Source organism: Fringilla coelebs (assembly GCF_963513975.1).
Source record: "Fringilla coelebs genome assembly, chromosome: 3".
Taxonomy (NCBI): domain Eukaryota; kingdom Metazoa; phylum Chordata; class Aves; order Passeriformes; family Fringillidae; genus Fringilla; species Fringilla coelebs.
This window is the reverse complement of record NC_140030.1, coordinates 54,681,741-54,825,919: the sequence shown is the minus strand read 5'-3', so window position 1 is coordinate 54,825,919 and position 144,179 is coordinate 54,681,741. Positions and strand designations below refer to the sequence as shown.

At 39.5% G+C, this 144,179-nt stretch overlaps 2 protein-coding genes across 4 annotated transcripts; one reads left to right on the top strand and one right to left on the bottom strand.

Moving 5' to 3' along the window:
* Positions 1-28,193: 28,193 nt before the first annotated feature.
* Positions 28,194-63,471, top strand: SAMD3 (sterile alpha motif domain containing 3; the record flags this gene model as incomplete). The annotated part of the gene is given in 11 exon segments (XM_084201759.1): positions 28,194-28,272; positions 28,991-29,180; positions 33,011-33,118; positions 40,046-40,231; positions 40,555-40,639; positions 48,161-48,328; positions 60,464-60,667; positions 61,035-61,206; positions 62,859-62,941; positions 63,188-63,440; positions 63,443-63,471. Coding segments are annotated over 11 exon segments (1,557 nt in total).
* A 1,955-nt stretch (positions 63,472-65,426) lies between these two features.
* L3MBTL3 (L3MBTL histone methyl-lysine binding protein 3) lies at positions 65,427-141,185 on the bottom strand. Of its 3 annotated transcripts, none has more exons than XM_084202135.1 (22): positions 141,023-141,185; positions 132,399-132,510; positions 119,753-119,864; positions 117,473-117,632; positions 116,341-116,479; positions 114,909-114,993; positions 112,650-112,741; positions 110,105-110,209; positions 108,638-108,773; positions 105,208-105,299; positions 104,519-104,670; positions 96,849-96,925; positions 95,343-95,428; positions 93,095-93,205; positions 91,884-91,998; positions 88,596-88,698; positions 80,855-81,001; positions 79,134-79,298; positions 75,363-75,454; positions 70,601-70,764; positions 69,747-69,809; positions 65,427-67,262 (listed from the first exon to the last, which is right to left on the bottom strand). In XM_084202135.1, the coding sequence occupies exons 2-22, from the start codon at positions 132,498-132,500 to the stop codon at positions 67,119-67,121; spliced, it is 2,442 nt and encodes an 813-aa protein (XP_084058261.1). In that variant the 5' UTR covers positions 132,501-132,510; positions 141,023-141,185; the 3' UTR covers positions 65,427-67,118. The 3 variants fall into 3 exon arrangements, with proteins under 3 accessions (XP_084058261.1, XP_084058260.1, XP_084058259.1); XM_084202134.1 differs by lacking the exon at positions 141,023-141,185 and adding an exon at positions 140,285-140,397; XM_084202133.1 differs by lacking the exon at positions 141,023-141,185 and adding an exon at positions 135,355-135,495.
* Between the last annotated feature and the right edge of the window lie 2,994 nt (positions 141,186-144,179).

Below are 144,179 nucleotides of genomic sequence, written 5' to 3'. Positions count from 1 at the left end.
ATGTACAGTGCTGGTGTCTAATAAAATTCACAGATATAGAACCATTATTTATTATGCACATGTATGTGAACAGGCTCTGAACTATACACAGAATAAAGGAAGTAAAATACCTGTGAAGTGGAACTCTAATGCACAGGATAGTGAGGGATTTTTTTTTTAATTTTTTTTTCACAAAAGGTGTTCCTTTCATTAAAGTCCATGTAGCTTAAGGTTGATCTTTGTCTGGGAGACTTTCTCTAGTTGGCATCCTTAAACAGCAGCACTATCTTGAAACAAAGTTGGAAAGTAACATACAGCTTTTATGTCCATCATATCAGAAGCACTTGCTAAATAAAGTACTAGTCGAATAGTTTTTTAAAGAAAAAATATACAGAAAATATAGTATTTTCTCAGATTACTGAATTGTTTGAAGCAGACACTTTTTCTTCCCTGCATGTAAGGTTTCCTGATACTGAATCAAAAACCAGTCCGTCTGTTTGAGCTTTCAAGTCAAGGCAAGAAGAAGGTGGGATGCTGGGACAGCCTGTAGAGTATTCCTTTGTTGGCATAAGGATTTTCTCTGCATTTAAAATGCCAGAAATAGTGCCAGCAAAATAGAAGATGGCTTACAAGATTGCCATCTTTTCATCATTTATTTCTGGGAAGTTAACAAAAAGCAACATACTGTGTGACTTAACTTACTAATTTCATAAGACACTTCCCATGCAAGTGCTGGTGTGAGCATCAGTCATACTATCTCCAGATAAAATTCCACTGGGGACTTAGAGGAAGTTATAAGCAAGTGAAGCAGGACTATCTTTGGGAAAAGTATTGTTGCTTTTCTGAATGAAAATATAAGTAATGGAGGAAGTATAATTGCTTCACAATTTTGAATGGTGCCACTGAAGTATTTTACATGTCATATAGTAATTATTTGTGATCATTTCAGCTGTGGTGGTAGTGAGTTCAGTTCTCATGCCATCCCATGCCATCCCAAATTTATCTCTCTGTTGTTGGGGTGGAGAAAACTATGAAGCACTAGGAGAGGTGAACAGATTACTCATTTGAAAACGTATATCCCTACCAAAATGCATCATTAAAGGATCAATTATTCCTGTCACATACATCCATAAAGAAAAAGCTATATCTATGTAAATAAATTCAATCTTATTATGTAAAATGTGTAATTAATTACCTACAACTGCTGCCAGTGCAGTTCCTAAATATTATTGTTTCTAGACAAAATAGAAAACGAACTGAGCAACAGCTTGCTTTGTTAAGAAGGCATGAGGGTCCTTTCTGTTGTGAAGGTCTTCCCATGTGATACAATTATGCAAGTCTCCCAAAAAAAAAAAATGAATCCCATTGAGAATCTGGACAGAAGCTGGCTTTTATTTTGAAAGTCTGAGAAGGTGCACAAAACCTAAGCATCAGGTCTTCCTGGAAATGTACTGTAAAATATCACTCATCATCTCCAAGCTTTATTAAAAAGAGATTGTTGTTTGTTGTTCTGATAATTTTTATGCTTATTTCTGCGAGACAAATGATGAATAATTCTATAACAAAGACAACCAAATATGGCAATTGAAGCAAACTACTTAATGACACCAGAAAATTAACATTTCCTATGAGGATAATTATGAAAGTGGTGTTTGTGTCCAATCCAACATTTTGGTTCCAACAAAACACAAATCTATAGTCTATGTTACTTGATATTTCAAGGACTTTCGCCTGTGTAAAAGATTAAATTTTTTCTCACCAGTCCTTTCAGCATCTGGTTTTAGCCACCACTTTTTTTTTTTTTTTTTGTTTTAATATGGTGAAGATTTAAGGAGGGACTGACAGTTTACAGCTTAAATCCTGAGGTAGATTTTTGGCGAAGAAGGATTGCTCTAGTTTTGGTTTTTACATTTCAGTGGTGTTGGGAGCTAGAGTATGGACTCAGGGAGCAGTGTTGTCTGACTTAAACTGAGGGAATAGAGCAAACTAAAAGTAAATACAGCAGAATTAAGGGAAATATCCATTTTTTGTTGACATGAATTCCTTTAAATTCAGTACCCAAAATATTTCTCTTGATGAAGTGAGGTTTGAGCCTCCTCAAGATGCAGAGACCAGAAAATAAACATTTCAAGACATACTTAACTTCTAATATGAATAAACATATTTAAACAACTGAAAACCCCATGGGTTTGGACAGTGTTCTGAGTGTTCTGCTAAACTGACTCAGTGATGACATGGGGTATTTGTGCTATAAAAATAAAAAGATTGGAGTCTTAATTCACATTAGAGTTTTTCTAAAATATAAGTATTTGATGAAACTTACTGTTTTGTAGTTTTCAGAGTATGGTTTAGCCCAGCAGTAAGGTCTTCAGATACTCTGCTTGTCCTCAGGAGGTGTTCTAAAACAATGGAGAAATGTTCTAAGCCCTAAAGGAAAGAAGACAGTGACTTCATGCCTTTTTGATTTGGGTCTGCATGAGAGCTATTTCTGTAGTCATATGCCCCATCAACATATGCATGATAATCTGTTGCAATAACTTACATTTTTTCTTATCACCTTAGAAAATATTTTGGGTGTTTTTTTTCTGGCAGGGAACTTGTGCTTATAAATAGTGGATTATTAATGCATACATTCAAAAACTATTATAATTACGGCTTGAAAAAAATACATATTTCCTTCCTTCCTCAGAAATATTGCACTGCATAGGGATTTAAGTGTTCCACAAGAATCAAGCAAGATATACAGGAAGGTGCATTGCTTTTAGAGGATTGTAAGCAATCAAACTGAAAGATATGTCCCAGCTACAAAAAATGAAAAAAAAAAAAAACCCAGAAAGAAATTGTTGGCATTTTTAGCCCAGTTTAAAAGGGCATTCTGCTGCCTGTCATTTAAGTAGACATGAGTTAGAAACCTGTAAACAACATTTTTATTTATGAACCAGTAACCCAGAATACAGCAGATTCTCAGCATAGTTTATGTCAGGAAATTGTCTTAGAAGAGACTGTGGAGGTAGCTACTGTGTTAAAACATAAGAGCAAAAATTGGGAGATAGGGAAAACCTCTGTGCAAAGATGCCATTGAAGGCTTTTATTAATGTTTTTAATGTTCTCTGTACTGCTTAAAGGATTCTAAATGACTGTAAGGGATTATTTAGATATGAACATGTAATCTGCTGCCTATTTCCAGTAAATTATTGACATAAAATGCTTAAGAGAACAAGAAAATTAACAGTGGAGCCATTCATTACTGTGTTAAATTTCCATTATTAATAATTCTATGACAATCATATCAATCTACCATTCAGCCTGTTTTATCACAATACTGTCTCAATTCTCATTTATGAATGGGTTATAACTGAATGGTTATTTGCGAAAATGAGATCTGTTTAAATGGTAATTAACATAGGAGCTTGAGAAAGGGAAGTCTGTTATTTATTATTTCCATACATCTCCCAGGATTTATTGTATCAAAATCCTAACTACAGCACTATTTTCTTCAGAGAAATAGTGATACCTTCACTGAAATGCAAAAGATGGAAAGGGATCATGTCAAAACATATTAACCTGATAACAGAAGAACTTCGTTTTTAAGATGTTTTTAAGATATTTTTAAGCAATTTTCCAACTGTATTTAAATTAAAGGAGATACTCTGGAACAAAAAGCTCTACTTGACTACCTGAGCATACTGCTAATTGTTTCAGCACATCTGCTGATGAGCACATAGCAGGCTGGCTGGAGCCTCTGTTAATGAAGTTTTCCAAAGTATCAAATCATCCTTTGTGTTAAAATTAGGCACATGAAATTTTGTCAGTCTAGTTTGTTTATTTTACTGTCTCTTCTGAAAATATCTTTTGCTTCACAGCTTGACCAAAGCTGGATAATGTCTTCCTCAGGAGAGCAATTCTGGTACAGTTATTTATACATAAGCAGACAGTTTGTTATGTACCCATCTGCTCTCAAAATGTCATTGACTTTAATGTGAAATTAGTGACCTGGATATGGCAGAGGAAGGTACTGCGTAATTCTTACTACCATTTTATCCTTTAATGAAAGGCATCATGTAGATGACAGGGTAATGATGTTAACCTTGGTCTCTCAGTTATATTCCAAAGTGAATATTTACCTTTTTTTGTATTTTAAGTAAATTTCCCTCTAAGTTTCCAATTGTCACAGCTCTCCTTTTCTTCCCAGAGCTATTAGATAGCAGGTCTGTACACTGACTGACTGAAACAGAGGAGCTTCTGTTTTTCATTTAGTCATCAGCTCTATTTCAACTCTACTGTTTATTTACCATGGGACGTGAAGCATCTACATATTCCTACAGAGGGAATCTTAAATCCATATCTTTAGGGGGAAAAAATACTTCTGATTTATAATACATTTAAAAGTTTGTTTTATTTGAACTTTGCCACTAACCAGTTTAATTCAGCTAAAATCCTGTCATTTATCTATGATGTTGATGCCTTTAAAAGCACTCGACAAGCTGAGATTAATGCCAGGCTTGCTGACCAGGCAGGTCTCATATTTTTTCCTACTACAATGCTTTTCCCTCTGGAGTCAGGGATTGTCATGGATGGAAGAACATGATAGAGTATGATTTCATGAGCATGCTTTCATGTTTGTTGCCAGAGCCTTTGTTTCCCTACCCTAGCGCGTGCAGACTCATGACAGAGGAAAGGTTCAAGAGTGCTGGCTCAGGACCATGTGGAGCAATGAACTTTCATTATCAAAGTGTGGGAGTTGTTAGTCCAAGTGTAAGCTCTTCACACATACTAGTAATTAGAGGAGTTTGGGTTGAAATTAGCTTTCTGGAATAAAAAAGTGAATTTCCCAGGCAACAGAAGTTTGATGTGCCATGACCCTCAGCTTTTTCTCTAACACCTGTGCCATTCTGATTTAACCCTGCTTTTATAGCACCTTTCTGACCAAAAAAAATGCAGAGAAAATGTCATAACTATTCTTTACAGGTGGCTTTTTCAGGTCATGATGAGTCAAAAGGGGATGTTAGAAATACTGACAATGTACCTTTGGTCTTGTGATAATACCTATGAAGTCTACAGTTATGTGAATTCTGGAAATAGGAAAGCCTTGCAGTGAAAAACATTCAGAAATACTTTTAAAGCACTGGACTCCATTCAAATGGCTCTGGTTTGTAGTTTGTTGACCTGTGGAGAAATCTGGAATCTTTTTTCCATAACATGAAAGTTGCCAGGAATCCAGTCTCACGTCACATGTGCACAAAGAGGCTGGTGTGAGGCAAGGTAGGGCATGAATTTAAACTTCATTTGCTGTTTTGCATAGTCTCCACATAGATAATTCATTTGAATTTAGGTCCTCTATAGCATTCAGCTTAGTCCTCTTCTAAAGGAAGGATATTCTGACTTCACTGGAGTGTGTCAACATACAGAGCTACTGCAAAATATATATTGATTGCAGTGTCCCTTACTGATTCTATCACTTCTTGACAGTGTGCCATTTATTGATCTCAGTGGTGTTCAGTGGCAGGACAGGAAGCAATGGGCACAAAGTGCAACCCAGTAGAATCCCTCTGGACATGAGGAAACACTGTTTTACTGTGAGCAGTGGCAGAGGGTTGCCCAGGGAGGTTGTGGAGTCTCCATCCTTGGAGAAGCTCAAAAGCCATTGCCTGAGCAAATGGCATCAGGTAGCTCTGCTCGAGCAAGGAGCAAATGATCTCTGGAGGTCACTTCAAACCTCAACTATTTTGTGAGTCTACAGCTATGACTTTTAGAAAATTTAAGTTTACTCATTCCAGGCAGATTTATCAGGTGAGGGAGGATATAATTGAATTTTGTCCACATTGCATAATGAGTTTGATGGTTTTCTGGTTTTAGATATTAACACCTTTCATCTCAAGTTAGCAAGCCAGGGTTTATCCTTTGCAATAACTACAAAAAAATAGTGATGGTAAATTGAATTTAATGTTGATCTGTTCTCGAACACACATTTTTATATCAAATGAAGTTAATTACATTTGCTCAGCATGGATCCACCATGTTCCCTAAGTGAAATTTATCAACATATAATGCAATTACAACAATACAGCTGCAGTCACCTTATTAATACACCCATTTGCCTTTCCATTGGGTTGTAAACTTAAATATCATACTCCTGTTATCTCTGCCCTTATTGTTATCTCAGGTTCTTTCAAAACCCAAACACCACTTTCACTACACTGGTACCACTGTGTGGTAGCCAGGCTCATTGAAATACTGCTCAATGCCTTCCACACCACTGATCACTTTGCAGAAACTTCTTCAGGAAAATTCTACATTCCTTTAAATATACCTTTCACAGATTTAAATACAGCACACAATCCCAACGTTTTTGCATATAACAACAGAGAACCTTACCCATGATCAAGGACCTTTATTTATGCAGGCAATTCCCTTGACTTCAGAAATATTACTGGAATTGGGTCATGTTGCCAGGATCCCAATGCTGTGTGTGAAGTACACATCAAATATTAACATGTGTTTATATGGTTAAATGGCTCATTGATTTTCTACCCTGTTCCTTGTTTTCTAAAGATACACCTGATAGTTTCCTCATCTAAATGTCTGGATTCATTACTCTGTTTTTCCTAATCTTCAGGACTTTTAAATTACAGATTGATTCAAATCAAGCCTGCAATACTTTACTGTAATTAAATATCTTGTAAAATCAAATCTCACTTCAAATATTCTTGTTCAGTGATTGCTTTTCATTGGTGTCTAAATAATGCAAGTAATTCAAACAAGGATTTTTCTGTCATTCACATTTGAGTTCGCTTTCCAATGAAATTCAAAGTTTCATGTATTTAACAATAAAACAGAATAATACATTTTCCAGCTTTCAATACTTGGAAGCAGATTGTTCCTGATTTCCAGTTTGTTTGTATTTTAAACCTCAGTGATTGTACGCAGAATTATTTGAAAAACCTTAAGCTTATAGGCCAAAAAGACAAGGCAAATAAGGGAATAACTTAATATTATTTGTGGCTGTTTTCCGGTGGTAATTGATGATGTATATTTCAAATAACAGGACTATAAATGGGCAAAGGCAACAGGAAAATTAAGAGCACAAAAATAAGTTTATCATTTCCTAGCAGATGTTTACTGAAAGAAAAAAAAATCTGCTTTTCTTCAAATGAATGACATTTTTCAGAGCTACATATTCAGAACCTGAGAGCAGGTGTGAATGTGTTTAATGTTGCTTAATCCAAATTGTTTATACAGCTTTAGAGCTGTTCCTTTTGCAGGCCTTTTGCAGGATGGGGTTTATCTGCTTTCCCAACAGCTGATGGAGGAATTATGCTTCCCTGCCTTTCCTTTCTCCAAAGCCAAAGACCCAGCCAATGGCTTGTGAGATGCAGAAGGCAGGACTGTGTCTACGTCCTGATGACTTCGAAGAAACTCAGAGAAGCTGGAGAAACTTCATGCTTCGTGCTGCAGCAGCAGCAAGATTTTCATGCTCTTCAGTGAGATTATCATCAAGGCTTGAAATTTTTACAGCTGGTCCTCTAGCTCATACTCAGAAAAAGAAAGGTTGAAGATAGTATCAATTTTCCTCAGGAAAATTGATTTGAACAAATAAACAGAGGTTTATATTTTACAAACCAATATGGACAGTTTCTAAAAATAGATAAATATATTTAAGTGTTTTGTTTTATCTTTGTTCTACTGGTCCTCAGAAATAATGATTTTAGTTAGTTGGCTGTGTTATGCTTAATTCGAATTAAAGTTACAGAGCTTTTCTAAATACACTCTTTTTTTCTGTTATTCCTTTTCTCTAAAATATATGCAAGCACTATAAAAATGCAAAATCTGTTCCATTTAATCATGAACAGCAACATCTCCAGTGTATCTCCAGCATGTTATATGTAATATCAGAGATGCAGGTCTTCTGCTTGCCAGTCTAAAAGCATGCTTCAGTCCAGATTGACCACTGCTGTCATTCCATCGGGGATGATGCTGGGATTCTAAACCACAAGTGCACAGCTCAAGTGGTTTGTGCATGGCAACAAATCCTTTTGAAAAAGTACCAGAAATGGGATTTAGCTCAGGACTGTGTCACTATCTGTCATCCACCAGTCTTGTCCCTTCCCTAGGAGAAAGTAAATTGTCAAAGGCACAAGAAACAGCCTCAAACTACACTGCAAAGGTACTTTGGAGAAGCTGGTAGGAAAAGATCCTCGATTTAGCAGGGCAAGGATAAATGCTAAAGGTTGGGATATAAAGTAGCTGATCTCACAGTCATTAATGAGGGGAAATTAGACAAAGAAAAGATTTCCTGACTGAGTACTGCATGGCTGGCTTGACCATGAGCTCACAGCAGCAGCAGCACCAAAGTCATAGTTAAGCATGAGTGGCTGAGGGCGCATTGCAGAACTGAGATTATTGGATAATTATGGTGATCTGTATCAGAAAGGAGCTGCCTTGCAGAATATTTTAGTAAATCGTCATTATCCATTCTGATTTTATGAACGTTGACTGGAAGGTGTGTACAGAGGTGAGAAGGATCAATTGGTTCATCTGAATCCTTGAAGTTGAGAAGACTGAATTATTTCAGTCAGATTAAAAATGTATTTTGATATTCATTTTCCCTGCTGAGAATGTTTTAAGCCATTTTTTCCTTCTAAAAAGAAGGGAAAGAAGCTGTCATTTACAACCTAACCATGAAATCAGAGAGAACCTTGCAAACTGGTAAGATCCATTTTCAGTCTCATACAAAACCAGGAGACTTTGGTTTTGAGTCCAGAGCATCATTATAGCCTAGAAAAAGGTCAGACACAGGGGCAATCTTCTTTCTCTGCTTAATTTGCTCTCCCATTTGGCACCACACTGTTTGCCCTATACCAGTTGGTTCTGGAGAGTACAGGCAGTGCTTATACCATGGTTATACCTCTGCAATTTTTTACTAAATTTCTCCCTTGCTTAGGACCAACTCAATTGCTTCTAATACCTTTTTACAGCTGCATATTACTTTTTTTTTCTTGTTTGCATTTTGAATTCATAGTTAATCTGCTGTAGACTTGACTAAAAGCTGTAGTTGAGCTCTTTTTTAGGAATTTCTTTTTTACTTGTTTTATTCTAGATTTTTACCACACCATACTATATGCATATCATTTATCAGATACACAACATAGCCTTAAATTAGTACATATTCTGAAATAATGACTTATTATAGTAAGTTCATTTATTAATATTGGCTTCCTAGTAGGCTACTTTTCTGTCTGTTTTTATATCCAGCTTGGCCAAAAAACATCTAAAACATGCATGGACCATGAGAGATTTTTCAGACGATTGCTAGCTATGCTGCCACCTAGTGAATCTGTACTATCTCTGACAATATTTTTGTTCATTAAGAGATTTAGCTCCTTTTTCTTGAAGGCAGAATTATTTTTCTTTTAAGAATGTTTTCAATAAAATAACAGGCTAGAAATGTATAAAATGCATTACAGTTTTGTTTAAAATTTGGTTTGACGATAGTCAATCATTAAATACCTTTTTCCTGTAGGATTGTCCTACAGAAAGGAAAAAAACATAATAAAAAAATCATAATCAGTATCATAATCAAATCACCACTGTACATATAATTATCTGTTTCTAATCTTTGTGTTCTCTCTAATGGTTAAAACATCACCATTTTACCAGCCATCCTGGGTTTGTTCCTTCTCAAATAAAATCAAGGCACTTGCCATTTTCCTTAATCAACATGGGTGCTTCTGTAGCTGCAAGAGTGAATCCATATGTTTGCCAAACTGTTTATTTAAAAATCACCTGCCCAAAAAGCATATCACTCCCTGTTTGCAAATACTCTTTTAAGGAAAAAAAGACTGCTTAGATTTCATAGAAGAAAATCACAAACTCAGTGGGCTTGATTTTTTTTTTGTCTGTTGTTCATCTTACTGCAGGAAAACGTTGAGTAAATGATTCTTTCTGGAAAACAACAATAGATGATCCACAATTAAATCAACTCCTGCTAACAGTAGTTAGCATTCTGTAAGAACAACCATGACATAAACTTTGTCATCTAACATTTAGAGTCTTTTCATATAAGCGAATGATTATATATTGTTTGTGAAATCTTAATGCTCTATTCAAATCCTAGAAATATGTCCTGAAAATCCTCATCCTATACACTTATTATCCCTATAATACATAAAAATAAGCCTAGAAGAATAAAGACGGCTGATCATAGCACTGTATAATATATATTTCTTTCAGGGTAAATTTTTTTGTTTGCAGCCCTGCAATTAGGGTTGTTTGTTCTTTGTCTCCATAAAATTTTGTTCTACTTTCTCAAAGGGGAGTCTGCTCTGGCTGCTGAAGCTGGAGGTGATGTGTCCTGAGTCTCACATCAGGCTGTCCTGCCTGTGAGGGTAGTTCTGATGTGAGGGCAGTCCCACCACCCTCAGGTTAAAGATGGTTTAAGTCCAGGTAATCTCTTTCCTACATGAGTCGTTGTGCACTGTCAGTCTGTAGTTTTCGTTCAGTAAAGGACAATCAGAATAATTAAGGAATAGGCAGAGCAGATTTAGAATGCGGGGAGTTTTAACATTTTAGAATGCTAGGAGGTCAATGCAAATTTGGATATCATCAATTCCTTTCATAATCCTTTATTGTATGGATGATTTAAGTATATATAATACTTCTGTAGCTCCCCAGAGCTTTAAGTTTCATTAAAGTGTGCATCAGTACAGACACATCTGTGGCTCACAATAAAACCATTTCATATTGGAGATAAATTTATCATCTGTAATTAATTTAAGGCTGATTTTAAACATGTCTACAGTAAGTTAGCATTTAGGAACCAGAGAGTGTAAGCCAGCATGAGGTTTAACAGTCTGAATCTTGAGTAAGATTGGAGTTCATGTGAAATTTAGATTCAGAGAAGCTGAACCCATGCTTTTCAACCCTTGTGTTTTATTTCCCAAGTTATCTTCATACTAATGTACATGCTTCTATACAACCAGAGAAATTTGTTTAGTCTTAGGGCTGCAGTATATGGATCCTAATGTATCCAACTCTGAGTGCTTAACACTTTCTCTAGGGACAGATTTTAGTGAAGCAGACTAGTTTGAGTGTTGAAGTTTCTGGAATATTTGGCTGGCAGCAGTCATAGCAGGAATCAACCTAAATGGTCAGCCTTGCTTTGGGTTGATCTTTGCAATTGTGCAGCTCAGTGAAAAGTGTCGTCAGCTGCAAAAGCAAGTGTTCACAGTAACCAAACCCAGCAGCCTGCCAGCAGCTCCACATCCCCAGGGCTGACCAGTAGCACATGTCTGCAGCAGTGACAGGAGTACCTGTGACCCAGTAGGGAGCACACATACACAGCACAGACAGACACACACGCACACTGCCAGCCACACGCAGCAACACAGAATCCTGTTCCCCTCTCTGGCTCATCTCTAAGTAGTTCTCCTAGTGGGAAATGTATATATGCCATGGGAATCCTTTGGGTTGCTGGACTTACAGACATTCCACCTGGTACACAGCCTAGGATTCTCAGTCTCCCCAGCTGCTGGCAGCTGGGATCCCCTTAAACAAACACCCCCACAGCCTGCAGCACAGACACCATCACATACACACACAGAGAGTTATTTTTCATCTTATCCTCATTAAAAAGTGTCTGAGCTATTAAGAAATATTGAAGAAAGCTCTTGTGAGCAAAGGTTGCTCTTTTCTATTCAAGATAGCTCAAAATAGGAATAGGAGAATGAAGAATTCCTATGTAGTTTGTCAAACACTTGGGAACCTTCAATACATAATGTTCTTCTAGTTTTAGCTCTTCTAGATCTGCCATTTTCCAATAGGCAATTATCTACTTTTATTTCTGGTAAATCAGTAGAGAATGCAGGATGTAATACTAAATGCAAGATTATGTGACATCCTGTGAACCAAAGACGTGGTTTACAATAATTCCCTACGCTATGACATTCACTTTAGAGAGATACTTTACTTTTTTTTTACTTTTGAAAAGCTACTAATTAGCAGCAGTAGCCAAGCAAGGTATGCAACATTCACCACTATCTCAGCTGACTGTTATTTACTGCATAATGCATCCACGGTAATGTTATCAACAGTAATGTCTTACACAGATATTATCCCTGAGAGGCAGTTCTGCAGGTGCTTATCTCCAAGGATAGTGTGCGCTTGGCCACATTGCTACTGTTTCCCTGAAATACCACATTATATATATTGGTTTCATTCTAACAGTATCCAGCCACAGTGCTGCATACAGCTGGTGTCATTTCTAGCCTTCCAGAAATAGGATCAAGAGCACTTCCAGAATCAACAACAACATTTGGGCAACATTTGGCAGGAGCAGGTGATTCTTGTGTCTGTGGGATGTCTGAGTCTTTCCTGGGTGAGATGTTTGGATTGGCAGTGGTAAATTTTCAGTGAGGATTGGGTGTAGATTTTTGTGCAGTGCAGTGATATGCTTGTCACCCTGAAGTTTCCAGTCCTATAATTACCAAATGGTTGAATTTGGATGATATTTCTGCAGATTCCTCTAAAGAAATGGAGAGATAGGATGGCCAGTCATGTGAGACCACATGTGAGAACCAGTCAGACCTCACAGAGTCAGTTCTACACTGAAAAAGCACAGGGGGCACTGAAGGTCAGGTAAACTGAGGCAGAAAGTAGGCTACTGCTTTGCAAGTGAATCCAAGCCATATTAGTATTAGTACTAGTTCTGCCAGGGTCCCTAAAAGCTGCCTTTGCCAGGTCTGCCTGGTAATGGTATTGGTAATGCCCAATGCTACTATTCTGAGGGGAAAAGATGGAGAAGGTCTTTGTGCCATACTGCTCAGGGAGGTGTTATTGCAAGTTTTCTTCTGATTACACTTGAGAAACGGAATGTTGGCGCAGCAGCTCAGAATGTGGCATTATCTAAGTGAAAATTCTGGGCAGGAGGATCTGTGGTTAGCAAAACTTACATGACTAAGAGATGTTCAGTGCTAAGTCAGATGAAGCCACATAAGACAGGAGAGCAGTTTCAGAGGAAAAGGATGGGCGAGCATCATATGCTTTCCAGCATGTTCTCAGACTATTCACACTTTCCACAACATCACATTTCTTCATTCCTTGTCTGCAAACTTTTCTGTCCAGTCTCCTTGAACATTGCAGACTGCCAGCACCATGGTCCTGATGATCTTCTCCTCAAACTTGAAAATCCACAGATACTTCTGTGCTATGCAATCTTTTAGTAGCTCACTAAATATTCCTCTTTCTACACTCTGCTCCTGTTATTTGCCAGATGCTGAATGCCCAGTAAGAGCTGTTATCATCACAAAAAACAGGCAGTAAGTGGGAGGGAGAAGCATTTGGCAGCCACAGTTTTATACCTTTTGTGAGAAGAGACATCACTGATGAACAAATGCCTATTTCAAAAGTTCTAAATGGAGCACAGCAAGGTAGGTACTGACATCATTCACTAAAATGCTCCCATTTTGCATTCTTTATGTTTGAAAGGCCAGAACTACCAATTCTGAAATGAAAAACATAGTGATTCTGATGCTGGAACTACAACAGAGTGCTTTCATGTGCAAAAGTTGCATTTTGTACCCCCTGCAGGCATGCACAACATCTACATCGACATGAACAGAGTTACACCAACTTTTGAAATTAGAAGGTGTGGTGACCTGAGCCTGTCACCTTTTCAGGGCCTTGTTATTTGTTCATACTTAGGCATTCAATAAGCAGAACACCAGCTGGAATGGATGGGTTTTGTATGAGACATCCCCCCCCCCCCCCACACACACACACATACAGAAACCCATCCAGTTGTCCTGCTGAAACACAAAACTTTTGTGCTATGGAACCCAAAGACCCCTCACCATACAACTCCATAGAGCTTTACAAGATACTCTGTACATTTCTATGTACTTGTAAAAGAACGTGGATCAAGGTTTTATATTTTTCTAAATATAATAATGATCATAATTTAAAGTCTGCACTGTACACAGGGCAGAGATGAAAAGGCCGCTCTTGTGAATGCAGAGCAACCACGCATCCACTTCCCCATAAGAAAGACTTAGTGCAGAACAAGAAGGAAATGGATTCTGTCTAGTGGCCTGGTTAGCTACAGAAAATCTTTAAAAGCATGGGCATGAATGATCCCTCCATGACATAAGCAATATTCTAGATTAGAGTGAAAAAGGCTCAATGTTTACAGGAAACGTTAAACAAAATATTTATAACAAAACCCAAATCTGACCAGATTCCCATCCCAAAATAGAAGTATCATCCAGAAATCTGACAGATGAAGTCTTGTCTGTATTCTTCTTGGAGAGCTTTGTATGGCAAGGAGACTGGTTTTTAGGTGACTGTTACCAGGCTCCATTCTCATCCTGGGATCATCTCCATACTGCAGTATCTCAGTACCTTTTTCCAAACCATAGGCAGGAATATCACACAAATAAATCCTTTTCCAGCCCCCCCCCCCATCATAAACAAAGAGCTAGGTGCTCCTTTTTCTCGTTTTGTTCTTGGAACACTGTGCTAAATTTTTCCCAGTGTTTCCACGTTGCAGGGCAGACATGACTTTGCAAGGCAAAATGTAGAAGTGTAGAGGCACATGAATGAACCACCCAGCCAGTCATTCAGGGTGCCAGCCTGCCAAAAAAGCAGGCAATGCAAATGAACATCAGTGTGCATGAGCTTAATGGGCTGTGGAGTTTGCATTCCTTCACACCAGCTCACAGAGCTCTGCACTTTCTTGCCAGGGGATCAGAAGCAGGTAATGCACATGAGCTGAACCAGCAGTCAGTGCTAGCAAAGAGATTTCCAGATCCATTTAGACTGATCTAATCCCAGACTATCATGGTCCTCCCTTCCCTGCATCAGTGTTACCAGCTCATCTTGTCATATCCAGGGGTAAACTTGACTGTACACAATGAGATCAAAAGTACACATCGCTAACTTCTGCTCTGCCAATTTGACTTTGTGGGTTAAAACACATTTAAACCATGAAAACTGATTTTAAAAAAGAAAAGCAAACAAATCCTTAGACCCTAATGAACTGAGGATCCTTCCTCATCTATTTTTCAAAAATAGATATTAAAGCTATAATGTTAAATAGCAGAAATTGCTTCCATGATGCAAGACTGGAGAATATCTACACTGCTTAATATTTTGTAATAATTTTTGAGAATTGGAACAAGAGTTTTGTAATAAATGTAGAGAGCAAAACCTGATTTAAAAGCTTAGAAGATTAGAGGTAAATTGAGAAACTTCATTGTGATCAAGTTATACAAAAGTGACATAGTTATGGTGGCCACCAACAAAATAAAGGGTTTTACAAAGATAAAGGCAAAGAAGGTAAGTGCTTTTCATATATCTACCCTTTAAGTAGGTAAATATCAGCTGTGTTTGAATTGAAAGGTTACACTACATGCAAACTGAAATGTAAAGACTTAAAACAACTTATTATCTGATTATTTTTCCTTTAAATGTAGTAATTAGTTCCAAAGGAATTCTAAATTAATATTTTTTTAGGAAGCAGTTTAGGCTGTTTATAACTTTTAAGGCATTTTTTTATTGAGACAGAAAAGGCTGGTCTTAAATACCAAGACTACTAACCTGCCAAATTTCAGATCATCTTATTTTAATGTCTTCTTTGTGAGCACTAAAACAAGCCTCTAGGGAAATTATTATGGCCTTTTTTTGGTCTCCAAAACTCATTTGTACAGCACTGGTTTAACATTTAGGTGGCCCTGTTTGGAGTCAGAATTCAGACTTGATGACCCTTGTGTGTCCCTTCCAATCCAGAATGCTCTGTGACTCTATGATCCAATTCTGTTTCCTGAAATAGACTTCAGGATTTTGCAATGTTGGGTTATTTTTTTCTTTTTTATCTGAAATAAATATAATCACCATTCTCACTTTAACATACAGAATATTTGGGGGTAGACATTATATGTGTCCATTTTTTCCAGTCATAGAATTGCTGGAAATTTTTTGTGCAAAGTTAATTAAACATGATATCCTTGGACTAGAGGTGAATCATGTTTTCTGATAAAACCAGTAACTTGAGGCTTCAAAATCCCGGGAGCATTAGGAAGTCTGTGCTAATAATAAATTGTTTTGACTGCAGTTGATGTCTTAGGATGCATACAAATAAATAAATTAATAAGAGAGCCTACTGAGATTATAGCAAAACCAATTAATACATCATTTTGCATGTAATTAGGAAAATGCCAGTTGTTGAAAGAATAACTGGCGTCAGAGCTTTAGCAGTTAACACTTAGCTTAGTTAACATTTACTTCTACCAGTCTACTGGACCAGTTTCCATGACCCCCATATATGTTAAGAATAAGTGCAAGTAAAATGATACCTTTAGCTATCACTGCTGAAAAAGCTACAGAATGTATGCCCATTCTTTCAAGCAACATCTTGTGTTCTTTTTATTGGAGAAGCATAACTTAAAAGAAAGATCTGCTCTGGGAATATTAAAGCATCTGTACTTGAGAAGTTAGATCTCTCTTTCTTTACTTTACCAGTACGGTAATTATCAGGGCATCAGATGCTGTTTATGCCACTGAAATATTTGATTTGTTCTGATGCAGATTATTTTAGTGTGGGCTGAACCTTTCAATAAAAGTAATGAAGGAGATCTATCCCCACTGAAATGCTGTTACCAACTGTCATGATTTTTTGCCAAGGCAAATCAATTCACCAGCTCTTGAAGTTGTTACACACTGAACTGACAGTCACAGGGATTTGCTGAACACAGCAACTTGGGCAAAGTTTTTATCTGTGCCACGGAGACTACACAGGTTTACTTCAGTGTTGGCACACTAGAGTCCAAAGTCTCAGGTGTAATCCAAAGTAGCTTCTGATTGCAGCACTTCATTAAGTACAAGCCATCAGTTACATGCAGTACCGGGACTAGCAAGATGCTCCCTTGCTTCAACAAGAGCTGAATATAAAATATTTTTGCTAATTGTCAGATTCAGTGACATGGGAAATGTCAGCAGAACAATTACACATTGTATTGTGAACAATATTTATAAAATAAGGCCTGGTTTTCTGCGGGAAAGGATACAGCAGACAAGCACAAGAACATAGTTTATTTTTTTCCTTCAAAGTCCATGAAACCAAACAGTTTATTATTGTTGACTTTTTCAAAAGACAAAAGGGCACTATTCAACCATACAATATCAGAACTGGAGGAAAATAACTAGGAAGAATTCATTGTCAATAAAAACTCCAGTAAAATCCCTGGTTTGTTACCATTTCCTTATGTCAAATAAGGCTGTTAGCTCCAACAGTCTTTTACAATAGCTCCAACAGTCTTCTACAATCCTTTTTACTATGCCAAAATTCTATAAAGTTTAGTCACTCTTTGATTTAATCAAAACCAACAATACAATTATTTTTACTTTATCCTTCCAAATGGGGAACAATAGCCAGTTATTTCCAAAAACTCCTACTGTAAATAAGATGATATGACAACATTGCACAACATGCAAACACAGGCAGCTAGAGGTGTATTCAGAAATTTTTCTGAAATTTGCTGTTTGTACAGCAAAGAAGGCTGAGGTGACTGTAAAACAGTTCTCAAACTAACCAAGTTTATAGCTCAGTATTTTTAAGTAATGCAGAATTAACTGTGGCTTCTTTCCTAATTTGCTATCCTAGCAGGGACATTGAGGTATTAGTGAAAAACTGTTAATCTCTTTGGAGCAGTTTGGTGACAAGGCTTTAATGTCAAGAGATCCTAAGAGTCAAAACTGGAAATACAGCTCATCACTTCCTCTCAGTAAAATTAGATTTGTGGACAGCTTTGTGAAACAAAATTGACAATGCAGTTGATAATATGTATCTCTACAGACATTTCTTGAAATTATAGGATAAGAGTGATAGAAGTATTGTTGTATGGTAGCATTTGAGACTTCATTTAGTTGTCACTGTGCTACCCTTTGATTCCCTTGAATTAATTTTTTAATTATACAAGTAATAGCAGTCCACATTGATTATTTTTAGCCCTTTAAGACTAAAGATTCATTCAGCCATCTAATCTAAATATCTGTGTATCTCTGGCAATTAAGATCACAAGCAACCCTTAGTTGGTGTGCAACAGGGCAACATGAAGGACAAAGCAATCCTGAGGTGGTCAGATTTTTCAGTGAGAAAAAAAATCCCCAAACTTGTCCTGTGCTGTGCTCTAGCAGCAGCCTTGCACGGTACTGGACTGGCATGAGCTCTGATAGGACATCTGAGCTCCAGCACTGCAGAAGCCCAGACCTCATGCTATGGCAGGAGGATGATCAGAGATTTTGAGGGAGATTTAGAGATTCTAAACTCCCAACTACACTTAGGCAAGAAGATATGAAAAAGAAACATCTGGCTGCACTTATAAGGAAGACAAGATTTGCAAGTGTAATGTGAGAAATTCCAAATGCCAGAGACTGAAATAATTCAAGTTGCCTAGTAATGCTGATTTCCCCCTTCACCCCTTACCTATTGCTGAAGACCATCTCACCCACATCAAAATGGTAATGAAACCTGTCTGCTCACTGGAGCCCAAGGTAAATGCTGTAGGAGGATTTCAGCCCTGACTTTATATTACAGTGGCCACGAATACATTCTCTTCCACTGACTGAGACCCAGGAGTAACAAGCTGCCAAGCAGCAGGAAGATGTGGCTGAAGCACTGATGGCCTAAGTGACTGCCCCAGCCATTTCCACTGAAACATGTAATTGGAGCCACATGGGGCTCATGCCAAGCCTGTAAACTGAATCTCTTCTGCACTGAATTTGGACCTGATGAACACCCAGTTTTCAGCAGACTGAGCATGAGTGAGCAGCAGCAGCAATATCACCCTCAGAAGAACAGAGAAACCACAGTTTTAGCCATTGCCCAGGACTCTGGGATCAATAAGACATGAATGAAATTAAATATCTGAAGAATCCCAAAGGCAAGTCTAACCTGCAGGAAAACCTACTTTCTCTCATTGAGGCCTTACCAGACATTCCTACCAGTATGATTTGTAAGAACTGCTGCGAATACAGAGATCAGTGCCTCTCTAACCATGACAAAGACTCACTCACTCAGCACCTGAAGTTTCAGTCAGGCTCATTGTGAAAAGCAGCCAGTGGTGATGGAAGGTATCCTGCCTGCAGTGCCCATGATTACCTCCTGCTTAGCTAGGCTGGTCTGCAGGAGTGCCCAAAGAGCTGAGGTGTGACAGCTTTGCAGCTGAGAAACAGTAAGTACCTGGAGATCGTACATCAAGGCAGCTCTTTCCAAAATGACTGTTTGTCTACATCATTCTTTAAGTTGGTCACTAGTCCAATAGATATTTTTAGCCAAATTCTTACCAAATGAGTAAAAGCACTAGGTCACATACAGAGATAAAACCCCAAAGTAGCTCCACAGGTACTTGGATGCTTTGCAGTTGTGTGTTCTGTAAGGCCAAGCCTGTAACCCTGTGTGTAACCCCTAGCTAAACCTGTTTCGATTACAACACTTTAGACCTGCTTGTATTATGTATTATGTATTATGTACTGTATTGGCAATATTTAGCTACTGCAGGAGCAATAAATCTTATCATAATCTTCCATATCATCAGTGTAATAATTCTTATGCCTCACTGAGTCTTGTCTCTACAACTCTGCCACACCCTGACTGATGAAACGTGTATGCCACAGTATGTTTTCTCATGTTCAGCCAGTGTATAAGTAAATGCAAATAATGTACGATGTATATGGCTGTTTGGGGCATGCATTTGCTTAAAATTATTGGCCTTTTAACAGCAAAATGATAGCACTCTACTTTGGACACATGCAGAAGAATTTCTCACCTCTTTTGATGCCGTATTTCTTCAGTCTGACTGCCTGCAATGTAAACAAAATCTACAGTTAGAAAATATTTATTTATAAAATGTGTAGGTTTAGGAGCCACAGAATAAGTGAAACAAAGCTAAATTGGCAAACTCTTACATTTCCCCACGTATATTGTAACTGCTTAGGCTGAATCACAAAGCAGATTTCTCTAAGCGCTTTTGGAAAAGAAGTTTAACTTCATTGATGCGCTATAGAAGCGCAGCACAACCGCGATGTGGCTGCTTTGAGACACAGTATCTTCAACCTGCAGATAGATATTTACTTGCCTTTGAAATCCTCACTCTGGCCTCTCTCCTGGACAAGGTGTTTAAGCTGAGATCGCTCCTTTTCTGATGTATCACTCCTGACAAGTCCTCCCCTCCTAACAACAATCCCGCCCCATTTTGTAATGGGTGGTGGTCTGAAGGCTTAAGGCATACCCTCAAATCCCTGCTCAGCCTCATCTGAAGCAAGGATTTAAAAGCAGTTTCAAGTGCCCTGTATCCTAACCAAGAGGCTCTGAGGTGACTCACAGTGAAACTGGGATACTCCTCTTCACATAAATAATTCAGAAGTCCTGAAAAGCACAAATTACATCCATCAGCAAGACTGTAGGCCCACTGATTGATATTCTGTCTAAGGATACAATCTTGCTAGATCCTTAGACCAGGAAACTTACACCCTTGTCACTAGAACAAATGTGGGTTTTTGGAGTGGGGTTTTCTTCATGGCATCATAAATTTGCATAGCTGGAATAGAGGCAAAAATCAGGAGGAAACAGTCCTCTGAAGTGGCCATTGAATCTTTTTACTTACGTCATGATTATATATCATCCCAGCAAAATAGGAATTTACAGATATTCAAACTTTCCAGTTTCCTATCTCCATTGTGTAGGTAGACATTATTGATTATCTTTCCATTCATGGTTTCAACTAACATCCTGCACCAGATGTGGAGTGGTTACATGAGTTCTCCATCTGGATATGATGAGGAGGCAGGCACACTCAGGCAGTGGGCAGAAATCACTGGTTTAGTGTGGTAGGTTGTAAGAAATGGGCTGTGCATGCCCTAAACATCAATGAACTAAATAAATGCATTTACCATGTGGGGACATCTTTTTTGAATTTATACTACATTACTTAGGTCATCCTTGAGAACACAAAAAGAGTCTGAACCAATGGATGCCAAATTAGTTAAACTGTTGCTGGTAGTGTATAAAATAGGCTTATGAGACAACCTGTTTGGTTTTTCCATCTAGCTCAATTACACCCACCTCACCTAGCATCATAGGCCAACATAATGCCTAAACACAAAAATCTGTGACTGTCTGGAGCTGTCATTAATTTAATGAATCATCCAAACCAAAAAAGGTGCACGGTGAAATGTGTTAAAACTGAATTATTGATCATCCTATTCATATTTATGTGATGAATAAACTGGAGGAGTACTGTCAGTGGTTAGTAATGTATGATTCAGCAATTCTCAGTCCGCTAAAACAGCAATCCAGAAGTGCTGGGTAACATCAGGCACTGCTTAGCAGTGGTGCTCCACTCCACAACTCAGTGATTCCTAAAAGAATTCAGTATCTCTGGCCAGGAGGTGCATGACTCGTTCTGCTCAGGGGTGTCTTGCCCAGTTTGCTGCAGGAGGAGGGAAGGTGAGTGTAGGAGAGATGGCCATGCCCCCATCAGCCCACAACTGTTTGTCTCTAGCACAAGCCAAGCAAAACCCAAAGGTATCTTTGCTTGGGCAGGTCAGACCTCGTTCCTCATTCCTCAGTCTCAGTGTGTCCATCTGAGAAGTGTCCTCTGGGCCAAAGCTGGTTCTACACAGGCACCTGTGTTTACCAACAAGGGCACTTTGCTCATTTCGGGATTTGCTTGTATGTCTTCTTAGTAACTCTCACTCCTCTACCTAGCTGATTCATCCCACTGATTGAATGGCAGGAGAATTCAAAAATTTTATTGAGGTTGTTTCTTCCTGCCTGATAAACATTTCTAGATATGGCTTGTAGCTCTTTTTGAGGTTGTGCTGTCTCAGACATGTGGCTGTACCTGGTGATGGTATATTTCTCAGAGACTGGCCAAGATCCTTCTCACCAAGAGGCACACTGCTTGACAAAATCTTACACTGACAAAACACGGCTGAAAAACCTAGCTTTGAGTACAAGTTGTAATATATAATAAGAGCAATTAAGGTGTATGAACAAAATTCAAGGGATATTTTATAACACCTTTTGTGTACTGAAGGTGTAAGAGCTGTGTAGATCACTCACTCATGGGAAAAACATGTAAATGCCACGTATCCACATGGGAGCCCCAACTTAATGCCATAGTTCAGCTATACAGACTCAGTTCAGGATATGCATCACTTTCTAGATGTTGCCCAGGCCAAAAATGTTTCTGTATCTATCCCCTGGGAACAACAGAGAGCAGCTTTGTTGAACATTAGCACCTTTGAGGATCTGCCAGTTGAACCACTTATAAAAAGTCACTAAGCATTTTCCATCAGAATAGACTCAGTAAGTTGTTCTTTTCAGTTAGCATTAAACATTTTTGTAAGGTCACTACAACTGACTGCTGGTCCAGCTCTCTGAACTGGTTTGTGGTTCTAAGTCAAGAGCAGAGCAAGCAAATAACAGAACTTTGTATCCATCCTTCTCAGCAATTAGAGGATCAGCCTCGGTTGGTTGAGTATTCCACATGTTAATAGTCGTATTTACTAGAAAACCTTGAAGAGTAACCTTTCAAAAGGTGCTTGAAAGAGAACCTTTCAAGAAGCAGAGCCAGTATCATTCAAGCCAAATGATTTGAAGGGAGGGAGATGGGTACATATCTCAATTTTTTTGGAGACAAACTAGTTACAGTTGGGGTTTCTGGGTTTACAAACCAATGCTCCATTAAGACAGAAATCTTCACTGTTCCAATGCATTGAAACAAGGATCAGTGTACACTGTGATAAATCTACAGATATGATTCCACCATCTATTTTCAACCAGTTGGCCAGCAAGTTGGTTAAAGACACTGATCCATCCAAACCCCACCAAAACACGATGTTTTCAGTTCAGCCTGCCCTGCTGATTGCACGACCACATGAATGGCTGCAGAGAAGAGGGCTGGATTGTGATTGCCAGTTCAGGCTAGTGGGGAATTGCAGTGACCAAGGTTTCTGTATTGCTCAGTGACAAGAGCTGGAGTCCTCTGGTAAGCCAGCAAGCAGCGACATGATCAACACTCATGGCCCTGGTGAGAAATTTGTACTTTGGGGAGAAAAGTCAGTATGATATCACTTACAAGATGAAATTATTTTTTTTCTTCAGTCTTCCAGAGCAGCGTTCGTGTCATACTGAACATTTTCAGTCTGATTGCTTTCTTTTTGGTACATGAAATTTAATTTTTGTGATTCATAAATTTTTAACTGTTACTTGATTTTTTTTCTTGTTCTAACTGTCCAGTAACATTGTATTTTAATTTGATACTTTTTTTTCTTAAAGATGTATTGGTTTTGCAGGTCATGGTTTTTGGTAGCAGGTGGGCCACAAAGATGACTCCTGTGGGAAGCTGCTGGAAGCTTCCACCATGTCCAGCAGAGCCAGTTCTTGATGGTTCTGAAGATGGATGTGTTGCTGGCCAAAGCTGGGCCAATGAGAGAGGCTGGTAACGCCTCTGTGATGGCATAGTTAGGAGGGAAATCAAATCAAAGCAGGTGTTTCTGCTGGCCAGAGAAGAGGTGAGGACATGTAAGGGAAACAACATGGAGACACCAAGGTCAGTGGAGAAGGAGGGGAAGGAGGGGCTTGAAGTACTGGAACTGAAACCCCTCTGCAGGCTGTGGTGAGACCATGGTGAAGCATCTCCGTGGGGATCCACAGGGGATGCAGAGATCCACCAGCTGCCCATGCTGGAGCGGGGGGATGCCTGGAGGAGGCTGTGACCCAGTGAGTGACCTGGTGGAGAGAGGGGCCCTGCTTCCAGACTGGAGCAGCCTGTCCTGGGAGGACTGCACACCATGGAAAGAGAGCCCCATGTCTCAGTGGTTTTGGGAGAACTGACTGCCTGCGGGGGGGAGTTCACACTGCAACAGGCGTGCTGGGGCTGCTGCTCGTGGGAAGTGGAGCCACAGGAGAAGTTCATGGAGAACTGTCTCCCATGGGAGAGATCCCACAGCCTCACAGGGGGGGACTCCTCTCCTGGAGCAGCGGAAGAAAATCTTGGTGATGAACTGATCAAACCTGCATGCCCTGTCTCCCTGCACTGTCGGTGGGAAGGAGGGAGGGGCTGGGGGAGAAAAGGTGTTTTAAGGGCTTTTTATACTTCTCATTATCCTCCTCTGATTCTCTTAATCATAAATTCACTTTGCAACCTTATGTTGAGCCTGTTTTGCTGTTGAAGTGGTTTTTTTTTCTCCAGATCCTTATCTCAACTCATGAAGTCTTCGTTTACTCTTTTTCCTCTCCTCTGCCCAGCTGTGGCAGGAAAGGGTGAGAGAGCGACTCTTGTGGGTGCCTGGTGTTAGGCCAGTGTCAAACCATGACAAAAGGATAATATAAGAAGTTTTGATTTTACCAGGCCTTCATTTCCAGAATGTTTTTTGTGTTTTTTTTTCTTTTAAAGAAGGCATTTACAGCTGTTTCATTTCATCCCTTGTGCGCTCTTGTCAGTGATAGCAAGAATGGAGTTTCATTTGCATTACTTTTAAATCACAGCCAAATTAACTTTCTTCCTTTCAAACTGCCAAATAACTTGCACACTTGTAATAGAGAGAACTTGGTTCTTGTGTTGAATCTTGCTGTTGAAGTGGGACAACTCATTTTTCCAGCGGTACTGCATATAGTACAGACAAAAATATTTTTGAATTTTATATAGCAAAAATTTGAATATTAGAAATGGCATACTTAATCAGAAGCACATTTATTAAGGAAAGAGATGATTTTTTATAATATTCTTCAGAATTAATTCTCACAGAAGGATTTGCTTACTTGATAAGCTCAATGGGTGGGCACATTCAGAACGCTTGAAACTTCCCTTAGCTCTGATCAAATTTTAAAAGGTTTGTCTGGCTTGTTTCCCTTTATTTACAACTGACTAATGGATGTGCTTGTTTTCTTCCTAGATCTTCTTATATAGCCTTTCTCCTAGGTAATAAGGGTTTTCTCTTGCATCTGCTGTACATTTGCATCTCTCCTTGTTTTGCAGCTGCATGTGTCTTCCTCTACAGTAGCACAGAAAAGAGATCTGGTGTGTTGACTTTAAGATTTGCTCCTTCACTGATACTGGGATTTTTTTCCCTTTCTTTTAGGCATCTCTGCACTATGGTTCATGCTAGCGTAAACACGTGATAAATGACAGCAATACATTGTTGGCATTTTCTTCAAGGGATGGGAAAGGTGACAGAAGTGCTACCTCAGAGCCTTTTCCTATAGGTTACTGAAAAGGCTAGTGGACAACTGATGTTCTTTTCATGATAACTCAGCACTGGATCTGAGATTACATATTCTGTCTTGAATACATTTGTTTGAATCTATTTTTAATTGTTTTAAAAAGTAGGTTCGTAGTAAGTGGAAAAATCATAAAGTCTCTGTAGGGCATTTGAAGATGAAGCCAAATTAAGAGAACATAAAATTGCACATGGGATACTTGGCTTAAATCTTTGGTATGCACCAACTCCTACTCATCACAACAGTAACTGTGAGACCTGGCCCTTTACAAAATGTGCCACACAGCTGTGATGTACAGATGTGCACACATCACATGCCTTACACATTCCTTTAGCACTAAAATATGCTAAAATCAACCACAACTCTGACTTTGGTGAAAACCTCATAGAGGGCTGTCAAAAGTTGTGCTATTTGTAGTCTGTGGTGCCATGGGCTCTCTCATAGGTAAACATAATAACTCACTCGTCATGTTTCAAGTGTTTTTGATATATTGGCTTATTCATTTAGAAGTGTCACTTCAAGATTATGGCAGCTGTGGACAAGCTGTGGAATAATTTGGTGCACATGCAGTATGCATCTACCAGCACAGGCATGCTGGTCAGGATCCCCATCTCTTGCTATTGTGTAACCAACTATGTGAGCTGAAATCTGTACCACTGATAGGCCTTTAAACCTGAGATTTTGATCCTTCAGTTTTTAAGAATTTTATAGTAAATAGGAGTGTTCTCCTGTCACATTCTAGGGAAAAGTAATTCTCATTGATTTCATTACTTAATTTCATTCACCAGGCCTAGTTAAATGCTAATTATGGTTATTGACCCCAGGTGTATGAAGAAATGGGTCCCAGTGATTGGCTATGTTACTAACAAACAGAGATCACTTACACTCAGAACTGTTCTGAATTTGACTTGAAGTTACACTGTAAATTGCTCTCTAAATGTTACTGTTATTGGATTTTTGTTGTTCTGACTTATAAGACTGGATGGAGGAATAGAAATATTCACAGGTTTCACCACACTCAACACAGGCAACCCTTTGCTGGCTGGTCTTTTGATGCGACTGCAATAAATAGAAGCGTTAATGAAGACAAACATCAGCATCTGTTCTCAGTCCTTGTTGTCTCCATAACACTGATAGAAGACTGGTGTGCTCTTTTTCTGGTTGCATTATCTATAGCAGATGCAAATAAAAATCCCTTTTGAGAAGCATTTCTAGGTATTGATGTTTCATGACCTTTAATGTATATAATCTGATTTTTTTTAAAAAAAAAAACAGCCTCTCATCACTTCCCTCAATAAAGTGTGCAGCCTGCATTTCCATGTGCAAGTGGCCATTTTGCTGTAGAATTAGCCACCCAGGGCTAAATGCTGAGTTTGCTTGACACTTTTTGAAATGTTGGTATCTGCCTGTCTGCTTTAGAAGAATTGTTCTAGGGTGTTAGTCTTGTTATAGGGTGAAGAAGTGACCTTTCCAACATTTAAATGTATCTCTCTCCTTTTACACTGCTCGGTTGATAAGGGAAGTATCTTTCTGCTTTGCACTCGGTTTTATCTTTCAAGTTTTTGGAGACTTTTTTTCCTGCCCTACTCTTTGCAAGGAAGTAAGAAGTGTGACAGAAAGGTGTGATTTTTAATTTACACCAGAGTTCGCAACAAATAATGACTTTTCACACCCTGTTCTTGTTGCTTAGCCTGGGGGAGGAGTTGTATGGCTACTGTTGTCATATCAAATTAAACCCACTCATGTAATTCAGAAAGGCATTCCTCTCAAACTTAACCCTTCTAAGCTGCTGAAGTCGACGGGCATAAGAGTGTGGGCTGACGTGTGTGTCTTGTGGAGGGTCTCTGCTGCTGAAGGATGAAAATGGAATTTTTTTTTATTAAAGGAGTATTTTTTCTTTTCTTTTTTTTTTTTTTTCCTTTTCTTTTGAGCACAGATGCTGGTGAGGTTTGTGAGGGTGAATCCTCATGTTAGCCTGGAGTTTGCTGCAGGCTCAGAGTATGGAAGGAAATGTTTGACCAACAATGCCAGACCCTCATATGCTCATCTGAAACACTGACTCCAATATTGTTGTATGTGGACTGCAAGCATGGCTGTGGAGCGCAAGGTGCTCCTTTAGTTAGTAGAGCTAAAACATATTAATTAGAAAATTCCCCTCGGAGGATTTGCTGCTGCTGAGAAGTTTGCAAGGTGGAACAAGCTGTGCCTTTATAAGTAATCTTCCTCTGGGGAGGTCGCTGGTGTTCTGGGCTGTGTTGCAGCCCCTCGTCATCCCAGTGAGTCCTTCAGGCAGGGGGCACACGGTGTGTGCAGGATTCACCCGCTGCATCCTCCCAGGTACCGCTGGAGCCTGGAGAGAGGAGCCAGCACACAACAGGAGCAGATCCTCCCTTTCCCCTCCTTGCCCTAGCAGTTGGTAATTCAGGGTGAAGCATTGGCTGGGTACCTGCCCTGCCAGGCGGCGCAGAGAGGGTTAAGGTGCTTGATTGACTGTAAGCAGGGATGTGACAGACTCTTATCTGATGGTGGGGTGGTTTGTTGTTTTTTTTTTTGTTTTTTTTTTTTCCTTCTGTAAAATGTCAGCCATTTCCTGATGAGCCTGACGGTGGTGGTGAATTTCACACCTTTTTTCTTCTCTGTGTGGAAACCTGGGTGTTAATGGTAGCGGAGCAGGTCTTGTTTTATAAGGAATGAGGCTGCCTCAGAACGGAGGGAAGCCAGAGACGGGAAAGGAGGTGAGGAAAGGGATCCAAGAAAACTGCCACTTACAACAGGCATTAGCTGGATCGTTTTGCACTATTTCTATTCGGAGCATGTAGATATATTATTTGCTAAGTGCATTTTTGCTATGCAATGTTGGAGTTTGGCTAAGAGCTCATCACGAAAATAATCCCCTATTTTCATTTCAGAGGGAAATTTAGCATTGCAACAACTGAAGATGGAAAGTTGGTCAGTTGAGCAAGTCTGCAACTGGTTGAAACAGAGAAATTTAGGAGAACTAGTTCCTAAGTTCCGTGGTAAGCATTTTTATTGTTTGGGGGGATTGGTGCTGTTTGTTTGGTATACCTTGCTATGCATTTTATTGGCACTGCCTGCCTTGTTTTGGTTTGGGGCTTGTGTGTACATGCTAACCTCAGACTTTTATAGAAATTTATTAGGGTGAGAACTGACGTAGATCTGATAAATCCACATAAGTGAACAGATTTGTTACAGAGTCTGAGAAATCCTGGGGGACGAGATTAGGTCTGTATATAAATAGGCACACCTCAAATCAGAGCTGGCAGTTTAGAAGTCCTGACAGGGCCTATTTTATGTTATAGAAATCTTTTGAAATAATGCAAACGTAGTGTGTAAATGTTTTTGTTCTACAGAAGAGTGCACAAGAAACTGTAATGTGAACAGCCTATTTCTTGTGTATTCTGTTAAAAAGCTTTATTTCCTTCACCAGCAAGTAAGAGTCTCCTGTGATTCAAGCAAGGCCTCTTTGAAAGCATTAAAATTGTCACCTCTGCTTCTGTGTGTTTCAGGCTTGGCTCTGTGTCAGGGGAAGGTATCTGGCCAGTGATTAGGACTCCTGGCACTGCCTGGGAAAGGGAAAGCTGGAGATGACTGTCAGCAGTACAAAGCATCCTTCCCTTTGACCCATCTTCCATCACCGTGTTTTTAGGCATATAGAATGTAACTGTAACTATAAAGCAATTTTACAGTAATGATTTTATCCCCTTCAATCTGCAGAAGAAGAAATAAGCGGAGCAGCTCTTCTGGCCCTTAATGATCGCATGGTGCAGCAGCTGGTGAGGAAGATTGGGCATCAGGCAGTGCTGATGGACCTGATTAAAAAATACCAGCAACAGAAGAGTGGGCTGAAATCCCTTACATACTGTTGTGAAACAGCTTCTCAAAAATTTCCAGAAATAATCAGTGGGTGAGTTTGTTCGTGGCACAGCAAATATCAGTCTGGGTATAGTTGTGTTCTTTACATGGCATTTTAAAACTGGCATTTACTAGCTGTTCATCTGTACCTGGTTTTTATATTTTGAGTATGTGGAACAAATGTGAAATGTAAAATTGGGTTCTTGCCTTGTGGTTTTAAACAGAGCATCAGCATTCCTGAACCATGCCATGAATTAATTTAAACTTCCTTCATAGCCAGTTTTCATTTGAATGAAGCACTGTCAAACTTTCATTATAGCTAAGATTTTCTCTGTTTAATATATTTAGCTTTTGAAGAACTTACTTTGAAATGCATGCAAGTCTTGCAGTAAAATAATGATTTAGCCAGAGATAGTATTTGTCACAGGTGTATTGAAAGTCAGTTTATCAAAGGAAACTCTGGATTTGGTCCAGATGTAAGCATTTAATAATCCCACAGTGGGATTATAGAAATTTATTGTGAAACTAGATAGATTTTTAGAAAACAGTTTCCAGGGAGATTGTCCTCAATTATTATCTTCTGGCTCTTGGTTGAGCAGGTTTTCTTTGTTTGTTTGGGGTTTCTTAGGGGAGGGAGGAAGGGGCAGAGTTTGTGGGGTGTTTGGATGAGGGGTTTGTTGATTCTCCCATCCTTACCTCCATTCTGATCTATTCTAAGTCTTGCAGGGTTATGTTTTTCTGAATGTCTTGGCTGAGGAGAGAAATCCTGACCTCCAAGTGGTCCCTTTTAAACCCAAGAATTCTGGCTGTAGAGAGCAGCTTGCCATGGATCCAAAATGCATTTTTTTTCAAAGGAAAGGACTCTAGCACTAAGGCTGCATTAGTCACAGTAGGATTAATCCCAGAGGATTAGAGCTGCAGAGCATTTGCCTTCATCCAAAAGGAGTCCAGGCTGTGCACTCTGAGGTGATTAGCAGCCCAAACAAAAGCGTGATAAACAGCGATAACCGAGTTACTTCCAAACAACTTGAGCTCATGAGCAGAACTAAACTGCCTAGGGAGATACCTCCACAAGGACAAGAGGATGTATTTGTGAAACTCCTCAGGTAACTGAGAGAAGGGGATTGCAGGAAGAAGACCAAGTCACTGGATGTGAGATTTATCTCAGGCCTGAAGTGTGCGATCACAACCAGTCTCAGTTCTCTGCACCAAGGGCCTTCCTATTTGATTTACAGGAAGTTCCTGCTTTAGGGGTAGAGGTGTCTGCTGTGAGGAAGACTACTCTGTGTATTGTACTTCATCCAAAGTGTGGTGGATATGCCGTGATTTCAGCAGGGGCTTCAGAAGAAAACATGTCCTTATGTTTGGGGCAGTTAGGATGTTGCTTTCTGACTTTGTCAGGGGTGCTTGGATAGATAGACTGTGTCTCAGATGTGACTGTAGGTCAGCTCTTGCAGGTCAGCCATGCTGTCCCACAAAGAGCACGCAGTGGCAGTAGCATGAGTGCAACAGTTGTGCTGTGAAGTCCTGCAGACTCCAAAAAAAATTTAAATGCTTAAAATATCAAATTTTATTGAATATCATTTACGTTAAAATTTTTCCCTACTTATTCTCCTTCCTGGAAAATATGCTGCTGGTATCCTTCTGTTTACAGGGAAGTTGAGTAAATAATCTGTTGTTCCAAAATAGTTTTTGTGTCAGCAAGAAAGACAGGATAAAATTCAAATAAGTTTAAAATGCATTCAGTCATGATGTAGGATGAGTAAAAAGTCAATAGATTCTGTGCATTTTGGGGTATAAAATTATGGAAAATCACCTATAGTGAAAAGAGTTTTTTGTTACAAAACTGAAAGTTGTATCTTTATATGCAGATAGCTCTGACCCTCTTTTCTTAACACTGCAGTGCTTTCCTTGTTGATGTAGTTCAAAATTATTTTTGTCTATTTGGTACATCTTGAACAAAATCCCGTAAGAATAATTTCTTTTGATCTAGTTCAAGGACTCATGACTTAAGTGTATGAGACACTGTTTTAAACAAATGTAAAATTCATAGTTCTGATAGTTCACAGTATATGTGAACTCACGTTTCCTCCATTGCTCCCTGATGTTAGGCTGAATTTCAGCGAGTAGAGAAAACATGTTAAGGTTTGCAGTTAGCAGCATCCACAGCTGGGTGTGTGATCCTCCTGTGGTGCCAGAGAACAAAAGTGAAATCTGAGTTTGCATGCTCCTAGCTCCTGTCATGCAGAGCCCAGGTGAAAACCAGCCATCTTTTCTGTTTTGCAGAATTATTTCTCAGTCAGGCCAGTTCCCAGAGCTTGCTCGCCCTGCCAGGACCAGTGACAGGGTGGAGAGGGCATTGCTCAGGGCAGGGAAGAAATCATCATCATCATCACAGTCTCTTTCTGGGTCAGCTGAAGTCACTGTGGAGCTTCCTAGAGCTGTCAGCAGTATCTCCCTGCTGTATTTCTCATATAAATGCCATCCTCAATTCTTTTTGGTGCACTCCTGGCTGCCACCTCTTTATCCTGGTGTCCTTGGCTCATCCAGTGACTGTGTGTGAATTGTGCTGACCTCTCCTCCCTGACAGAAACAGAAAGTCCTTGGCTAGATGTGGAATTTGGAGAGCAATAGGTGAGCACTTTCTGTGTGGAAGTAATAGATTTTGGCTGATTAGAACGTGGCTTACCTCTCCAGCAGTTTGGATTAGGACATGGAGATGCCATCCTGTGTCTGTCTCTGGTTCAGTGGAAGTGTTCTCAGTCACACAGCAGAAACTGCTTATGTGTGTATGAGGAGCTCACACACAGACATTTCCAGGTAAATATTAAGGGCCTTCCACTTTCACAATCAATTGTTTCTAAGAGCCACACAGAGAATATACTAAGGGGGTTTTTCTTTGTTGTTTTGTTTAACTGCATGGCTGAAATATATTGCTTCATGGAAAGGGAGAACTCCCCTTATAAATATGACAAATTTTAATGTCATTTCCAATATCAACCTTTTGTGTGTTGAGTGCAACTGAGGCTGGAACAGTTTCTAGAGCATTTTTAGAGTTCTGATGTTCTGAAGAGAGGAATTTAGGAAAAAAAAAATAGTGGTTTATGATTGCCATGAATTCTTGGCAGCATAACAGTATCCCCTATCTTAGCTCTGCCTTTCCCCCAGTATGGGGGAAAGTAAAACTGCTGACATTGGCTTCCACCAACACATCTACCAAAACAAGAAATAACAAGAATATGAGGAGGGAGAGAAGTAGACACCAAGTTTAAATGGAAAGTACTGGACTGGCTCATAGCAAAGTGGGTATCTAGTTTTGTTGCTAGTGTTGAGCTAGAGCTGGAGCAAACGGCCAGGATCAGTGGACTGGAAGATCAGGAAGCACTCGGAGATCGTCTAGAGTGGCTGGAGAAATGCAAAACTGACTTGAAGCTTTTGACTTGACCTCCAGAAAAACCCAAATTTTCAAGATTCTAGTTAAATAGAAATGTATTGAAATGCTGTGTAATTAGCTCTTTCAGCCCAGCCCTTACATGTTGCTTTGCAGTGGTTAGTTTTTCCCAGAGGTTTGGGGATGCCAGATTATGAAGATGGATGTTACCCTGCAACTCTGAGAAGGCTGATTTTCTTGGGATTTGTAACTGTGTAGGAATTAGAATATAAGCAGGCAGAACTTTCTACATTTTTCCTTTTAATTTGTCAGTTTGATAATTGAACTGAGAAATTGATTAAGAGGCATGAGCATATAAAATCATGACATATTTGAAATGTTGATTTTTCTACTTTTCTGTTTCTGCCACTGGTGTTTTAGAACCCTAAATATCCTCTTTTCTATAAGCTGCACAAGACCTGAGAGTGACTTTTGTTCTTTTTTTCTTTTAGGGCTACTGACAGACAGATGATAATTTCTTCTGGTCCTGTGGAGCAGAAGTATCGGTGTTCACATGAAAATGAGAAAGGACTAATTGATCATAGAGTGCTAAAGCAGAAGTGAGTTTATAATATATTAATGAAATTTTCTTTGCCTTTTGAAAATTACATAAACACTTCTTCTTGCTTCATTTATAATTTTTATGAAGTGATCTCAGTTACTGGAGGTAAGGTTCAGGTATATCCAGGTGTATTTGGAAAACAACAAGAACAGAAATTTGTTTGACTGGATGCAATAGCCTGATGGTGTGATTCCATCCTCAGTCCTTGCTCACTGTTTTGTGTTACCTCATGCAGAAGGCAAGATACAGGTTTGTCTTTATTTATCTGATTTTTAAAAATCATATTTTACCTATGTGTTTTCAACAGCAATCTAACAAATGAGTCATTACACAGTGGAATATGGCTATTCAATAAATTGTGTGCTTGAGGCATCTTAAATATAGCACTTGGGAAGGTAGGCATGCTGATTCCATTTGCACACTCATTTTCCTTGGTTATCAAAATAAGCCTGCCTAGAAACTGGAGGCAAGACAATGTGATGTGGTTTTTTTTTTCTTTATTTTTCTCCTACCCATGATTTTCTTCTTTGAGATGGGCAGTCAGTGTTGAAAGAGTGCCCTGTTCCTCTTTCGAGGCAATTATTTTTGTGTTTCCAAAGCTTTGTCTGCTTCTCATTATCCCCCTTTATTTCCACCTGTTACAACTTCTCCCCCTGCCTTTCTCCCCCGTAGATATGATTTGATGCTTTTAAAAGTCCTGGTGCTTCTGTTTTTAAAAGAACATCCCAAAAGCTCCAAAGGTCCTGTCAGCATTGTTATCAAAGAAACAAACCCAAATCATTTGAACCCTTGGAATAAACCACTAATACGATCCTGCAATATTCGGCCTGTGCTTCTAAAGGATGCTTATTTTAATTAATTTACCGTGTGCTGTGTAAAGAGTTTTAATTGGGTTGTGTAAATCAGAGTAACCATTACACAATGCACAGTTTAAGTTATTGTTACTTGGCCAGGATTATACTTACAGCCTCTGTGTCCTCATTCATTTCATCCAATCTGAAAAGAAAAACTTAAAATTTTTGGTTGACTATTTTTTTTGGCTCTGGTTTTGTTTTCCCAGAAGATTCATGGAGCCACAGCTTTAGTAACTGTATGATTTTGCTGGAAGTGAATTAGTGGAGGCTTTTATGGATTATTAGTGCTGCTGAATTAGCTCCAAGTTTCTCTGAGTTTCCTGTGTAGGTAGTCCTAACAACGGTGTTAAAAATACTCTTCTATATTAATAAATATTACCAAAATATTCAAATTGTTTCAACACAAAAATAAAGACTGACTGGAGGAAGCAATTGTATAATTTGTTTTCTTGTATTGAAATTGGGCATACATAAAACCAGATGAGGTTTGCAACCTACTGCAATGGAATAATGCTTTGACACAGTGACAGAAGTAAAACCAGCCCATCTTTTTGTTAATCTCCCAAGATTAATCTTGAAGCAGTGCCTGTCTGTGAAGACAATAAGATAGACACAGAGGACAATTCAATAAATACATTTCCCATAGTCCTGCTTTTCTGTACTGGAGTACCAGCAGTTTTATGGCTCCTGACAGCCTGGGGTTTATCTTGTTGCTAAGACAGAGGCTTTTTATTATTTGTAAATACCTAGTACTGCTGTGGAAAACCAACCTTTTATTGGTTGGTTTATATGTTGTCTGCCTTTCCTCAACATATTTGCTCAGCAAAATGACATCCCTAATGTATCCCTTTTCCACTGTTTCCACTATGATGGTCCAGCTGTTTTCCCTCAAGAGTAATGTCCTGATACATCTTTATTTGTACATTTATTTTTTCTATAAAAACATGTTCTGTAGCTCTTGAGTGCTGTGTAACAGGTTTACTGTCTGAATGCCTTGGGGTAATTTGCTCAAAGCACAAGGAGGATAACAAATCTTCCAGCCAACCTCCACAGGTTTGAACTTCCCTATTTGCTGGGATTTTGGAAAATGTGGTCAGTGCTCAGTTAAGGATGGGCATAAGTGTCCATATACCAGTAAAGCTATTTCCAGCATTGACAGAATATTGGTGCTGGTGCCTGCATAAATTTGAGCTGATAGCAAGGACAACAAACTGGAAGATTTACAATTACCTTTACCCTTACAAATCTGCATCCATCTCTGAGATGGCCATGATGGCCTGCATGGGTCATTCATTCCTCAGTGGAGGAAATGTCTTTAACTAGGTCAGCCCCACATCTTTTTTGGTCAGGCTATAGCAACTGCCCTGACTGGTGGGTAGCTGCATGGGAAGTGTCTTTAATTATGGTATGTTGTTCTGCTCATGATCTTTAGAGAGCTCCTTCCTTTGCCTCCCCTATAACCTGTATTCAGTATTGGTTGTCTGTCTGATGTATTTTATCAGAAAAACACTTATGCTTGTGCTTTAAAAAAAAAAAAGAAAATTTTAAAAGGAAAAGAGAAAAAGAGCAGCTAGCCTGAAAAATTGTCACCTAGTCAATTACTTCAAATCATTTTCCTCCATTTACACAAGAGGGCAAATATTACTTTTATATGACATAGATATACACACACATGTAGCTATAATCCTACAATGAAAACTCAGCAGGACTGTGCTTTTTCTTCTTCAGCTGAAGAGTTTCTTAGTTTCTAAGCAAAGACCTTATTCTTGATATCATCACACATACTGGAAATAATTTTGATGATTTTTTTTTCAGTTAGCTCATAAGGACACGAAAAGCTGACTTAAAAAAAACATGTGAAGTCTTTGACAGTGGTCAATAGTAGGAGAGAAGTACTGCCTGTCTATTTTGATCAGGAGTATAGATGTCAGATGCTGTTTGATTATACCTTTGGTATAACATATCAGAAGAACAATTTCATTTTTGATTTCTGATCATTTCACTTCAATTGTTATTGCATCTTCATGAAACCTGTCTTATTTGTGAGTTTTGGTTTGGTTTGTTCAGGGCTTGGGGGAGATGCTTTAAATTTAGGTTTTTAATTTATGTGGATGCAAGAATTTCTGCCACATTTGTTTTACGTCAGCATTTCATGTCTCTGTTATTGCAGCAGGACAGTTAAGGATACTAACCTACAAGACCTAGAAGACTCACAATAATAGCTATTGTCAGTTCTTATTGCCTCGATATTTTGAAAGTCAAGACAACAGGACTCATGGTTTTGGAGCACCTCAGGTCATCAGAGCTGAATTTATTGGCACGGTGCTGTGAGTCTTCCACAGAAGTTTACAGGAAAAAAGAAATAAATTGCTATGTCTTTTCCACACCAGAAATGAGCAAGTCTTAGAAATGACTTGCAGAAGACATTACTTGAATTGCCTTATTGAGGTCTAGCAAAGTCATAACAGCAGCACAACAAAAATTCCAAAACCCCATAAAATTCTTTGACTACAGTATAACATATCTTACAGGGGTGAATACAAATAAACCCTGTTTCTTTTAAATGGCTGGATTTAACTGGCAGTTTTGTCAGTCTGATTCCCTAAGGAGCATTTTTTCTCCCCCTTTCTGCAACCCACAGCTGCTGCCCTCGCATAAGGCGAAAGTGCAAAGCCTTGCCTTGTGTGATGTAGCTCCTCAGACTCTCAAAAAGCCTGGACTCCTTCTAGAAGAAGGTTGTCTCTGCATCTCGCCAACTTTTTTGGAAGCAGATTAATTTTGTCTATATCTTTGTGGTCACACTGAGCATGATGGTTTCTATAGAATGGGGAAGGTGAAGTGGGAGCTCTCTGGGGAATGGGCAGCTTTGGCACATCTCACAGCTCCCACATCCCAGCCTTGCTGAAGTTGTGGGTAACTTCTTTTTCAGTCTAAAGGATACCTGCCCTTATGTTTAGTGGGAACTCAAAAATAGAAGACATCATCAAGCACTAGGTAGACTGCAAATCCCAGGCTTGAGGGAATAACTGGGAAACCTCATATTTGTGCTCAAAAGTTGGAAATGACAATGAAGCACTAAAAGAGAATGGCACGAAGATCTTTCAGGCACAGGTATCAGAATTGTGAATAGAAAAACAGAGCCCTTTTTTGTCTGACTATTGAGAGGCAGAAAAGTTTTTTTGTATTTTCATCTTCTCTCATTATTTCTTCCTTTTGATGGAAATGGTCTTTGCAACCTTAAATGTTGTCATAAAATTGAAGCATATTATACATGTGTTGGGGAAATGGAACATTTTTTTACAGCTGAAGACTTTTCCTTTCTTTCACATCTGCAAGTTCCTTGTTTTCTCCTCTGTTTCTCCCTTGGATTTGTTGACATGGACTTTCTTCCAGGCTACAAACCTTCAGACCAGAGTCTCTTGCTGATGTGTGATGTAGACATGTGAAAGGTTAGACTTTCATTTGTGAATAATAGGAATCTATTGAGACTTCACCTATGTGCTGAGTTTTATGTGGATATACTGGAAAGGGGAACAACTCTTTGATGTCAGCAAATTTCTTCTTAACTGCCATGTCCTCTGACTAAATGGGATCTGAGCTGATACAAGATACAGCAATAGGTGCCTGACTCACAGACTTTAGCAGACAATAAGAAAAGCTTGTGCCACACAGCACATTTATGTGTGTGCTCAGTTGGCCTTTAAATCACATTGGGCCCTAAATGATCTAAATAGATCCTTCTTAACAGTATGCTCAGGAAGCTTAAAAAAACCGAAGTGTTATTATGATTTAGTGTTTGATCTTGTTTCTAGGTATCTATGGCACTTTACACAGCAATCTTGATTGAGTTGTCTGTATTGATCCCAAGATTATTTTTACTGACTCGTTGCAGCTAATGCAGGTGGCTCTGTGTGATGCTGCATGGCACTGAACTTGGAGAGATGATGCTGTGTTTGCTCCCCACTCTTCTCTCCAGTGTAATCTAAAACCATCGCTGAATGGTCTGGGTGACACTGCAAACGTGTTACTCTTTGTCTTTTTGGCAGTAAAAGAAGGTATTCCCTGGGATTAGGGATGCCAGGGGTTATATAATTCAAATAGATGGATCTTTGAGGGCTCTTTGTGAGGTTTTTGGTGTTTGTTTTTTCGTTTGGTTGGCTGGTTTGCTGTGAGGTATTTTTCCATCTGAAGGAGAAAAATGTTTCCTCCCAAAATAATGCTGTTTTATAGCTTCATGTCTCAGTAAACACGCTGTGCATGAGCAGAGTAAGGTTACAATGGAGACAAAGGAGGAAATAGTTGTGTGAGACAAGACTGTGACTGAGCACATTAAAGTGGCAATCTACAAAAGCTGAGTGGTAAAAGCTCTGTGAATAGTTGTCTCCTTGCTGAGGAGGTGCTGCTTAGGATGCAGTTCCTGACTGCAGCTAAGCATAGAGAGACCAGCTTGCTTCATCTGAATTGGTATTTCACTGCATGAGAAGTCATTTTGGGGGGCTTAAGCTGTAAGAAAATGAAATGAAAAGAATAATTAAGAACTTTGTCACTGCAGCTCCTTGTAACTTGCTGCAGGATTCCTAGTACCAGTGAGAAAGGGGTGTAAGTCAGACATGTGACAGTGGAGACAGAGGGACTGAAATTTTGCCTTAGCTAGCCATTGGATTGATTTAGCTGTAAAATCAAAAGCCTCAAGAACTGAGAGACAGGAAAAGATATAACTTGAGATTTTGAGATTTTGATGAGGCTTTTTTTGCAGTTTCAAGATTTTGATCTAATTTCTACCTCAGGTTAGCTAGAAGAGGTATGAGCAGAAACAGGCTACATATATTTGTACCTAAATCTCAAAACTGTATGTGCACTGGGATTTCTGTGTAGAGCCAAAACCTTCCTTGATTGTAGAGGACAGCATTGCAGCTGAACTGAACTGTTCTTTTAGTTAAACAAGTTTGCATGTGCGCGTTTCTGAGGATAAGTTTATGTGGAGTTGTGTCTCTTTTCAAACAAGATTGTATTTCATTGTGAAATATTATAGCACGTGTTTAACATGACTTCCCAACAGCCATGAGTCCAGCTAAAACTAGTAAAATGTTTAATCTTGTGTACTGTGGAGACTAGAGGAATTTTTGGATCTTGTTTGGAGAGCAAGGAATTATTTTGTGTTAGGTAAGGTAAATGAAGATAAGTGAAACTTGGAGTATTTTTGTTGCCATGGCAAGTGTGAAGGGACTGGTGGATGGGAGAGTTGCCATGATTCCCTGATTATTAGCCATCCCAACTGCAAGAAAATTTTATTTTCTCAGGTGACTGAATGTAGCCCAATGTCTCCAGATGGAACCTGCTATAAACCCCTCCACTTTTTGAAATGGCTTTTTGGCTTCAGTGGTACTACCAACAAAAGGAATTTCAGTGCTGCTCAGATGAAAAATACTGTAATTTTTAAACTTCTGTCCACTTTTGAGCTATTTTAAATGGTAGCATGTTGAAAATATTGTGTAGTAACTTTTAGCCTGTGTGCTACATCACTTCCATCAGGAGAGTTAGTGAAGGTACAGGATGCAAACTTTAGGGTTGCAGAGCTGCTCACTGATGCTACATTGAACATCTGCACTTTGTTTGCATAGGAGGGATTTCCAAGTGATTTCAGAATCTAAGTTGCGTTTTATTTTCCTATTTGTATATTAATTTGTCTCCAAAAAAGGACATGAACGTGTCTATGTGGATATGTTGTCACTTCCTGCATAACTTTGCTTTCTTTTGGGGCTGCAGAATACAAACAGAACTTCACTGCACTTTGCATCTCCTGTTAACCATCTGTGTCCCATGAAATCTGGTGAGCTTGAGAAGACAGCAGCCCTGACCACTTTGTCTTTGTGCCTGTTTGGCATGGGGGAATGGTAGTGCTGAGTACTTCTACTGATGTTGGGAGCAGAATACAGTACAGAAGCTATATTTTTTTCCCTCAGCACTGCATTGGTGGCAGTTATATTTTTCCATGTATTTATCTTTCCCTCCTGCCTGCATTTCCATGGAAGAAAGATGTGATGGTGATGATACAATCTTTTCTTTTACAGAAAAAACCTGAAGTCATTTTTTGTGAGACACAAGATGTTGCAGTGGACAAGTTCTTATGTTTTGCCAGACTTCCCTTATGATGTCAAGTGCATATTAGCAGAAAAAAAATGCCCTGATCACAGTATGAGAATAAGAATCATTGAATTTTTACAAGCAGACATGACAAAATACCTGGAAGGATCGCTGTAAGTCAACACCATTACATTTATTTGGGGGCATTACCTGTTGTCTGCAGACATAAATTTTCAAATGGATGTAAAGCTATTCTCTGATATATTTGCTTAAATGAAAGAGGCTAAGGACCTGACACCTACTGAAACCAACTCCTACTGAAACCAATAGGAAAATTTCATATAAGCCTTTAAGCTGTGCCCTTTGTTATTTGGAGGGCAATTGATTGCCTGAGAAACAGTCAGAAATGATTTAATCTAGATCAGTATAGACTCCAGTGTTTAATACTGTCTAGAAAACCAAGTATTTCTTTTCTATCTCCATCTTGTTTGCACAGGTATCCGAACAGTCAGCAATATAACATTGTTGTCAATGCTCTGCTCCAGGCTTACCCCTTCCTTGATGAAGATGGGAATGGCTTTGTAAGTATTGTGGGCTTTTCCCACATAATCAATCACAAGGAAATAATCTAGTTCAGAGGAAATCAATTTCAATTTCTTATATACTGGCTCTATTCAGAGTACACACACTTGGCTGTGTTTGGCAAATCACATTCTTATTTCATTGTGTCAATTAAAGATTAATGCAGGTATAGCTGTACCTCAGAGCTACCATGAGATCATGCAGACCTGTCTGTGGATGAAATCCCTGGTTGCTTGTTGGGTATATTTTCTTTCTGGCATGATATCTGCCTGGGGATAAAATTAAATGGTTTTTTTTTTTCTATTTTTAAAAACAAAGAAGCCAGCTCTTTAGAAAATTGTCTGTGTGAGGACTAACATGTGACTGATGTTCTTGCAATGTATTATGATTATTTGTGTGTTAGATATGAAACTACAACATGCAGTAGTACTCGTGGTTTAAAGAATCTAGGTCTAATTTAAAAAAAAAACCATTTAAAAACATTTAAAATTTTGGAATATCATTGGGGGAAATAGCAGAGAGCAGTGGAAAGAGATGATTTAAATTTGAACTACATTTTTTTCACTTCTGATTCAGAATATCTGTCTGTGGTCTTGGAGGACAGTGGTCACCTTTTCACTTCACATCATTTCTTTGCCATGTGATGCTTTTATACCATCTTGTAAAAGCTTGTGAGGCTCAGAGGAGACTCACATATATCTCACATGCCATTACTGTAGAAAGCAAAATAATTTTGGGAATATAAAAAAAAATCATTGAGGCTTAAGGGTAACTATTCTAGTTCTCCCCTGAGCCCAGGCATTGTTGAACAGAGGGACTAAAGAAAACAAACACATATTAAAGAGAAGAGAGGGAGCAAAAGGACCAGAGAGAAACAGCCTGTCCTCATTTTTAATCAGGATACCTCTCTGAATACCCCAGTGGTGGTCCCTGGGCAGGGTCCTGAGTAATGCTGTGGCTTCATCTGGCTCCCTCTGTGATGAGAAGCTGGAACGATATTCAGTTTGTTCCAAAGGGAATTTTACAGCCTTTAACTTTTAAAAGCTGTTTTAAAACAGAGATTCTTAAGCCAGGTTTTCAAAGGGCTTTAATTGCAGAAGGACCATAGGCTGAGTGAAACTACTTACAACTCTGTTCTTGTGGAAACAGTCATTACTTGAGGCATGGATGGCAGAATTGGTGCTGGCAGAAGTTATGTGAGAGATTTCAGCGTGGTTTATCTTTTGATCTTTCCCCCACCTTTTTACTAGAAAGCATTCTAGTAGCTGCAATAAGTAAAAAAGGAAGCTGGAATTAGCAGTCTGCAACATTGCTAGTCTACCACTTTCTGATCCAGCCCCTCTTCATTGCCTGTGTTGAAACAGGAAAAACTGCTCAAAAGGTGTATGCCTGCATTCTTAACTTTGGAGGAGGGTGCCAGAATGAATTAGTATTTTTAATTTGGCTTACTGTTAGGCACTCTGTTCTTCCTTCTTGATCATAGGCACTATAAATACTTTTTTTTTTTTGATCTGACAGTTGTGTGTTACAGCAGTAACAGCTTAAAACAAACCCTACAACAGATGCATAACTGCTTTTCACAAGACTTGCAGTAAAATTGAATTCATATGCCTTTAAGAAGCAAATGAACAGCAAAAATATTTGACAACAGTCTTTTTTCCTTGATTAAAAGATTAAAAAATTAAAAATTTTTGAATTAAAAAAATCCAAAATTTTGGTAGACTTTTCTTTTAAAACTCCTCCAGCTATTAAGGGACTATAATTGTTGCTTTCTGTTCCTGATAATAGTATTAAAATTTAAGAGGTAAAATATTGATTACTGAGAGGTTTTAATACTTTTAAGCTGTTTATCTATAGTAATTGAACAATTGTTGTTATTATTACAGTTTTTAAAATAGTACATTGAAAGCATCTAAGTTTGAAAACATTTGAAATTGAAATTGAAAACATTTAAGAAATTGACCGTCAATAAAATTCAGAGGAAAAGGGGACTGACTGATAGGTAAATGTAGAAGAGGAAAACTAGCATGAGAGTAGTATTTCAATCAAAAATGCTAGTTATGTTCTTTGTTAAATGCATTTATATATAAACTTCTGGGGAGGCAGTTCATATAATGTGGTTTTGGTGTCAACATTGGGAAGGCAGGAATAGCGCTCTGTAAGTTCTTATTTCTCTGTGGACTCCAAAGAGAGCCTCAGGTGGCCAGCTGTGCACAAATGTCAGTGTTTGGTAGATAACCACCTCCTTTTTGTGTCTTGTAAAGCTGGAGAATGGGAGACACCAAACATGGCAATTCAGCTGGCAGAGAATAATGGTTTCCAGTAGGGCTAGTGCAATAAAGTCATTGGGGACTATTTAGAATATCAGCAAGTCTGTTTTCAATTATTGGACTTATTTTTCCTATGACTTTGAAAAGAAATTATAACTTGTTGCATGCATTTAGAAGCCAAAAGGGTTGAGTGCAGTTTGGAGTACCAAGCTTTGCATTCCCTCTGGTGTGCTGGAGCTCACTTCTGCTGTTGAGTGTTATCCTTTCTGCCATGTAAAATGCTCCATACCACTGTAGTGTTAATGACATTCATTTACTGCTTGCTATTTATTGCTGTGCCATGTCTCAGTTCCTAGATTCATCTTAACTCTAAAGTTATCATGAAAAGGAAAGCAGTTTCTCAGCCCTTGGGCTGGAGGAGCAGCCACAGCATTTGCTGGGCTCTGCAGAAGGCTGCAGTAGTTCTTACAGAGATGTCCTGAGAAGGTCTGCCAGTGGTGGTGTGATTTTAACTTTAACTCACAAGTCTTGCAGCTTAAAGCCTTTCACCAGAAGTGGATGTGTGTTGGAAGGGTGCTGCAGAAACTGTTCTGGGCTCCTCCCTGGCCAGTGTGCATGCCTGTGTGGCTGGGCAGGGGCAGGCAGCTGGGCTTCCTGGATGAGGAAAGGGAAAACTCATCCCATGAGGGATCTTGGGGTTCCAGAATTAACATTTTCTTCTGGCCAAGCACAGAAAAATTTGTTTTATTGATGTACATGGATGGAGAAGCTTTGGACTGTAAATATCAACACTTTTATTGCAACATTTTTGCAGAAATGGAGTGAAATGAACAAGTAGAAAAGGGAGAGAGTTCTGTCAAATGTAGAGGAACATGGAGGGAAAACAACAAAAACCAAACATAAGAGCCCCTAAAATTACCACCAGAATTTTCATGACAGAAAAAAAAAATTACTTGCAAAAGTTTGAAAATTCCTTTTTTTTGGTGGGGTTTGTTTGTGGGGATTTTTTCCAAAATGCTGGAGTTTTGTTTCCCAAAATAGTTATTTACACTTCCAAGTTATTTTCAACAAATAATTTAAACAATGTGTGTGTTATGTAGAACTACAGCCTAATATTTTCAATCTCATACTGTTGCAATGAGAGGTCGTTTAAAATTTGTGGTTTCAAGATTTATTAGTAGATTATTCATAGTTCTGTTTTCTCGGTTAAAAAATTTCCCATTTAATTTTGCAGTATGAAAAAATAATATGCTTCTGTGCCATCGGCCCTTTTTCAAAGAATATCCAATTCAGTACAGTCAGGACAATGATTATGACCCTAAATAAATTCATTTATGAATAAAGTAATGAATAAGCCACATATGTACTAGGAATTTTAAAAGAATGTTATTTATGAGGTCAGTCTAGAAGCAGGGATTAAGAATTATCTAAAATTCTAAATAATTATTTAGAAAAAAATTTCTACTAATAGTAAAATTCATTTAAGAAATGGAGAATTTGGAATGAAATTAATTCTGAGATTAACTTTTGGTAAGAGTACTTTAAAGTGACTACATAAGGAAATTTTCCTATGATATTTCCTTCTACTTCCAGAACAATGCTATCCTGAACTAACATATGACATTTAAAAAAAAATAAAAGTCTTCATTTAATCATGGAATAGTTCATTAGATTTGTGATGTGCATTGTAACCAGTACAACATCTGTAAGTTACAGACATATAGCTTTCATAGGAAAAGTGAAGGTCATAAACACGGCAGTCAAAAGCAAGATCTGTGTTTGTCCATTTTACAGGGCTTAAACCCAACAATTTGGAAGGAATCTTCTCCCTTCTTCCATTTCATTTCAGCCAATCTTTTGAAAACCGTCTGGTTCCAAGAAAACATGACACGAGGAAGGGAGAGACAGGGCTCCCTGCTCCCCACCACTCGCCCTTTTGGCTGGGCTTTGGCTCCCTGGAGCTGCTGAGTGGTGCCTGTGGAGCCCAGGGTGCTGGTGCTGATGTAACTGCTGCACACAAAGTGATTGTTTGCTGGTAAATTACTGATTTTAATCTGTGTGTAATCCTTTCCCTCCTATGTCAGATAGACACAGGCTAATCCTCCTTTACCAGGAAGGTAAACCTTCCTGGGGTGGTGTTTGGGGGAAGCTGGGGAGAGAAGGAAAATAATAAAAAAATAAAATTGTTGGTTCAGAAATGGTAACAAAAGCATCCTTTTTAGAGCATGCATTACCCACAAGGAAAACCTCATAAATGTATGTGCCTGCAGTCTCATTCTGGAAATGGGTATGTGAGAGGGGACTTGACTAAGTTTATGACAATCCTACTATAGAAATAGATTTAATTAAAATTCTTAATTTATTGGGGGGACTGGAGAAAGAAACAGCTGAAAATTTTGAACTTTATGGGATATTTAATGCCTTGTATAGGTGTCAGCATATTCTTTCATGTGAAAGAATAAGCAAAAATATCTTCTAGCCAAATAAAGATTTTCAAAAGAAAGAAACTGTGTGAAGCTCAACTACAGGGTTGCTTAAATTGTCAGCTGCTAATATATTCTGGGATGATCATGTTTTAAAATATTATAATATTGGTTAAACACTTCAAAGAAGCATTAAACTAAAGTTTTTGTTTGCTTTTCTTAGGAGCCTTAAAATAGCAAGCTAGGCATAAATTTTGCTAAGCATATAATGATGAGGTATTTGCATCAAAATGCATAAGGCCAGAACTATAAACGTATTTAGAGACCTTAATGGTTCAGGTCAACAACAAGTGGGATTTTCAAGGCATGTAGTCACCTTACTAATGCCGCTGACTGGGCTACGGGGTGTACCCAGGAGCTGCATTAAAGCCGGATAGCTCAGCTCTGAGGGGGGCTAACCAGCCCAAGCTCTGGCAATGCACCCAGCCTATGCCTTAGCTAGCCTTTAGTGATATACAGCTCAGTGATTATCAGCTCATGAGTGATTTCAGCTCTTTAGGCTAGCTAGGCTTGGCTGGAGCACCCAGCAGGCACTCGCAAGACCGGGAAAGAGAGGAGAGCGCTGTATGAGGTTCCAAGACGATGTCTTTATTGGTCTTCTTCGTAGCTCTTCCACGGAGTGTCTCGAAGGGTCTCAGGGACAGCGGCTCCAACGAGCCGGGCAGAAACAGGGGTTTATATAGGGTTAGGGAGGATTGAGAATTGTCCAATGGTAAGGGTTAAAGGAAAGTGACCTATAGCTTTACAGAGAGATAAGCCAGGGTCCGAGAGCGGGAGAGAGGGGCTCCTTTTGTTCAGTCATCCTGACTCAGCATCCTGTTTCTGAACGCCAAGGCAGGCTCGCAGGGCCTGTGCCTGCTACACCTTACTGCTTCTGAAAATGATGCTGAAGTGTAGTACTCATCTTGAGGCAGTGACCATGCCTCGTGAGAAGGCTGGGTGAGCAGTTGTACTCTATTTTTAGTCATTATCTTTAGGTTAGTGCTGATGGGACTTCTGGCAGAACCCTAAGCCTGAAGCTTGCATACTAGAAATGCAGATGGGCTTGCTTTCTTTCCACTTCTTGGGTGCTGAACTGTGACTGGCTGTGAAAAGATATTTTGGTCAGGGCAGCTGGGAGGGTGGCAGAGAGTGTCCCCCTAGGAAGGGGGGCCCAGGGCTGCTCAAGAAGAGCTGAAGTTGAGACCACAGGGGTTGTAGTCTCATAGCTCTTCCATTCTAATTTTTCACCATTAATGGAGGTCTTGCTTTTAGGATTGAGGGCCTGTAGGTCAGCTGGTACCTGGGGAGTGGGAACAATAAGCTTGGCTGGAGAAATGCAAGGTCACACTGCCTTCACCACCATCTCTGGAGAAACTCTCTCATCTGTATCCTGTGAGTGAGAAGGGCAGGCATGTCCGACTTGCTGCCAAGAGAGATTATTAACTAGTATACTATGTATTAACTAGTCTACTTCTACTGAATTCTGGTTTACACCAAGTTAACCTTCCATATCATGTGACCTTGACTAATAACTGACAGCATTTTGGTAAGAAATTTAGGGTAATCATTCTTCTGTTTATATTGTGTTTTAGCACGTCAGTGGGTACAGGCTTGAGTATAGCATTAAGTGAGCGTAATATTGGAGTCAGTTTTAGAAAAAGAAGTAACAGGTATTTGAATCTCTCCACGTCCTTTCATTTGCAGTCACTTTTCTGACTGATTTTTTTTTTTCCTCTGTCTCTTGAATACTCCCCAGTAACTGGAATATGCAAGTGATTTTGAGGAATGACAAAACTATCCAAAACTGCAGGTTGTGCCTGCAGATGTGTTGAACAGCCTTTGCTTAGGTGTCAATGTCATGGCTAGCTCCTGCCATGGGACATCCAGCTTTGGGCCACATGCAAATGGCCATTGGTCCTTAAGGATACATGAGGAAGGTGCCATCCCTACAGCTTTCAGCAGGGACTTTTCAATAACTGAATAAAGTAATGCACGAGGGTGGCAGAAGCTCTGGGGCCATGTAAGCTCTGCCTTTGACTGCCAAGGAGTGATGAATGGCTGCATTAAACAGGACCTGCATCTGCTTGCAGTGCAGAAATGCCTTGAAGTTGCACTTTACATACCTTGAGGTGTCTTACAAATGCTAGGACCTATTTAAATGATTCTCCAATTCAGCAGTTTTGAGTTCAGTTTAAAAATATCCTTGATCCAGTATAACTGTAGGCTCTAAGCAAAAGGTAGTGCCACACTGTCTTTCCCTTCTGTTAGACACAATCATCATGAAACTGTGCAACCAGTCACATACTGCCAGAGGCAAAGGAAAAATAATACACTAAACTAAAAAAAAAAACCCAAAACAAATCACCAAACCCCCCTCCCCAAACCCAACAGCAGTTTCTGTTGTTTCTGTGAGCTGATCTGCTTCACTATGTAGTTTCACAACCCAATGTCATGAATGGAGCATAAAGTAAGAGCTGAGGAAGGGACAACAGTGCAGTTTCACTGGTACCCTAGGATAGATGTAACCCTTGGATTCAATTCCTGTTGTCCTCAGCCAGCCACAGCAGTGCCATTAGCCCAGCTGTTGGCTGCTGTGGAGCCATTTACCACAGGTGCTTTTGTTTCCTTCCATCCTGAAGCCAGCAGCGGTGCTGCCCTCTGAGCCTTTTTCTGCTTCATGGCAAACACTTTTTTGTGAGGTCAGTTAAAAAAACTGACCTGCTTTAGGCTGGGGCAAATTCTTGACAGATACCTGTAGTGACAGGTATTTTTTCCCTCCATGTAGTTGCTGTGGAAACGGGCTCTTAAAGATCGTTTCAAATACGTGCGGAGACCCATTGAAGATGACGAGCAAGTCCTGAGGAACAAATGCAAGTTTGGCCACAGGAGAGGACAGAGCAGAAAATCTTCTTTTGCTGAAAATACTCTTGAGGCTATCCAGGGGCAGGTAGAGGTAAGATTTTTGGTGCTTGACTGAGTTCCGTCTTTCAGCTCCTCTGTTGGCAATAAGGCCACCAGCCAGTAAAGGGGAGAACTGATCTCATCCCATTTAAACTCATTTTGTACAGAGCTTGTCATATTGCCCTACCCTTGACTCTTTTATGTATCAACAGCAGAACTAAACCTGATACTGGACGCCTTGCATGTTTGTTGTCATTTAGAGTTGTAAGTTGGACAGACAATACTGTCTTTTTTTTTAAATGCAGTATTTCTATTCTGCTTTTGATTATATACCTTTAATTAGAGTGAAAAACAACAGAGAGTTATGTCTACTAGCTGAAGCCTCTGTACAAATAAGAAAGCAAAGAGGTATTTGAGCTGGTAGCAAAACTTCTACTGTCACATTTGTTATATAAAATCTGTTTGTGTAGATGTGTGATATACATAGGCGTGTTTACAAATCTATGCATGCAGTTGTTGTGTTTTCCTTTAGCTGGAGAATTCAGAGAGTTATCACTGTCCAGTAAGTGTCTGAAGCATACTAATTAATTTATACAGTTTCATAAATTCATTAAGGTTCCAGGTTTGCCGATACTGCACACACCTCTTTGTGCTGAAATTAAAACATGGTAAAATTTAAACAGTTTTGTCCAAATGTGATAAAGAAAATGTGTAAGTAGATATTTATCTTTAGCTTATCCATGTTCATCCTGCTGTTTACCGGACCCTGTATTTAGGGAACAAGAGTGGTTGATTGGATGCATTTCTGCATATATTGTGATTGAAGGTGGCTTTAGTTTCCTATACAAAATGCAAATACACATTTGCATTGGTTTTTAGAAATTTCAGTAATTTCTGTTTATTCCCTTTGGGTTAATATGTTCAGGAATATACACACCTCTTCTTGCCTGCTTTAGTTAAAGGGTTTGCAGCATGTGTGAAGTAAGAAACCTGTGACTTTGGTGCAAAAAACAGTCTCTCACCCAGTAAAGAAGAAATTATAAGCTGCTGGTTTTGTGTGCCATCCTTTATCTGCTAAAGCTTGGAAAGGGCACATGTGGATCTTTTCTGTCTTATGAGCTCATTGAGAAGGGTTTTGGAGTGATCCTGTAGGGACTGCATGCTAAATTTCGTTTATCTCTAGAGAGGGTGTAACTGCTCTGTGCTGTGCTTCTGCAGACCAGGAATCTCCACTCTTTAACTGCATTGCCCAAGGCCATCACTGGCCACCCTTGTTTGCTTTAGAAATTAAAGACCAATATCGAATCTCCTCTAAAGGCCTAGGCCTTTTTTGTTAGCCTGAATGTTGTAAGCAAATTAAGGGTTAAACTTAAAGATGGTGAGAGGATGCTGAATATCTCTAAACAACTTTCCTTTCTCTCTCTCTCTCTCATTTTCCCTATATCCTGAACATTTATATATATATAAAATACAAATATAAATGCAAGAATCAACACTTGTGGCCCCTATTAAGGATTAAGAATGTATTCCATAATTTTGAGGGAATCAAAAGTTAGTTTTAAATGTGTCTCTACATTGAAAGCAGCGATGTCTGACTCTGAGATCCTATATTATGTCACTGCATATCTGCAAAATGGAACAAAATGTTTCACATTATTTTTAACAAAAGCAGTGGGGATTTTCATTCTGTACATTTAGGAATACACATAAAGGCACTTTCCTGCCAATCTTTGTACTGCTTACTCTAGGAAAAATAGAAACTGTTAAAGTGTCTTAGTCTCAAAAAATGAATATTTTATCTAGAAACCAATACCACAGGCAAACCCAAATTATATTCAAATTACTGTTAGCCAGATCCCCTTGTCTTCATCCCTTTTCCAAGACTGGAAGAATGAATCAGCCTTGTGTGAACTAGAAGCCAACACATCAAAATAAATTGATGTAAATGGGGGGAAATGAATTCGAGGTTAAGGAGACCTTTGGAGACTAGTCAGTGAAGGATTCTTAGTCCCTTTGGGCCACCACACTCTCCTTTAGATAGGCAGAGTAGGACATTTAGGGCATTACAGGTCAAAGCCGACTGGCAGAGCCGTGCAGATGAGAGAGCACATCTGTTCCCAGCAGATGACCTACTTAGCAGTCACACAGCTGACTTCTGTATCCAGCTTTCCTTTCTGAGCACTCATCAGCTGTCACCCTGTCATGTGTGCTTTGTGTCAGTATAGTCTCAGATTGTTAATGGCATGAAACTAATAAAAAGATTATTTACTGATAGGAAATGTCTCACTGTTACACCTGGCATTTATTTTTATATGAGAAGAGTAATGAAGTTATTACTACTAATAAAAACCTTAACCAATCTTTTTACTTCTTCATGTGAAAATCCAGCTGCTTGCCAGGACAATCTCCTGTGATGTTTTGAGCCAGATGATGTCTGTCCCTAGGACTGCCCAAGCCCCTTTACCTTCCAACCAGGCATTCTTCCTTCAAAAGCAGCTCCAGCATACTCGGCAGGGTATGCTCCCATGCCGGGCATTGCTGCCAGGTGCAGCATCTGTCTTCCTCCTCCAGTTTCTTTAAAACATCTGCTGATGTTTTCTTTGTTACATAGCATTATATTCAAACAAGATTGAAGAATAGCTACTCTCTTTTCTAGTGACTGGCATCACATGAAAGGTCTTGAACAAGTGCAGGCAATAGGATGACGGTAAGTAAGCACATAAACCCATGCTAGAGGTGTCTGTCAGTAAAGGAGATTTTTATTTAAATGATGCTCCCTATAAATATCCATCAGGTTGCACCACCAGGAAAAGAAGCTTGGACTGTGCCTGGCAGACTTTAATTTGAGTCTCTTTGTCTGAGGGATATTCAAGTTTTATCAGGAAAGCCTCCATAAACAACAAATTTTGTGGCTATGGTGTGAGAATCCTTCTCAGTCATTTTCAGGCAAGTATCTCGGAGCTGCAGTAATCCAGGGGACAGTGTCTTGTAATGATAATGACCTTCATCTGCTGCAAATGGAAGGTACTTTCCATGACAAGGGTGATCACACTGTTAAAATACATAAGAAAAGCAAGCCAGTCTCCCCTCTGCGGCAAGGGTGGGATTACTGCTAAACCAGCCATTCAGTGGCTTGTTCTGACTGGTCTCATCATTATTTTTTAGCACCAAGCCCCCTTCCTCTGCCCTAAGGACTTGTTTGATTTATGGTCCTTCAGGCTGTGAGGGAAACCACCTCCAGCCACTTGTAATAGGAAGGGCCCCAGACTTGGGAGCCAGAAGAAACAGAAAGACCTTCCTGGTCCTTGGCCAAAGGATTGTCAGAAGGCAAAAGGCGGTGGAGAAGGAAATGGGGTTGGAGCTGATGATTGGCTTGCACACCTTGAGGGCTTATGGCTCAAACACTATTTTAGTCTTCCCAGGGGTAGTGACCAAGAGCAGATTTTCCCTTTCAGACCTTTAAGCCAGTCTCAAGCGGTGCTGCTCATGGAATGTGTGACTTCACTATCAGCTCAGTGAGCTGAATACAGAAATGAAAAAGCCCCCAGACATCCTGCATGGCTTAACCTGCCAATTCGGAGAGGTGTGTGTTTCCCATACGTCCAGTATCATATTCTGTTCCCAGAAGCTTCTGGAATACTCTTATGCTATCTCAAATGTCACTAAATAGCTGTATCTATGCAGCTGGATTAAGCTCCTTCAATCCATCCCAGACATTATATAAGAAAATATCTCAGCAAAGGGACTACCCAAGGGTATCTTAAGCTTCCTGAAATGTAAGGGGATATAACAAGCTAGAAGACTGCTTCTAGATATTAAACAAAAATGGAGAGAGAGTACAGTCCCTCTTCTAAAGCCTCTGATTCCTTACATCTTATGACAGCCTGTTTGTGTGGTCATCAGGCTTTCTCTGAAGCTGTCACACAAATAAGCTTGGAGTTAGGTGTGAAAAGGAAAAATAGGCTCTGACAACATGTCAGCTAAGATAGTGGTAGATGTTTGCAGATAAATGGGAGTATTTGCCACACCCAGCAGAGCCGGGAATAACAAAATGAAAACAATTTATAAAGGGGGCACCGGCGCACCATCTTCTTTCTGTGTCAGTGGGATAGAGACAAGAAATGCTTTGATGAGAACTTTGGGAGAAGCAGAAGGATTCTGCAGAAACTTTAACTCATGAAGTTGAACATGTATTGATATTCCGGTAGAGGGAAGATAAACAGGAATTTTGAAACTGGTGAATGTGCAAATTCTGTGCCAAGAGGACTAAATTAAAAGCAGAGAAGACCCCTGGCTGAGGAGGGGCACCATTTGCACTTGCTTTGGTGGTATCATGCAGTACAAGAATGGTGAAATTTACCCTGTTGGTTTTATCTGGAAACTGTCTTTTCTGATGAAAGGAGGAATCAGGACTGAGTGAAGCATACCCTGAGATGGAGTCTCTTTTATCTCAGATTAGGTATATTAGGCAAGGTAGACATTTCCTAGGGATATGCCTTTCTTTCAGGTGATAATTAACATCATGTTTGTCAATGATCTTATGCCACTACAGGAGTTAGAAACTTGTAACAAGATTTCAGGGGCTCTAGCAAAAATTGGACTTGGAAAATGATGGCTGGAGAAAAAGGGAGAAATGAGAAAAATAAAGCAACAGCAAGGGAAAAAGAGAGCTAAATGTCTCTCAAATTCTCAGAGGATGAACAGCTTGTTTACAAGATGCAGAAATTCTCTTGGCTCAACCTTATGGCCCTACTGGCAGGTACAGCATTAGGTACCATCTCTGCTGAGAATGCCATGCCCAAATGAAACAGGGGTGATAGCACCTTTCCCTCTAAGATTAATGGCCTCTAAATAAAGTGTTTGAATGTTTGCACAGCTGGAATGTGAGCATGCATATATAAATGATCATTCAGTGGCTGTACTGAGCTGTTGTAATGTGATTTTTCCACTAAAACTTTGATGTGCATACATCAGACTTTGAGCGTGTAGTGTTGCTTAGTTAATATTTTGAAATGCTTTTAAGTCAAAGCAGAAGCTTTAAACACAAATCCCCAGCACACATCTTGCACTTCATCTTCTTATTTGTGTCAGCCAGTGTCTTCATTGTTATGTGAGTTAAATTGTCAAGTACAGGTTGTTCCTTGGTAGAGGAAAACAGATTTCTGTCATTTTGCTTATGCAGCTTACAAAATCAGAAAGTAGTTGTTGTGGCCAGAAATAGGCTGACTTACATGACTTTGAAAGTTTTTGGTTAGCACTGGCACATAAATCTAGTTCTGAAGTTGCCTGCCTGGCTCAAAAGGGCAATTATGTGTAATTAAAGCAAAGCCTGCCTTAATTAAACATCTCATTGGAGTACAAGTCAGCGTGGATCCTGCTGATGGTTACACACTCATTTTGCTTGAAAGCAACCTGTCAATGCTGTCTCACCTGTTTTTGGATGTGAGAGGCGGGACATTGTTTTGATGTCTTCTCAGTTCTCTCCCACAATCCAGGATGAGAAGATGGGCCTTGGGCAGTGCCCAGTTTACAGCCTGCCTTTTTAGATTCATACTTGTTCCAGGTCAGTCTCCAGTGTTTGGGGCTTTTTTGAGCAGACCTTCGCTTTCTCTCGTTGCCTGTTTTGATCGCTCCTCCTGATATAAAATAGCCCAATGTTCAGCATAGTAAATGTCATTCCAATGACCCTGATTGTCACCACAGAAAAAAGGGCTGTCCCTTACAACAGTGATAGCAAAAAACTGGTCTATACACTGTGCATTTATGATGCCTTGTGTCTGTCTGAGTTTCAAAATAGCAAGACCCACTTTTCAGCATTCAAATATCAAGACACAGAGTTTATACTCGCTTAAGTAACTGTGAAAGCTGCTTCTCACCCTGAAGAGGTTATAAAAGCCAATTAATGGAAAAGATTATTCCAAACAAGAGACCTAACTACCATCAGGCTTTCTTGTTTAAGTACCTTGAGTGTTGATGCTAACTAATGCTGGTAGACCCAGCAATCAAGAAGTGTTAGCAACATCAATGCTCTTAGCAATAACATGACTTGGAATATGTATTGGCATCTAGCAAGGAAAATTTGAAATGTGTTTTTCAAAGGAAATATTATTAGCAGCTTCTGGGAGCTGACAAGAGCAATAATAATGAAAGATGGAGGCTGTACCAACACTGCTACTCATCAGCATCCCAGTTGCAATGTATGGTGTTAAAGGACTTCCCATTCAGTGCTGATGACACTGAAGCTGTCTGCACACCACCGCTGTTCCAGGAGATTGGTCTCATTACAACCACATGTTTTCTACATTGCTTTCCAGTAAGCAGATTAATCTCCATCCAAAGGAGTTGCCTCAAAGAAATATTTCCAGAGCATCCCAGGTGAGGAACCTGGATCTCTGGTTGGCAGTGAGCAGACTGACAGCATGCAGTAATGTTCTCATATATACCTCTTTAACTCCATTGTCCTATTTGAATTCACTCTCCCAAACTGAGGAGCCAGTAGGTCCTGTTGACATTCATCAAAAAGAGATCTCTAACTTTGTCCTTAGCAACAATGAGGCCATATTTACCATTCAGGAATTGGTCTAAACCCATGTAAAGAGCAAAGAGTTGTCCCCTGTCCGCACCAGAGGCGCTTTCATCACTCTTTGATTAGGCAGTCATGTTTGGTGTTAACATTCATGTCCTTTACGATTTATGATGCTGGCTTTCAACAGCAACTGAAAGCTTAGACCTTGGAGATCACATCATGCATAAGAATTGCTCCCTCCCTCCTCGCAAACTGATGTAGCAGTTTCCCTGCCTTGGCTGTGATACTGTTTCATAAAGGTGCCCTGCTAGCTGGGGCTTTTTTACAAGGTGGTGCTAATACAATCTTGTATCTTGGGCAGAATCAAGACCCATCAAAAGGACATTTAGGAATCAGGCCTCTATTTAGAAATCTGCCTCCAATCAAATGACTATCGTCTTGCTTCAGGAGATGAGAGGAATGAGGAATTTGGAGTCCAGTATATATTTGTTTGTATGTTTTCTGGTTTTAATGTTAGCATCTTAACACAATCTGCTTGTATATGGTTCCAAGTAGAGCTGTGAATAGCAGGGGGGGAGTCACAGTCAAAAGGCATCTGGAGTGCAGGCAAAGAGGCTCACAACCTCCCAGAGCTGGAATCTTCAGTCACAGATACCTGAGATGCCAAGAAGTCAAGAGTGTTTGCGGGCATGATCACCAAGGGATGGGCTCCCTACTGCTGTCACCCTTTGAGTGTGAATCCAACAGAATGAGTAGGAGCCTTGGCAGCACCATCCTGCAGGCTAGGGCTAGGTTACTCTGACAGCTACTGGGTATCCTCTGCTTACCTCATTAACTTCCTTTCCACATCCTTTTGCCTTTTTCTCTGTTCTGCTGCACTTCTCATAGGCTTGTGATTAAAAGGCAGCTTCTTATTTAAAGATGGTGAAATAAATTTTTGTTTGTCCAGAAATATTTTTTAAATCATTTTTTTTGTTTAAAAAGAAAGGAAACCCTTTACATTATAAACTAAGTCTGCACATTGCTAAACAAGATAAAAATAATTAAATACCACCGATTAACATTCTTATTGTTGCAACTGAAATGGATGTAACTGGTGACACAACTGAAAATCTGCCAGAGGGGTTGGGAGATCTCAAGAAGTAGATTCCTCATTTAATGAGGCTATTTTTTACTTCTGTCTGGTATACATGCTGAACTGTTAGCTGTGGCTTTTTCAGGCATTTGGACAAGAGAGCCCAGCTTTGGTCTAGAGAGGATTGGTTTTGCACATTATCAAAGTAACTGAGCTTTAACCTTATGGTCAGATTTTACTGGAATATTGCTGTGCTGCAGCTGGCTTTCTCGCTGTGATGGTTGAAGTGGAGGAGACCTAAAGTCTTCCCTAAATAAGCAAGTGGTAGGCTGATAAACCAGCTTCCCAAACCCAGATTCCTCCTGCAATGTTAAAGTTGGTTATAAAATATTTTAAATGACACTTGGAACCATTCTCCAATCAAATGGGTGTCCCACTCAGATAACTTATTTCCCCAGAAGGAAGCACCTCTCACCTTTCCACTTACCTTAAAAGCCAGCTTGCTCCCAAACAAAGAAGTTGGAAAGATTACAGATAGCGATTGTCTCAAGCAGGATGAACACTGCAAGGCAACCAGTTCTAACACTAGCTTCTGCTTGTATTGCTCTCAGGTAATAGATGATTTACACTACAAAGTTTGGCCTTCCATTGCTATTTTTCCCCCCTAATAAATAGCTATGACAGCAACTCCTCCTTATACTACTGCCATATTTCTATTGGTAACTTGCCATTGCCACTGATGAAAATGTCAAATGGTCTCCTTTTGCTAATTAATAATATCATCAGCATAACTAGCTCTCAAGGACAGAGCTGACCACAGGGAAAGTCCATCAAATCGAGCAGTGTTTGCCTTGACAGGGGGGCTGGAGAGAAGCTGGCATAAAGGTCACAACTTCTTATGGTGTTTGTTTCTAAGCAACCCAGTCAGTCAGTCTGTGGTTGCAGCACACTGGGTGGAGTTGTTTTGCTTTCTTGTCTCTGCGAGTAAGACACTGAAGGTGACAGACCCTCGGGGAATGTTCCACATCAGCTGGCTGAGGAAGTTCCTGCTTTATGGGCAGGAGGCCTGGAAGCAGACCCACAGGAGAAACCAGTAGTGAAAGGGCTGTTTGGAGTCAGAGACTTCAACCTAGCTCTTGCACAGCATAAAAACATAAATGTATTTTTAAAAGCCCTAACAATTGCCCAAGTTTGTGTGTGAGAAAGTGTGGGTATCTTGAGACTGACAAGAATGGGTCATCCCTTGGTTCTGTGCACTGGTCACAGTGAAGCAAAGGACAGCAAAGGAATAGCTTGGCAGGTTAAGGAATAGCTGAATGACCCAGTTGTGAATATGTGAATACTAGCATGGTATTCATAGTAGTAACACATATAAAATACATACCAGGAACCATCAAAAGCCAATACAGGAAGCTTGCAGAGATGACACACCTGCAGCAAAACAAAACTCTGCTGACTCTGAGTGATCTGATTTACACAGAATTCTTTTTTGTGGCTTTCTGCCTTCTCTGCACTAGGTTATAGAGGCTTTCTCACCCAGGGTGAGAAACAAGAAGCCTGATGCTGCTAAGGGACAGGAGTGCTCAAGGTGCATTCCCTAGGTACAGGATGGCTGGCAGAATACAAAGCCATACCAGAAAAATGAGATAGATTTTGTGAGGATTCTCAGGAGGTGAGTTCAGATGATCACATCACTGGGACCATTCTTCATGGGCATTCTTCAGGGCATCTGTCTCAAGACTGGCATGTCACTAAAGGGGACAGAATAATTCACTAAAATGAGCAGTAACGCATTTCCAGGATCAAGTACTTACGCAAAATTTTCAGTAATGTCCAAGGATAAACCAGGTAATTTTTTTAATTGTGATGTACAATTTTTCTCATATTAGATAATTGGAGGTAACTAATTTGATGCTAGTTTCTAGAGTTTCAGGAGAGAGCTAGAAAACATATGGACCAAGAAACTTTCTGTCTTCACTGGCCAAGTTGGCAAGAACTGCAATACAGACCCAAGAGATTAACACATTAGGAAGGAATCAACAAAGTTTTGGTAAACAGACCCAATTCTTCACAAATTCATTAGTTCTTTGAAGTATTCAACAACCCTGAGGACACAGGCAATCCAGCTGATATAGTTTACTTTAAATTCAGAAGAGATTTTAGCACATGCCTTTCAAAGGCTCTTAGAGGATATAATCTGAGGGGATAAACAGGAAGGTCCTTGAATGGATAAACAGTTAAAAGATAGAATAAACAAGGCTATGCAGAAATGGTTGGGGTTTACAGTGGAGAAGATTATGAATGCTTAGTTTAAGCAGTTCAATATATTTCTAAATGACATGAGAAAAGTAGACTAGTTGGCAGATTATCTTTTGTGATGCTACCAAGGATACTAAAGGCAAAGACCAAAGAATTGCAGAAGAATCCCATTCCAGGGGAAAAAAACCCAGCAGATAAAATTCAGTTCTGATAAATAGAAAATAATGCACAAGGAGAAAACCCAGTCCTAACAACACTTATAGTGATGGGCTCTGAGTTTATTAGTACCATTCAGAATGTTATTTTTATACTAGGCCAAAGAATATCTGGCACAATGCTAAGCAGCAGTCAAACCCTCCCCCCCTCAAAAAAAAAAAGTTGATTCCACAGAATTATTTAAGAAAGGAACGAAAGGCAGTGCATTATTCAATTATGCCCCTGTGATGTCTCAGTATCTCAGCCAGTACTTTCAGTTATACTGCACCTATTTCATAAAAACTCCAGTGAAATTAGAAAACTTTCAAAGGCAGTAACAAGGATAATTGAAAGTATGGACAAGCTTTCTTATGTGGAATGATTAAATAGCTTTGGATGGTTTTGGCTGGAAAAGAGATGGCTGAGGACAGAATATGACATGTCTGTAAAACTATAGTGGCATGGAGACGGTGAATAGGTTTAGAATCCAGTATGATAATTAGGAAGCAGAAGTAGCAGGAGAAAAACAAATAAATGCATTTCCTCTGACAGCATATAGTTAAACTGCCACATTTAAGGCAGGATTTTGTGGAAGGCATGATTTTATGAGAGCTGGAAAAGTGACTGGGAGAAGTAATTGAAGGAGGAAAAAAAATCTGCTGAAGGCTGTGTAGCTATAAAGACTGAAGGCTATTAAATATAAACTTAGGGAGTCCACAAACCCCAGTGTAGTGAAGTCTTGACAAACTCACCATATACTCAAAATTTATACATTTTCCCAGCACCTCTCCCAGGCAGGTAGGGGAGGGTTTGGTACTAACTTGTTTCCCCACCTCTGCTCCTGTACTCTGAGGAAGAGGCCAGGGATGCCTATGCAAGCTGGTCACAAACAGACACTACTGTTGTAAAACAATAAACACTGAAATCCCCTGTTAGAAAGAGTACAGACTGTGCTAGTACAGAACCCCAGCAAGGGCCAGGGCTCCTGCAGGGGGCACATTAGGTATCTGTCCTGCATGCAGATCTTACTTTCTTCTGTGATGCCAATGGCTATTGGTGTCTATGGACACACACTAGGAGAGGCAGGTTTTTCACTGGGTACTTGGTGCAACCATTCCTGGAATATCACATGCATGATTTTAAAGAGGGATGTTAATTAAAATGGAAGGTTTCATTGCACATGCAGAGCACTGCAAAGTGGTTTGGGATGTCGTGTGTTTCACAGCTCTATGTCAGAAATGTTCTGGGGAACATTTTGAAGCGTCTCAACTCCCTCTGGCACTGACCCACAGGCTGCCCACATGTGCAGTCACAGCTGCATCAGTGGCAATGCAGACAGGAAAAGCCAGCAGCAACGCAGCCTGAGGATGGTAGCTGTACCAGCTGTGCATCTCTATGTCCCTCAGCTTGTTTCAGGGAGCAAATTCACTGTGTCCACTGATGGATAAGCTGCACACGCTCAGGCTACTCCAGCTGGTGTAGTGCTTTGGATAGCCACCCCTTCTCTTAGTAATTACTGGGTTTGGAATTACATCAGGGACAATAACGATAATTTTGAGGAAGGTTGTTAACTATCCTCGCATACAAAAATACTTTTTGAAAACACTAACAGTCAAACTGCTCATATAATGGCTTTCAATACTAGGTTTTTTAGTTCAGCTGGTGTCCTTGGGGGTAAAAATTCCAGCTGCATAAATGTGAAAGTTAGTTGTCCTGCTTTTAGGACCTGTATGGGTAAGAGGAAAATGCTAAAATTCTCTTGGTAATACAGAGTTAATATTGCTAAATACTGAGTTGTCGTTAGAACTGACGACTCATTTCCAATAAACCACAATGAGACAGACCAGACACAGGAACAGGAATTTCATGAATAGCCTCAAAGATGCAATTTGGGCTTGAGGGACTTGGCTGACAGGTGTAGTTTTATATGAAAACAGACCTCAGTCCAACTTAGAATATGAGGGTGAGTTCAGAGACCTGGAACTGCAACCACACTACCCTTTCTGATGAGCTCAACTACACTCAAATCACAGAGTGATTCACAAATCACATCAAATGACAGGGGCTAAAAAAGCTAAATAATCAGATAAAAAGGCTGATTTGTTGCAATTCTGCCCTTAATTTCCTCATAGGAAGAACGTGCTCATCTTAAAGGCAGTGCAATGGATTTGCATATTAAGTGGCTTAATCGAGAATATATGAAAACTCAGAGGAACTGGGAAGAAGTGGATAACAGAATGGATGTGACAATAGAAATACGGAGAAAGATGATCAGCGATAAGGCACCTTTAAAAGATGTTCTTAGACTGTTTCCTTTCTTAAGATGCCCTTATCAGGTAACAGAACTATTTTTGATAATGACATTGAATCCTGTGTAATAGATGTGATACATCTGTAGGCATGTATTTCACAGGGTATTTCCACTGAAGTATCCATCAGCAATGTCCTCTTTAATCTAATCTCTAATCCCATTTTAAAAGGTTCATCAGTTCAATTCTGGGTTAAAGGTGCCACACATACCACCAGTGTTACTGTTTGATGTTACTTGATGCATTCCTTCCCTGCTTTGAAAAGAAAATTCATCACCTGCTCGAGTTTATAACCTTATTTAACTGAGCTAGTTTTATCCTGTCTTCAAAGTGCATGCATTGTTTACAGTTTTGGTTTTGAGGTTTGCAATACAAATACTTGTTTTTCTTTTAGCTTTTTAGGGAGTTCCAGCTTCTCACACACATGGACATTTATAAGAAAACAGTCGAGATTTTGGAGATTTATTCAGAAAACATATTGTCCTTGTACGTGGTGAGGAATAATCCAATTAACATTATGCTGCAAGAAAATCTGAAGCAGCACACAGAGGAAGATGTTCTGAAATGTCAGTACAAATCTCCTATGCTCTAAATATCAGAGTTTTGTTGTAGCTAATTGTTCTTACTTATGTAACTAAACTAGTTTCAATTGTACTGCAAACACATTTCAAAAATGTTACGGTTTCTTTGAAAATACAGAGTGATGGTGAAGCATTGAGAATGAAAGCTACTAAATTAGTAGGAAAATTAAGTCAGTCAAGCATTAAAACTTTTTTTTTTTCACTGAATGAAAGACTGCAGGTTTGATAAAGTAAGTAATTACCTTAAAATAAGTATTGCTAGATGAGCAGCAGTATGTATTTCTAGATATGAGCGCTTATTATTTTCTAAAAATACCCAAAGAAAACGAATTTTCTGCTTTAGGAACAGCCCCATAAAAAGACACAATTTCCTTTACAAGTCAAGTTTCTATGGTTATAATCTTCACCCCAGTAAAATTAAAGAAGTAGTTCCCACTAACTGTTTCAGGCACCTCATCTCTGCAGACACACACTGCAGGGAAAAGGGCACAGACTGGTACCTCTGGTGAGGTGCCCTGGATGTGGGGGAGCAAACACCTGCTGGCACTCAGCTTCTTTCAGTCTGAGAAGTCTGGGGAGTGTGGTCCTGCAGCGACAGAACTGTTCAAGCAGTCACTCAGGCCGCTGCCTGTGCCCAAGCTTAGCTCTCTGAGAAGTCCTCCTTAGACTCACTTTCTGTCAAACAGGCATAATAATTCCAGGATGTCAATCCAAGGCCACACCATATGAAGACATGTGTGTCCTATAGCACTTTCACTCCATTTATTGCCAGGTCATTTTTGAAAGAAGCAGGAAGTGTAGGTGAAAATTCTGGGGATTTCCTTTGCTAAGATTAAAACCAAAAGTACTCATGATTGATAGATTAAAATTCTTCAATGAATAGTCTAATCCAGAAAGCCTTTATGGAGTTTCTTTTCATAGCTTTGGCCAAGGAAATCTATGGATACAGTAAGTAATTTCCCCTTTCCTTATACAGCATGTCCACAGAGATTTTGACTCATGCCTTAGTAAAGTCCCAAGGCCTTTCCTTTTTATTTTTCTCTCACAAACAACTTGACCTAGATAATAATGGCACCTAGATAATAAATGCATGGTGAGGTAAGTTCAGTGAAGCGCATGACAGCAGAAGCCTGACCTGCAGAAAAGATGTTATAGTCAATAGATGGTATAGTCAGTAACAGCTGAGCCAGAGGGATGGCAGGTACCAGGTGCCAGGAGGTTCTGCAGCACCAGTTGGTACCACAGCCTTCAAAGCAGAGTCCTGGAAACAGGACTCCCCAGACTTCCAGCTTACTGGGGAGAGAGGAGTTTGGGGAAGGGCAGTGAGAGCAGGAAGACTACTCAGCTCACAAACTCAACTAAAAGAAACCCAAAGGCCAACTTTACTTATTGTGAGGAAAACTGAATTGTAATATTGAGTAGCAGAGTCCCATGAAGTAATTAACACTAATGTTCACTACCAGATGAGTTGTCTAAATATTGACTGTAGTACAAGCTACTCTTCAAAGTGGACTGAACAACAGCTTCACTACTGAGCTGTTAACTATTACATAGGTTGCAATCTGTTTTTCCAGGGTGATAACGCAGTGCCAGAAAGTTTTCATTTGTAATTTAGTAGAAATCCTTGCCTTTGACAGATATGAAAATGACTGCTGCATGTTTACTCCTGCCAGAGGTCTTTGGAGATGATTCCAGTCTGTTTGCTGCAGTGAACGAGGAGGTAGGAGACAGAGCACCAGCAGCCTTGGTCTCTCTTCCTTTTATCACCTGCATGTGCACATCACCTGGCCTTTTGGTGGCTCAGCTTAGTTCTGGGAAGAGGGGACATTAGCCTGCCTTTTGAGTAGAAATACTCACAGAAATACTACCTGACTTCAAAGGAGTGTTATCAGACTTACTTCATTTTCTGACCTGTTCATCGTAGCAATGTTGTGGCATCATTTGAAATACCCTTTTTTAAATTTAGGTAAAGGCAGTGACACCAGTGTTGGAAGTGAAAAATCCCTTCAACGTCAGTTCATGCGAGTTTGCCCTGTACATAGAAAGGGAAGAACTGGCCCAGCTTGATGACTGCACCATGGCTCTGGCAGCACTGGTGGCTGCATTCCACGTGTTTGATATCCCATGCCCAAAGAGAATTCACAGGACACTGAACTTCCTGGAGTCCCTGGTCTTTGAGGTGAGGAACCCAGCATCCCTGCCCACCCCGGTAAAGAGAGGGTTGCAGGCACCCAAGCCTCCAGTATCTGATGGTGCATCCAGCACTCCTCTCAGGAGCATTTGATATTTTGTCAAAATAAATCCCTTTGTGCTATTCTTTCTAGTGAAAGTGTATGTATATTTAAAAGCTATGTTTAGTAATGCCCTCCTTTTTTTATTGTACTGGCTACTTCTAACAAAAAATTAAAACTCAAGCAATTTCATTATTTTAAATGTAGATTTTAGAGCAGTCTAGAGATAATAAAATTTTCTAGATTACTTCATGTGTTACATATTATTTTTCTATAAGGAGCATTTGAAAAATTCAGATATTTTGATTCGATTTTAAGAATTAAAAAAAATTATGAGCAACATGAGCATTTCACTGCTTTAGATAGTAATACAGTTAATGTTTTGAAATGGCACAAATTAAACATTTACTTATTACTATTATTTCATAATGTTATGATTGCTGAGAGCCTAATTTAATGATTTTAGTGGTTTAAAATGGTGGGCCTGATTTTCAGCTTACAGGATGATGACTCTTTACTGTTTTCCTCTTGCATGAAACATTTTGTTTTAACATTAATCCTGAATTTACTAAATAGGCATTCTAAGACAAGCTCTCAAAGCAGTGAGAATGACTTATCTGGGATGCTGCCATGTGCATTGGTAACCACAGCTTTGGTGCTGCAGAGGGAACGCCTCATTTTCTTTCCAAATTTGCTCCCTGGAACAAATCAGCTTTCTCCACACGGTGACTCTGTCTGCCTACACAGAGTAGAAGCCCTCTCCTCTCTTCTTCCACAGCCTTCTGTCTTTCCCAACACTCTATTCTTAACTCCTGTCTGAAAATCCCAAGGGATAGTGTCTGGTAGTGCACAGCTCTGGGCAAGTGCCTGGTGATAGGAACAGCAGCCAGGACCCATTGCATTAATTGGAAATAAAAACTGGCTTTTTATTAAAACACTGCTTTCTATTAGAGACCAGTCTCCCACCAGTTCCAAAATGTCAGCATAGGCAAAGCAGCACCTGTGGCCACGATTCTTTAAACACTCAAACACACAGCCTGGAAGATCACAGAAGCTTTGCTAAATTTTGGCTGTGCAGGGGCGACTCCAAGGCAGTGATTACAGTGGGAGATCCTTCAGGATGGGAGGAGATGGATGCATTTGCTGGCAAACTCTCCTGCTATAGGCTTCACGTGGTTCCCGTGGAATGCAGGGAACCTTTACCAGTGTGAGGGCTCGGCTAGCACTGATACAAAACAGAAACCAATGCCATTTCAGAGATTCAGGAGGTCTGATGAGTGGTTTTAGTTTCCAAGTGAATTTGTTGGCTGTAGTTTTTGTAACAGAGGTGGCTACACTCAGCTACCTCATCATATGGGATACAAAAGTAAGGATTATATATGTCCTCATTACTGTATGGGATAGCTGTGTGAATAAAAATTGGGGTCAAGTGAGGTTTATTCTACATCTTGTAAACAGTGTTAATTTAAATCAATTTCTTAAACCACAGTACTCTGCAAGTAGTTGTGTATAAAAATTCAGGGAGGTGCTAACATCCCCAGGTAATCTCTGTTGAGCTGCAAATCTCTTTGTTGGTTATCACTGCAGGCTGTAGACCTGGCACAGACACAGAGGGTCGAGGAAAAAAACTACATGGAAGGAGAGAATGAAATAAAACAGTATAATTTATCTTTTTACAGACCTGCCTGTGCAACTTCAGGTGCTGGTGGTGACAAAGTCCAGGGCTATAAATGGCATTCTGATTGTAATGGCCAGGGGGATGGGAGCTTTGGGAGTAAGTGTTGAGGGAGAGGGCACACAGCAGTAGCCAAGTTGCTCTTTTAAAACTACTGGCTGCACTGAGCTACAGTGAGAAATCACTCCATACCACACCCATCAGGAGCAGCTGGGTTCATCCGGGAGTCCTGGGCACACACAAAGGTAACAGAGGCTCCAGTTCAGGTTTTATTTGTATTGTAGTACAATAAGAGTGCAATTTGAACGTACACATATTGAACAAAATGTAAAAATATTTATGCAATGCTATGGGAGGAAATTAACAGAGCAATGCAACTTACTTAATACTGACCCTGTTTCACCTCATATTATGGCAGGTACCAGTCACCTACACAAGCTGGAAGGGACACAGAGAGTGAAAACTTAAGAACTCCAGCCAAAGAAAAGCCTAGCAAAATCTGTGGGAAGATGTAACATTCCCCCAGCTCTGTGCAGTGGGAACACTCTGTTTGTTCTCAGTTCTACAGCTAAGCAACAGCCCACCGCAGCACTAAACAGAGGGCTGCCAAAAAACCTGACCCAACTCTTCTCTCTCTTCTTGCAAAGTAACTCTGGAGCAGTCCTCAGTACACAGGTAGCTAGGCTTTCTCCCTTATAAAGTGCATCTGGTCTACATCTTGCATGTATATATACCACGTGCAACCACTTTCCCTATAATAATCCTCCAAGAAAGGAGGTTGCCTCACCTCAGTACCTGCTGGTGACATCTGCAGCCTGCCAATGACCTAGTGAATTGCATGTACTTTACACCTAGCATGTGCCGGTGCACCACAAGCATTTAAGTATCCTTTTCCCTGTGCTTTGCCTTTCTCCATATGCCTTAGTCATTTACAAATCAGAGTTTTCAGCTAGAAAGTGGTGAGTAAAATAATTCTCCCACCCCTAGGAAAGCAAACCTCTGTTGAATATGAAACCAGGGTAGCAGTCCTAGCTTGAACACAGTTTTTCTCCATTGTTGTGGTAACTATGCTGAAAACTGGGAAGTGCAGACACAATTTAATGTAATTTCTTTTCTGCTAATTTCCTTGCCTCAAAATACTCCTATTTTCTTCCATGTTCTGAAGGACTGTAGCAGACTCCATGTAAATGGCTGGGACTCTATTGTGCAGCATAAAAAAAAAATCTTCTATGAAGTCAAACTTTATTTTTCAGTTGCAGCCTTCTCTATCCGGTCTTTTGATAAAATACATGAAAGATGCTGGTGGCAAAACTCACGTAACATTTTTGTAATCGTGCAAAAGTAAAAACATTCAGTTATCAAAAAAGCATTATAATTTCAACCCCAACAAGGTTTGTTTTGTTACAAGCAAACAGACAGTTTTATTATCTGTAAAGTAATATGCTGTAGCATAAAGTGTCACATATGTAACATCAAGTGTTTCCTTTTCAAACTATGGCACAAATACACATTAGCCATAACAGTCTCATCCGGCTACCTGTAGCCTAATTTTTGGCTGATCAGTTTTTATTTTGATAAAATGAATTAAAAGCTTCTGAAAAGTAAAATGGGTACATGAAGTACATTTCAAGAATCCTTAGAAAATATTAACGTTCCCTTATATAATACAGCATAAATAATTAAGGAAGGTTTTCTTGATGTCCAGAGAGAGTTAGGGATCCTAACCATCCATGGAGAATTAGCGCCATTAGTTTGGTAAATAAGACCAGCTGACTCGGTTGTCACACAGTACCTTCTCAAAAGCTTGAACACTTCCCAGAAGGATTCAGATGTGTACTGGCTCCAGGAGAATATAAATAGTCCACCAGTGCTGAACTTCAGTTTCTTCCTTTCTGAGAATCCTTACTCAACACTTCTAGTGAGTCTTTGTGCTTTGAATAAAACATGAGCTCCAGTGGAGAAAGCTGGTTCCTGCACATTTTCCATTATCTTCAAAGTTCATTGTGTGAGTTTTTCTCTGCAGCTTTGAACATCAGAATGGAATTAAAGATTTTTAGGGCTGGTCCCAGTTTAATGCTCATTATTTTGACTATGTCTGATTGGGTCATTAGCAGGAATGCTTCTCCATCAATTTGCTTTAAAAGAAAAACACACAAAGCTATTAATAGGTCTGACAGTGCAGCACTATAAAAGTCTCAGAAAACATGAAAAGAAAAGTCCCGGCAACTTCAGACAAAGTTAAGGACTGGCAGAATACAAGCACTTTCAAATGCTTTCAGGAGAGCTTTGATTTCAACCTTTAGACAGATCAGCTAGTCTAAGAGAACAGGATGATCTTCCTCCTGCTCAAAAACAACCGTCTGGCTAATTTTTAGCTAAACGGTTCTCATTTTCATACTGACTATATAAAACCTATTGAAAAGTAAAGTGGGTAAATTAAGTGTAATTCAACTATACTGAAGCACAGCAATGCTTTTAAACAGTTATTCCTTTTATGCAAGCATCCATAGGAGAAACTTCTGGATCTCACTCCCAGCTACAGAGCTGGAATCCCCTTCAGGCCACCACTTCTCTGCTCACTAAACAGCAAATTGAAATTAATTTGATCCCAGATGAAAATAGGGGCCAGGCTAATAAAACTGCCTCTTTGACACAAACATAACAGAACATTTCAAAACACAGAATATTTTTTCAATGTATTGTTGATATTTTACTAAACATTACAAATGAACATTCTCCTGTAAGCAAATCACTCTCTCAGCAGGAGTGCTGCATCCCAACAGGAAGAGCCCCCAAGGTCCTCACTTCAGGGGCTTCAACGGGGCCAACATTTCATATGCAACCTTTGGATCACTTAGGTATCTATAGGTAAACTTTTAGTGTCAGCTGGACAGCTATACATAAAATGCAGCTCTGGTTAGATAGGGGCACTGCTTAGCCTTAAAGATACTAACCTGAGATAAAAACAGTCTAAATTCCTGTAGGGCTAGGAAACAAGTGTTCTGAATCAGACATTCTGCAAAGGACACCCCAGCACTCTAAGTTGAGGAGCACTGCAGTCAGAACAGCACCATGTGGTAACCCACAATTACTTTCTACTCATTTCGTACACAAAGCCAGACTTGGTGGGCTCAGAACTCAAAGTGTGTGAACTTGGGGCCCCCCAAATAAAATGCTGAAGCATCTTAACAGAAGCAGGCTGAGGGTTCATTTCCACAGTAGAAGTTTGAACCAGCATCTTCTACCTACTGATGTCCAATCCATGCCTCAATGACCTCAGTGACCTCAGTGGGGGACATTTAATTTACTAGTCACAGACAAAGCCTGAGAGGCTGAATCCTAGAGAAGGGAAATATTTTCTCACACCTCTGAGAATTAAGATGTTAAGGATTCAGCATCTCTGTGGCACTTGCTGTTTGCAGACTTGATCAACAACATGCCAACTTTTATTTCTAGATTCATTGATGAGACACCCTAAGTGACATAGGGGAACGATCCAGGCTTGAAGAGTAAAATGCTCAATATCTGAGCTAGTGCCAAATGCCCAGAGATGCAGCCTCTCAGTCCTTCGATAAGCAGCTATAATAGCCATTACAGTCTATAGCACAGCCTGAAATCTTCTGTTGCAGGAGATTAGCAGGGCCATCTGTATGCATTTTCCTCAGGAGGTGCTTTCCCAAGTCTAAGCAACAAAATTATTCTTCACTTGAAAGGCTAGCTGACTCTGCCCATTCAGGTCATCTGGCTGGGATAAGCACCTGATCACTCTGGCATCTGTGATCAAACTGCCTTCTTGAAGCTAAGCATTAACAGGAATAACAAACCTCTGAGCAGAAAAAAAAAAAAAAAAAAGAAAACCTAGTTTATAAGGCCTAATGTATCTAAAAGCCCTATACATTCCTAATGACAACTCTGGAAAAACAACCTTCTCAGATGACAGAAATGCACACCTGGAATGCTCACAAAGTGAGTACATGCTCCCTTGAACCTCATCAGAACCTTCAGATCTTCTCACTTGCTGCTCAGTTAAATCACATTCATAAATTAGCTATATTAGGAGGAAGAGCATCAATTGCTAAATGTGATGAGACAAGATGCAATGAGTTTTAAGAGATGGTTATCTTGAACCACTGTTCTGCTTTGTTTTATTTATTAACATCCTGGACACCTAAAATAACATCCTTGCTTATAAATTGTGTTCAACCAGACCAAGAGAGAAGAGTAGTAAACCCCAAAGTCTGTATGTATTTTCAATTGACAGGAACAAAGTTGGAAAAACTCCTGGCTGACACTTGGCTGGTTTTCTCTTTACATTCTTTCCATTTCCTAACCTGAAAACCAACCTAGTCTTCCATACATTTGCATCAGACTTCAATGTGGCATTGAAATGGGTTGCCCAGGGAGGTGGTGGAGTCACTAGGGAGGTGGTGGAGTTTAAGAGGCATCTGGATCTGGTGCTGGTTGGCAAGGTTTAGAGGCTAGAGGGATAGTGCTAGCTTGAAGGGTTAGACCTAATATTTTAAAGATCTCTTCTAACCCTGATGATTCCATACACTTCATCCAACTAATTTATATGTATTTCTACCAAGCTTTCTTGTCTCTGTCTTTTTTTTACGCACCTCATCTTTAAACACCTTGCCATGTTCTTCACATCCTGGTAAACTTCGTATAAATTCAGAGACCTGCCATCAAAGCATACAACAAAAGATTTAGTAAGACTCATGTTTTCTCAAAATAGTCTTTAAGGCTGACAATCATTAAAGTCTTTTAGCTATTGTTTTTACAGTCTCATATTAGGCGTTCCACATTCTTCTGTAAGTGCATAGAGTCATGCTTCTTTTTTTCTCTGATTAAATGAGATCCAGCTGCCTCAGGTGCAGAGAACAGTCACAGGTACTTGTGAAAGTAAAGCAATGACAAGATTCTGTCTGTCCAAGCATTGCTACATACCTGAACGGAGGCTCTAATCTTAAAATCAGGTGGATATGGCCTGACCATATCCATACAGTTCCTCTCTGCACTATATTCTCAGTCTCCAAAGCAGTGTGCCACATCCAAACTATGCACCAGGAATAGCTTCTTGCTTCATGCAGACCCCTACACTGTGGTCCATTCCTCCAGAACGTTTGTGTGGGGACTAGATGTTGGTAGTGGAGACCATGAGTACTTGATATGCTGGGCCATACATTTAGCACTTCTCTTTACAACCAATGAATATGCTTGTATACATATATATATATATACACACACACACACATATTTATCTGTATCAATACACATATGAATTAATACTTCTGCTTCTGGGGCTGGATGGCAGTGGAATGAGCATTTTGGGGATCAGTTACATTAGGTTTGGCTGAGTCTAATCCTCTGAGTAGTCATGTATTATTCTTAATCTATGGGGATAATCTAAAGCTCTGAATCAGCCTTCAAGGACAGTGGTAATAAGATAGAAGACAAAGGGGGAACCTACCTCATCCGTACTCCACTTAGAAACTTTGCTGGCTGGGATCCCAGCTACACTTGGGAGGAGCTTGCTCTGCTGTTCCCAGCGCAAGGGTAGGCCAGGGATTTGCAACTTAGAAGACACGATAACTGGCTGGGAGAGAAGCCTCTGCATGTTGGGTTCTTCAACATCTTCAGCAACAGGAAGCAAGAAACAAGAATTAAATCCCTCAGTCAGTGATGAGATCAGTCATGGTAAAAGCACATTCATTTCTATTCATGGGCCCCCCTACACAAGCTGTACAGTTTTGCTTGAATAGTAAAATGCCATGAATGCCGTACCAGAATTGGAAGTGCCATGACTGTTCTTCCACTAGTATGACTATCATTATATTGGCTGTCTATAAATATAACTACTCCTACATGGAAGAAGTCTCTTTCAACACAACACAATTCCATGCCATCAGAGCTGTTAGCATAACACACCACAGGTCAAACAATTTTAATTATTTTGGTACAATAAATCACACTCACATTTAATAGTAGTACAGCAATACAAGAATTAACTTAATTTTGGGGTTGAGCTGTTAGAAAATCAAAAGCAGCACTGCACTGCTACAAAATTCTAAGTGAATCAGTTATACAGTCCCAGCCCACACAACATTTATGGCTCATCCACAACAAAATGTTTTTCAGTTCTTCTGAGGAAAAAACGCAAATGTCTGCAAATTCTCTGCTTCTTTAATTGAATGTTTTGTTTGGAAAATAACATTAAACTCCTCCGTGCTGCATTTTATCTCACTCATCCATAATGGAAGGAATGATCTCCCATCCCACTGTCCCCAAAGGTAATGCACTGGTGGGAGGCTGCCTTCAGACACACGCTGCTGTTGTCTGCAGAAAAGCAGCAGCTGCAGATGTGTGCAGCAGGAAAGAGCAAAGACTCATCCCTCGAATGATGTCAAACTGCATATGGATCATTTGGATCCATCGGCAATGCAAAAGCAACACGCCTGCTCTCTGAACTCAGGCTCAAGTGCTTCCCAATTGCCAACTAAAACTGTGGAAAACCTCTGAAATTCATTTCTTGAAGGAACTGCCAACAAAGTACTCTAAATGCCTGATATTCCTTAATGACATGGTTCATGCAGTTACTCACAAATCCCTTTACTATTTTTGCTTGGATTGCTCATTTCTGTTGTAGTTCCATTCTACTTTCATTTTTGAGAAGCTGCTATTAACCACAATGTTCTAGTTATCACACATTTGTACCCAACAACTAGGGCACAAATTCCCATTATGGATTTTTGCCAGCAAGTGGGGCTGGTCTGTAATACACTTAACATAGGATGTTATCACATTTGCTCGTGTTGTTCTGCTCCTCCAGCCTAGTTTTTTGTTACCTTCAAGATTTGTCCTCATTTCATATTAATGCCTATTATTCTGAAGTTGACTCTTAAGCCGTTTAGTCAGCACTGTCAGCCCATTCATTCATTTCTTTTAAAAGAGACTCATTAATATTTTACTGCCATGATACTCTCATTCTTCAAAGAGAGTTCCCTAAACGTCTTTTTACACTTCACTGTTGTTTTACAAATGCTCCTTAGAGCCTCTAATACTAATAAAAATCTCAGTGAGAAAGGAATGTGAAAGGTAGCCACTATGCTGAATGTAAAGCATATTTTACAGAACAGTATCTTTCTAACTGTTTCCTCAAATCCCCTCCCTATCCTTACCCTCTGATCTTTTCCTCCTAGACAAGGTCTCTCAAGAGTTGGAAATGTTAAGTATTCAGCTATTTTTCCTTTCATTCACAAAACATGCAATCTATTGATAGTGCCACATAAATAGGCGACTATAATGCCATATGAAGAAAATATCACACAAATCACACCCTGTATTCCCATATTTAAATCTATGTATTCACACAACAACACATAGGTACAGGCATAGTGAGCACCATTGTCAGTCTGTGTAGTATCTGCCTCACAGGTAAGGCAAAGAGCACAAATGGACCATGTATGGTGCCAATTTAAACTAGATTGAAAAAATTAAAAATAAAAGTCCCTAGCCCTGTGGCAGATATAATAACAGCAAAAAAAGGGAAATTTAGATTTAGTGTGGGTTACCTCGTAACAGGAAGTCCAGAACACACCACTTTGGCTACAATCTATATCTCTAATACCAGACAGTAAAAAGTTTTGCCTACCCTCTGGAGTAGGGAATGCTCTGGAATATTTCTCACTCTGCACAGCCTGCTTCCCATAGAGAGGCAATCTGTGCTTCTGGGCCATAGAAAATATGAGATATATGTCTCAGCTGGGCCATAGAAAATATGAGAAATATGTCTCAGCTGGGACATTTAGGAGAAGAGTAACGTGAGGTGCACCAGAGGTTAGCCAGTTTCATCACAGAGCCACAAACAGCTTCTTCAAGCATTGAAGTGAAGAAACAAAATCTGCTTGCCAGCTTCACAAGATAGCAGCCACATGCACAAAGTTCACACTTTTAAACCTTAACCATGTCTCCTCTGCTGACATTTTGCTTCAGCATCAGCCCACCTGCCTTTAAATTGTTCTTTTTACTTTATGCCACCTTGTTATCCTTCTCTCTGATAGTTCATCTCTATCTTCTTAGTGAGTCACCACAGAACAAAATATAAACTTATATTTCATAGAAGGTAAGTGGCAAATACTTTCTAGCACCAATGAGACCATTAACACTGCTCATTGCCTCCTGCATGGGTCTAGTTCTTTTATATATAAGCATATATATGGTTTTAAATCAAATATAAGCATATATAAGGTTTTAAATCACAAGATTTATGCCCGTAAAAAAAGTTAGCATGAAGGGGCAGTGATTTCAGTGGAGTTCTTTAGCTCCAATAATCTTTCTCCAAACGAAGGAAAGACAGCAGTACACATTTTATAAAGTTATCAGTGGTCAAGTGAGTATGGCAAAAGTGGGCTGAAGAATAACAAGGTAAGTGACATGCCAAAAAATCAGGGCAACAAGCACAGGTACCAACAGTGACAGTTCATAAATGCACAATTATTTTATCTTGAGATTTCCATGACTATGATAGCAAGAACTTAATGATCCATTTTCATCTTACAGCTTAAATGTGCCATCCTACTTAAACACATAATAACATAACATTTTGTGTTTAAAAAGGACAGCTTTTCCAGACAATAATGTAAGAAGATGTTCTATTTTCCTAAATCTAACCATGCAAGAACATAGCAAGCAGAGGTTGTTGGTGAAAACCAGTGAATTTTGTCAAACTCAAAATGCTTCACAAAATCAGGCCAGTCTCCTTATAATTAAAAGAACAGTACCAATTTAAAATACTCCCAACTATTTGAATTTTTTTGTGTCAAATAATGCAAAAGTTAACATCAAAGCCGCACATTTCCTTCCTGCTGAAACAAAATAGCTAAAATTACTAAAAAGTCTCTTCTATTTGCTTTAGAGACTTGCTTCTTTTAATGCTTCATTTTCTATAGAATTCTGAACTACGTGTTTCAAAACACTAGTACAGTTTTTCACAGCTCCTACAACAGATGGAATCTCTCAAATTTTACACACTCACCAGAGTGCCTCAGATCTATCTGAAAAGCACTGGCAGATAAATAATGTCCTAAGATAAAAAAAATGCATCAGGTTAATGCTTAAAAATAAACCACTGGCTTAATTTTATCTTTATGCAAGCTCTACCAGTCTCAAAGAATTTCCTGCATTTTACAGAGATGAGCTCACTTAAAAGGCAAGACATGTAGCTGTTGAAGAAACAGAGTTACTCAAGTCAATTACTCAAATTTGATGAAAGCTTTCAAATCTTGTACAAAAAATTGCTGAAGAAAGTAACCTAAAAATACAAGGAATTAAGATGAGGAAATTAAGATACTTAACTTGCATTGAGCTTGTATCAGTTCATTAAATTATTGCAGCAAAGCTGCACGGCAACAATGAACTGACTCAGTCTAATAATAAGCCTGATACTAAGATTTACAGGTGAAAAAATAAGCAAATATAAGACTGATATTCTGGATTTGTGCTGTATTCTTTCTAAACAATGAGGATGAAAATTATTAATGAACAGCTACTACAATCTGTCCAACTGGATCTATGAACAGCCAAGAGTTTTGCTGCAGCTGTGCATACAACCACTGAGAATCACTGAACAGAAGAAAGTACACATTGGAAGAAATCTTTGGAGACCATATGAGAACTTCCCTGTCTCACCAATGAGAAGCCACAATCTGGCCATCACCCCCCACAAGACTGAGGCTGGGTTAAGTAAGTCACCTTAATTTTGCTTTACATCTGTCATGTGTAAGTGCTTTTACCTTCCTATACATTTTCAAGGCAATAAGTGAATCTTACACCGTTAGAATTCAGACTGGTTTAATAAACTATTTTGAAAAGTCAGGAGAAAAACATAATTGAAATGAGATTTTTTTTATATTGCTATTCATTTTGCACTCATCCTTACAACTGTGATAAAGTTCTTGGAAAAGCCTTTGATGGTTACTAGACAATTTCCTGCACAGGCAGGGGTAAGGGCCGCTGAATTTTGCCCTTTAAGGAACATTCCTTTGGAAGTTCCTTCCAAATTTGCCCCAAACCAGGACATAATGCTGAAAGTGTTGCTGTCCAGAAATTTTTGGACACAGACAGTGAATGTGGAAAATAATTTACAATACAGCTCCATGAGAATTTCAAGGGACATCACACTACTTCACTTCTGCAGATTTTCATTTGAAACAAATTAAGAACTGCCAATTTACCTTTGATTTCATTTGAAATGAGCAGCTTGTTTTCTGTCTCCTCATCTTCACACTCTTTGTGCTTTATGGCATCCTTTGTTTGTAATACTCCACTGAGGAAAAGAAGATGTTCAGATTTTATTAGTACATCATAAAAATCACTAAGCATGATAAAATCTCTTGCTAGTAATACTATTGACACACCAGGATTCCCATACAAAGGATGCTGTATCATTCTAAAATAAAGAAAGAGAGAGGATCTTATTTCTGACTTACACAGAATGGCTTGACTACTGACATGAATTTTGCAAAGAAGGCTCAATAATAGTGTAAAACTAAGATTATGTAAACCATACCAACACACTTGACATAATAACTGAAACTGAAAAATACACAAATGGAGGCAGTGGATGTGTCCACATCATAAGGTGGGAAGAGTAAAACCCACATATATACCTGTCTGTCCTCCAAAGCCTGGATGGTTATGCAGGCCATTTTCAGGAGCTGTCTGAAATAACTCTTACTCCTTCTCCTCTGCCCAACATTCATCTCTACAGGGCATCAACTCCTTGTCAGTACAGTTACTGACTCCCTGTTGTGCAGCTGCTAATGATCCCAAAGATATCACCAAAAATATCTATATTCCTTTGCATCTGCTTTTGCATTACTTCTTGTCCAGCTGCTCCCTAAGCTTTGCCAGCCCAAAAATCTGCAGAGAGGAAATGTCTTCCCCCTATGGAGAAAAACCAGGCAAGAGATGTGGAAATAAGAGAATTTCTCAAGGTGGGGGTGTGTGGGGTGTGTACATTCCTGTCTTAAAGTCAGCCCTTGGGAAGTTCCTTTTCAAACTCTGCCTTCAGAAGGTATTTCCAGAAGGATTTCCTGGTATTTCCTGGTTTCTTACAAATGTGAAGTGATAGGAATTTTGATGACATTATGTGTCTACTTACTTCTGCGTTTTAAGAATTTCAGAACACTTTGGCCAATTCTTAATAAACTATCACAGATACTCAGAGCACTTAGAGATACCAAGTACATAATGAGCATTTTCTAAAAATGGGCACCAGACAGAAAGATTCTTAGAGCCAAGACTACAAGAAATCCCACTACTATATGAAGTGATGCTTTACTATCTACCAGAGAAGGAGTCAAGAAGAACACCTTAACAAATGTTAAAATCACAGATGAAAAGCAGATGTACACCTAACACTTTGTTAGGCATCAAGAGCAGCTAACCTCAAAACACAAATCCATAGAAGAAACAGACCTATTTAATTCCACTGTTTACATTTAAACCATTGAATACCATTTATATATTATATACAAGAAAACATTTGGGACTAAATCGAGTAGGAGCTTCAGGTGCACTGACTTCAACAGAAATACAATTATCACACTAGTAATGGTGCAAAATGAACACTGCAGATGAGGAAATCCAGCCTTTTTAGCATGACAGGACACAAATAATAATAGTATGACAACCAATACCAGTGGAATGCATACAGCAGGCACAACTTCTTGTGCCACAAAGGACTTCTCCACAATATCTTCTTCAGAAAGATTTATTCACTTAAAACTTATTTTCCAAACTCCACAAACACAGAAAACTTTCTAAAGTAACATGCTAAAATAACTAGTGCAATTCATTCCAAAGGCAAAGGAAATGACAGCTGCAATTCAGCTAAGGAAGAGAGCTCACCTAATCCTGTAAGGAAACAAGTACCTCCCAATTTTCTTGAGGGCAATTTTCATAGCATCATACATATAGAAATTTGACCTCATTAGTTAAATATGACTGTATCATGAATTGAAGGTTTTGGGTAAGAGGCTGGAAGACAAATAGATTTTTTTTTTAAGAGCCAATAATTTGATTCCCAAGTCTGAGTGTTCAGCTTCCTTCACTGTAAAGATTTCCAGAATAGAATTTTTTTTTACAGTGAAATCCTTTTTCCAGTCTGAAGATACTTTAAAATTGAATATGCTGTAGGCATGTAATTTTTATCATGACTTTTAATCTCAGGAACATTCCAGAGGGACAGACTGCAGTATTTATGTACATAATTATATTTTTGCAAACCAAAATTTTGCAGTATGCTTGTTTGAAGCATAGAGAAAAAAAAAAAAAAAAAAAAAAAAGAAAGAAAAAAAAAGAGAGAGAGAGAAAGAGAGAGAGAAGAAAAAGAGTAAGTGGAACCAGAGATTAGCTGAGTACCACTTAGATTTAACATGACAAAATAAAACTCATGTTTGGGATCATTTGTGGTTGGTTCCTCAATGAAAGACTTCTATGAAACAAAAGATTACCTTTGAATACAAAGGTATACACACAATTGAACTGAAGTCAAACATAATTAAATCCACACTGTGAGCTCAGCAACTAAAGAGCACACAAGTGTGTGTATCTATGTCTTCAATTATGCATGTGTACTTTGAATACACATCTAGAAAGATCCACTGGGTATTGCAATAAGCAGATGCTCAATATTTTATAACCCCAGCAGTTCATATATACCTAATGTTGTGAACATTATTTTTCATGCCTTTTTCAAAGGGAGATTATTCAACTGCAAGTCCTCCATGACTTTGCTGGATACATAATGAATGAGGAAAGCTAGATGATAAAATGCAGCCAGTCATCAGTGTATTCAAACAGTTGAAATACAAGCTGCAAGGTCCCTGGGTAGTTCAAAGCTGGCACAAGACTTATTCTCTTAATGAAACTGACTCAACACGGGGAACAGATAGCATAAGTATTGGTTATCATAAGTCTTCTAAAGGTAACACCCTCCAAAAAAATTAAAGATGAAAGCTTTTTTTCTTCAATTAATTTTAAGGGGTAGTCTATAAAGCCAAAGTGTATTTGTCAAAAAAATTTGAATTTACTGTAAGTATGATAAAAATTATGAATTACAACTATTTTTTAACACAGGTTATTTCAAAATTACACTTGAAGCCATAATCTTTTCTTCACTGCTTGAATTCACTAGAGTATGACTAGTGAATGCTGCTTATTATCCAGAGTTAGAAGGGAGCCAATAAAGATCACCAAAGTCCAACTCTTAACAAAACAGTTCCATTTCAATCATCAGCTTTACTGTGGGCTATTTTATTTACCATAAAATACCAACTCTCCTGTCTCTGTCTCTCAAGACACTATTATTGCTAACACAGTTCATATATTATGAACACAAAATAACGTAGCTCATGTAAATATATAACAAATGACACATCTTCTTCCAGGGTGTCATCTTTTCCTGTTTCAAAATAGTCAATAAAATAATGTAGTGATACTGTAACTAATTAAAAATGTAGGGAATCCTATTGCCTCACATATCCCCATGAAAACACTGAATTGTGTATTTCTAGCTTCAAAGATAGTTCCCAAATTTGCACTGGAGAATAATATTTATGGCTTAAAAAGTTCTCATGCCATTTTCTGTCAAAAATGCATGCCAGATACTGAAAGTTAAAGAATTACTTTTAATTTTTCCATGTTTTTACGTATTTGTATATATAAAAGAATTTGGACACAAACCTAGGAAGAAGAATCTCAATTTCCAATAATTGTATTGTACTTTTCCTCTCCTCTGATGACATGTAGTTTTTATTTCTTTTATACCCCATGATACTCCCTTCCCCTCTATTTCTAAGATCAAGAGAGCTGAAGAGCTTCCATCTCCTTCCCCATGGCTTCTAAGAATTCCACAGACAAATCACTGACTGCTTTGCTTGGTAGGTTGCATTTTGAACTGACTCCAAACGCTCAGTACTTTGAAAGGAACTGAGAGTTACCCAGGTGCCTTCTTTTCTTTCACACTGCAGAACAGGGGCTTCTTGCAAGGAGATTTATTTTCTGCATCTTCCAGCTTGGTTGTTTCTGGTACAGTTTTCCCTGATGGTCGATTGTGAGGTGAAGATTTCATACCTACATGACCAGGGCTGGGGCATTTTCTGTCACTGTTTAAAACAAATTAACAAAATGTTTAGAAGTGGAAGCAGCAAAGCTGTTGTTTAATTTATTTTCTCTATGCACAAAAAGTAAACTGAAAACATCCAAGGTGGTTTTTTGGCTAAGAAATATAGAGTAGTTTTTTTTTACTTGCCACTAAAAAAATTGTATACCTGGCATTTTCAGAAATCAAAATAAAGAACTCTCTTCTGCATTAAGTCAATGGTAAAATGATTAGACAATTCAACAGGAACAGAATTTGTCTAATATTACTTCTGATAATAAGCTATCCACTTCAAATATTTGTTACACAAGAACACTTTGAGGTATTATTTTCCTCCTGTACCTTCTCTCCCATAATATATCACTGTGCAGCCTTTAAAGTGTTCTATGCAGCCTCTTAATTGGGACAATGAAAAAAGTAGCACTTGACACAGTCCCTGCCACTGAGAACTTTGCTCAAAGTGCTAGTGGATTCACTGTAATGGTAAGCAGGCTACCTGCCAGGGAGTAATTAAGTCACTTCAGATTTCTAAAACCCTACCTTTTTAACAATCAAATCAGACAGAACACTTAGACAGCAGAACATTTTGGGTTTTAAAGTATGAAGCTGAAACTATCTTTGAGAAGGCAATTTAAAATACAATCTATTGAAAATATGTGGCCATTACAGAGGGAACTGGAAGTCTTCACATTTTCACATTTCACATCATTCACACTTTCACATTTAAATTAATGTAACCCTTGAAAAGAAGGTAAAGCCTCCTTTCCTTTTCCCTTCCCTTTTCCCTTCCCTTTTCCCTTTCCTTTTTCCTTTCCTTTTTCCTTTCCTTTTTCCTTTTTCCTTTTTCCTTTTTCCTTTCCTTTCCTTTCCCCTTTCCTTTCCTTTTTCCTTTCCTTTCCTTTCCTTTCCCCTTTCCTTTCCTTTTTCCTTTCCTTCTTAAATTCTCTATTTTTCCCTATAGCCCAAAATAAGCACAGGAATCAGTATCCACAATTTCTGAGATAAAAAAATCATCTGAAAATAATCATCTTGGTATCACACTCTTTTGTTCTCTCCCAGTTCTCCTGTTTAAAAGCTTCAGCTACAGACTTCAGCATTGTTCTTGCAAAACTCAGTCCCAGTAATTTGATTCCCCACTCCCACTGTAAAGACATAATAGTGGCTGTTCTTCAAAGAGCTACATTAATTTACAGTCACATCAGTAACACCACTACAGCAAACAAAAGGAACAAAAAGAAATAATTTTCTAAAGGGAAACCAACTGGTCAACATTAAATTTTAAATTCCAATTAACCACTTAGTAGTCTAGATAGTTACACCAAAGCTGAAACTGAACTCTTGTTAAATCATAGGCAGTAAAATCAGTATCAGTCTTTGACAGCTCCATGACCTTTTTGATCAGCACTGAAAAAACCATTTTTCTTCCCTGTAAATGAAAATGCAGATAAATAGGCAGGCCTTTCTGAAACCATTCAGTCATTGTACAGCTATAAATCACATTGGAGAACAAAGAAATAAAATACTGCTGTTAGTCATGGGCATTGCTTCAATCATAATTACTTGATTACAGGAGAGGTGGATCTTTCATTTGTTTCCACTTTTCTGTGTCTGGGGATGGGACTGGCTGCAGGCATCTCCCCACTCAATCGGTCAGGTAAGAGGCTTTCTTTGTTCAAGTTCATCTCTGAATATGGACAGCTGACTGCACTAGAAGTTGAAGAAGAACAATTACTCCTTATTCTCAGACACTTTACTGATTTCAAACAAAATGACATTGGAATTTCCTAGAAGTAGATGCAATAACTTAAAATAAAGAAGATTTTAAAAAATGCAGTAAGTTGTCATGCTTTAAAATGTTAATAAATCCATCGACTAAAACCCTCAATTTCACATTTCCTTTTGACAGCAACTTGTGTCACACAAACTGTATTAATTTCTATTACAATGTTCATTGTGGAAAATTGCTTGATAAATGCTTAGCCTGCTCCCTCATAATTTTATTGGTATTTTTACATACAACACAGGATGCCTTTGACTATACCCATGCCTCTCCAAATAAAGTCATATTACCATGGTTATTTATTTATGTGAAGGAGGATATTTCTATTATGTAATGTCTACACAGAAGCTGCATTCCAAGGGCAAAACATGAGGATTGGAGCACATCCCCTTACTGCAGTGAGTGCCCCATCTTTGCAAATGCCATTTTGTTATACTCCATTAATAGAATGATATTTTTACAGTTTTTCTTAACATTCAACCCTTCCTATTTCTCTGCACTACTGCTAGGGCAATAATTTGACAATGAACATTAACACAATGACTTTTAAATACTGCTCTAAGAAATGTGAAAGGTGTGCCAAAGGCAGAAAACCTGTGTTTGCAAAAGAAGTAGGAAAGGGAAAAACAGAAACATAAACCAAAACACATGGGGGTGAACTAGGATTTTTCTTTAGTAGAATGCTCTGCTAATTCAACTGATTAGTCAGCCAGACGACACACTCAACACATCAATGATAATATCCTATACTCTAAATAGTATATGCATGTTACAACAGTGAATAGCATCACAATCAAGTTTTCAAAACTATATAAGATACAGGACAGACTGTACTAAACATGATGCTCCATTTGTGGCTCATGAGCTATGACATGAACTATATTTTGAAAATATGCTTTCCTACTCACCTGTATTGTTACAATGACTTCCATAATTTTAAAAGATAAAAATCCCATGTTCTACAATTTTGCTTATTTTCTTTTCAAGAAAGAAGCTACTGTAACAACCCATCTTCCCATAAATCACTGCAATGTTTCATTTGTTTCACTGATAGTTACATGCATGATTTCTAAAGAGAACTGTCTAATATAAACAAGTCTACCTTGACAGCTATATGCCCTGCCACCTCCAAATTTCAAAAATTAATAGAAAAACAACAGCTTTCACTATGGTTTTCTTTCTAAAAAGTACAGCATTAAAAAAGAAAAAGGCCTTTTAGTTTAAAATGTGCTGTACACTGTCCATTTTCCTTACCCATGAAGCTCTGGGTTCAGAATGAGTGTGTAACAGCTCCTATAATGGGGTTGGACCAACACTGGTAATCTAATTTTGATGTCGCCAAGATAAACAAAAAGTTGGTGGAAATTTACATTTCTATGAGGACTTGCATAAAAGGAGAAAATTCCTTAAGGCCAAGTCAGTCAGCCCTTGCTGGGGTTATCAAGACAGGATATCAACAGTATGCTGGATTTCTTCAGTTGGCTCATTTGAAAACAAGACAGTATAAACTTTTTTTTTTCCAATACTATATTATTATTTTAAAATACTTGAGTAGCTATGCTGAACTTGAATTATGAAAGAAAAAACAATGGAATAGCTTCTGCTTTTCTAATCAAGATGGGATCCCTGTTAAAGGCTACTCCAAGAAGATGTAACAGCCTGCACAGTGCTATAAAGGGACAGGCAGCCGTATCCCCAGCTGATCAATGGAGCACAGAAGAGCCATCTTTTTGCCTTCTTAAACTTTTTGTTTACACATCCAGATCAGATAGAGTCCAGCCACCCAACTGGCTATAAAACACTAAACTTGAAGTATGGTACGCTTTTGTTAATGAAATTTTTTAGAGACATGGAACAAAATATACAAATAGAGATTAACTTGGAACATTCACCTTTTATTTCTACTTTCTCTTAAGTAATAGAGCATTTTATTTTAAATCTATTTATATATATATATATTCTCAGCCTACTGGTTTTGTGTGTCTTAGGACTAGCCTCTGCCAGATGACTTACACTGCTGCATCTATCACAATGATGTTTTTTCTCTCTTTCAAAAGAAATACAAGATAAAAGATACAGGCTTCTGCTCAGAAAAAGGTTTTAAGGCACCATTGCTAGTGTGATTTAAGTTCTTGCTGTGACAAACACATACCACTGTGATGAAATACAGTTTTCAGAAATTCATGAATATATTGGTTAATCTCAGTTCTGCCATTGCTACAGGGCAAAGCATGTAATTTTCTTTTGGCATCCTAAGCTCACAGAGGTGTTTTGAGCAATTTTTCTGAGCATTAAAGGGTTGTCACAAGGAAACACTGAACACTACCAATGTGGTATTTAACTTCAGTTGTGTATAACTAAGTGAGCCTTACACTCCCAATGAAATCTGACAATATAATTGTCAAACTCCAGCAGATTTTCTGTTTACCAACACCACTAATACGTTTTAAATTAAAAAAACAAAACCCAACAACAAAGAAAAAGCCTAAATATTCAGTCCTTTATTATAACTTGCCTGCTTATATACTACCTTTCCCTTTAGTATTTTCTGGAAAAACTGAAGCTGAATGACAGCTTCAGTCAACAATAGTTATAATATTAACAATGCTTCGGAACACTAGATTCAGATGACTTTTTCTTTGCAATTAATCATTCAAGCTGCTCTACAATTTTTAAAAAAACAACTTGATAGTCCTTTGATGTTACTGTTACTTGAGGCAACAAAAGAACCCATGTGGTTTCCACTGTTAGCTAGGTTACAACAAAACACAGCATGAATGAACCCGTGTATGGCTTTGGATCAATCAGTAAATCCTCCTGAATCTCAATGCTTCCAGCCTTCAGTTCAGTTTAACTTGTCTACTACAAAGAATGAAAAAAATTAATCTTGTTATTCCCACATAATAGAAGTATTCGATTTATATAGGACTGTAAGATTTTAACACAACTCATCTCAAGGGCTCAGAAGTCTTGGTGTTTAGGTTATTTAATATTAAATAAGGATTTTTAACTCTTCCGTCACCTTAAACCTGGATTTCTGCTCCAGCTTACATTTTGCTTTAGCACACCATTTTGAAAACAGCACAAGTTCAGAAGTTAGTTCCAAAAATGATCAGATGTCCTTGGCTTGGGGGTACCAAGGTCTGCCAGAGGCTCAGGAAGAATGGCACGAAGCAAAAGCAGCAGGTACTCAATGTGAAACCACTGCTATTCTTCTGACAGGGCTGTACAGCCCCAGGCACTGCCCCACAGCTTTGGAACCAGTCCAACGTGAAGATCTCAATTATCATTGGAGCTGCCTCAGTAAACAAACATTCACATTAATGCCACCTGACACACACACACACCCCCACACACGAGAGTAATCAGCCATCTCCAAATGCTGAGGGATCAGCACAGCACAATAATTAGCTGTCTGCAGGGCACCACTGAAATGGCAGCAGGCTGGCTGGCAATATGTGTGCCCATGACACAGTTTTCCGAGGAAAGGGAGCCACTGTTTCCAGAGTCCTGCATATGCTGAGTAAAAACTGAGCATTAAAATAACTTTCTGTTTTTACTGAATCATGAAAGATGAAGAGAGAAAAAGGTGATGCACCATTCTGATTTCAGGCCAGGGATTTTCAGGTCAACAGAGGTTTTACATTACTAGCCCTTTCCAGAACTGTCTGGTGGAACAAAAGTGTTGAGTAGCAAGTAAACCTGTGTTTACTTGCAACTGCTCTTCTGTCACACTCACAATCTGTCTCTGGGGGCAGTTACATACCTATCTCTTTTTTGCAAAGTTCAAGGGCAGGAGGATAAAACTGGGCTGCTGAGAGGCATGGACCTTAGACTTCTCCAGACATTTGAGGATGCTCCTATCTCATAGCAGCATGCAAATTTTCTGAAGCACAGAGTCCAGACGCAATACTCTCAGCTACTCCTAATATCAGAAGGGAACATAGGCCAGGATTCTCTCTCAAACTAAAGAAGAGTAAGGCAGCACTCTGTTAGGTCTAAGAACTTGCATAAGAAGTACTATTAAATCTAGATTATTAGTCTTTTTGAACACTTGCAATATTTTTCAAACCTGTACTAAGCCACAGACAGGTCTCCTGGTTCAGCTGTACTGGTTGGAAACATCAACACCAGCTCCTCAGTGCCTTTCTGTGCAAGTTACTGCTGAGCACTGCCAAGGGATGAAGCTGCATGAGAGGTGTATGAGAGCTCCAGACTGGACTAATGGACAGATTAGACTGTCTAGAGCAGCCTGTGTCCAGGTGATCACATCAGCTGGTAGCAATATATGATTAGCAAGAAACCTTCGGAGAAAAGATCCTGACAGCATCTGAGGGATGTATTCTTTTTTTTTTCTGATGGATTTTTTTAAGTGATCTGTTTACTTCAGGCCTTAGGAAAACATTTTTAAGTAGTCTGAAAACAATCAATACAACTATTCTCTTTCACAAATTACAGTGCATGTTTATCATCAAAGCATTCATTTTTCAGGAGAAAGCTGCTTCAGCAGTCTAAACATGAATCAAGAAATCAAGAGTAGTTTAGAATGGATTTGGCTGATGCCAATGATCTTGAGACTGGCATCAAAAACCACTAAACAAAAAGATGTGACCTCCTGCTGACCTGAGGTTTCCATGTTTATGGAACATGTGTTCTACAACACAGTCTCTACCACAGCACTTCAGTTCTCTTCAACTTACACACAATGCATGGGAAGTTTGAAGTTTCAGGCAAAAATCTTTACTCACAAAGAATTGACTCAAAACTCTAATGAATTACTGAGAACTGACCTCTTTGCTCTCCTGCTTGAACTTGAGAATTACTGCATGCATTAAACACCAAGGTGTACAATTCACAAGCAGAAATATGCAGGTGATCTGCATAATGCTAACAATCTGTATGTCAGGCTGTTTCAGCTGCGCCGCACATAACCCTAGATCAACTGTTGAGAGATACCAAGTCCTTGGCAACATCAACTTTTCCAAAAAGTAAATGCTTTAGTACTGCTATATAATTAATCACCGAGGCTTTCATCTCATTCCTAAGGAACAAGCTCTCAAAATTATTTCAGAACTACTTAGCATTTTAAATTATCATCTTTTCTGCACACAGGCATTTATGCGTTGCACCTCATCACAAAAAACAAGATAAGCATGGTTAAATACATTTCAAGGTTGCCAAGATAAAAGAGCCACGGGAATGCAACCTGATGTGGAAAATTGTACAAATTTTAAAATCTCTCGGTTAATTCAAGAAAAAAGTGGTGGTACAATGTTAGAATTTTTGTGGAAATCTGGACCCTCAAACCTGTAGGCTCCAGAAGAGAACAAATCTCATTATTTTCCACAGAAATTCTCAAGAACAAAACTAGAATATCATCACAGGGGGCAAATCAATAGTTAGTGAATAAGATACTAACTGGTAAAATACATTTGCTATGAAACAGCAAATATCTGTCTTATGTTCAACAAAATCTCCTTGGTTATATTTTTATACCCCAGAACTATCAGCTAATGTGCAAATAATTGGATTGCTTAGACTACAGAAAAAAAAGAAGCACAATGAAATGCCATGAGTTTGTTTCTTTTCTTAATATTCAGGATGAGTAAGTATAACGACCTTTAAATAGCATGGAAAAGGTAGCTATAAAAGCAAAGGCTACACAAAATAAATAGAAATATAGCTCTTACTCATTCCTTCTATCTAAAACATTAGAAGTTTTATTGCCAATGTTTATTTAGAGAGATCATAAATGAAAAACTTTTCAGACAAATTTGCTTTCTTTTTTTTTCCTCATTTTAAGTTTCAACTTTGGGCTGAAACCCACGGTATGTCCACCTCATTCTAAGTAATTGAGATAGCACTTGATAAGGAATTGGAATTTATTGCCCCCCAGATTAGATACAATGATAAATCATACAAGATTCGAATCTACTAGAATGTGAAATTAAATGGGTTTCAGATAAGCAGTCAGGAAGCTTTTTAGGCAAATCTAGTTCAGTTTACATTTGCAGTGGGCTAATGCTATGAATGCAGAAGGTTACAATATTGTTAAGGACTGACTTGACTGTTTAAGGAGTTACCCTACTAGTTGAGTGAAATAAAGGGAAAGTAGAAAAGGGAAGGTAGAAAAACTGGGAGGGGAAAAAAAAAAAAAAAAAAAAAAGAAAAATAACACAGGCAGAAAAAGACCACAGGAATAGGGTGAGAATAGTCTGAAAGACAATGGTGTGGCATACTGTGTCATAGCAACCCCTTCACAGTTCATACTGCAACAAGTTTTGTCACTGGAGCTATCCTAGCTACTTCCCTTCCTGGGGATAAATCCTGTCCTAGCATCAGGAGCTCTTTGCTCCTAACAGCACAAACAATGCTTCTGCTGCAGAGCAGAAGATGCCTTTTGCATATCAAAATGTAGTAATACAGTGAGTTTTGCTGGCCAGGTATCTTTGATAGGGATTAGTCAGGACCTTAACACACGGTGATACACCAGCAAAACCTTGTAGTGCAATTTGAGTCAACAGGACATAATGATCTCATCAAAAACCTGAAAAGATTGCAGAGATCACTCTTGGATCAAGGTAGTTTGAAAAAGTGCTTTAAAAAATGTGTAGATAAATAACCAAAGAATAGTCATCTAACCATATCAGAGAGCAGGAAGAACAAAGAGATTTGACATTTGAGAATTCTATGACCCTGTAATGGAAAAATGATAACTTTTGGAAGCTCTAATTTGTGAAAAGGTAACAGGATGATATTTATGGTGCTTCATTCTCAACTTAACATACTAATACTTACACATTCCTTACTGAAACAGTCTGGATTCACCCCACACTGTAAATATTTTTAAAGTAATAAAATTTCAACTTGGGAAATGTTTTCCATTTGCTCGGTCATTGTCTCTGTCTCCTCCATCCCATTCTCCAGGGCTAATATCAACTACTCTCTAGGATGGGATGTCCATATTTCTGAATTTTACTTCAGAAGGTGTCCAACAAAGCATCTTTAGAAACACTAAACAGAAGCAGCAAGTTGTCACGTGGGAATAGGTCAATTGGAATTTCCTTCCTAGCATTGCTCCAAGCCAACAAGCAAATCCTCACCCTTACCAACCAAGCAGAACAAGAACATCCAAGCCATAATAAAATCAGTGGCCTCATATTTCAGACGGTTCAAAAGTTATTGCTTTATCCCTATCTGTCTGTGATATTTTGCAAACTGGACAGCAAGCTGAGAAATCCCCAAAGGAACAAAATACAGAGCAACTGAATCTACCAATTGTGGCAAAAAGTAATGTACAGCAAATCTTATCTCAGCACACCCTGGTGAAATGAAGTTACAGATTGCTAATGTTTATTTCAGCACGCTCACCATGGCAACTGAAATAACTGCATATTTAGGTTTACAAGATTTCCTATTTTTTTTCCAGCCTGGATCTGTTTTCTTATGAACAACAATTTAAAAGAACCATCTGCACACATCCCTCAATTGAAAGAATAAAATCAGTTTCACAGAACATACCTATGATGGCCGATATGTCTTGCTCTTTTAATGTGTCCAACTCCCTTACATCCTGCTGTGGGACACCCTCCATGCTCTAAAGCTTCCACCAGCTCCAAGGGACCTGCATGCCAGGTAAAATTACAAATAAGATTCAAGAAAATTATCTAATACTTAAAGCTATATAAATATGCACGAATACCAGTGCATTGTAGCAAGCATGAAGAAATAAATAAACAGAAATACTTTAATAATACATTCTGTAAAAGCATGATGGAGATTTAAACAAGCTAATCCACTGGAGAAATAATTTTATTCCACGCGAGTAAATCTCTACAACAGAACTACATTTATATAAAGAACACAAATCTTGGAGGAACTGCATGACATTGAATTTCTCTTCCACTTATCTACATTTATTCGGAACCTGGTTTATTTGCAAGAGCACAGAAAAAGTAAGCTACCCTATCCCCATTCCTGAAGACAGGGATGTGTTTGTAATGTGTATTGTCCTTACACATTTTTAAACTGAAGTTTTCCAGTAAAAAAGATGTGAGAACGAAGGCTGAAATTACTACTAAAATGAACAAGCCATCAGATTTTTTACTTTTTCACTTCTCTGAATTTATGTGTCTACCTGATTTTCATCAACCTGTACCATGACACCTGCAGAGACATCAAAGGATGTCGAAGGGAGCTTTGAGGCCCGAGCAAACATAACACATAACCCACAGTTTCACAGCAAGCGAGAGGCAGCCGTGCTCCAGCACACGACACTGGGAGCACCTGCTGAGCCTCTGCAGGAATGCACTGGCCCCCTCTAGTACCAGTTCTTCTTGAACAGCACATGAACTTGTATCTCCCTCTACAGATAACGATACAGACATGAAAAGGTCTATTTAAATGTATTTCCAGATGAAAGATTCTTGCTCGCAGATGGATAATGAAAGACAGAGAATTATTATGTATAATTAGAGCAGTCTAAAAGCCTTTTTTACCAAATGTTCCAGCTATGCAAAAATTACAAAAGTATCCCTACACTGAAGTCCAAAGACTTGTATAGCCTTTAATGACTGTAATTGGTGAGAGAACAGGGAATTTTACCTTCTCTACCTTTATACAGAAATCATGCTTATAATGTAGTGGACTCAGAGGAGGATTTATCTGAATAGGGATGTTTCTGTAAAGAGAAGTCGTTTCACTGATGTTCTGATTTTGAAAAAATTAACTCCCTATAATTATCCTCTCTTCACTTAAAAAAATTGAACTCTTTAAAAATGTAATTTAAAAGAGCTGCAACTGGTTGTCCAGTTTGCATGAGAAGCTGCCATCCACATCACTTTGAGAAAATGTTAAAATCAACACCAATACTTGGCACTTAATTCCCTAACATCAATCAGAAAGGTCATAATCCTTCATGATGACTTCATTACATCTGAAAACAGTATGAATACATGAATACTGGGAACTGCTCTAGACTAATATTTCTAACACTGCCGAGCGTTCACACAAAGCTTCTAATGTGAAAGGCAGGGATCTGGACCTCATCATTGAAAGTCCTATCATACAGACTGAGGCAGAAACTGTCTTGCAAATATTTTCTTCCCTCCTCATGAAACCCTTGCAGAAGTCTGGAAATGCCTTTTAACTTACCTGGAAGCAATATTAACATTTCAAAAATATTCTACATTGTAATAAAACAAAGTCGTATTGTTGGATTAATATTTTATTCAGTAATCACTCTATTTTATACGTATTTGTGTATTATTACTTTTTTCCTATTTAACGGATGGTCAACTTCCTCTCCTGTCATATCATCCTTCTTAATTTTTGTAGCTTAACAAAAATTTACTTCTACCAGTCACATCCTAAAAGGGATGAGCAGTGCCTTCTAAGGCACCACCTAGAGGAGATGACATGCTGGGCACCTCTACCTCGTTTCTTTGTAATGTCTCAGGAAAACCCAATTTACATATTTATACTCCCACCTAGGCTAAGATTTTTATTAATATATAATCTTACATAATAGAAACATTGTAACCTTATTCAGCTCTTCTGCCATATGATACAACTTTTATATATGTGGCCACAGACTACTTTTCCCACTGGACTGCTCATTCAGCACACAGGACAGCACATCTCAGATTAAAAAGCAGATATGCAGCATTCTGTCTTCTCCTCATTATTCACTTTGTGCTTTGGCACTTATGGCACTCTATTCAGATTCTGAAGGCAGAATGATTAACTTCCTAACAGGCAGTCATCACTGTACTGCTGGAGTGCTCAGAAAACTAATGAATGTACTCTGATCACACCCTGGATAGGAGTAATTTCCTCTTGGCATTCAGAGACATTGACTTGAGGTATTGTGATTTTCAGGTAACACATTCACACTTATCTCAGTTATTTTACATAATGTGACTTATCTCAGTTATTTTACTTTTTTTTTTTCTGAGTACTTGGCATTGCTCAGCATTTTTTATTTTCCAAGCACAGCTGTTTCTGACCTTCTAACAGCTGTGAACCTTCTAACAGCTGTGACCTTCTAACAAGACTCAGCACTTGTGCAAACCACACCTCAGAGTCACTACATAAACCAATCTCAGAGAAGAGCACTCAAAACCTCATCTGTTCAAAGTTTGGCTAAAGTGATTTCACTGCCATTATCCAGAAACACAGTGGACTAGGCAGGGATATATTTACCAATAAGTCTCTTCTCCCTGCAACCTCTCCCACTTCTTCAACAAGTAAAACAAAATCCCCAGAGAGGACAAGCTGGTAAATCAGTGTTATTATTAGTACCATGCTTCTGTTAGATTTATTTTCCAAGTGGGCACCATTAATCCCTCTTTGCTCAGCTGAAGAAGAAAAGGAAGTCCGTTGTTTCTGAGGATTTGCCACAGCATTTGAAAGCAGTGCCTTCTCAGCGCACTCTGGACTCCTTTGAGCCAAAAAGCATAGTAACCATCAAGAGAGATGTGAACAAAGGATCTTAAAGAGTGATACCCTGCACCCCTACTGAGTGCCACAGCAGTTTCAGTGCTGGCTTTGAGATTTTACACAACAGATCTTTTACATCACTTCTGGTTTTGACTGTGGTTCCTGTATTTCCATTGCAGTAAGGGTCAATAAAACCATCTACTAAAAAGTGATTAATTACTGACTGTTGATTTTGCACTAAATGTCACATTTGCAACTATTTTGCATATCCTAGTGGCTTCTCTTCTTTGAATGGCACTGGCAGGGACAAAAGACAGCACAGCACACATGCCTTTGACCACCATTACATTAGAGTGTGGTTTCCCTTACTAAGTGGGGGCTGAAGAGGGTGTCCAGTTTTTGTACACCAGCCTGCAGGATGGATATCAGGGCTGTCGACATCAGTCCAATAATCATAAATACTATCCCAGCCGTCAAAATGAACCTAAAATACAAAAAGGAGAATAGTGCATTTTAGATCAGGAAAATTCTCCGTAAAATCAGTTCACCTGAGTAATCTCTAGAAATGACGTGTCCAGTAGAGAAGTCAGTTTCAGAGAACTATTTAAGTTACACATAAAATACATGTACATTGCATTCTGGACTCAGGCATACTCTCATTAAAGTAAACAGTAAACAACCATATGTCATATGGTTGTTTAGTGTGTTGTCAGGCTCAAATCCCAGAAATAATGCAGTTCTCACATTAATACTTATATTAAAGCATTAATTTCTGCTTCTTTTATGTCTCAAAAAACACACAAAAATCCAAATGTTTTTAAATCTCCCATTTGAACTGGATTTAAGAACAGCAGAGCAGTAAAGCAAAGGACTACATGCCTAGTAAATCTGTACAAACTGCAAACATACACATCCTTCATTTCTAATTGGATATCTGGTATATGTTAGCCCTTCTAACACTTAAGGCCTTCAGAGTGGAAACTGGTTTTGTACAATGAAAGAGAATTAATTCAAGTACACAGCTTCTTCAAAACACATTAAAAATACTTTAACTTAGCTTAATCCAATCCAAAGCCCATAATTAACAGAAACTTCAGAATTGCAGAAATCCCTGACAAAGGACAAAAGATCAGGGCTCTTTCATATCTCCCATATATCTCTCTTCCCCTTGGAAACTTATAGAAACAGATTCAATTAACCTAGACCAAATATTTTATGGTCACTAATACAAATATCAAAACAGACCTTTGACACGTGATATTAAAAAAAATCACATTTCTTAATAGAATAGACAATTGCCTTCTACCAACTATTCCCAAGCAATTTTCCAATATATTCAACTCTGCTCTCTAACTACCCACCTCAACACAAGTATCTAAGAGGACAATAACACAACCCATTCCAAAGGAATTATGTTTCACTGGTTATCAATCAGTGAAAAGCAAGAGCAAAGGGTTAGCAGGATAGAGCAATACCACTTATTTCTTTCCATGGTTACTTTTACAGCCACAGGATTTTGGTTTTACTAAGTCCTCATAATTTACTTAAGTAGGATAGTACAACAAGACAGAGAAACTTACTTTTATTCTGTAGTCATCAGTATCTACAATGGTTGCTACTCTGATAAACACTGGATTTCTCTTGTCAACCACTTCAAGTTTCATATTTTTCTGAAAGCCATGAGAAGGTTTCTAGAAAAGAAGAACAATACTATGTGAAAACAACAAAACCTCAAAGTCTGATGCAGCTATAAAATATATACAATCCATCAAAAACTTTATGCCTTTATTGTTCAAATCTGCCCTCCCTCTACTAGAGATTCAAGCATAAAAACATAATTCAAAGTAGTGTTATCAAGATAGTGAAACAAAGTAACTACTTTGGGATTCCAGGTTCTCCTGGAGCGGACTGGATTCAAGCCATCCAAGGAAATGGATATCTTTCCTTTGAATCAGTTTGGTTTTTTTCCTAAATTCTCCATAAAAGTTTTCCTAGAGGTTTTGGCCAACAGTTTCATTACAGTATTTAATAAGGCATTATATACCAGCTGCCTGAAATGTCTATGAAATTGTTTACAGGAGACATGCTGTGTTTTCTGGTCTGTATTTTTGTTTCATGAATCAAACCCTTTTTCAATGAATCAAACCCTTTTTCAGTCTCCTAATAAAAACATAACTAATTCACAGCATAACAGTAACAAACAGGACTAAATGCCTGGGTTTGTAATACCATTTTGATAAAACTAGTGTCTTTGGTAGGAGTATCAGATTTTGTGTTTTCATCTGTAGTTATGAAAACTAAAGCAAAATTATTTCCATTTTAAAGGAACATATTCACAAGACAAGTTATGAGATTTATTCTAATTTTATGAACACAATGTATTTGTTGCTCTAGGACTTTGCAGAATATTAGTGTTTTTCCTTCAGCTGCAGCTTAAGAACTCAATTTTCCCCCATAATACAACACAAAGCACTGTTACTGTCTCAAATATAAACAAATAACTTCCTAATCCTTGCTTGGGGTATTTGGCTGAGAATGTAAGATTGAGAAGCATTACCAAGACAGACACACCTTGGGGTAATAAACTGCAGGTCATGAATAACCTCTGGTAATCTACTGACCTCAGAACTGCTATAAACACCACAATTTGCCTTTTGTAAATCCAGCTCTTAGCAAAGTTGAGAATTAGTGTCCCTAATACGAAAAGGGGAGGCAAACATGCTCCAGTGTGCTGAGAGACAAGGGCTGGGAGCTACCCAATGCTGGCTCCCAACAGCAATCCAAGATGAACAGAGGCATGGAGCAGCTCTCCTGTGAGGAAAGCCTGAGAGAACTGGGTTTGTTCAGCCTGGAAAAGAGATCTAATTGTAGGGCTGATCTAATTGTAGCCTTCCAATACCTGAAGGGAGCCTTACAAGAAAGGTGCCCTTTTTACAAGGGCATGCAGTGACAGGACAAGGGGAAATGATTTCAAACTAAAAGAGAGTAGGTTTAGATTAGATATTAGGAAATAATACTTTACTGTGAGGATGGTGGGGCACTTGAACAGGTTGCCTAGAAATGTGGATATCCAACCCCTTGGAGTGTTCCAGGCCAGGCTGGATGGAGCTCTGAACAACCTGGTCTAGTGAAAGGTGTCCCTGCCCATGGCAGGCTGATTGGAACCTGATGATGTTTAAGATCCCTTCCAGCTCAAGACATTGTGTGATTCCTTTCTGCAGTAGTGACCTTCACTGAAATCTTAAGAGCTCAAAAAGACGGATCACAAAGAAACTAGCAAGTACAAAGATGAAAGAAAAGGATGTTGCCCACAAACACCATAGCTAAGCTGGGGAGCTGCCTGTGGATGCTGCCCACATGCCCTAGCTGCAAGCTTGCAGAAGAAAAAGTCTGCTAAAGGGCACTGAAAACAAGCCCAAGACAATGGACTAGATGCACAAGCAAACTAACTTCTTACATTCATTTTTACACTGTATCTACTGCACCATATAAAATGTACAGAAATACAAATCTTCAAAATATGTTATCATGACTCAGTAGCTATCTCATTATTTGTAATAAGTAGGCAGTAATTTTCCATAGAAAATTACACTCATTAGTAATACATTTGTAGCATTTAATCCCATTTGTAATAATTAAAATAATACATTAATAGGTATTTATAATAATCTGATTTCTAACAGGGAACTGCAAACTTGCATAAAAATAAACCACCTACATGCAACTAATTAACTGGATACGTTTGGAAACACAGGAACACCATATATGTATTAAACAAATTAATTACATGAACTTAAAAGCATGAAAGAAATTTAAGCATTTTCTCACCACTTTAAAAGCCCTTGCAGGTGCAGGTAATGAACTGGTTTCTTCCAAATACTTCTCCCAAGAAAAATGCTTAGCGTGTGGATAATCTGGCACAGAAGAAACACAAGCAAGATTAAACACAGCAGTGCAAAAAAATGAAGTTAATGTCTAATTTACTGAGTGCCTAGCACTTTTATAATACTGTTTTGATTTATACATTGGACTTACAAAATCATTGCAAGAAAGGCTCTTCTAAATTGTCCCTGACAAATTCACCATACAGGTTAAAAGAGTCAACAATGCTCTCATACATGCTACTGAGTAGCTATTGTACATGGTTGCTTTGGATATGAGAATATTCTGAGACTCCCTTTGCAATACAAATAATGTGGAATGGAAAAATCTGTCCACTTAACTGAGGAAATTAATTCAAGTAATGAACAGTCATTCACTGGCAAACAATCTAATCAGTGATAGCTTTGTACCATGGTTGAGCACACCTGACTCAACTTGTTAATCTTAGTGAGCAATTTTTTACCAAGTTTCTAACAAAATACCCTGGACACTATGAATAATCTACAGACATCATCAAAGATGATGTTGCCTTTCTCAGAAAATGTCAAGTTCATAAACTCTCTAGGGAAGAAACACAAAGACAGCTTGGCTGTTAAAGAAAAGGCAGTGCCTGTCCTTCAATTTTACTCTGCACCAGAAGTTAAACTTGAAGTTTAAATATTAGTATTCATAAACTAGAAGAGAACAAAACCAATTCTAATTTGTTTTACAAGGGATTCACTGAATAATAGGCTGCAATTAATCTCCTCGCAGACAGACTGCTTATGACTTTTCAAGAGTGCTGGCCATTAGAATTTTTGTCAAAGTCAGTTTTAACCAATTAAAACTTTCCAGGTTCTCAAACCCCAGATGCCAGTTGCTGCAACAGGGCATTTAGGTCATCCAGCCATACACAACAGTCCTGAAAAACATCTCAGGTTTTCACACTAATGAATACACTTCCTTCCTTCTTTATAATCTCTCTCACAGCATTTTCCTTCAAAGACCCCTTACAAGTTTGATTCCTTGAACACGTTAGGACAATTTTCTCATCAATCCATTACTCTGCACACTCAGTTCATTGAAGATGTTTCTCTCATGCAATGATCTCACACACGTGGAATTTGCTTTATCAGCAGCATTTTCAGAACATGAGTCTTACAGTACTTGTCAGCCATTCAGCTGACAAACAGATTACAAACTTGTTTAGGTTTCAGGGGATATCTTTTGAGTAGATGTCTCTTTACTGAATCAGTATATATTTGCATGCTTAATGCCACACACCTATTATACTTCTGTTTTCAATATCTTAAGTCTTGTAAAAAAATTTATAGCTCTGTAAATATCAATTACAGAAAAAAAAATTCAGGAGAGGTAAATTGTAAATTTTAATTATGTAAATTTGTAAATTTTAACAATGCTAGCTGACTACAGCCACCTTAAATCTTTCAGAACTTGTAACAATATACAAACCTGGTGGAGTGATGAGAGTTCTTTTATGTTCTTTACACCATCCAACAGGATGAATATGCGGGCTAGCTGCCTCACACCTGGAGGAAGGGGAGAAAAAAAGGGCCTGAAAATGCAGCTCTTCAGACACCCTATTATGCTTACAAACCAAGACCTACAAGAGAGACTTAAATTCCAAACAACCCACAACACCTTCAACTTAAACTGCAAACATAACCAGAAGACACAAACACATCTAACACAGACTTGTTACCACCTATACAAGCATAAGACTTTATTTACAACTTTGCTGGATCATCAAGAAAATCAAGTCCTTTAAATTACTGGTAGATCTCTTCTGAGAAGCTATAATGCTGCATCTGAAAAATTCACAAGCAGACGCTCTTGGTAGAATCACGTTGGCTAGTTGCAAGAGCACCATAATCCCATCAAAGACAGATTGAGTCTTGCAACGCCAAGACCAAAATTTGAAACCAGAAACTTAAAGACCTTGATTAATGGTCTATGTTGCACCTGGAGGTGGAGGGGAAAATCACGTATAACTGCAACACACTGCCAATAGCAAGAAAAATTCAAAACTGGATTCTGAGTGGCTTAAATGGAGCCATAAACATGTTACTGCAACCCAGAAGCACATAAGCAAAGCAAGTCTGAGAAAAACTCTGAAAAAAAACCCAAACCAAAAACCCAAAACAAAACAAAAAAACAACAAAACAAGCATTTCAGGCCCCAAACTACACAAAAGAATTAGTGATCCAAGACTGCAAACTGCTTTTAAGAAACAAATCAAACTCTTTTACTCAAAGAGTAAACAGCTTCCCATATTTTCTGTAAAGTGCATCCTATTTTGTGTTACTATTCTTGCCTGCGGCGTGTCAAAAGAGCCACAGAAGACTAGCAGAGGCAGGGTGAGCTCTTTGTGCTGGCATGTGTCTGAAGCAGTGAGAGATTGCTCTCACTGGCTCAGTTACATTGTGCACAGACCAAAGCAGAAGTGAGTGCCGGCTATCAAGTCCTCTTACAAAACAAAAGTGACACACACTGTAAAGAAACTGATCTAAAAGCAGACAAGAGAAAACCTGTTTAAGTCTTTTGTAATAATAAATGATTATATATAGAATTATATACCCTTATTACATATTAGGATATTATTTCATAACATAACATATTTGGCACAATAAAACACAGTGTATATAACATATCATGTATGTATATACTAAAACTATTAGGTTAGTACTCAATATTATTAGTAAAGGCAAAAGAAAAGACTGATCTCCAGGAAAAGTAAAAAGCTATCAGACTACTGTGAAACATGTACATTTACATGTTCATTGATACTTACTGATGGTTTTTGAGTTGGCTGAACAACTGACAGTGCTTTTTTAATGAAATGCATTGTATTTATGTAGCCAGGATGACTAAGAAACATGCTGCTGACAAAAAGGCCAGCATCAATCTGCATGGCACGGCATTACACTGTGCAAACACACTGTTTGCCTCTATTTAGCTGAAAATTCATATATTATAACCATGTAATACCCATGTAGGTCTGCCCTTAAGGACCTTGCTTCTCTTAGGAGCCTACCCCACTTAAGTTCTTCTTTAGTTAAATAAATTCAGGATCACAGTGCACTACCTCTCTGCTCCACTATTTCCTATCCCTAAAGGTGTTTCAGTAGCTGACATTAAATATTTCCAGCTATGCCCCGCCTCTCTCTTCTGGAGAACCCCACCAGCATTTCCATCTCTCCAGTGGCCACGAGCTCAGTGTCCCACTCACTCCAAGGACCCAGCGAGGCCAAAAAGTAAGCTGAAGTAGCTAAGGCCTTCATTCCCAGTTCCCCAGGGAGAGATCAAGAAACCAACCTTAAGCAGCCATGCAATAGTCTAGACTCAAACACCTTGTCTCCCTCCTGTGTCTTCCAAACACTTCTCAAACACTTAATGAGAAAAGAAGACAAATACAGAGCAACCATGCATGAAGACACATACTTCATATAATAATCACTGAGCAAAACACCAAACTACTCATGATCCAGTTTCTATTTAATCCCTCTCTGAAGTCAATGCCTCCATCATTAGGATGGAGAATAACAGGTATTCTCTCCACTTTACCTCAACCCGAGTTACTAATGCAAAATACCAAACAGCATGGGGCTGCTCTCTCTAACTGTTATAAAATAATTGTTATCTCTATCTACCCAGAAAGTATGGGCATGCTGGAAGTTCAAATTAATTAGGTTCCCTTAATTAATATACTTCTAAAATATCACATGCTGATAATGTGCAATACCTAAAAGGGTGCAGTGAACCGTGCATGAGAGAAGAAAAAACTAAAGGTAAATTATGCAGGCACTCCATAGTCCTAAGATTCAAAACACCAGGTCTGCAGATCTGGGACACAAACATACTTTAGGGATGGCAAAAGGAAACACAGCACAGAAAAGATTGTAGACTGGACCCTGGGCTATACCACATCGCAGTTTTGAACTTTCACTGCATAAAAGAAAAAATGAAGGAGTAATTGAAATACACGGAGTAGTTGCAAGAATGTTGCAATGAAAGATGCATTCCTGGAAGATGCTCTGACATTACAATGAGCATGGAACACAAAGCAACCTGTGATTCAACAGCATTGCAAAATAGCACTATGAAACATCTACAGACTTTGATTTGCTTTAGAAGAAGAACCCAGTCATTACAGATTAGCCTATGAGCAGCTTCTGCAACTGCAGTGGACTTGGAAAAAGAAAGATCCCTGTTCCAGCAAAATCAAATCACACAGTCCATCTTCACTAACTGATTTCACACAGCCTTTTAGCTTCTAACAGTTAATTTAACAATAGAAAGTAGAGATCAGTAAAAGTCACACACAATTTAAAGTAAAACTATTATGCTTTGATGTGTATTATTTAATGGACATGTATCTAGTTTGGAAGAACAACAATAGACTAAGCCTCAAGAGTTGTCAACTGGAATGTTAAAGGCTATGCTGACCTTTCACAATCAATTTGCCACGTCCCACAGCTTTCTATTTCCTTTGTTCCAAAACAGAAGGCAGATCATCCAGCTCACATGCTTCATAAAACACGATGATCCATGAATTGTGAGGATGCTTACTAGGCCAAAAAAGGTTACCAACACTAGCAGGAGCTGAAGGATTTTGCACCTCCAAACCTACCTACCCCTGGACCACAGCAAAGCACCAACACCACCTTCGGCTGAGCATTAGGGATGTGGCAAATGCATGTTCGACTAATAAAACAAGATTACAATGCCCACACAATTCATATCACTAGTGAACCATTCTTTCTGTTGTGTGAGAACATGCAGACAGAAAAAGAAATCTAATATCCATACTGGAAACTGAAGCTAATCCAGAAAGCTGAAGTGGAGCCAAAAGCAGCAGAGTGCACCAGCTGAACCTTTAAGAGAGCCACACAGAGGGACAGAACAAGTGACAGCTGCCTGAATTGTGGACATCTTAACTACAGAAAAAAACATCAAAGCAGGGAAGAGCTACATGATGTAAATGGCCAGGAAATAGTTCTGCAATAAGGAAAACCGAGGGCAGCTGACAACATGATTCCCTGGTGTGTGCACCACTTTGCCTGAAAGGAACGTCAGGTTCAGCAGTCCTGAACTCATGGCAGGAGGGCACATCCCAGTGGGGGACACACATGGAAGACAACTTAATATTCTTCTACTGATCATTTTCACCTGTGCTGCTAATTATTCCCAAAAATCTGTTTCACATATACAGCTCATCCCAACTAGATCAAGAGAAATGGATGATAATGCTGCTGAAAAAGTTAATACTCAATTATTTCAGTGAAATATTTTCTTAAATCGGTCTCGACCTGATGCTCTGGACAGATTTTTTTAATTAAATGGTCAGCATTGTCTTTACAATTAGTATATGTGTTATAATAATTTGCTATTTTGAAATCATTTCTGATTTTCCCTTTTGAGAAACAAACATTTTAATATTTTGATATTCACTTTAATAAGCATAGATACAGGCTGTAACGAAAATGTTATCTATCAAGAACTATTCATACACACATGCCCCATACACCCATAAATAATAATGTGCTCTCAAGAATGCTACTTATATGAGTTCTTGATTGTGACATGTCAGTCATCCAACAGAGGGAAAAAAAAAAAGAAATAAAACCATAAAAACTATCCTGCAGCCCCATCTAGTGCATAATTGAGAATACTTCATCATTGACAAGTATGAAGCTGGTATCATTTTAGGTCAGGGCTTCTCAAAATGTAATCCAGGATGTTATGGCATGCATCCAGAGGTGGTATAGCACTACCATAAAACATTATCATATTTTCTATTTAAAGTCTGATAAGAAAGCTGCACAGTGATTCACAGGACAGTTAGGGTTAGATAATGGTTCATTATCCATTTAAACAGTTAAACACATGCACTGTGACTCATGCTTCTTTAAGATTGTTTTATCTTCTTTTTGATGTAGTATTACCCCTCCAAAAAGACAGTTCCTTTCAAGGAGAGAGTGGAGCAAAGTTAATTATCTCAAAAATGAAACAAGCAGAGTGCAACGTTTAAGGATTTGGCTGCTAGGAAAGTAGTAAATACTGATGGACAACAGGACTTAGTCTCATGACAAAGTCCAGTCTGTTCCAAAAGTCATACAGATCCAAAAATGGTTCCAAAAATCAAAAGCTATTTTATTTTCACAGCAGGCTTCAGAAATAATTTTTTCTGTGCAAGACAGACAGGAACAGAGCAGTGAGCAGCACACGGACCACTGTATTTTAACACACTCCTGGTAAGCTGATCCCAAAATCTGCCTGTACAACCTTCTCTGCAGGGGAAGTTCAGACCAAGCCAAGGATGAGTGAGGGCACCCAGAGCCCTCTGATGCAGCAAGTCTGGGATGCAGTTTGTACAGCACAGCCATTGCACCACTTCTCCTGTGGGCAGACAGCAACAAGCTGGCACAGCTTCATCTCTTTCATGAGCTCTGGCTGTGTTTCCATTTGGCCACAAAAAAATTAGGAAGATGAGGCAACATCGATCTGTGTGTAAGCAAAACGGAGGAATATAGGATGGATCTGTGGTTAATTCATAGTTCTGACATACCAAAAGTTTCCCAATTCCATTTCCAGGTTCAGACAATGGTAAGAAAATTGAGAAGTCCCACTGAATGAGAATGCCTTCAGCTTTCAAAGCAGTATTATGTTTCATCAAAAGAGATGGAACAGATAGAAAGGACCTGGAGGCTTATGTTGTATAAGTCAAACTTCTTCTTCATTAAGTAAAATCTTGAATTTGACAATTTTGTTCACTTTTGTTCCATCTAAAAGCCACTATCAAAGGAAAATGAAATAGGATTCATAATACACTGAAAGTAGCATGACCATGCATTAAAGAGCTGCTGTAATGACTAATTCTAGCCAGGATACTTACTTTCAACCAAAAATGTATTTTCTAATGCTCAGAAAGAAAGTAAGGAAGAGTATCTTCAGGCTGAAAGCCTAGAGCCTAAAAACCCTTAGGCAATCGTAATGGGTTTCTGTTGCCTGAAGTCAGAAATATCAGTCAACTCTCTTTCAGCTATACAAAAATAGGAAAGGGTTTTTTTAACCTCAGTGAGAAAGTTCAGTCTACTCCAAATAAAACATAAAACGTATACAGAGGGAAGAGGTACTTGTTTGAAAATAACCAATATAGACAAAGGAAGTAATTTCACCTTCATTATTATTCTGAGATTGAAACTGACATGCAGGCACAAGGAAACTGTGAGTTCAGTTCTGGGTAATCTCAAAAAACCTTTTTGTTTTTAGTTAGAGACAGCAGTTGGTAGACATGAAATGCATGCACCTAAGATATTTTAAGGCCCTTACAAACCTGATATCTAAAATTAAAAATGTGAGTGGGATGCATTCAGGTTACATTTTCAGGATCTCTTTTGGTCAGACATTCCACTGCTATTTTAATTTTCCATGTATAGTACTTCCAGGAGCATCTTCTTGCTGCTTCCAGAAAGGTATTTCAAAATTTCACCAAAAGGTTGACCTCAGTGTAAACACAGCTCCAATGATTTCTGAAAACCTACAGAAAAACCTATAAGCTTTCCACTTCAAACTTTCTTCATCCTTTAGGAGGGTTTTATGTCATGTATTCTACATACACAATTCAGAAAAACCACTTCAGGATACGCTAACTAATACTATAAATGTAAAGCTTGGTTATGTACTTGAAAACTGCTTCTCCCTCCTCTGAAAAGACCGGTGGACAAAGTTCCTGTTGACATTGTGATATTAAAAAGTCCGAAATTCAGTACATGTCTGCTATATAGACTGCAGTATTTTAGAAAGATGCCTATGCTACCTCTGAACAAACTATGGGTTGTATTGTTTCAACACATAGGGAAAACACAAAACTGTGTTTTCCCTAAAAATCTTTGCCTAACTACCATTTTAATTATTAATTAATGTCATAGCTATTATTAGTGAACAGTCAAATGCCAAAATATTCATACTAACTTTCCCCAGTCCCAGGTTTCCTGATGCTTTGTAGAGAAAATGTATGGTTTGTGTTACTTCTTTGTGGAAATAATTGCTAATCTTTCTGGTATTTCAGTCATATGGTCTATTATTTTGATATTCCGTTCTTGACTTCACTGACTGTTCACTACTGCTTCAATTATTCAGTTCTATTTCAGTGTATTCGTCACATTGGCCATAAAATTATTATTTCAAGAGATGCACTCACAAAGTTTTGAAGTTACTTTTATAGTTTTGTGACATTCTCATTGATGCAGTGCCAAAGTAGTCATCAAATACAGATGAAGAAATTTTTCTTCATTTATTTTATAGGTTCAGTTATACAATTAAGTTGCCACTGCCAAACCCCAGCCATAAAGGGGATCCATAACAACGCTCTCTACCTGTTGTGCAGTAACTTACTCTCCAAAGAATGTCAGGTAAATTATATTGCTCCAAATGATCTGTCAAAAGAAGATCCAAGTGCAAATACAAACCTGCACTATAACAGCCTCAATCTCCTTCACTATCTTCATGCTCCTAGTACATCCTGCTCCATCCACTGACTTTCCTAAAGGTACACACAGCCCCTCCACCATAAAACGTGCAGAAAGGTCACCTCTAACACAGGTCAGGATAGCAGGATCTCAGTTTCCACTTGAATATAGAACACAGAGGACTAAAACCAGGTTTAGTCTAAACTAAAACTATCCTGATGCTTTACAGAACATAACTACAGTTCAGCTTCAACATAAGTGGATCAAGAACCTCATGAATACACGCAGCCCTTCATTCAATTTACAATTATAAGTAAAACTAACTCCAAGTACACTTAGTCTCATTATCATGGTGTCTATTCTCCCCTGAAGAGATCAGCCTCAGAGATAATATGTAATTGAAATCAACCCGCGGCTCCGGATGCAGCAGCGCACACGAACGCTCATTTAGCACAACCTCGGCAACTTGACATGGGAAAATGAACTCCTCCAGTCTGCCACTGAGACCTACTTTGGTGGCCATACCTAAAAATCCAGCAAAAGTTGGTATGGTAACTGTATCACCAGTCTGGAAAGTATCACAGAAAACAGCACTCAAAGCCAACACGTTTGTGATACATCTCACTAGGATACAAAACAAAAACATCATACCAGTAGTCATAACTCTCATCCCAGTTGTCAAAATGAACCAGAAAACGATTGTCCACCATGTCTGTTACCGTGGCAACACAAATGAAAGTCGGGTTCTTCTTGTCTACAGCTTCCAGCTTCATCCCCACTCGAAATCCCGATGGAATCACTGTCTACATAGAGGAAGACATTTAACTGAAGATAAATGCTATAAATCCAGAAATCTCCCCATTGTTCACAATAAATATATTCATGCCATCTCCAAATTTCCCAATTAACTGTCCCAACAGAGTGGCAGCAGCCTAATTAGCTAACATGAGAGATGCTCCAACACAAAGACTTCTGGTTAATGAAAGAAAAAAAGTCTTAAACATGCTGCTAAAATGAAATGTGTTCGTTTTAGCTGTCTTAGATACTCTCTCTGAAAGACCATTCTTGTTCCACAAGATTATGGTGCAAGACGCAGTACAAATAACAAATCTTTAATTTAAGAATGCATCAGAAGTTTAAACAGATCAGTAGAAGAGTAATGAACTGAAACTGCAGAGGTCAGCTGTGCAGTGGAGAATGTTAGAATGTTATTCATTTTGCTGTAAACAGTTTTGTTTTAAATTTCAGACTCAAGTCTGCCATCACTGAAATGTGCTATGAGCCTCTACCACACACAAGCATGCCCACAACTACACCATTAGTAACAAGTGAGTACTTACTGCATTCTGGTTTTCAAACAGTGATTTAGGAGCAGCTTGAGCCTTGCATGCCTTTAAGTAGGAGGGCCAGCTGAATTCTTCTTCCTTATATCCTAAATGAGGGTTGTAAAAGAAGGGCAAGAAATTATGGGCATGAGACACACATATCAGTCAGAGACCAATTTTATACTTTTATCTTCTTCCATTTGAACGAACATCTCCAAGAAGCACAAGCTGAAAGTCACCTCTTTGTCTCTCCTAAAGAAAACCTCATCTTACCACCACCTGTCTACCTCACAGACACCACCTAACTTCCCTTTGTTGGTCTCACTGACACACACACAGCCAACAAGTGTTCTCCAGCTGCTTTTCAGTCTGCTGCTTTTACTTCAGAATCAGAAAAAGACCTACAGATCCCAAAGTTCTTCCCACTATGCCAGTCAGTCCAAGAAAAAAAAAATCCCTCCTCCTCCAGACTTCACCATATTACATCATCAGGCTACCACTAACACAGCATCATCACTACTAGCTTTAAAACAACCCCCCTAGGTTATATCAAAACAGTAGCTTACACTACCAATGCCTCAGGACCCCTTCTCAATTTACAGTATAAACAGTCCCCCACATGGACATTACACATTTTTTATTCTGTGTATAAAATACTTGAAAAGAAATCTGTATTTCTGTTAATGTTTAGGGGAAAAAAACCCCCAAAAATTCATAATATATTGAACTGCATAAAATAATCTTCAAAATACCATTTGTAGTTCTAATCTAAAAAAACAATGCTAGGAGCTGGAAGCAAATAGATTTGCTCCTTCATTTTTCTGTCATGTAACAGTTGCAGAAACATCTCTTCTAGTCAATATGTTACAACCCAGTAAAGTAAGACCAAAACCACAACAAATTTCAGTGAGTGGCTGCCTTTACTGAAATGTGCTGCCTCTTAACTACTTGAAGTATTACTCAAATATGCCAGAGACAACTGCTTTGTTTAACCTTCTCATATTCTCCCAGGAACCACAAGTTTAAAAGCCTTCACCTCCTCTGCATAGGGCTTTCTCACTTCATTTTCTTATCCTCCAATTGTCTGTTGTCTTGATACACTACAGGTGCAGATCATTTGAAACCATTTTTAAAGCAATAAAATATTTAGGCTTTTCATTTTTGTTTTGTTATTCTAGAGAGTACTCAAACCGAAGTCCAAGCTCACAGCAGGCAATAAAAAACTCCCACCTACTGCATGAGTGAAGGGATCAGTTATTGGAACTAGGACAAAGCCCATGGAAAACAAAATTTGTTTTATTAGACTGTGAAACTGTTTCTAGGCAGTGTGGGTCTTCCTGTCACCAAATGAGAAAGGGAGATCTTAAGCTCCTAACTCATCTCTCATAAGAAGACCAAAGGTCAATTTGATTTATTCACTGCAAATATAGATCAGTCAACGCAATTTTTGCAGGCATATATATATACATGTACATCCATTCTCTTGCTGCAGATTTTGCCTGTGTGAGATAAAAAAGTGGCCTCTTCTACACAAAACAAATAGTGTCCTGACCACCATCTTTTTCAATTTCTGTGAAATCTAGTTTGATTTTGCCTCTTAGCTCTCCTACACCTGCTGGAAGCTCAGCAGCAGCTGCCTGTTGCCTCTGCTGCTGTGGGGGTGGGAGACATCCCATCACAAGACCTGTCCTGCCCAGCTGCACTAAGAGTTACCTACCCTTTCCATTTTAATAAACATGAATAGAAATCCATTTCAGAAAACATCTAGAATAATATTCTTCCCGTCTCATGTCCCTCACTCCCTACCCCCTGCCCCCCCAGGTGAGACCACCAGGTTCCAAATTGCTTAGGGCTTATACTGTGAAGGTCATAAATTTGTATTTTAGCTGGAAAATTAAAGGCTACTAACACAAACCTTTGAGTTCTTCTCTGGGGTGCTATTTTATATAAATACCGTGTTCTATGTCATAACTCTCATTGGCTTTAGCATCTGTAAAATTTGCAACAGGCACTACAGAAATCACTATTAAAATTTCATGACACAGCAAAATACAACCAATCTGTTCAATCCAATTAAAACAGAACCTACAACTGGCATATTATCCTTCCCCTTGGAAAAAGCAGAACCCCACACAGTTCTTCCCAGGGCAATCATTCATGGTCAACAAAAACTTTCTAAACCAGGCATGTAAAAGGTGACAAATCTTTGTCATAGATGTAAAACTTACTAACCACACTGTAATATCATCAGGCAGGCTGTAACTGGGAACTACCCATTTGCTACATACAAGTTATTACATCAGCAAAGGCCAGCCTTCTAAGAAATTCTTATTTGTGTTCAAGAAATTGCTATTTCTGCACAGCCAGTTATGCAGAACTGTGTCCCAAGGCAAGTAGCACCCTGTAGCCAGAGTGGAGCTTGCAGAGCACTCAGTAGAGCAGCTCATGCCTCTCAAGGCTCACACAAAGAAATGCCATCCTCTCACACACTGGCAGGCCCCCTGCCCCTACACTTCCAGTGGCTTTACTGTCACTATTCCACACCTGAGCCCTTACATCTACAGTTTTATAATTCTCTGCAAGCACATCTTCGTGAATCTGTGCACTCCTCATTTTCCAGCCCTTCTAAATCACACTATACTACCCTCACTGTGTATGCCAAAATGGGACATTCATTTATTTCTCACTTTTCAGACTTCAGGACTTGCTCCCTTCAGCCCCACATGCTCCCTCCATATTCCAAAAGGACCACATTTATGTATTTTTCATAGTACAGTTCAGTACAGATGCCCTCCAAATGCCAAAAGAAGTTACACAATATGAAATGGAAGTAAATTATGCAAGTAAATTATACACATTTCAATACTTGTATATCATTTACATAATCCATGTACAAATTACACTTTTAGGCTTGCAATCTTACCTTTTTTCCTCCCTATTGATCTGTTCATTCCTCTTTTTTCCTCTATTTCAGACTTAATCTTTGTGGAAATAGCACAGTCTTTATTAGTCTGCACCAACATTTGTACAATAACAGTGATCACTATGCAGCAGCAAAAATGTCCTAGGACCTTCCAATAAAGGATCCTCAGCTGCCTGTGAGACCTCAGTTTAAGCATATAATATGTCACCAGTATGCTGCCATTTTCCTTGCAATAAGCTGGGGTCTAGGCTTGCTGCTCAGTTGGGTTTTTTTTTGTCCTAATGCCTTATGGATGACTCTTACAGCCCATTTTGTTTTCTTGGTTTCTCTGTTTTTCCACTGAATAAAAGGGTCATGCTTTCAAACTTGAAATTTTAGGCCAGGTAAGTATTTAATTTGCCATTTTCAAATACTCTTGACTAAACAAACTAAAACATTTCTGTGAAAAAACAGTAATACAGCATTACACAGGTACTCAACCTCAGAACTGTGTAAGACACAGACATTTAAACTAAGCAATACCTTTAGGTGGATGAAGCTTGTGACCTGTTTTTTCACACCATCCAACAGGATGAATGTCTGAAGAATCAGCATTCACCCAGAAATCATAACAATCTGGGTATCCATCAAAATGTAGTCTTATTCTGTAGCCACAAACCTAAAAGCAAGAATTGACAACATACAACACTAAGACCTTTGCCCTACACATAACCACTTCCATTCAGCATTATGTATAATTACTCCATGTTTTCAGTCAGCTTTTTACTTCTGCCCAATCCAGCACTGGATGAAAAAATTCATTTGATAAAAAGGAGAGAATTAAAAGGCAAAGCTATTCTCAGTCTGAGTGCCTCCTCTTCTGGTCAAAAGGATTTAACTAAAGGCTGGCTATTGCCAGTAGTGCTCAAAAACTTGACAATGGTTCAACCCAGCATCAAAGTAAAACATAAGCCCTACAGAAGAGCGCGAATACATCTGATACAACCAAGGACAAAGTGAAGATAATGAGGTTCTCAAGCTATCCTGATTAACTGATATGCAAGGGAGCAGTGAACAATAAGTATGTTCAAAAGGCTCTCCAGAGAGATACTGAAAACTGTTTAAGTAAAGATGAGAAGTCAGTGGAGGTATTCCCCAGAACTTCATTATGCCATGAAGTAATAAGTCAACCACTGAGAGGAGGAGAAAAACAGGACACAATACTGTCTCTGTACGGAAGTTCTCCGCATCTCCCTGAGTGCCAAATGCCATAAATTTACTGCAGCCATCAGTGAAAATCTCAACATCAACCCTATTTTATATTTAATTTGTACTCTGACATAACTTCCAGTTTCCTATTTTAATTCACAAATGAAATCCAAAAAACCCATTAAAACTATCCAAAAATTAAAGTATGGTATGTTTAAAAGATATTCAAAATATGCCTGAGAGGCAGGGTCTCTATTGAAAGCAAAGAAGCTGTTCATCAGAAAAACTATTTCATGAACCACAGCAAAAAGAAAAACTAGGTGTATATTTTATGTTAACTTGCACAGGTTGCCAATACAGGCAATTTTTGTGGCCATCAGCATGAAACAGCTGTAGCATAACAGCAACATGAGAAACTTTTAGGTATTTGTATCAGTAAATGGAGCGACTGCAAATACTATCAAACTTCTATAAAACTGCTGTGGATCAGTTGTCATGTTTGTTTTCTATTTATTTTTCATTTTAAATACAAACTACAGGATTACAGATAAAACCACAAATTATCCAACTAGTCTAATACTGTTTTCTGTAGCTATATATGTTAAATATATGTATTGCTGCATTGACACTGGATATATTCTTTACATGCCTATCAGGCAGAAATAATACAGCAGTATTAATTTAAAAACCATCTTCCTACATATAGTTTCTGTTTGCCTGTTAGGTAAGAGTGGGGGTTTTCAGCTGCTGCTGTTTCATTTCAGTCTCTACCACAACCCAGCACTGTGGCTGCTTGCCTACCTCAGCCACTGTGAGAACACAGTAGATGGACTGGTGCTCAGGATCCACGCCCTCCAGCTTCATCCCTACCTTGAATCCGTTCTTGTTGTATGGGAAAGACTGATACTGCAATGGAAAAGAACAGTTTCAGTACTTCTGAGAGTACACCAGGGAAAGACACAATATCTTTATAAGGAATAGGACAATCGTTATTTTTTATTCATGTTTCTGAAGGAACTAATAAATCACTTTAAGTTTTGCCTTTTCAAAAACATGGAGAAGAAAGAGAAATTGATGATTGTTTGAAAAACACAATGACTCGAAACTTGAGAGTACGTAAGAAAATTAGGAAGACTTAGCAAAAGAGTCAAGGGAAAGATGACACCATTTGTCTTCAACTTTTTTCACTAATTGACAGTAAAAGATCTTAGCAATTTGATAATTTAATTTTCAGCCTGTACAGTGAATCACTCCTATAATAATCACAGCAATGACTCTGTTTTGCCTTTTTGGTTCCACATCTCAGACCATGAAAGATGAACTGAAAGGCAGAAATACTGAATACTGTTTCTATGTAGAGATGGCCTGTTTGCTGTCCTTTATATGCTGAGTCCACACTATGTAGTCTTCCAGGAGAATATCTACATCACATGACTACCCTTACATAACATTACAATGAACCCAGAAGAATATCTGTCAAAAAACAGAAAGTGAAAATGCAGGATGGATCAACCACTTTTTCAACCAGTAGGCACCATCATCCCTCTTTTAAAGAGAAGGTAGCAGATATTAATGTTAAATTGGAGGAAAGATCAGAAAAAATAAGCAACCAAAACTGAAGACAGCTTTCCACAGGTTCGGAAATTCACAGTCAGTTTTATGTTACAGAAAAAACCACAGGAAAAACATCTTAAATGTTCCCTTTTCCTTCTGTTTCTGTCTAGGAGACACATGCTCCCGAGTCAGCTGCAGTACTCTGCAGCCAAAGGGAAGAGAAGGGGTACCAAGGGAAATACTCAGAGAGGTATCACCTACTTGGAAGCAAGGGAAACCTTGTGAGACACAGCTTAGAAATCACTCTAAGGTCTGAGGAAATGGCAAGGACCCTCCATCATCTTGACCATTCCTAACTAAGGATACGAAACAACACAGTGAAAAGTACTGCTTCTGAAATGGTAAAATGAAAAGCAAAAAAGAGTAATTCTCAAAATCCAAACAAATCAAGAATTCATGATTGGTTGTGATGTTTGGTTTGGCCTTTTTTTTAACCTATCTGTTTATGTGGCTTGCTTGTTCATCTGTAAAAAGGAGAAAAATTACCTGGCCAATTCTGAGTGTTATTAAGAATTCTTATTCTGCTACAGGCTTTAAATACTGCACACTAAATCAAGCATTACACAGGGGCTAAAACTTTGAAAGAAAACGCTAAATTAGGATGCACCAGATGAGAAAGGTACAATGTGGAGGAAACTGCTTTACTCCAGACTTTAGCACCCTGTGCAGCACCCTGCAAAGTCTTAGTACTGCATTTCATGGACCTTCAGACAGGCAGAGCAATGCTTTGTAAATCTGCCTTCCCACCAGGGCACTCTTCAGATTGTTTTCTTGCTAATTTTTGAACCAGTACATAGCACTATGTTCAAACTGAAGATAGTCAGGGGACTGTTGTTCTTGCACCTACAAATCCATGGATTCTGTAAACCTAAATCTCAGCTCTTCACTTTTCTCACTCAATAGCAATTAAACCACCAATTAAAGACCAGCATCACATGGCATGTGTAAGCTGAAAACTAATTCCCACAGAGAAGATTTAATAGCTGAAGTATGAAGCATACAGAAAGAAATGAATGCAAGAAACAGAAAAATAAGAACAGAATTATCAAAAAAAAAAGTAACATATAGCAGGAGTACAGCAGCTGAGACATGTTCACATGTTTCACCAGGTTTTATAAGGGAAGATAACAGCACAGAAATCTTGTGGATTGGGATACAGAGCTCTCTTCCAAGCAAGAGAGGTGGCACTAATGAAAGCACTGAAATGACAAAGCATAGCAGGCAAAGGACAAGCAGGACATGATGATGTGACATCCAATCAGATGACAGGCAAAAGGAGAACAAGACAAAGTAGTATCTGATGTAGTAACAAAATATAATGTCAGCAGAAGCTGAAGAAAAGACAGGTAATATAATCAAGGCAACAAGACAAAAGATGACCTTTGTACCACCTTTCTAAACATATTTAAGGAAAATTATATGGCATGAAAAAGTGTGGGTATGTATCACATTTTTGAGCTTCAGAGACTAGAAGGATTGGCTAGAACAGCAGATTTTGGAAGACCACTGCTTTTTGCAGTCTGCTTTGACAGCATCCATCTACAACAACAGAATTCCCTGAAAAAACAGAGAGAGATAGTTGCTTTCCTAATTGCTGATGGACACAGCACTATTTACATCATGCAGGCTTTCCCAAGAAAAGAATAAAATCTTCAAATTATTTTTGTTTATTGGTTTCTTAGGAATTTCATGATCTTAGGTGGTTGTCTGACTTAAATTTCAAAGGTCATACCTCCTTAAAAAGCTTAGTAGGCACTGCAATGGCCCTTTCTTCCTCCAGATAGGATGCCCAACACCATGCTTGCCTTCCTTTAGAGGGTACAGCTATAAAGAAGTATAAAACAAGGAAATAATTCTGTAACTGTTAATATCTCAAGGGACAAAAAATCCACAACACAACTTCATAATATTCTTGAATTTACATTTTATGAAATGCACTCATGATGTTGTTCAGAACTTATTTCAGAAAAAGAAGTTCTGTAGGCTGAAAGGCACCAGGAACATGAAGGTTCCTGGTTTGTCCAGGAAACATTTCCAGCAGTTCACACCTTGATTAGTAACAAGAAAAAGCTCCTTCAGGTGGCAAAAACAACTTACAAAGTCTTGCTCCAACACATTTTTCCGTATTCCTCCTAAGAAGCATTAAGATATACAGTTTGCAAATGTGTAAAAAGATGAGCTCAGATCCCACAAGAGCTTAGTATTTTAGGGGTTTCTTTTTCCCCCATGTCCTTCTTTAACTGGAAAGCACTTTCAAGTGGGTACTGCTCATAGTAAGTTTTTTTAATCAGGGTTGAAAGACACTATTCTTTAACAGTATTCAGACTGTTTCTCACCTACTCCATCACTTTGTAGTTTGATGGTTTTGGGTAGAAAGGCAGTGATTTAACAGTATTTTCTGTAAGTCTTCAATACTGTCACCAGTGCTTTTTTTCTTCAGGATGTCATTAGCATATGACAGAAACCTCCAGTTTCAGGTTTATTCACACATTATGAACACTTGCACAGTAACTGCAATATTGCTTACAATCCATCTTAATAATGGCTACAGTCACACAGTTTTCAGGCCTCGAAAATAAGGCACTACCTACACTAGCAATAGCCAGGAACTTCAAGAACAGATGGGCTGGAGGCTGGCCATGTGTCTATCTACTTTCATACACCTCTACTCTGCTCTACTGATCTCCACCTAAAATGCCTCCTCTGCACAGGCAGCTTAGCATTTCAGACCATAAGCTCACACTGTCAGAAGGATTCATCACAGTCCACACTGTGATTCTGGCTTGATCCAGACTGTGGGCTACTCACAGGAAAAATAAATCCTTTAAGTAACAGTCTGGCTTAGCATTTTTATGATTAAAACATGAACCATAACATCAGTAATGCCAAACTCTCCTGAAGAAAGCTTACAATAATGTAACCAAAAGATAATAAATTTCAGAGTGATAGTAATCGCTCAACACTATTAGACCACATTAATTTTATTTGGGATTTACCCACTTTTCATTTATTCCATTAAAGAAATTAATTGTGCTTGGTTCTGAATACAAATTGGTCTTTGATACCAGTTTGTACTTTTATACAAATGTTTTCCCAAATAAAAATTTTAAAAAAACCTAACACAAGAAATTTGTAAATCATTCTGTCAGCGGGCAGCAGTGATTTCCACAAAGCATCAGCTTTGTGCTTGTGTCTCACACACTTCTTATCTTTTCAGCCTTAGAAGCAACCGTAGAAACATTTCAGGAGTGATTCCATCTTGGGAGGGGGATCTTTCATAACATTTATTGTTGCATCTTCAACCAGTAGTTCATCTGCCTGGTGTACATCAGAGCTAACTGGAGTGCTGTGTTGATTAGTGGCCTGGCAACCTCTGTTAATGCCTCCCCATCTACCATAAGAAGCACTCTGGAGGGCAAGATGTAGGTCTGTGGCTGGTGTACCACTGGGGTATAATAGCAGCTGATTCTCCCATTCTTCCTAAAACTATCTATCATACAAATAGCTGGAAAGAACAGCACTCATTTAAAATATGTTTTATTATGTTGCTTGACACAGTATATGTCCCTTTGGATTGATTATAGCAATTATTCCTAAACAGTTCCATAAACGTGTCTATTTCCAGCTCATAATGAAGATGCAAAATTGATCCCCAAGGAAAGAAAAGTAAACTTTCACTTCTGCTTGATACATGTCTTTCAGCATCTGGGAACTCAGTGGAGTTGATTCCTTCTAATATTGGCACTATTTAGAGGCATGAAAAGAAAAAACCTAAAATGCATATTAGTTGCATTTACACTCACCAGATCCTCCCCTATGCTGCCTTAAAATTTAATTGCTGTAAATAACACTGTCACTATCTTTTTAGAGTAATGAAAAAAATTCCATAGGGAATATAAATTTTGTGAAGCAATGCTGGCAATTCTCAATAAGATATGGCTATTACCTGAAGAATTGATGGTTGAGATTTTTGTTTCATAATATAACTTACTTTGTTTCAAAACTGTTATCTCCCCTTTTCTTTTTCTCCTGGCTCTCTGTGAGACTCTCAAGATCCTTCCTTCGGGTTTGTCCTCCTAAATTAGAAAAAAACCAAAAAAACTATAGTAACCTCATTAGCTTAGAAGTCTAGTATAATAAAAGTTGACATACTGAAGTTTAAACTATGGCTTCATTTAAATGGCTATTGACCCAGCTCTCTCCTACCTCAAACAAACATGCAGATGTCTAATAGAAGCAAAGTGAGCCCAGATGTCTAATAGAGGCAAAGTGAGCCATCAGTGACAAATCACAGCAAACACAGTGAAAATGGGAGGCAGAAGGACTCTCACCACTTGGTACTCAGCCAGCCAGCCTTGTCTGACCCAGAGACAGATCACGAAGCCTTCAGCAGGCCTTGCTGAGACACTGATTAATAACAGTAGTATCCTTGGCATGTTCATGCTTCCAAAATAATTTAAAAGAAAACCTCTCACAGTTTTACTCTGTTGTTTTTTTTTTCCAAACGTACAATTGCTTTATTAAATACAAAGTAGCACTGTGATCCTTTCAATTTTTCTCACTGTTCTTGTATTAACAGTTTTGTGATCATCTGCGCAGATGAGCAGAGTAAGTACTCATCTGGGAGGGCAGATACATGGAGACAAAGAAGATATCCCCTGTCTTTTGCCTAGGATACTGCTATGCAGAGAGAGAGCAAATTCCCTCCTGACAACTCTAGTGTCTTCATCCTTTTGACAATTCTGTAGCTGCAGAACTCTACCCTTCTTCCTGAAAACTGTGCTACCCCCAGTAGTGTGACAGCTATTGGGAAGAAAACACATACTACAAGAAAACAAGCATTATGGGAAGGTACTGTGGGGTAAGCTTTTTCTAGAAGGAAGAATAAATCCAAAAGGAAAAAAAAACCCAAAAGGTGCCCCAAAGCAAATTACACTGCAACACAAAAGAAAAAAAAATTTGGGATATGATTTTTAAAGGCAAATTACACTAAGAAAATCCAAAGTATTCCCTTCTTAACTGTAGTATAGCTTTCTTTGTAAATAAATTTTTGGTCTATAGTTATTTATTCATGTGCAGAATGACAAAGTAACAGGGTTGTTGGGAAATATGTACTCCTGTTTTTCCTTGCTGAAGACATGGCAAGTCAATGTTAGCATAATTTTTCCTTTAAATTCTTTTTGTTCTGTTCTTAAAAAAGCAGGGAAAAGAGACCAAAACTAGCTTTTATAAATTCATTGTCAATAATTACAATTTACTGCTGAGGCATAATTAAATTGGCAAACAAAACAGCTACTTATTGTGGCTCTGACAGAGTGATGAAGTCTCTCCTCTTTGTGGGCTGATGGAGCTACTGACATTGCAATACAAGGCAAAACTCCCACCCAAATACTTGCAGGAATGGGTTTATGATGCATACTAACAATTTCATCTGGATTATCCTTCTTCTCCCCATTATCCCGGGACTCTTCTTTGAGAGGTACTTTTGCTTTTCTTTTCCGAATGCCTTTAGAATCATCTTCCCCATTGCATTCCATGCTGGGATTTTCCTCCTTTGGTTCTCTATCACAGAAATAACACAATGACATAAAGCCAATATTGCTTCACTTCTCATATTCATAAAACAAGTAAAAAAGTAAGTAAATGTGTGGGTCCCATAGTAGTACACTGAATATATATTCTTAGAAATACTACTGAAAATTAAGCCTGTCAAAAGAATTAATCTGAGAGACACACAATAGCAACTGTAAAAGGAAAGCTGTCAGCTTCTGCTGAACAAGTTTTACATGTTTTAAACAGTGTGTCTTTTTTCATGTACCATCAAGTCTCCCAGAGAAGCAAAGTGTGAAATGTTTAGGACTGCAGGGCAGTTTAGAGAGAGGAAGGCAAAGGTAATTGTTAAGTCTGACAAATCCAATTGGAGAAAGCTGGTATGTGACTGTACAAATTGCTAAACAAGAAATCAGAACAGAAAACTTTGATGCAATTAGCTAAAATGAAGGAAAATGTACAAAATTATAAATGCTTAAAACTGCCACAATCTAGCAATATGCAATACAGAACGGACACACTAACACAAACATGCTTTTATGATGAGATGAAATGCACTAACTGAAAAAAAGGAGCTGAGAAACTGCAGTATGCTCATGTTTTCACTCACTGTCAACTATAAAACAGCTCTTGCACTTAATTATAATTAACTTACCACCCCAACCATCTCATTACTGATTATCTTAATTCCAATGACTGAAACAGGGTGGGAGTCTGACACTGATTCATGCATCCCATAGACTGTTTTACTGCTTGCATCTGACAGCAGAATACAGCACACTGAGTAAAAAAGACTGCCTTCAATGTCAGTGTTAGACAAAACCAAATGTTGTTAAGGCATTTACACAAAAAACAGTGAAAGAACATTATAAACCAATAGTGACACTGAAACTTTTCTGCTTATTAGCTCCCTCTGCCCCACCATGAACATTTTATCCCACCACTTCACTCTCATGCTGCATTTATGCCAAATTCTTCGTTTCTATGCTTTGTTATAGTACCTACTTGTTTTTTACTTGCTGGGCACATTTCTGGCTGCAAAATTTCCCTTCAGGAACAAATTCTTCTATGGTACCATAGCGGTAACAGTTTTCACAGAAAACAAGTCCATCCACTTTTGCAGTTTCCTTCAACCTTGTGGGGATCCCTGTCTTTTCTGAAAAGGCTGCACAATGACAAAAGTTAACTTCACTTAGGCAGAGGTGATACATTCCTAAATATCCTTAGCAGGCCTTGCCAAGCAAACAGAAAAACATCAGTCACGTGACTCTTGTCAGAATGAAGAACTAGGAATTAGTGTTTGTATGAAGTCCAGATGGCTGACAAGCAAGTCAGGTTTTCACACTGCAACAGGAGAGAGGAACCCACTATTCTATGGTTCTGCCACGGTGTGATGTGACTACTTGTGGAAGGACTGAATTTTGTGACAGGCACTGACTGTTCACAGAGTCATCACTGTTTAGAATCAATGACCTCATCTCTTGCTGATATGCCTACACCTAAATTTTGGAGAAAAGTGTTGGGGTGAGTTATCTTTTCATTAGGTGAAATTATTTCTGGAAGCAAACCGCTGACTACAGTCTGCAGTCTCTAGCAGCAGCTACTGCTCAACCTGCCTGGGGTCCACCAGAAGTGAAATATCACTCAACTTGTAAAAAAGCAACCTTCAAATACTAGGTTACTCACTGATCCTAAGCTGCAATTTCCCCACAACAGAGCCTAGGAGAAGCTATATGCAGGAGAGAGTGCACTTACTTTCCCTCACAAGCATGTATGAAGCACTGTCAAGTACTCCAGCCTCTAGAGCAGGTTCTTGTCTTCGTACCTCCCCAAAAGGCAAACTTCAAGTCACAGACTATTGATGCTGCTTAAGCACTGTACTGTCTTTGAAAGGAGAGTCAAATGAACTCTTGCATGCAGGCTATCTCCCCCAGAGGAATATATAATGTATGTTATATTTACACACCAGCATCATAAGTGGTTCAAAATAACTATTCTCACAGCAGAAAATTTTAGCAGTGTTTTTACTTTTGGGGAGCACTGAATTCATCAAGGAGGATGTAAGGTAGTAGCAGAATGCTTACTCGACAGGTCTGTATGTCCATGAGCAGAGTTTAATTCAGTAGAAACACAAGTTTTTGTTTAGGTTTGTCAGACTGGAGGGGATGCAGCTGTGTGCTTTGCTGCTGTACTACTACCTGTTGTGCTACTACACTCTTACAATGATGCTACTGTCATCACAGATTTGAAACCTGAGTTAACTATCACTGCCTTGCTAGAGAACACTCTAACAGTGGTCTGCAGCTTCAGACCTCAGGGGGGCCCAAACCACTTTCCTACCAGTGTTAATGTCCCACATGACAATTATGAACTAACTGTGAGGGAGGAAGCAAAGGAAAGCTCTCACTGACTTCTCGTGCTTATAGGGAAGATTATGAAACAGAAATTGTGATGTCTGCTTTTCAAAGGACTTACAGAATGCCTATTTTAAAAGAAAGTTGATAAAATGTTTTTTCCAACAAGGAAAAAAACTAGGTACTTGTAAATAATCAAAAAAACAGTTGTGATATTCTCTTTCACGCTACTCCATCATTACTGGAGTCAGTGTAAAAAGATTGCAGTAATTTACGACCATGTAAACCAAATTTCCTTGAACAAAACAGGTGTTTCTTACTTCAGAATTTTAAATCCAGGAAACACTTTACCTGGTAGATAGATACTACAACTCTAAGAATTTCTCCATTCAAGATAAACATTAGCTGTTACTGCAGTCTGGTTTTAACACTGCAAAAAAAGCATGGTTGGCAGGAGCACACTGTGGGGGTACACACTGCACATCTAACACTGACATTGGTGGTGGCAGCTGTGCTGGCCATACCAAGGCAGTTTGCAGTGCACAAATCAACCCTAGGCTGTTAGCAAAGTCTGTAGGCAGTCTGGGAGAACCAGCTCAACAAAAACTTCAATAACTTAAAATTTTAAATTCTCAACAATTAAAAGAAATGTACTATTTTGCATATTAAATAAAGGGAAAATACCAAATCTAAATTTAGAGAAAATTACTGTAAGGAAAAAATGTGGCTGTAATTGAACTTCAGATATTTAACAGTGGAATTATTTCCTTTCCCAAGAAACAGGTTACTTCATCAGAGATACTTTGTCCATTAAAGCAAGTAAATTGTTTTGTTTTTTTTTTTTTAACTTTGGATGCAAGCTTTAAGGAAAGGTGATGCATTAAAGAAACTACAGTCTACCCCAGAAAATGTTTACTGCTTCTTAACTGACCTTCTTGAGCAGTTGGAACCATCCAGGTTGTGGTAGCAGTTGCCTTTTTAACACTTTCCATCTCAGTTTCATCTGTAATTACTTCCAGGGCCCCAAATTCATTGACTCTAAACTGTAAGACAAAACAAATGGCACAGAGCAGAGTAAAAGTTTACTGGAAGTCTCTTGAAGTATCTTCTATTCAAAATAGTTTTTACATGGCATCCTCATCACATTGCCTATTTTCTATCTGTTTCTGCTTATCCCCACGGAATTCAAAACAAGCCACTCTTGTTTTGATCGAGCCAAATGTGAATTCATTTTGATATCTATAAATATTAATTTGCAATAGATACTGATACAGATGCCTCCAATATCTAACTTACACACACATATTAAAAAAAAACAGCAACAGAAATTCATGGGAACATCCCCATACCATATGTTTTTCACTGCCAGCAAAATAACACACTCCAGGCACCGAGTATTCCTTCTGAGGACAAGGGAGCTGAATGAACATCACACACCAAATGCTTCACAGAGCACAGAAATTTCAGCATCCCCTGAAAACACAGTACTTCTCCACTAAAAAGCACACATAAACAAACATCTCAAGGCAGTTTATGAGGTGTTTAATTACACGCTGAATGTGATATTACTGTCAGCCAGACACAAGGCTCAACAATGCCCCACATGCTGTGCTTACACTGGAGCACGGCGAGTTAGAGCCGTCCTGCTGCCAGAAGAAAAGTTTCTTCCCAATGCTGTAGTGATTACAGCACTACCACACCAAAATAATTCTGCTTCCCAGTCACTGTGTGGTTTGCAGGCCCAGCTGGTGACCTGGGTTTAGCTCAAGGAAGTGTTTTGTCCCTGGTGCCTGCTCTGAACAGAGAAGGGGTGCCTCTGCCACAGAGAACAGGTCTTTATTGGTGTGGTGCTCTTACCAACAGCTTTCTACAGGGAAAATTACATCTGAGAGAGTCCTTCAAAGCTCCCTGGCCTCCACCAGACAGGGTATTTCTTCAAAGCCATAGCATGAAGCCCATTTCTGTTTCTCTGGTCAGGCTACTTTACCTCGGGAAAATGAGAACGGGAACAACTGCCTGGCACTACACTGACCCTTTCTGTGCCCCCAGAGGCTGTTGAACACATCACACCCCCTCACTTTGGACCCTGCCATGGTACAGTGCTGAAAATAAGCCATTCTGGCTGCAAGCAAAGGTGACCCCCATATACACACACATATAAAGTGTGCTTTCACCAATGCAGTCCTTCCAGCCCTAAGGAATGTGAGCAGCTAAGAAATAAGCGGGGGGGTAGGAAAGGAAGAAGAGGCTTTCACACAATCATAAGATGTCTGGAGCTAAGATTTTTGCTTGAGATCAGCTGTGCTCACAACAGATATGAAAGCATGGACAAACTGCTGATAAATCCACCTGGACTGAAGCACCATGAGTTCAACTTTGAAAGGCAACCAAATGCACTAAACACCACGTGCTGATGCTTCAGCTTGCAGAGAGACATTCATGCTGTTCCAAGCACAGAAAAGCAGTAGAGTTACTATTCAGAAGAGTCTTACAGCTGACTTACGCACTCAGTCTTGTTCCTATTTTGGTTAAGCTCATTTTTGCTATTTGTGCTTTGCTGCCTCTGCAACAGGTGGATGTCAGAGGGAAAACTTCCTTGCTTACAAGAGCTCCAACTCTGCAAGAGCTGTCTCACAGCAGGCAAGCTGTGAACATGAGCCAAAACACCTGCAGGTTGCTGCAGCCTACCAGCGGGCTGGGCACAGGGAGGTTACTGAGCAGCTCTTCAAAACCCTCTCCCACACCTTCACACAGTGTCAGCTGGAAGATCCATGCACCAAAGGTATTTCTGAGCAGTCCTGGGATACCTAAATACCTGGGATGTTTCTGCATGGTCCAATCAATGGCCAGCCCTGACACCAGGCACATGTTCCTCCTCCACTGGTACTTAGTGTGGAATGCAAGGACATCTCCCCCAGGCAGTGCAGTGACCTGCCAGCCCTTCTGGCTCCAGAGGGCTCACTGCTGACTGATAGGCACCAAACAATGGAAGATGGATGACTGCAGGGAAGGCAGCTCCCAGCTACTCCTTCCCTGGAGGCTGTCAGCAGCAGCAAGAGCTGAACCATTAAAGAAAAGCTCCTCAAGGAGCTCCTCAAAGCCAGGCAACCACTGCTAAGATGGTCTCAGTGACGGGGAGTGACCACTTGCCACTGCCTTAGCAGGCAGGAGAGCACACCAGCCCAGCTGGGCACTGCCTCACTGGTCACTCTAACTCCTGGTTTTGCCTGCAGCCTTGCCTTTACTGGCGTCAGAGGCCTTCAGCTCCTGTTTGGAGGCAAACTTGAATTCATGACTGCCCTCACTCCCCACTTCCCCAGAGACAGCATCAGCACTAATGTATACACCAAGCTCTTTGTGGCTAACCAGAACAACACCTCAGACCTGGGAAGTGATACTCTGGTTTTAGCTGGGGAGGAAAAGACATGAACAGCTTGTGACAAAGGTTAACTGCTTAAAAACAGGATAAATAGATGTACAAAGCAGCGTGCTGCACAAAGTCATCACAGGATAAGAGCTGCCAGAGCAACATGCCAACTAGTGTATACTGCTGGAAGCATGACAGAAAAGGATCTAGATTAATGGTGGTTTATGTGCCTATGAAAAAATTCAACACATTTGTAAGCCTCTTCTACTTAGAGCATAGGCAACAGAAAACCTTAAAGTAAAGGATTCATCACAATATTTCCTCCAAGCCCAAATACAGTAAGGGCAGTCGTCCCAGGCACTTCCCTAGGTGTCTTGACATTTTGAAATGTCACAGCACAGGTGACAGTGCCATGCAGCCAAATCCTGAGGATGGATCCATAGCTTTCTGAGAAGCAAAAATTTGTTTTCAAGTCACAAAACTCCTGAAGTAAATATAGAAATTTGCACTGGATAAAGGGATTTCCCTTCAATCTGCCCTCATTGCATCAAACAGTGAAACTCCCCTTGATGGAAACAAAGGCTGTAACCAAGCACTTAACAAATTCACAAAAAAGACTGATTTTTGTCACTTCAATGTTTTAAAGAGAATGAATTATAAGGCATATTGTGTATAAATTCAATCCACTTGACTTTTGTCAAATGTCTGTTGGCAAATTTTAAGTAATCCCTTAAGGTTATTCTCTGTCCCATGCTATGAAGCCAATGGTCTTAAAAGATCAGACAGCAACAGAGAAGAGAAAGAAACCTCAACAGCTTTCCTGAACAAATTCACATGAAGTTAAACAGGAATAAATATAGCATCTGGATAGGAAATTTAACTTCCAAAATTTAATGTACAGGCAAGCAATGAGGGCAAAGATACACATGCTCAAGTAACTGCAATTCTTTTAATGCAAACATATTGTAACTGAGTTGGCAGGAGGAGTCCAGCTGCTAACAGGTACGTATACAACACAGAACTTACTCAGCTGCCTTGCCTGCAGTTTCCACAAGGATCAAGAAGAGTAGCTTCTATTTAAACATCATTAGAGATTCCTTACACTCAGAGCTGAGATACATTTTCAGGTTCTCAGGAAATGATGCCTTGATATACTAAGACTTCAGCTTTTATGTCTGTTAATTTTATCCCCAGGAAAACTTTAATATTCATTCATTAGTTAATGAACATACTGAGGGAATCCAAGGCTTAAATAAATAATAATCAAACATTATCAATACTTTCTGAACCATTTCTGTCCATGCTAAGTTTTTCTACTGGGACCAAAATTAATAAATATTTTCAAAAAAAATTAAAATTGTATGAAAATTTACACAGGACTGAAAGTAGTATCATAAGCCACTGGTATGAAGCCTTTGCCTACTACAAGCAATAGTATCACACAAAGTATTTCATAAATGTTTCAGAAGAAGACAGGTTTTCTGTTACCAGTGAACTGAAAGTCCTGAGTTTCTTTCTTGAAAAAGTTCCTTTTACATTTTAATTTCCAAGTTTTCACTGTCAGTTTGTACCCATTTTTTCTTAAGCCACATCACCCTATGGGTTACATAGCTGTGTACCCCAACGCTTACTCTCTTGGTATATGATGGAGCAAGGAATTATGTACCTCCTCAAACTCGATTTTATCGTGCTAAGTACAAGGTCCTTCTGCTCTTATGAAAACATTCTCCATCTTCCTGCTCAGCCTGTCATTCTCTGCCCACCATGTGCTATGCTGAACCCCAGAAATCCCAGGCAACATGGCAAAGCATAACTCCAGTGGGTTTAGAGAATTTCCATTTCTAATGGAAGTTCTTTGCCTTATCCTGCTGGCTGGAAGACATTGTAGTTTTATATAGGGCTAACTGAATGCTAAAAGGGTTTCAGCTCTCTTTTCCACATTTCATAAAAGAACTCTTGAGCATTTGTCTCTCTGTGGGATGAACAAAAATTGCAAACAATGCAAAATGTCTATCATATTGTAGATTAATTCTTAAAAACTCAAACCCGTTGGGAACAAATGCATACAATCTAGTTTCAAATTCAGCCCCCACTGTTACATGTGTCCAATTCAGAGCAACACAGATCAAATTATCAATGTTTGCTGTTACTTGTGCCCTCTTAAGAATGTAAACGATCTCATCAGTTCCCACAGGTATCAAATCAGAATAAAAGTCGCTACTGTTTTATATATGGTAAAATTATTATTTGGGAGGACAGACATAAAAACATAAAAAAAAGGAAGAACAATTGAAGTGCAAAGGAAAAAAAAAAAGAACAAAATCCCCACATATGTTAATGCACAGCTTTAAAATAAATTAGAAAAATCAGCCAACACCACCATCTACTGGGCAAGACAAGGACAAAGAGTTCACTGCAATAAAGACAATTGCTGCTGCATTCTGACAGGAACTTCAGCAACAAAACATATCTTGACACCACAACAGTGATTGTGGACACTCTCAGAAGAAATCTGCAAAGTTTTTAATAACCAAAACACAAGTAAATTGAGTAAATGTTCAATACTCTTAAAGCCTGTGAAGTAGCTAAGCTTAAAGTAGCAGAATTCCACAGCAGTTTGTCAAGAGGACTGACACCTGGGACTTCAGTGATACAAGAACTACACTCTGATCTCTAGCTAGCAAAAAGTTATCATCATTCTTGATGTTAACCCCTATTTAGTCACAGTGGTTTCAGTGGGAAAATAAATAAGAGCTTTCCTGGCATTTTACAGTCTTTTTTAAAGTGAAGGAATTGCCTGTCACCATTGAATTGTCCAACCACATCCTGCTACATGTCAAACTATTTGTAACATATTACTGAAGTTGAATAAGTTATTAAATGCCAGAGCTTGGCCATTTAACCAGACCCCTCTTCCCTGTATGTGTGATACACTCTTTACATGCACAATCACATACTACTTTTTCCACAGAACCCCTGCCCCAGGCAAGGGCTGAATAGCATTCAGAAAAATGAGGCAGCTGTTGGTATTTTTATACTCTTTCTTCAAGCAGTAAAGCCAGTCTTATTTACTCTACATGGTTTGAAAGCAGAATGACTGTTTATTTTCTTTTTTAAAAAACCCCTATGTACAACAAAGAACACATATCTAAAAAAGCTTTAGGCACTCTAGCAATTACTGTTACAATGCAGTGTAAAGTAACTCCTGAAACAAAATCTCTGTTCTCAGCCACTTACAAAAGAAAAAAACTCCCTTTGGTAGATCTTCATCCTTCTGAGTACTCTGCTCCCAGCTTATTTTAAATCACTCAGTAAGCACGTGGCCCCTAACACTTGCCTCGTCAGAAAATTTTGACTCTTTTAGGGACAGAGAATATTGGGGAAATGTGCTGTTCCTGCACCTGCCAATTCTGCTTCTTCAATCATGAGAAAGGATCCTGCCTGCACACTGCTACTCTGCAAGTATGGCAAAAGACAAACTCAAGTGGGATCACGGGGGATCTAGGCTCCCTAGATCACAAGCAGCAGAAATTAAATTCCTCACCACCACCAAGGGGCAAGGCCAGACCCACTCTCACTGGAAAGATGCTGTCAGCAAGAGAGGCAGGCGCTTCCACCAGTCTTGGACTGATTTTAAGATGCTTCAGTAAGACTGCAATAGGCTAATCCTGAAGTAACAAAGAGAGAACAATTTGCATCCAAAAAGAAAGGGTTTTTTCCTATCTGGGCAGGCACAGGCAGGAAGGAATTGCTATCAAATCACATCCTTCCAAAAATAAAAATAATAGGAGCATTCTCTCATCACTGCTGAACTCTAAGGTACCATCAGAAAACATATCCCTTTAGCAAGAGAGACTGACATTTTCCCAGTATATACCAATACCTCAGTCCTGTCTGCAGTAATGTTTATCTACTTTATTCTTAGACACTCCTCAGGCTCTTCCAAACCCCCTCCCATCCCACTTCAAGTGCTCAAGAATTATCTCAGTACCAGAGGGCTTCCCACTGATTCCTCTACACTGCAAACTCAGTCTGCCTTATTATCTCCACTTGAGTAGGAAATTGCAGCTAAACAGACTTTCTTAAGGTGACACATAAATCAGCAACAGAGCCAGAAGTCAAGGCCTGCCAAGATGACGCTTATTGATCCAGAAGTTGACCTACAAGGCAACCCTGGCTCTGAATTATTTTGGCCAGAATATTTCTAGATACAAAACACTAATATCTCACGGGAAGCCCAAGCTAGCAAACAAATAAAAAATGGCCACCTGCCAAAAATTTGGTTCCAGTGAGTTGTTCAGCATTGCGCAGAAAGGCTGCGGTGGAAAGGAGTGCGGAGCTAAGCGTTCCTGTGTGGGATTTACCTGCAACAGCCACAAAACTATTCCTTTCCCTTCCTGAAACCCCCTGCCCAGTTGTTGGCAAATTTAACACCACCTGCAGCAAATAGCACAGTAGATTTTGGGGTAAAATACCATGTGATCCCTTAAGGGAAGACTACCATGAATACATGTGAGGGAACCCAAAAAAGGATCGAAAGGCAAACTTAAATCCAGCATTTCTTGCCTTTGCAGTTTTAACAATTTTAATAGTGAAATTTCCTTTTATGGTCTTTCTTTTCTTTACATAAGATTCGCTCATTTAATGACATTGCAAAGTTTTAACCAGAAATCTATGGCAATGAAGAAGAGCAAGAGCTAATAAATTACATTAGATTGCAACAGAATGAAGTTAATTTCATGTGGAAAGGGCCAGGCCACTAGGTAGATCTGCTGGGGCTCGCACATGGTCAGAGGAAGTCCCCATCTACCTTGCTTTCTGCTCCCTATTCCATACCACCTTCCCTGAAGGGAATCCATCTTCTCTCTGGAGCAGCACCTTCCCAGCGCTGGCAGTGATTTAACCAGCTGCCAGGGATGTTTCCCATGGACACCACTCTCACGGACCCTCCCTGCCTCTCCAGATTCCAAGTGCAGCCCATGCTGCCGTGAGAGCACAGGAGCAGCGCTGCACTGTAAAAGCACTGCACAAAGTTATCGCCCCAGACGCCACCCATGTGTCCATAACAGCGTGAGAAAATCAGTTGTTCTAAAATCATTAATTATCCCAGGCAGGCTGGAACACAACTTCAGAACAGGCAGGTGGAAGGATGTACTTTACTGCCTTGAGTTGCTGCAGCACCTCTGCATTCAGAAACACAGCAGTCCAAAACACTCTTACATTCCTTACAGCACTTCTGGAAATACCAAACACCACTGGTCACTATTCCACCATTCATATCCACTACTCTGTCAGGTTTCCTACAATATTTGCCGCCCAACTTTATTTACAGGTTAATTTCTTAATCATTAAATTTTATTCTTTTTTCCTTTATGCTCAAGCACAATTTGCAATCTGGAAATAACCAAAATTCTGTCCACGCAGTTTATAACTGCTCACTTTCCAAACACAGCACTAGAAAATGCATTAAGAAGTACTTCATAAACTTCTGTCACTGCAGTAGGAAGTGACTGTAAATTATTACAGCTTTTCCAATTTAATGAGTATATTTAAATCTTGAAGCCATAGTGTTACTGTGTGCACTCAGCACAGAGATTAAAAAAAAAAGAAAAAAGAAAAAAAACCAAGAGAAAAAAGAGGAGTGTTTCACATTTACATTCACACCATGCAGAGTAACTGGTAAGCACTGATGTTTTTAGGATGAGCATACATTACTTTGCCTGCCACATGAAGGCATTCTGTAATTTGTAAACTATTTTAAATTCTACTGGAATTCAAGTTTTCTGTTTTATTTAAACATATTGAAAGAACTAATATACAATGCTAAAATTTTTGTTCACAGTCTTCAGTGCATCATACTGTACAATTTTTAATTCTCCCTATTCCCTATGTAATTTGAAATTCTAGCATTTTCCACAACTACTCACTACTTATCTGTCACACAGCATGCTCAAAGCAATGTTCAAGGAGCGTTAACTATTTTTGCTGAAGATTTTTTTAACAAAATCTGTATAAGAATGTATTTCCACAGCATTCTCCAACTACAAGTGACAAAACCCTGAGAATTAACAGTGCCCAAAGTCATAGGAAAATGACATTTTCAGCATTTTATGGTACAGAAACAGATACAGGAATAAGAGACTGTGGCATGCCTGAGAATGGAAGCTTGGTATCTGATTTGCTCCCTCGTTTTGATTAGACTGGGAAACAACAAAAAGAAATAATCCAAGTATCTATTCCTGATTTAGATGTTCCTCTGGATCATAAAAAAAAGTTAGATTTAAGAAATTTTAAGAAAACATTGACAAAAGTTATTTTTAAATGTTTCAAAAACATTTTGCTCTACTTACAATAGTGTTTTACCAACTTTTCACCATTCAGGAACTCCTATTCACCAAAAATTAAGTGGTTCTAAAAAGAATGGTTGCTCAGATATACTTGCCTGATAACCCTGGATTTTTATAAAGCATAAAGAGATTTCTTTAAACATGCACATGTTAAAATAAGCATGACACTTCATCATGTGAGTAGTAAAGACAAGCAAATGCTATATTATTTATACAACTAAAAATAAGGACTTCAATTAGGTAACTCCCTAAAATGTTGATATTAAAAAGTAGCATTTCAATATTTTGCTATAGGTTTAACTTAATATGCTGATACAATACAGATTATCAAATCTGACTGTTCAATTTCCCCTAACATTTTAACAAAAGATTAAATGTGAGAAATTAAGCAATACATTGTCTACAATGGATATTTAAGCTATCACTTATTATTTGTTATAAAATGACTCAGACACTTTAATCTATTACCAAGCTGCAAAACTAGAACATTTTTGTTTGAGTATCTTGCTATTACAGTGTTTTCACCAGATTTTTCAAGTGCATTTCAATGTAAATACAACAATGGTTTGATACCTTTAGTGGAACAAGTCTGTTACAATTTTTGAAAGACACACACAAGCTTACAATAAGTAACTGCTACATAAGGTCATTTTCTTTAGGTTCAGGACACAATAGTAAAATACTCTGTGACCAGGAGAGTTCAGGTAAATAATCATCATTAAACCTATACTGAGAATTCCACATAGAGCATAACATATCTTCCATGATCACATTTACAATTTCAAGTGATTAGTCACCATTTCAATCATCACTATTTAGAAGCAGTCCTGAAATATGAGTCGTTACAATTACCATAAAAGCTTAAAAGTCCTCACTATTTTAACAGCTCAAATTGGTTTTGGTATCTGTGTGAGCACCTAGTCTCTCACTGAATCTTGATGTTCCCCGGTACAGTGACCTTCTTGGAATAATTCTGCATTGTTAGAAAATATTCGTCCTTCAGTCAGTCTTAAAATAGCTCCATTTCAGTTTCACCCCTTTCATCCCTTCAACTCCTTGCTTTTGTAGCCAACAAAATGCAAACAAGCAAACAAACCCTGAAATAATAACCCAAAAAGGAGCTGCCTGGCCAATACTCTGTATCTTTCACCATTCTGGGTAGACTACCATTGCACCTCTGAATGCACCTCACCTAATGTTTGGACCAAAGAAAGAATCTCTGTCCAAAAATCAAATATGTTTGTTTCCAAATTATAATAAATAAATTTAAAAAAAAAACAAACGAAGACCAACACCCAAAAGAGCAGCCTTAAAATGAAGCTCATGCTTTCCTGAAAAGGACATAGTTAAGAATCATCTACATGATTTCTTGAAGTAATGCTGAGCTACCTCCCAGCTCGTCTCCCTCACTTCTTCCCATGGAGACTTTTTGGTTCCTCTACTCATTAGTGACTCAAACTTTGCTTCAGTTTTGTACAACATAGGGTAACCACAACTGAAAAAAGCACAAACAAGTGATTTATATGAGATTATTATATTTTCCTGCGCTGTTCCCTTTTGTTTCACTCAAATACTGCAACACTATGGCTCCCTTTCACACAATGTTGGATATTAAAATAGAAAGAAATTTTGAAAGACTGGACTCAAAAAAACAGAACTGTTCAGGGATGTGGAAGCTCATCGTAGCCTTGGCTATCATCATCACTATGACATGATGAAGTCTGAAATCCTGAAAGAAGCCAGAGAAACAAATAATGAAACAGCAGCCCTGGACTTCAGAGGACGCGTATGTTGGCTTGTTCAGAGATCTGCTTGGCAGATTCATACAGGAGACTGTTTTAAAGGGTAAATAGGTCCAAGAAATCTCTCTCTCCCTTTCCAAGGACTTCCCAACAGGAGAATAAGGAATGTCAATGTGCAAGAAGTTAGGCAAACGTGGATGAAGGCCAACTTGAATGAACCAGGGACTTCTGACTAAGTTCAAAAAGGAAAAGGAGGTAAGCAGAATGAGGAAAAGGAAAATTCACAGACACGGTACATAGTGATATTGCTGTAGTGTACAGTCATGGAGTTAGGAAATCCAAAACTCAGCCAGAGAATAAACTAGCAAAGGGAACAAGAAAGGCTTCTGTATGAGTATAGGCAGGAAAAGCCAACTATGAAATTGAAGAGAAGGGGTGATGAACTGAAGGGCAGGGCTGCTGGTCTATCTAGATCTCAATAAGCTGAAGAAGATGGGCTAACAAGATGCCATGGAGGTCCACCAAAGCAGGCACCAGGCCTGTCACCTGGAACAGAGCATCTCTGTGCAATAGTTCAGAGCAGGGGCTGACTATCTGAGAGCAGCTTTGCAGAAGACCTGTGAGCTGAACATGAGTCAGCAATGTGCCCTGGCAGCAAAGGTAGCCAGGAGCACCCCAGGCTGCCTGAGCAAGAGGGCAGCCAGCAGGACAGGGGAACACACCATTCTCCTCCAGTGAATACTGATGAGAGCACATGCAGGCTGCTGTGTCTGCCACTCTTACACTGCAGCAAGTCCACCAAACCAGGTACAGGCTGTGGCAGATGCAAGAAGCTGAGTGAATCTGTTTGCTCAGTCTTAAGAACAGGAGAGATTTTACTGCAGTCTTCCAGCAGTTAATAGGAGGATATAGAGGGGATGGAGCCAGGTTCTTCTCAGATGTGCACGGGAGAAGGACAAGAGGCAGCAGGCATAAGCTACAAAAGGAAAAATTCCAACAAAGTATCCATAAAAGGAAAAAAATTACTATGAGTGTAGACAAATGCTGGAACAAGTAGCCCAGAGCGATTGTGGTATCTCCAGCCCTGCAGATAACCAAATCCTGAGCAACCTGATCTAACCCACCCTGAGGTCTGGGATGCTCAGTCTGGGTGGTGGCCTGAAGTCCTCTACAAACAAAATTATTGTGTATATTTATTCTACTGTTCTGTGACTAAAATCAAAAATTCCGACAAACCCACAAAACAAACAAACCAACCATGTAAACACCAACACAAAAGCACATTCACAACATCTATGTCCCAAATTTCAAATATTTTTTTTTAATTTTAACTTCAACAATAGAAATCTTATCAGGCACCAAAAGATAAAAATTTGTTTTAAATGCCACACATTTTCTTGTGAGATTCCTTTCCAAACATAAACTACAAGCAAAACACATTTGTTTGAATTATACAAAAATATTGACTTTAGTCAAGAGGAAATAGGTACAAGACAGTCTCTAATATCAAAATTGCAAGCACAGCAAAGGATACCTTCTGACAACACATAAATAAAAAGAAACTGAAAACAAAAGAGTTGTGATTTACTTCAGGAAACTCAACCAGTGTGAGAAATGGAAGCAAAATTGCTACTCTGATATAATTCAAATTTCTAAACTGAAACTGGCTCAGAAGCACTCACTTTATTCATCTTTCTAGGCACCCACATGACAAAAGCATAGCAAAAATAAACTATTTTTAGAAATAAAAAGTCCTAAGAATGTAAGACTGTGAGAGTCAATGACAGTATGAAAATTCTTAGTGATACAGTAATATAATGCTCTAAGTGGACTGCATTTTCACACTTTTGAGATTTCTTTGGGATTTTGTGCATTTGATTAATTCTGTCTGTATAGTGAGGCAGTGCTAATTTATGCCTTCCTACGGGGATGACGGCTGCCTGTGCCAGCACCACAAACTGAATCAAGAAACTCCAGAGCTAAAACCTAACAGGCTACAGTCTCTTAAATCAGAACTGCAGATTCATGTTTTATTCATAAAAGCAGATACCTACACACCAGCTTTTCAAATGCATCCTTTTGTCATTTAACATTTTTATTGAAAAAAATTACATATCTTACCTTTAGGTCACTTCCTGGCAAAGTACCTATGCCATCCTTCCAGTCCATTGCACTAAATACATCAAACTCCTGACCATTTCCACTAGACGCAGATTCATTCATGATGCATGTACTGGAAAAAAAAAGAAAAAGGTTATCTGAAAATTCTATAAGTGGTTTAATGCTTATATCACCAGGTCTTTCTTCTAATGCATTTCACAGATTTGTATCAAATGCTTCCCTCTGCACACTGGCAACGTGGACAACTGATGACAAGGGTGATAATATACATGATGTAATAAAAGTAAGGGGAAATCTTTCTGAAACTTTGAAAATAATACCTGTTTCACACACTAGGAGGCAATGGGGCTGTACTGGAGAGAAAAGAAAAATTTCAAACTGCAAATAAATTGACACAAGGAAAACATGTCAAGTACACTTAAAAACATCTGTTCTAGGAAAGGCAAGACATGACTGCATGCCTCTAATAAATACACTAAGCAATGATTAACAGAACTAGATTTCCTTAATACTGGATAGCATGCTGATGTGAATGCTTTACCCAAGTTCAAATTAAAATTTCAAAATTAATTTGAAACTGTCAGTTTCCTGATGTGACTCAGGACACTTGAATTTTCTTTATCTGTTTCCATAAAGATAAATTTTGAATTGCATTTGTTCAAACTTATTTCCATGTCAGAGAAGCACACCAGAGAAACCTACTGCTTTGCAAGACTTGACTTTACTGGATCCCTCTGTTTCAGAACGGTGAGTGGAGAGAAGACAATATTTACCTTCAGAAATAGTGCATCTGGACATCCCTTTCTGTGATAAAAAATTTGCACAAGCAACAGAAGTACCTTGCACTTGCCCTGACCCCTGACTTCAGCTCACCACTTGTCACTACCACAAACACACCATCAGTTGCACTGAACGGCAAGTGTTTCTAGCAGCCAGTTGTGAGTGCCACCAACATTTTCCTTTCCACTTTTCACAAACCCAGCAATCTTCAAATCTGCGGCCTGGCACCTAATTTACTATTTGTAAATGTACTGTTTGCAAATATTTGTAAATTTACTATTTGCAATGTGGACTCTGACTTATTAATTTTGTTTCTGAAGAACGGCTGCACTGTGCCTAGCAGCTGAAACAATCTGTGGCAAAATTAGCTGTCGTTGTGAACTATTAGCAAAACCTCACCACCTTTAAAATTTGCATTTCCTGAAGTTTTTGGAATGTGCACTCTCTGAATTTTTAAATGAACAGTTTCTAAGCCTCATACCCCATCTGGAGACTGAAAACTTTTGCTGCAAGTATCAGTATTTGAAATTCAAATAGATAGAGAACATACTCAAAGTTTAACCTTGTTTTCTAAAACCTAATTTCTAATTTACGTCCCACTCTGAATCTGCAAATATTCTCTGGAGGTCTTGACTTTTCACAAAAATAACCAAAAAAACCCAAACAAACAAAAAAGCAAGCAAGCAACCAACCAAAAAGGTGCTATTTGTTCACTCCGATTACAGAAAAAGATGCAAACCAAGCAGGAGTAAACTCTGCTCATCTAGAAGCTTTTTATTGAAAGGTTAAGGAGGAAAATACTTATTTAACTTAGTTGCATGAAAAACAATTGAATTTACGTGGTATTCATCAGAAAAATAGTATCAATCACTGTAATATCACCACTATAGACACATACTAGTTTGGTTTGGGGCACACATTTTGAACTCCCTTTCATTTCTCCTTGGTTTCCTCTTCATTTCTAGCTGAAGTCTTTAAAATCCTGAGCAACACCTTACTCCATGAGTTCTTTCATTACACTACAGCAACTACACAGTTATCAAGAAGATAACAGAAGCTGGACCTCAGTCAGTATCCACTGCTAAGAGTAAAAGCCTTTGCATTCCCCTTCATTTCATATGGTAGGCAGGGTCCACAGAATGCTTTTTGAGCAAACTTCATGGTTTGACAAGTTTGAAGTAAGAAGAACCAAATCATTGAATGTGTCTTTCCCACCTTTAGGTAATTCTCTGCGAGAAAGTATTGAAAACCATAACAAAAATGTACAAAAATTCATTTTAAAAAAATCAATAAATCCAAACTAATTCAGTGCAAACTGAGAAATTCCCCAAAACCATAGATCTCATCTTTTATAATCCCAGGCAAATCCACCACCCTACTTCAGGGCAAGCTCCTGTAACACAATTTGGGATCTCTGCTTGATCTGAGTACCAGGTACCACCAGGTACCAAACCAATTCAAGCAGGCTTGAGCAAACTGAACTGCAGCACAGTGGCAGCGGCACAGGCCTTTCCTCAAGAACACAAGACCCAAGCTGCTAAGGAGTAGCTAAAAAATGGGATCTCCCCAGGCACCCGTGAAGTTTTAAGGACACAAAACATGCTGGTTCAAGCACATTGGTGGAACAAGCTCCCCAGGATTAGCCTGGCTAAGCAAACACAGAGCTGTGTTCTGCATTGACTGAAGTCTCTAAGTAATCTTAAATTATCATTCTATTTGGAGGACACTTCACTCAACCCTCCTGTGGTTCATCACGGAAAACGTGCTCCAATGATCTCTGCAGAAGGTATGACAGAAGTTGGGAAAAGACTTGGAAGGCTGTGGAGGAATGCTACCTCTCAGTAGCTGCTGTACCACAGAGCAAGGAGCATCGGACAGCACAGCTGCTCCATCAGATGCTGCCATCTCCCGAAGTGCCACTCCCATTACAGACACGGAAATTACTTGGGGGCTGGGAAACTGAAAGAGTCTAGCCTACTTAAGCAGGGAGCAAACCATGAAAGGTAATGAAAAACTGGTAACAGAAATGTTCAGGGCATACTTGGCTCAAGAAAACATACAAATTCTGACTTAATTGCACATAAGAAACTTTCCTCAGGTAACAAGCAACAATAATGATACATTCTGGAGATGTCTAAAGACATTCATTATTGCTTTCCTTTTGAAATTAACTCACCGTCAAAGGCACAATCTGTGTATGTTTCACATTCGGCAGCCTTCAGAAGTGTTCTTGGTGGGAATGAAAAGGTCACAGGGCAACGCAGATAGAAATTAATTTACAAAAAGGAATCACTTTTAACAAAGTATCTGTTTCCAGTTTTGCTGACTTTGAACAGATGAAAGATAGGCCTATATCCCTCTACTAATGATAGCAAGAAACAAGACACAGATCAGTAAAATTGTTACAGCACAGAGGTACTAAAAAAGGAAGAACTCATTGCAAGAGCTACATCTAAATCTCAGAACAAAGAAAACTAAAGAATGTCTTATCTACACCTTTAATTTTTTTGTTTTTAATTCTCTAATGTAGTTCTTTGAACTAGTATAACTCCTTCTATAATGATTTCATCTGGTATCATTTCTGCTGCTGCACTGCCAGAATAGTAGTAAAAATACTAGATGAATAAGGGGCCTGTCAGTGAATGCCACCTAATGTGAAGGAAAGGACATAATAGTAAGTACTTGGAGCAGTCATCTTCCAAAAGCATCTCCAAAATCTGCCTTTAGGGATGTAACTATCTCAGTTCTCACAGCCATAGGAGAAGTGTGCTGCATATTAATATTTCAACATTAACTTTGTTTCAGACATATATAATAAAGCCACTAAAATAAACAAGCACATTTAATAAGATTAAGACATCCTTTAGAAAAAACTTCATTTTTACCATCAGGTCCAACAATAAATGTGTACCTCACAGAAGAGATACTTACTGAGAATAACAGCAATAAAAATTAGATCCTTTCATCTGGTGAGAGACTGTCTAAAGATATAAAGGAAAGAAGCAGGACAGAATATTCCAATTAGACTTACAAGTAGTTTTTGAAGTAATTATAGGGTTACGTAGTGAATACATCAGAAAGTAGTAACAGGAGTCTTCCTTCCAGTCAGTGCTTTAAAAAACTACCTGACCCCTAGCCGAATTTTTAACATCTAAGATGCTAACTGTGAAACGCCTGTATGATTTCTAACCAGTGGGGCCAACTCAATACTGGTCATTGGGCAGCAAAAGAGTTCACCAGTCATCATTGCAAGACTGGCATGACATGTCTGCAGTCATGTGTCATTTCTTCTTATGCATCTCTGTGTATTTCTATTTGTACTTTTGAGGATTTCTGTAGCTGCCACGACAAGACAGCCTAGCAGATTTGCCCCATACTGATCCTCTCTCCAGCTGATAGCTCCTATGAGGAGACCCAAAACTGGGGACAAAGAGCCAGAGGAGATCACAGCAAGTGACACCAAGAGTGAGTTTCAGTGGAAAAAGAGATCCCAAGAGAGACAATATCCTTCTACAGGCAAGCCATGGTCCCTCTTCTCCACCAGACTGGTTGACACCAGCATTGATGGATGTTCAGAAACAAAGGCAACAGGTTAGCATTTTTGTCCTAATATTGTAGACATTTACTTCAGACATCTCCAAGGCTGACTGATATAGCACTCATGAGCTAAAAGGACACATTTTCCGTACACAGTAAATAAGGAAAACAAAGTGGATCTGAAGGGAACAACTCTGTGTACCAGAGCTGCAAACACACCAACCTCTAGACACCAGGGACAAGTGGATACTCAGCTTAGTTTTATTTAACATGTAAGAATGTGAATATTACCAGCACTGACTTGTTACACTCCCAAAGCCACATGAAGCAGAATTACTCCTTGCAATGTAAGTTCCCTAAATTTGACAACAGTAGTGACTTTGAGCTTCATGGAAGCAAAAGCAAAGCCAATTGACTGTAAACCCACTGGGGTGAGCCTCTTCACAGTCCTCTCTTTGAGCTAGGCACATCTCACACTTGCCTCTTTCTCACCCTTCATATTTTTGCACCAGACTCATCACTTACAGAAAAACAACCACAACAGGAACAGTGCAGGAAATGGTAAAATTCTTTGATGCTACCCACCACATTTTAATATGTGTTTTTTCTCGTACTGTTTAAAGGTTTAATTATTTTAATATTTCACCAAAATAAGTATTTTCAGATACCCTTTTCCTCAAAAATCTTATTTTTCATTGTTTGGAAACTACTAGTTCTGCCATGTTTCTATTCTCTGTATTGAAAAGTTGTTTGAGTAAATTTCACTCTTTTGCCTGTTGCTCATGAAGTTTACTACAAGCAAGGTATTTTAAAGAGGAGATATAGCTTTTACATGTATTCACAAAGAGACACAAAGAGCTTAAAATTCTTTGCCACTCAAAGGCTGTAACAGGAAAAGGACCAGAGTTCCTACTGATGATGTCCCCCTAGCATTATTTACTCTTATTTTATCTGTTGCTACTCTTCTGACTATTAGATGCTCCATGGCTACTGTGTATGTTCACTCCTGCTTCCCAATATTTTGGCTTTAAACCTTTTTTCCCTACAGGAAGAATATGACCACAGAAGCATTAAAAAATACTGTGAAGCCTGGGTCTGCACCAGTGCTTAAAGGAGGTTCATGATGTCCTCATCCAAGTCTGGTCTCTGTCAGCAAGGTAACCACAGTTATTGCTGTACCATTGCTGGAGACTGGGTAACAATTACACACAGCCTTCATCTACTGCCTCGTTTGCAAATATCCACAAGACACTACAACAATAGCTACCCAATACCAAAGCTATTCTGTCATCCAATGAAACTTACCACTGACAGCCTTTCCTTGTTTATAAACAGCCTGTACCTCACACTGGAAAAGTATTTCCTCTGCAAAGCTTTCACTGTTCCCTTATTTCTGCTATTGTCTATGCAGGCCTGAGTGGAGATTTAACCTACTCAGATAGTAAGAGCTGTATACAACAACTTTAAATCCTGTGCCTTAAATTATCTTAAGTGCTTGAACCAGGCACAGAAAGTTACAAAAAACTTCTCTGTTTATTTGTTCCTTCTTCCTTCCCCTATGAAGACACTGCCTGCACTGAATGTTCACACCTCCTATCACCTGACCTGTTTCAAATTGTTATTTCCTACCCAAAGTTAATTCAATATACATCTGAGCATCCCTTTTGTCTGACTCGTGTTCTCCTCTTCCTCATCTGCCACTTATTATCAGCTCCCATAAGCTCTGCTGTTCATAAACAATTAGTTCACCTTTTCTAGCTCCTAAACACATGCAGCAGGTTACTGCGTTTATAGACTCTCCCTTCTCCCCCATTCATAAAGAGCTGCTGGCATCTCCCATTGTGATGAGCGGTCCTACTACTGGAGCACTAACAAGCTATGACTACACACATGCTACCGCTTTCTTCAGTAAGCCTCACACCAGTTCATCACTGATTCCTCACACCCATCACTCACAACACATCATCCTCCTTACCTTACCAAAAACAGATGAGACTAAATTGAACAGCCCACTAAAACTCAACCACCTCTCTTCACAGAACAGGTGATGCCAAAAAAACTCTCAACAAGTTAGAGGAAAAGTCATCACAAGTTATTGAAACTTTTAAAGTAATACTCTAAAAAACCTCAGTAAACTGAAGGGAAAACACACCACAAACTAAACCAGCATTAATTACCATGGCCCAGCTGACAACAAGGACCATCCAAGATGATTGCTTCAACCACCTCCACTAGAGCACCAGTTCAGGAGACCAACTGGACCACAGCCAAAGCTGCTGAAGTCTCACCGGGAAATAACACCTACCCGGCACCACCCAGATAAAAGCGGAAAGCTCTGCTGCCTTCAGCCACTACTTTCAGAGAGCTTGTCTCGTACAGATGTTCATCATACAGACTTCTGGGAACGTGGTAACTTTCTTGGTAAAAAGCATTGGTTCCTGAACAGCTTTAAGATTTGCACTAAGAAAACTGTGTTACAATCCTGAGCACAGACTATTTCCTAAAATGACACAGGCTGAACTTTTTATATCATGAGCTTTATTTATGCTCACCACCTGATTTTTAGCACCCACGACTGAGCATCCATTCATGAGTAGAAACAGCAAAAATGATCGGTCCAGTGCCACTCAACTATACGGAAGAAATAAAGAAAATAGAACAAAACTAAAAACGTAACTCCTGCTGCCTTTTGCTGTAAAGCTTTTACACCGCGCTGCTAAAGCACAGGTAATTAAAAGACACGGAAGAGGCCGTGACCCTCACGCCCCGGGGGAGCCTGCCGCATCTCCAGGGGCCTCCTAAGGCGCGCACCGCTCCTCAAGCCTGAAAACCCCGGGGGCTCCGGCCGCGCTCTGGAGCGGGACAAGCGGCACGGCCGCAGGGCGCGCCCCCCGCCGCTCCCGCGCAGGCCGTGCCCCCGGCGGGGCCCGCCCGGAGCCGCCCGGGCCGCTCCCCGCCCGCGGTCCCTGCGCCCGGCGCGGCGGAGCGCGGCGGCGGCCGGAACGCTGCGGCGAGGCCCGGCGGGCGCGGCCGCCGCTCCCCGCGCCGGCAGCCCGCGGCCTACCAGCAGAGGTCCCTCCTTGGCCAGTTTTGCGGCGTGTTTTTGCTGCACTTGAAACTTTCTGGAGAAAACCCGGGCTCAGGTCCGCGTCTTCCCCAGGCTCGGGCAGAACCGCCGAGACAAAAGCGCCCGCCCGGCTCCTCGGGAGGAGCGCTCGGGGAAAGCGGTTCTCGAGTCTCTCCGTTTCCCTCCCGAATTTGCCTTTTTATCCTTCGCCCCCGCCCCGGGCAATTAAACAGAGCGGGGGAAGAGTGCCCCCCTGCCCCGGCGAGGGGGCGGCGGTGGGGGCGAGCGCGTTGCGGGCGGGGGTGGGAGAGGAACTGGGTGTTAAGTGTTCCTGAGGAAGTTGCACAACGAGAGAGGGACTCTGCTTGTTTACCGGGTCCCTCGCTTTTTTTTTTTTTTTTTCTTCCCACCCCCCCGTTTCGCCTCCACCCCCCGGGACCGGGATCCGGGAAAAGGAGGTTGCCTCCGAGTGGAAAGGAAAAAAAATTTTAAAAAATGTTACCTTCTCCTCCCTCCTCCCCTCCCCCAGCGCAGAGGAGGAGGAGGAGGAGGGGGGCGAGCTCTCTTTTTTTCTAGGGGGCTGCGGGGGCTCGCTCCTCGGCCGCTCGCAGCCGATCTCCGGGCATCCCTCGGCAGAGAAGTCACCCCTTCCCGCGGGAGGGGCCGGCACACGCCGCCTCCCCCGAGGGCTCGCCCCCGCCCGGCCCCGCAGCCGCCAGCGCCCGGCCCCGCGCTGCAACTTTTTCTCTCACGCTCTCGCGTGCGCCCGCTCCGACGGGGAGGGGGGAAAACCATGGGGGTGGGGAGCGGGCGCCGCTGCGGCCCCGACGCGGCGCCCTCCGCCCCGGGCGCTGTAGCCCCGGCAGCCTCTCCGAAGCCCCGGCCGGGGGCGGGCGGCCGCTCCGCGGGAGCGCCTTCCCGTCGGCCGCCGCTCCCTCCCCCCCGAAAAAAAAAAAAAAATCGCTTTCCGCCCCCCCCCCCCCCCCCACCGAAAAATCACCGCCCCAGACGCGCTAGCGAGAACAAGTGTGCCTATATCCTGTTGTTATATGCACCGGCTGCGGAGACGGGGAGGGAGAGACGGGCGTGTGCGCGGGGGGCCGCTCCCCCACCCCGGCCGCACTTCAGGCGAGAGCGCGCAACTTAACAGAAAAGCCGCGTCCTATTCCCTGCCCCTGCCTGCCCCCCCCTCCCCCCCCCCCGGCTCCCTGTCCCCGTCGTCGGCAAAATACGCACTCACGTGTATGTGCGCTCACACACACCGCCGGCACCCCGGGGCCAGCCCCCGGCAGCCCCCCGAGGCCGGCCCGCGGAGCCGGCGGCGCTGACAGGCGCCGGCCCCCGCCGCCGCACGCAGCCCGAAGCGGGCAGGGGCCGTTCCCCCGCCGCCTCACATGTCTGCCGCAGCGAGCGCGGCGCACGCACCGCACAGAGGCAGGAACTGAGCACTCGAGCAAAAGACTTTTTTTTTTTCGTCTCTTAAAAAAAAAAAAAATTGCTACAAGCTTGCCTTTTTTTTTTTTTTTGTATGTGTATGTGTGTGCAAACTTTCCCCAAAATGGCGGAAATTGGGAGATGATTATATTTTAAATATCTCTCGCACACAATCACACAAAGTGCAGGAGCGACGGAAAATACAAACTCTCTGCTGCGCGCTGGTAGAGGCCTTCGCACACGGGGACCCACGGCACATTCAACCGGTATATCCCGGCAGCCGCCACCTCTCGCCGCTTCCGACCAAAAAACCCTTTTTCGCACCCCTCTCCGCTGCGCATTGCCCCCTCGCAGCCCGCACTTCTCCCCGTCCTTCAGCCTGTGCGAACAAAGAGCCGGGGCTGCGGAGGGGGGGCTCGGGAGGCAGCGAGCCCCCTCCCTCCGCTCCGCTCCCTCCCCGCCCGGCGCTCACACGCACACCCGTGCCCCCCCACCTTCTCCCCCCGCCGCCCGGCCGCGGCACCCGCATCACATTGTTCCCAACAGCACGGCGGTGCCCCGTAAGTGTCATTAAATGGAGCCAACTGACAAGCTCATTGGTGGGGCAAGTCTGCAAAATGTCTCTCCCCTTCCCTTCCCCCTCCCTTCGGAACCCTCTACCTCCCCCCCCCCAAAAAAAAAAGGCCCCCCCAAACACATTTCCACAGCTCCCTCCCCCGTGTATATATATATGTACATACACATACGTGCGTGCGTGCCTGTGTATGTATATAAATATACAGCGCATATATATATACATGTACTCCCTTCATGTGTTTGGGAAGAGAAAAAGAAATACCAGGCACCTCTCTCTTTCTTTTGTTCCTCTTTCACACTCGTACACTTATGATTTAGTGAGATCCCCGGTGCCCCGGCCGCTCCCCAGCCACTTGCGAGTCACTTGCCCACTTTACCCGGCATTAACTTCCATCCTTTCTGCTCGAGGTGGTCGGGGAGAAGCCCCCCTCCCCTTCCCCAGATACGTTTCGTAAGGGAGGGAGAGGAGGTGCGTCTCTCCCTTTATCTCTCGCGCTCTCTCTAACTTTCATCCTCACCTAGGGGGAAAATTAAAACCCGTCACCAGCCTTTGCCATCGCGGCTCCCTAAACGGCTTGCGGATCAGATCGGAACCCGCCGCTCCTTACCCCCCCAAATTCTCTCTTTCTCCGTCTCTCGAGTAGTCCTGACAAATATGGTCCAGGGCTGCGGGCACAGTGAGCATGCGCCCGCGGAGCCAGGGCTGGGGAAAGGGGAAACTGCCGCCGCCGCCGCCGCCGCGGCTCCTCTTCCTCCCTCGCCTGCGCTGCCGCTGCGCCCCGGCCGCCCGCAGCCGGCACCCGGCAGCCGGCACCGGCGGCGGGCATCGCCCTCACCGAAAACGCGGCTGCCGACGAGGGCTCCGGCGGAGGTGCATCCTCCCCCTGATTTACTGCCGACGCTGGAGGAATAATAAGGAGACTTGTGCAGCAGTCGCGCGCTATTTTGGGCGCTTTCAAAAATAACGCCTTGCACTTTTCGGGGAGGGGGAGGTCCGGTCCTCGAGGGTCCCGCCAGGTGCTGCCGAGGTTGGGTGGTGGGCGCCGGGGAACCCGGGAAAGCCTGTCTGTGGCTCTTGGCCCCATCCTCTGCGCAGAACAGACCTGGGGCAGAGGCAGAACAGCTGGGCGCCAGTAAGGAAAGTGCGGGTCCTGCGGGAGAGGGGCTGCCCTTCGCCGCGGCCGGCGAGGGGATCCCCCGAGGAGAGGGTCTGAGCCAGGCATCGCTCGGCCAGGCTCCTCCTGCGCTCCCGAAATACGGGGTGCGTTCGGTATGGACACATTCCTTGTGATGGGCCTCGTCTCGTTTACAACCTAGCCAGCTCACAAAATAAAACTAGTCTCAGATGTGCCACCTGCTTGAATACTCTCCATCGGTGCCCTGTATTCCTAAAGACAAATATCGTCTTCATTCGTTTTCTGTCCCTGGTTCAGAAAAGAGTGAAAACTAAAGGCCCTTGTTATTTCATGGGAATGCCCAGGATGGACTTCACCTGCAAGGAGATCTGTAAGCAAAAGAACATTACACAACATAGACCTGAATGAGGCCTAAGTGTACTGGGAAAGTGGGAGGATGGAAGGTTGTGATCAGATGTAAATATGATATTTTCAAAACGGTTTATACATGCACAGTTTTGAAAATATCATATATACACACATGCAGTTTGAGGCAAAGTATAAAAGAGCACAGAACACAATCTTAATTATACTAATCCTTATTTTTTTTCAGACCACACAGCATCTCCCTAAAGTCATTCTGTCCTAAAAAAAAAACTGACAAAGTAAATTCTGAATTTTTGATAGTTTGGCGTATAATTATTTATCTCTTAAAATAACTCAAAAATTCAATACATCTTTTGTTAATCCCATTAATGATCCATGACCAAGTTTTGTCTTGCTTTTATATATGTGCCCTTCTACAATTCCACTTCCAACTTTGGCCCAAATTACTAGAACAGAAGTAATGATAAATACTAATAGGCAGCCAGTAATAAGTGTCAGTTGAATATCAATAGAAGTAAATACAAATCACAAGACTAAGTACAACCTTTTAGGTATTATGGATGCATACTATGTTACCCTCTGATGCCCATGATGGGGACAGCATTGCGCTGGACACGAGACAGAGATGCTCCATCTCTGACAAGACTTGCTAGCCTCAGCTCCTGTTCAGTAGAGTATTTACTTCAGAACGTGTGTTAGAATATTTAAGAAGCAAGCTTGACAACTGTGCTCCCTTAAACTATGCCCATGTTCAAACAGTTCAGACAATGAGGCTTTTACCATACTATCTTCACAATTTCTGTCTATTTAAATGAATTTTTTTCACAACAGTAAGAAGGAGCTCATAATGAAGTATTTGCAGATTTGGTGCCTAAGCAAAATACA

What these genes read in the sequence shown, in the direction of transcription:
- L3MBTL3 (XM_084202135.1), bottom strand. Translation starts at nt 132,500, where the DNA reads ATGAATGAATCTGCGTCTAGTGGAAATGGTCAGGAGTTTGATGTATTT. An exon ending in CTACTAAGCTTTTTAAGGAG is followed by an intron (nt 110,210 to 112,649) that starts GTATGACCTTTG and finishes TTTCCATTGCAG; the next exon opens with TATCAGTCTTTCCCATACAA. An exon ending in CATTTCAAATGAAATCAAAG is followed by an intron (nt 70,765 to 75,362) that starts GTAAATTGGCAG and finishes CTGTTGCTGAAG; the next exon opens with ATGTTGAAGAACCCAACATG.